Source organism: Vanellus vanellus (assembly GCF_965231255.1).
Source record: "Vanellus vanellus genome assembly, chromosome: 4".
NCBI lineage: Eukaryota > Metazoa > Chordata > Aves > Charadriiformes > Charadriidae > Vanellus > Vanellus vanellus.
The window spans coordinates 72,812,875-72,935,282 of record NC_138909.1 but is presented as its reverse complement, the minus strand read 5'-3'; the positions used below and the strand labels follow the sequence as shown (position 1 = coordinate 72,935,282).

At 39.5% G+C, this 122,408-nt stretch overlaps 4 protein-coding genes across 7 annotated transcripts in view; 1 reads left to right on the top strand and 3 right to left on the bottom strand.

Annotated features, from left to right (window-relative positions):
* Positions 1–4,872: 4,872 nt before the first annotated feature.
* Positions 4,873–47,853, bottom strand: DCUN1D4 (defective in cullin neddylation 1 domain containing 4). 4 transcript variants are annotated; one of them, XM_082482764.1, is made up of 12 exons: positions 47,776–47,853; positions 38,101–38,171; positions 37,134–37,173; positions 31,058–31,087; positions 29,655–29,769; positions 19,777–19,868; positions 17,312–17,382; positions 15,580–15,671; positions 14,671–14,779; positions 9,923–10,027; positions 9,362–9,464; positions 4,873–9,251 (listed from the first exon to the last, which is right to left on the bottom strand). In XM_082482764.1, exons 1-12 carry the CDS (start codon positions 47,798–47,800, stop codon positions 9,196–9,198), a joined length of 909 nt encoding a protein of 302 aa, XP_082338890.1. In that variant the 5' UTR covers positions 47,801–47,853; the 3' UTR covers positions 4,873–9,195. The 4 variants fall into 4 exon arrangements, with proteins under 4 accessions (XP_082338890.1, XP_082338891.1, XP_082338892.1 ...); XM_082482765.1 differs by lacking the exon at positions 31,058–31,087; XM_082482766.1 differs by lacking the exons at positions 37,134–37,173; positions 38,101–38,171; positions 47,776–47,853 and adding exons at positions 31,303–31,448; positions 33,162–33,179.
* Positions 47,854–55,155: 7,302 nt separating this feature from the next.
* CWH43 (cell wall biogenesis 43 C-terminal homolog) lies at positions 55,156–83,427 on the bottom strand (the record flags this gene model as incomplete). Its single annotated transcript, XM_082482003.1, has 16 exons — positions 55,156–55,243; positions 56,768–56,923; positions 57,987–58,048; positions 58,689–58,833; positions 61,075–61,224; positions 62,418–62,553; positions 65,309–65,414; positions 66,735–66,814; positions 69,497–69,622; positions 73,330–73,584; positions 75,436–75,524; positions 76,531–76,732; positions 78,067–78,221; positions 78,348–78,468; positions 82,242–82,433; positions 83,385–83,427. 16 exons carry the CDS (start codon positions 83,425–83,427, stop codon positions 55,156–55,158), a joined length of 2,106 nt encoding a protein of 701 aa, XP_082338129.1.
* An 8,804-nt stretch (positions 83,428–92,231) lies between these two features.
* OCIAD2 (OCIA domain containing 2) lies at positions 92,232–100,296 on the top strand (the record flags this gene model as incomplete). The annotated part of the gene is made up of 6 exons (XM_082483102.1): positions 92,232–92,291; positions 94,814–94,907; positions 95,762–95,815; positions 97,872–97,919; positions 98,931–99,036; positions 100,215–100,296. The coding sequence occupies 6 exons, from the start codon at positions 92,232–92,234 to the stop codon at positions 100,294–100,296; spliced, it is 444 nt and encodes a 147-aa protein (XP_082339228.1).
* A 16,006-nt stretch (positions 100,297–116,302) lies between these two features.
* The window catches only part of OCIAD1 (OCIA domain containing 1), a 17,603-nt gene continuing 11,497 nt past the window's right edge, over positions 116,303–122,408 (bottom strand). The window contains exons 6-8 of the mRNA XM_082482497.1: positions 121,415–121,623; positions 119,900–120,049; positions 116,303–116,731 (exon numbers count right to left, since the gene is read on the bottom strand). Coding sequence (XP_082338623.1) covers positions 116,694–116,731; positions 119,900–120,049; positions 121,415–121,623 — 397 coding nt within the window. The 3' untranslated portion in view covers positions 116,303–116,693. The remainder of the gene's footprint in view (positions 116,732–119,899; positions 120,050–121,414; positions 121,624–122,408) is intronic.

Genomic DNA, 122,408 nt, shown 5'->3' with positions numbered 1-122,408 from the left:
GAACTAAATGACAAAACACTCACATCTGCACAAAATCACAGCATTCTGACATGTTAAAAATATAGTTACTCTAAAATAAAGTAAGTTTCCCAATACAATTCATTCCTTGATTCTATACACGTCTGCAAATGTTACACCCTCTTCTACTGCCGTTTTTCTCTCCTAAGCCCCACGTAGCCTCAACACTCACGTAATGCCTTGGCTTCGACTGAATTTAAGGCTGCTGTTCTCAGAGAACAGCCTGTGACATAAAAACCAACTGCATTTTTAGAGGTTGTCTAAAAGTAAGGAACTGGGTAATTTGAGCACAATTCCTCGCAGGAACAGCGACACGGCCACTAGGAGCCCAAAACAGAACAGCATTTCCTCACCACCAGCGCTTTTCTTAGCGCCCATAACCAGCTTTCAGTAAAGCTCATTATACACAGGAGTTACCTGTGGCCAAAGTAACTTTAAAAATGGAATACATTAAAAGGTGCAGACTTGTTCCTTACGGGATGTATGAGGCTTCAAACACTGTGCTGACGGACCTCCAAGGTCTGTCACCTTTTGGCTGTACCAGCTGCTAACAAGCTAAGAAATCTAACTACATAAGCAAGCCGATTTCCTGAATCATGGGGGAAAAAAAAATAAATATTTGAGTGCCTCTATTGATGGCACATCAATGTTTTGTCATTTGCTTCTGCTACAGCTCAGCAGGCTTTCAAAACATATATTGGAAAGTTGTTTTCTCATCTTTTTTCTGCCTGTGGGAATGCTGCAGTGGCGCTGCAGACAGTACACTACTTGTGAGAAGCTGCGAGTTCTCTAAGCCTCCCTTTATGCCATAAAGTTACAGAAAAAGGTTATCTGCTGTTCTCATCAGAGAAAATAAATTTGCTCCTTCGTCAAGGGGTTTTTAACATGCGACATAGTATTTCATTCTACTGTCAGAATATTGTCGATGTTCTGTCTCAAACTTGCCTTCAGATTTCTGCCTAATCTTGCACCTCTCCTTTGCTACTGATCGCTCCAGACACTCTGATTAATCCCTTGTTCATTCAAACCCAAACACTCAGCTGCCTCTCCTTTGTATCAGTTCCTCACTTCATTAGCAATTGCTCCCAAAGTTAATACAAAACCTTTTATATTTCCTGTGGCTTCCAAGCAGTACTCTTCACGCTGTGCTCCTCTCCATCCATCCTATTTCTCCATGACCCTCTGTAAGCAATAGGTACACAGCCCCCCACTCACCGACTCCCTCCAAGATTTTATCCACTCACTTTTCTTTACGTTTCAACTGACACCAATCCACTAGATCTTGTTTGCACTGAAAACCTCACTAGGGTAGATGGTTGCGTCACTGAGAATTTTCTAGAATACCTATACTAGTACAAAACCAGTTACAGTTACAGGGACTAAAGTGTACACTATATAGACAACACCTTTTTTCACCCCCTGCATGGAAGTCACAGTTGCAGAGAGGTGTAACTGCAACAGCTTGTCATGGTTTAGGCCAAATCCACCACTGGGGACCCGAGGGACCCCAGACGGGACCGACAGATGCTCCCCCCTACCCCTCTTCAAAGAGAGAGGCAGAGGAGGAAAAAGAGACTTACGAGTTTAGAAGGAACTAAACTACTTTAATGAAATATTAATAATAAAATAAAAAGAAATAATGAGAAATATATACAAAACCGTATCAAGCTCCCGAGATGACAGCACGACACCGGCTGGCACTGGGGCAGTCCCAGGCTGGACTCAGTGAGGGACAGGAACTGGATTCCGGATCTGGAGTCAGGATGGGGATCACAGGCAGACAAACAGAGTCCTCCTCAGACATCGGCCATTGAAGGAAGAGCGCTGACCCTTTGATCCCTCAGCTTTTATACTGAGCATGAGGCAGATGGGATGGAATACCCTGTTGGTCAGTTTTGGGTCACCTGTCCTGTCCACTCCTCCCCGCAGGTGGAACCCCACTATGCTTTTCCTCTTCTGACCCTCCAACGTGGCAAATAACAAAGTTGGTTGGCCGTGGGGCTTATGGCAATAAGTATGAGCAGGAGCCTCTCTGCATGCCATGCCTGGGCATCGGCTATAAACAATTGGTCTTATCACGCTGAGAGAGTGAACACTGTCTGCACAATATGCAGTTAATTTCAGTAGTTAGAAGAGGCCCAGCTAAGAAGCGAAGTTACTGAGCAAAATTGGTTCTGTTTTACCTCAAACCAGGACACTGCTCTAGGCATGTTGAAACTTCATTAGCATCATCAGTAACTTCAGGTAGCAAAACTTATGTTCAGGTAAGACTTACGTTGTTATCACAGTCGATATGAGTAAACAGACCAAGTCACAGAACAGGCTCGATAAAAAAGGTGGCTGAGCTCATGCTGTACAAATTCGTAAACGAAGCATGAAGAGGCAGCCAAGAGGATGTCGGTAACAGACCGGGCACACCTTCTCACAGGGCAACGGTGTGCTGAGCTCTGGGGTTGACAGGACATAGTATCCCCCATGCAGGGAATCAGTACAGGAAAAATACTGAAGTCTTAAGAGTAGATTGAGAACTTCGGATACAGTAATTGGAATGACACAAAGCTCTCATTTTCAAACACATATTTTATGACACTCGGATGATTATCAAGTTATTTGCTGTAGCTACAAAGCATTTCGAATTTTCCAAAGTATGCTGATAACTGGGCTGGAAAATAACCCCTGTATATATTAAAAAAAAAAAAAAAAAAAAAAAAAAAAATCACATTTAACCTACATAAAATTAACATCAGAAACTATCTGATAGCAATATTAACGTTTTCATGGTAGAGAAGACTGGCTCCCCCTCTCTGATAAATACGAGCAGCAGGCTACATTCTGAGAACTGGTGAAGGCAATCCCAGCCTTCATCACCAACACGAACTTCATGAAGAACTGCTTCTCTAGAATGGGCTCTACGTTACAATATTCTAACTGTAATGTAAATACACTCAACTTTAAACAATATTTTAAGTCAAGAGCCTTAGGACTGGTAGCTTACATAGTGCAAAATATTTTAAAATTTCTTGTGGAATCTCTTACACGTGTTCTTTATTTTCTTTGCCAGCTTTTAAGTCTGTTGCCTATTCAAAAACAGATTTGTAACTCTGCAAGCAATACAAAGTAGTAAGATTAACTAATTGCTCCTTTAAAAACCTAATTTTGTGAATGTATTATGGACATTTAGGCTATAATTTTCATACAAAAGCAGTGGCTTTTCTACTGCTCTGCTTAGATACTATCACTTTTGCTTTAAACAGATCAACGAGACAGTTCATTACAAGTCAAATAACTGAAAAACTCTTCTAAAAAGTAAGAAAAACACAAGTGTTTAAGATCGTGAACAGATAAAAATATCCCCATGTTTGAATACTGCTAGACTGGTCTTCTCTTCCAGCATTACATCTGAGTAACTTAGAGAATTTTCTTTAGCATATGCTTTTCGAAATCATAGAATGACAGAAAGGTTGCAGTTGGAAGGCACCTCTGGAGGTCATCTGGTCCAAACCCACTGCTCAAGCAGGGGCACCTACAGCCAGTTGCCCAGGACAATGTCCAGACAGCTTTTGAGTATCTCCAAGAATGGAGACTCTACCACCTTCTGGGCAACCTGTGCCAGTGCTTAGTCCCTCCCACAGTCAAAAAGTGTTTCCTGATGTTCAGACGGAGCCTCCCATGCTTCAGTTTGTGCCCACTGATTCTGGTCCTGTCACTGGGCACTGCTGAAAAGAGTCTGGTTCTATCTTCTTTACACCCTCCCTTCATGTATTTATATACATTAGTAAGACCTCCCCAGCACCTCCTCCAGGCTGAACAGTCCCAGCTCTCAGCCTCATAGGAGAGGTGCTCCTGTCCCTTCATCATCTTTGTGGCCCTTTGCTGGACTCTCTCCAGTACGTCAGGGTGTCTCTGGTACTGGGGAGCCCAGAAGAGGGGACAGTACTCCAGGTGTGACCTCACCAGCGCAGAGCAGAGCGGAAGGATTGTCGTCTTTAACTGGCTGGCAATACTTTGTCTAATGCAGTCCAGGATACCGTTTGCCTTTTTTGTGGCAAGTGCATGTTGCTGGGTCATCTTCAACTTGGTGTCCATCAGGAAACCCAGTCCCTTTTCTGCCAAGCTGCTTTCCGGCTGGGTGGCCCCCAGCATATACTGGTGCACAGGGTTGTTCCTTCCCAGATGCAGGACTTTGGACTTCTTGCTGAAGTTCATGAGGGTCCTGTCAGCCCATTTCTCCAGCCTGTTGATGTCCCTCTGGATGGCAGCATGACCCTGTGGTGTATTAGCCACTCCTCCCAATTTGGTGTCATCAGCAGACTTGCTGAGGGTACACTCTGCCCCATCAATCGGGTCGTTAATGAAGATGTTGAACAGGATTGGACCAGCATCGACCCCTGGGGTACAGTGCTAGTTACCGGCTTCCAAGTAGACTTCATGCCACCGACGGCCACCCTCTGGGCCCTGTCATTCGGCCAGGTTTCAGTCTACCTCTCACTGCTCACCCAGCCCATACATACATGCTTTTCTCCGAGGACCTCACAGGCCAAAAGCCTGTGTTGACATGAGCAAGTAATAATCATGCTTCTTGTAAGATTTTGTCTTAAGAGACATTCCTGCTCAAATTGCATCTTTTTGTTGAAAACTTTTGTATTACAATACTGTTTTACATCCACACACTCCACTTGAAACATACCTTCTTCCAACAAAATTTTAAATACTGATTTGCCTCAATATTAGAAATAAGGATGACAAGATTATACATATAAGTTTTCTGCCACTAAATGGTAAAGATTGCCAGCTGATGTGATACATGTTCAGGTATAAGAATTTCTGAAGTACGAACCACAGAAAAATCTGAAGTCAGTTGCTGAAACCAACACAAATACTGTTTATTTGTGGGATGCCATTTTACATCAACACCAGCAAAAGGCCTAAAAATCAACCGGATGAACTCGTGTTAGGTGGCATAACAGTATTTTCATCAGGTCATGAGTAACAGGAGTTTAGCACACCTTATTTATGTAATATCCGAAGAACTAAGACATAAAGCATTCACAGTTACAGGTTAACTGCTGTTCCTGCAACAGCAGTGTCAGTAGGTACTATTTTGTGACAACACATGTACACGCACACACACACGGGGAAAAAAAAATAAAAAATAAAACCAGACAAAAAAAATATCAAGCCGAGTTTTGGTCTCAATTACAGACAATAAACTATTTAGTTGGTGGATGGATTCTATACACTTTTACAGCAATATGAAATGACAAAATATAAGGCCTAGAAAGAGGTATTTTAGCAGTTATAATTAGAACCAGGGCACAAGCTAACCTTTAAAGCTGTCTATATGAATTCCAAGAGTATTAAACAATTTGTTAGACTTGTGACCAAGGGTCAACAGAAATCTGGGAAAACCTTAAAACAACTGAAGTCCATTTCTTGCCCTCCAAAAAAATAACTTGGGAACATTAACCAAGTAGCAATGAGCCGTAACTGATTTTGACTGTGTGAGCATATTTGTGATGAAATAAAAAGCATGTATTTGCGGTAAAACGGGAGAGGCCTCCGGTCCTTCATAAATGTTAGAAAAGGTTACACAGAGGTAACCCAAATACTTGTTGCAGCTTAAAGACAACCTTAAACAGGTTTCAACTGAAAACTCAAGTACAAAGGATTGCAATAAATTCCATCCTCTTCAGCTTGCTTTCCTTGAAAAAGATAAAAAGTGAAAAAACAACAGTAACACAAAATTATATGAATATTTTAAATACTGAATATTATTTTGCTGTAAAATCAAATTTAATTTGCGGAATGTTTCGGTTACTAATATTCATAGAATCATTTATTTTGGAAAAGACCTTTAAGAGCATCAAGTCCAAAGAGCTCCAAATGTTTGTCATCTATCAACTTAAAACGTCCACTGCTATAGTCTTTGGATGCGGTTTTCCTTTCACTAACTGGCTTTTCACTTTACATCTCCCAAATACCAGCCATGGACTGCACATAGATCATGAAATTTCTGCTATAAGGACAGTAATAGTACACCAGAAAGATTAGCGTAAGACCAATGACACTTCTGCCAGAATGACCTCTCAGTGTCTTCTCCAAGAAGTCAGCATATTCTGTATATTACTTTTCAAATGAAAAAAACAAAACAAAATCCTACATCAACTATATGATGGCATAACAAACAAAAAAACCAAACACCAAACTTGTACTAAATACAAGGTAAACTGAGTAGCTTAGTTAAGTTTACAACAATTATTTAAAAACAAAGAGGGAATTTCTCCAAAATACAAAAGCTGGCAGTGTTAGGATCCTCTGCTTATCAACATATATAGCAAAATTGAGAAGGATGGACAGCACAGGGAAGCTTATCAAACCATACGGGTCCATTTATTCTCTCTGAATGTCAGTAAAGCCATCCACTAGCTGTAATTGAATTTGCGGTTTATTTTATGAAGATGCACATTTATGAATCCGATGAAAACTACAGACTCATCCTGCCTGCAAGTGGAAAAAAAAAATTGCATCGTCTATGTGATTCATTTCCAAACACATTCTTCCTTTCCAACACTCCCGATTACTCTTACCCAAAGAAAAAATGAAGTTTGTTTACTTATACACAGTGACTACTTTCTGTGGTTTCTTTTCCTCTGTGTTCTTTGCTTTTAATGAAATTTTGTATTCTTCTGAACGTTAGCAAAACGTTAGCAAAAGAGCACCTGGTTGAGTTGAACAGATTTCTGTTGACCCCGTTATATGAAAATTATACCTAAAACAGCAATAGATTAAAAGTGTCTTTGGCTCTTGCTTCCATTATTGGAAGCCAAATTATTTGTGACATACAAAACCTTTTATGCAAACCTTGTATTTGTTGCAGGACTCATGCCAGTTTGTGCTAAACAGTTTTCTAGAGTTAGTAACCAGCTTCATGTTAAAGAACAATTACAGTATTTCACTTAAAATCTTAGCAACCACGATTTAGCCTAATGTTAAAAGTTATATTGCTTCTAAGTTCATTCTTTTAAGAACTAAACCAGCAGCTCCACTGGTATTTCCTTACGGTTATACTAAGGTAATATACACATTTACATCAGAAGTCTCAATAAAACGTGTGTGTTTTAGTAAGAGGCTTATTGTAAACATTAAATACCACACTCCACTGAATTAATTTCTTGTGCAAACTGGCATCAAACATTGAATTAAAGTTATGCGCAGTAGTACATGAGAAAGCAATGACTATGTATGTTTTACCACCATTAACTCTAAAGAGCACTATTTAGTATCATGGAAATCCAAAGATGACTATTTCATGGGGAAAGGTAGCACTTCCTTCTTAGCATCATGAAATTCTAGGGTTTGTATATGCATACATATTGTATATTTATGTATATACAAACATACACAAACACACACACAGTTTTTGTCTTTGGCAGCTGAGTTTGACAAACAAAACCCAACAACAACAACAAACTGATTTGAACACAACTGACCACCTGTAGCACCACAATTACAACCTCCCGGTCCAGGGCAACAAACTAATGTGCTTTTGCTAAAATGGGCTTAATCCTGAAAGCAGTCAAGTTAATGACAGTTGTTCCTGACTTGAGTGATGGCAGAACAGGACCTTCAATACAGCTGAAAATTTCACATTCAACCTAAAATGCTTTCCCCCCACTTCTCCTGGATTGCATTCTAGCGAAATACCAAAACTGCCAATATCTTGTAAAATATTTCTACACAAAAGTAATGTTATTCTTCGCTCCAAATCATCCACTGGCCCTTTTTTGTTAAATGCTCCGTGAATCAATATGGAACATTTTAATAAATCCTTAGAGCTCAAAGTTTAATAGCACCGGATACGTCAAGGAGCTATTCATAAAAATCAACACTAACGTTACTTAATAAAGAAGGGTAAGGCAAAGACAACGTGACAAAATTACAGAACTTAAACATCATTCCATTCACTCATTTTCCCCAAAATCATCACTAAAACTGTCCTATAAAGAAATGAGTCCCCTACTAAAAAGCAGTGGTCCCTACTAAAAAGTACTGTCATTTAACGCTGGTGTTTAACATGCCCATTGCCTGCAACGGACATTCCGCTAGGAAATTCCAATCCCCAGCATGAAAGAAAAAGCAATGTTTTGACCATACAATATCATATATTTAATTACTTAGAAACACAAAGTTAGAGACCCTGGGAAAGACTAGTGTTACCAAAAAAATACCCCAACCAAATCTATATTATCTATGTGCTAGGGGTAAGCAGACATTATTCCCCAAACCACTAATTTTAGCTAGAACTTTCAATTTCACTAGATCGCAACATAGACCAAACACTCTTGGGTACACAGAAAATTAAAAGGAGTATGCCAAAGGCAATTTACAAAAAAAAAAAAAAACATTTTCAAAAGGTACTTTAATTCGTTCATTTGTACCTGTAATGACTACCGCAGTTTTAACATTAAAAAGTCAGTACTTTTTTCTTCAAATGGAAATAATCTGTGGCATGTACAACTATTACAGTGGTTTAATATTTATAAGTGTATATATATTTTTTTTAAGACACCAATGTTTCATTCCTATTAAGCAATAGGTCAGGTTTGGCGAATTCCGGTGAAGAAAGTCACAGCATCTCTTCTCCCCTCACAAACTGGCATCTCAAATAGTAACATTAAAATTGACAATAGTTCTTCAGGTAACTGTGTCCAAGCAGTCTGTTCATTTCATTTTCTGAAATGCTACATTTGAGACCAAAAGAGAAACAAAATAACTGAAGTTTCAACAAACATGGAAGTGGTGACTAGAAATATGCCACAAAATTATTTTTACAATACATTTCTGCAGAAATAATCCCTAGGTGAAGCTTTTTTTTTTTTTTTTTTTTTTTACACATATACAAAATTTAGACAGCAATATACACATAATCACAGTGAAGACGCTGGCAAGTTCACCAATTTGTAGTGTAAATACAAAATGCAAAGCAGCCTTCAAAGAGAACAATGCTACACAGCAAGCATAGCTAGCTTGTTAAATAGCAAACATCAAAAGTTCCCCGCAAAAGGGATGCAGTGCAAGAAAAGCAGCATGCACTTTGATACACATAGCAGTTTATGGCTAATGGTTGACATAACTGTGGTAACAGTGACTCTTGAGTGGCTGTGCATAGTTAAACTCCTATGTCATCTGCTTTCCTTTATACCATTCCACAAACTCATCCAACAACACTGGCCCTGTAGAGAGATCAAATAACTGTATTTTACTACATTCCGTAAAAGGACACTGAATGATTAAGCTCAGAGAAATAATTTTTTTTAGAATGCCAACATATGGTAGTACTTACAGGCTCCATCTTCATCATAGTTACTGAGGTCAAGGTTAATTGTTCTGCTGAATTCAAGAACGTTACACCATTGGTCCTTATTGATAACTTTGTATTTTGATTGCTGCTTAAGGCAAGAAACAGAAGTTACTCAAATATATTTTCAACTCCCTCAAATTCAGCTTTTCTTACAGAAAATTTAAAACTTGTGATGAATTATTATTTTAATCTGTATGCCATCTAAACCTAAACGGGATTAAGGAAACCACTAAGTAGTCAAACTAGTGATGAAAAATACATGTTTCTGACTAAGACATCTTTTAGTGTACAAACACACAGCAATAAACCGAAAATCAAAGACATTCTATACTTTATCCTTCATCAAATAAGCCTTAACAGCATAGGGGTTTGGGGAAAAGGAATAAAGGAAAGATAACTATTTATAAGTGCTGCTTTGGGGGTTAGTATATTCTAAATCAGAACAAAAAATTCTTAGCTGTTCATTCTACCTCTAGTTAAAAATATAAGAGAAGACAAATTAAAAAAAAAAAAAAAAAAGCAGTTCTGTTTCAAACTTCATACCTCTAGAAACTGGTGAAATACTGGAAAAAGGGACCATGTTTTTCCTAAAAGAAGGCCCAACATACACTTGGCAGTATTGATATCTAGGCTGCGCTGGTCCTTTTCCTGCATAAAAAGCAAAAGGTCAAAAAGGAAAACAGAGCATGGTTTCAGGATTTTTCACTTCCCCCGCTGCCTGTGCTACAGCTTACCCATACATAAAATAAATTAAATAATAAATAGCAGTATCTAACAGTGTTTTTTAATAAAACACAAATTCCTAGTAAAACCTCCTTCCTCGTAGCTAATGGCTTGCTATACAGAAATGCCGCTTTATGTACGCTTTCCCCAAAACCTGTCACGGCTATGGCAGATGATGCATACACTCCTGTTTGTGACTTCAGACCTTTCTAGAAAGCAATGCCCATTAGACCCATACCCAATATTTGCACATATGCCTCTGCATAGCCATATGGCTCTTAAAATAGTGTCACTGCAGTATTTCCTGCAGTATTATTACAACTACATGAACTGTAGTCAGTAGATCGTTAAGGAGCTATCAAGGAACGCTGACTATGCAAGAGTGAGCCAAGGAGGTTCTTTGTTCTGTTATTCTACTGATTACATGAAATTCAGATGAAATTAATTATCAAATGAGCAGGGAACAAAATACACTAGCACATAGAGACCTCTCTCAGAACTGTTCCTGTTCAATGTAACAGTAGTATATTAATGCTTAAGGGGTGATTTTTTTTTTTTTTTGTTTCGGCTAAGAAAAAGAAACATCATCTGTACCCAGCAGATTCATTACATCTAAGCAGTGGGAAAATTAATATATTTGATAACACAATTTCCGCACATCTCAGAAGTACGTGTGTACATGTAAGACTCCATTTTGTTATTTTAAGTACTTTATCCATTTAAATTTGCTGTCTTGAAATTAAAAAAAAAAAAAAAAAACGGTGAGAGAGGGGGTGTAAACCCCCACCCTTTTACGCCTTGGTTATAGCATTAAACTACAAATTCAGAAGTTAATGAAATGACAAAAAATAGAGTTCTGTATTTGCTACTGTAGACCCTGATCTCTCTATATGTACTTATGACTGCAGACAGCAAAGTCTAAATTAAGAAAAACTACGGATATAGGGATATACGGAATACAGGGAGTGCCTAAGAGAACAGTGCAAGACAGCAACCAATTAAGCCCTATGCCTCACCTGTACAAGTGCAGTTGTATGTATTACAGAATACATATTTTTATTAAAAAAACAAGCTCAAAACATAACTGAATTCTCTTCTGTCATGTAGGAAGGATGTGGTAGAGCAAGATCCCAGTTCTCAGACAACAACTGAATGCCTTAGCCACAAGGTTATCCTCTCTTCTTGAAACCCATTTCATATAAAATATACCTCAATTCTAAAATTGTGTAGACAAAATTTAATGCAGATTTGGTTTGGAAGGTAAGTGGGGAGGCCAGCAACTCTGAAAACATCAGAAGCTGTTTTACATTCTGGTCACTAAATCCAAGAGGGACTTCACTCAATCTGATCTAGAGGAAAAAAGTAAATTCCAGCATGAACAAAGCTTTTCAATTAGTAATAAAGCTGAAAAAAACCCCAAACCTGGAAAGGCATTTTTGTATTAATATGGTACAATTCTTTCATTTATTTCCATCATCAAGTAGTTCTGTAAACTAATCCTCTTTCCACAGCCCATTTACACCTCTGTCACAAACACCTTTAAGCAGAAATCATACTGCTGTGAGAACACATTTTATATTCCATACTGTTTATACTCCGAATTCTTACCACACACTCAAGTGTTAATTGAATCAGGCTCTGTTGGCTTTACTTTGGCCATGCTGTTTTTACATTCCTTACATTGTTAAGTTTCTACATTCTCCCTCTCCAACTACTGTTGAGAACAAATTGTTCAGATAAGCCCTTTATACCCACCTCCAACTGCCTAATGGCACATCTGCCATGACAGATGCTCCAATTTCATTCTTAACATACATTCCAAATACTTACATTCTCTTTCTTGGATACAGTGGAAAGAATATATTGACAAACTCTGACAAACTTCATTAGTTGTTTTACATGGATGACAGAGAGTCTTTCTGAGATTTGTTTTTTTTTTTTCCCCCCCAAAATTTCATATCTATTTAAGCCATGAAATACATGCATCTGTACGTTCTCAAACTTGGCAATGACAAACAGGGAGCGAGGAATGTATTTGTGCTTAATACCAACATATGGTGTTTTAAATTATTTCCTCAAAACCATGCCGACTTAAATTGCGCCTGCTGCATAAAACCGCAATGATACTTATTTTTATTGACAAGCTAACTCTAAATACCAAATCTCAACAGATGCTTTCAAAAATTCTCTCTTAAAACTTCAGAAGTTTAGACAAGTGTTTTTTTCCATGCATCACTTCCCTGAAATAATTACCCTTAAGATGGAAATTACAATCTTCTGTATCAAACTCCAAAACTGCTCCATCAGCTTTTTTCTATCAATGACTTCAAATATTCTGATGAATCTGTATGTAATTTTTATCTGCCACATCTAGATAAATATATCAGCCTTTGCCAGCATTCATTTCTATTCACAGTATTAAAAGTTCAATAATTCTGTTAATCTAATATTGTTTTGACAGTTCCCCTTTTGATGTGCCTTTGACTTGCAGTTCTACAATCTGTTTATTTTTTTTGTCACAAATCATGTCACAGCATCCGTGCCTCAATGTTTAAGTTCTTTTTTGTCCTGGTTTGAGGTAAAACAGAACCAATTTTGTTCACTAACTTTGCTTCTTAGCTGGGCCTCTTCTAACAACTGAAATTAACTGCATATTGTGCAGTCAGCGTTCACTCTCTCAGAGCGGTAAGACCAATGTTTATAGCCGATGCCCAGGCATGGCATGCAGAGAGGCTCCTGCTCATACTTATTGCCATAAGCCCCACGGCCAACCAACTTTGTTATTTGCCACGTTGGAGGGTCAGAAGCGGAAAAGCATAGTGGGGTCCCACCTGCAGGGAGGAGCGGACAGGACAGGTGACCCAAAACTGACCAACAGGGTATTCCATCCCATCTGCCTCATGCTCAGTATAAAAGCTGAGGGACCAAAGGGTCAGCGCTCTTCCTTCAATGGCCGACATCTGAGGAGGACTCTGTTCGTCTGCCTGTGATCCCCATCCTGAATCCAGATCCGGAATCCAGTTCCCGTCCGTCACTGAGTCCAGCCAGGGACTGCCCCAGTGCCAGCCGGTGTCGTGCTGTCATCTCGGGAGCTCGATACAGTTTTGTATATATTTTTCATTATTTCTTTTTATTTTATTATTAATATTTCATTAAAGGAGTTTAGTTCCTTCTAAACTCATAAGTCTCTCTTTCCTCCTCTGCCTCTCTCTTTGGGGAGGGGTAGAGGGGAGCATCTGTCGGTCCCATCTGGGGTCCCCCAGGTCCCCAGTAGCCAATTTGGCCTAAATCAGGACAAGACCACTGTTTGTCACATCAATTTGGTACCTCTTGAAAAAACTCCACGCACTATCCTCTTTTTAAGTTTCTGCACTTACTTTTTGACAGGCTGGTGCAGATTTGCTACTAGTAAACCATTTTTTAATGTATTCCAAATATTTCATCAGTATCTTGAACTTCTGTGGCAACATTACTTATTTCCAGCCTTTGGATTTCATGTTGAGCAAAACTGGCAGAATAAATCTTCACACAGCAAAGGAGGAATTAAGATATTGACGTGGCTTTTTTTTTCCCCGTCATACTAATACCACACATTCTGTCATATTCAGCTGTAGATTTCCTTAGTTAGAAGTGAACTATCGTGAATTTCTCTGCACACTGACATGCAAAAGACACCGATGTAGCACAAATATGAGTTACTTATAACAGACTTCACTGTCAAAATTGCTATCTGTTCAATTCCTTCTTATTATTTTTCTCAAGTTACTTTTTTTCTGCAAATTTTCTTGGGTGCTTTTGGTTCTCCTGCACTGAAATCTGAGCTTCAGTTTTGCCTATGATCATTTTTATGTTAAATCTTCTGTACATTCCATCACGTTAGCGAGATGGACGTCCAAATTCCATGTCAAATTCAGAAAAGTCAAGTTCTTTTATTGCTCCCTCTATGAGCAATAGGAATAGGAATAGTCTTATGCATATTATGGGCTCCAATGCCAGGTACAATTTTACCAATACATATTTTATAGTAGGAGGACTGGTATCAGGATATTGTTTAATAAATACGGAGAACATCATTAATGACCTTCCCACAGTAATCTGAACCAGTAACTATATTATATCATATCCAGCTTTTATCATGTTATTTATTTTTACCATCTGCGAAATGCCTGAATTGCCTTCCTGTTTTAAATATGTTTATGCTCACAAAATCCAAACGGCAAGAAGAAAACCCAGGGTAATTATAAAGCCAGTGGAAGTAAGTGGCAAAGCTCCAATACGCAACAGAATAGAGCCTAAATGACTTCCTTGAAATCACAAAATAGCTTGAAGCAAAGAGGCAACAAAATGTGTCAAAACACTAAACCACTGAACATCAAGCATCCTATATACTTTTCTTTTCCAGTTCTGGCATTTTGTATATACTTTTTTAGAACACAAACAGTTCCACTTGTTAGAAGCAATCTTGAGTGGTATCTTAAGAGAAACACGCTTAGCAGTATACAATCTTTCAGTTATTACTCATGAAAGTTTAGTTTTAATTTCAGATGCTGGTTTTCCACAGTACTTACCCGTGCAAAGTCAAACGCGTATCTATAAATAAGTTTAAAATTGGTAGGCTCATTTAATAAAGATCTCAAGTAATCCAGAGAATTTCTCAATTTTTCTGTAGTATCACATCTACAAGAAAAGCACAAAGTGAATTTAGAGTCTGCATTCTTATACAGACGTATGATGTTTTAGAAAAGAATCTCTAATGTAGCCCCATCAATCTGTTCAAAATACATCACTGCGTACAAAGGCATGTTTATGAGTTTGTCTGCATAAAACATCTTCATTAAATCCACTATGTGAAATGGATTTAGACACAACAGCGAAGTCTTACACTAGTACTCTGATGAAAATTTGTTTGGCTTTGTAGAAAATGCATTCTCCAACAGATTAAACTAAGAGCTTGTCTACACATGGCAAACAACCAGCAAACCACAGCAGTGAAACAATACTTCTATAGTTTTGCTGAAACTATAGAACTTTCTACACAGTTTTAGTGATTCTGTTCCGGAAGATAAGTCAAAACACAGTTCTTTCTCCAACCTTCTATGAAACATGATTGTTCAAGTACATTTATGTTAATTATGCCACGAATATAAGCTTTTAACTGGAGAAAGCAACTCTTAGAAAGAATATGACAATGCAGAGTCACAGAAAGGGTTTGTATTATTTAGCATTTTAAACTACAGCATACCGATATCTAATAGATAGATGTGCTTGGGGACAGAAACAGTGTCAAACCTCATGACATTTCTTGAGATTGTATTTAAACATGTAGCTGTCAGGTTTCATGTTGTCTCTAAGTGGCCATAAATAGGACCAAAAATGTATGGCTTCTAATTCACAACAGAGCTCTCTGCCTTAGGTAATATGAGTCAAAAAAACTGGGTTTACTACAACAAACTTAAGAAGCTTTTCAAAGCACTTACTGTAGCGATGTCATTCCTTTTAACCATTCTTGTAATGTAAAGTAGCCCATGTTTTGTGCATCCAACTTCCATGCTAGTACAAGCATAACTACCTGTTTTAAAGAGAAAAAAAAAAAAGACTGAAAAGAATTAACAAAAAGATCCACACAGTTTTCAAATAACTATTGTTTAGTAGGCTACAAATGCTTTACTTGTATAAATGGGATGGTCAGATCTTTCCTACACTATTTCAAAAGTTAAAAAACCTGCAAGTGACAAGCCTGTACATAATCCAAATAAAGAGAAGATAACAGTGCGAAGATACAGAGTGAACATCCACCCCAGTTGCCAGTAGCCACCTTACTTCACCTGAGCGTGCACAGGCATCTAGTGAGCAGTGCAGTGGGGAAGATAAGTTGGTGCAAAAGCTACAGAAATGGTTTCCCAAAACAACTACAAAATTTAAGTACCAATTTGACAACAAGTTACACTTGGTATTTCTTAAACTCTCACCTAGTTGAGCATCGGTTGCAATCCATAAGCTCTCTGAAAAGTATTCTAAAGCTAATAATGATCCCACCTGAATCTAGCTACACCAGGGTACCACTAGCCTACTTAATTCTGTAGGTCTGAATATGACGTATAATTCAAACGGATGTTAAGTAAAGCTAGGTGAACTAACATAAACACACATCAAAACAGAGGCTGATACATAAATACTTCAGTTTTGCCCCAAAAGAAACAGTCATCTCGCACAGAAGCATCATCTCAACAGAAACATCTCACACAGAAGACTGAAGCAATGAAGAATTTAGTAATCTTATGGCATCATTTTATCTATCTTAGTCAGGAAATTAAGAAACCACTTTTGATATATACATGGAAAAACTTGCAGGACAACTGACCCTGCAGACTAGAAGAAAAATAATAATCAAGTCATTTAAATTTGCAAATCAGCCTTTAGCTAGCTAATGTTAGTGCAGCTCAATATGGTTTTTAATGCGAAATCAGAATACCTACTTATATACCCAAATGTCTGCATAAATCTCAAGGGTTTATTATACTAATAAACTCCAAAATTAGCAAAATACATTGTATATTTCCAGTAAATCTTTCAAAACCACAATTCTCATTTTGCTTAGTCAGAGATGATGCTTTATGAATCCCGCAAATACATTTGAAGAGCAAAAACTGGGAACTAGGAAAAAGCCTGTAAAAGGCACAACTATTCCTTTTAAAATTTTATTTACTTATATATATACATACATATATAAAATATATATGTAATTATACATATTCCTTATTTGTGTTTTGAAATGGCATCATAATAGGAGTACTACTATTGCTCACAATACTTGAAATCCCTTTCTCTCCTAGAAAACCCAAAGAAAACATTACTTTGTAGTTACTACATCAAATCTCTGATGTTATCTCATTGTTTCAGAAAAGATGACCATCAGCTTTTTTTTTTTTTTAAATCTCTTTCTTTTTCTTGGCAGGTGGGAAAGTGAAAGAGAAGGGGGGGAAGCAAAAAAAAAAAAAAAATTGAGTTTTTACAGACTGACAGTCTGGGGTTTAAAATAAAGGCAAGTTGTTTCCCAATGTGTAAACAAACCTCCCTGAATTATATTTCTTGAATTTTTTTAAAACCTCCCAAAAATTTTTTCATTCTTGATGGAAAAAGAAGAGATATAAGACTGGCTCATGTATGTCATAACAGATTAGGCATCTTTTGAATGGACTCTGAACTCACATTTTCTGGTTCAACTCCAATGTCTTCACAAAATTTCTCCATACCTTCTGGCCCTACAATGTCATCAGTGCCTGCAAACGAAACGCATTTTAGTTATCTCTGAAAACTAAAACAGTCTGACCTTTACAGCCCGAGATAAATGCAATGACGCAGTACAAGTTTAATTTCCATACAGGGTTTTTTTCCAGTTTGTTCTGACATGCAAATAAATATTTCCAGACTTACTATCAGACTTGGATACACTTAAATCTTTATCTCACCTTTGGAAACAGAGACAGAAAAACTGTAAACCAACTTTTTGTTCCTGACAATATACTTTATTCTACCCATTTACTGAGATAATATTGGAAGAGTAAATTAATAAGATCTTTAAGAATGCACTTAAGACTAGCAAGGCATCCACATAATATTACCATGGTTAAACGAGTGGATGATGGTTAGTGAAACCCATTTCTTGGCTTGAACCTCTACTGTTATCATAAGGTCATACCACATAAAAATGTGATGCATAGCTATCCAGGATACAAGACATTATCATTCCCAGAATCTCATTCCTTATTGTCTCATATACTATCTTTATATACTGTTATTTACAAAAAAGACCCTAAAATAAAAATCTGGTGCTCCTGTTTATTCGTATTACGCTACCATGGTCACACATTTTCTGAATTTTAGTAACTGCAGGGGGAAGAAAGACATGAATTACAGCTATTTCTTTGCTGACTTAAAAGAAAAAAAAAAAGATTCAAACTACAGATGCTATTAAAATGCACTACTATTAAAACACGCTGTTAAATCAAGATATTTGTAACTTCTACAATACTTCATTGAAAAAATTATATAGGTCACAAGAATTGTACGGTGAAATTCTGTATTTTACGTACATCTTAAGTATTTGGAGTATTTTGTTAGAATTATTTTACTCATGTTTGAAAGGGCTCACTTGGGGGAAAAAAAGAAACAAAACATTAGAGGCTGAAATACCTATTTTCATTCAATATAAACATCACACGTGCGAGAAAAAGAGGTTTTATAAAGGGAATCAATCTACATTTTATTATTAGGAGACCTACTATTCTAGAAATAACAAAGTTTAATTATATCTTTTCCTATCTTCTCATGACATCCTCTCACAGTTCTCTGAGTATACACAGCAACCTTTAAAAAGACTCATTCTGTAATGTAAAGACACACTGGGGGAAAAAACACAAATGCAGTGTCAACTGTCTGCATATATAAAGGAGAAGACTCATGAAAGAAGAACACAAAAGAGATTATTCTTTGAAAATTCATTTCTTAGAATGTTACTCAATACTGTAAACAGAATCATACTCTCCGCTTTTCTCTGTTTTATCTTGGTGTATGCATCCAATGGAAACCCAAAAGTTCTTTCATACACAGCCTTCCTTTCATCCTTTCTTTCCATGAAAGTCTTGAGAAAAATGAGTTATCCCTGTTGCTAGAGTAAAAAAATAAATCAAGCTGGTCAGAAAGGCAGAGAATCTAACAGGTTAGTTTTGGCTTGAATTTGTCTGAATCTCCTCTCACAGACTGCCACAGACAAGCGAGATCTCAAAACACTTCATTTAATTTACATAATTTCACTAGAAGAAAAAAATATTTTATTACATCAAATTAAGTCACTCTTCATTACGCGTAAGAAGTAGACAAAACAGAACAAGCTGTGAGCAATTTATCCAAGACAACTGCAAGATGACCTTATTTTCTTTGTCAATCACCTATTTCATCTCCTTTTGGTCTTTGAAGTTATGAGATCGCTTTTCCCCATACTTCAAGTTATCCAGAAAACCACACGTAAAAAAATGAATGTAACCACCAACTTCACTATTAAAGGATCATCTTTTGTGACCGCAGGTCATAATTAACACTTCTAGAAGTAACACCTGAAGAAAGTTCTCATACACAAGGGCAAGAATAAATAATTCAGTCCACCTTCCCTATACCCTGTGATGGAAAACTATATAAAGACAAGACCAGTACAGGACACTGGAATTCATTCGCTTCTTTGCTTGAAACCATAAGCACCAGGTTCAGCAGGAACAAAACTAATGTTACTACCTCCCTCATGTTTTGGGGAGTTTTTTGTTTTGTTTAAGCATAATTCTGTACTATTCAGCATTAAGACGGCAGATGACAGAACTTCTAAAGCCAGAGAGGTAACAACATTTTGGACAGAATTACAGCTTTAACTACGGATTTGAATAATATCATATACATGTTCCAAAATGTTACACATCTCCTGTATTTTTACAGAGTAGAGGCAAAGTCAAAATTGCACCTTGAATTTTTCAACTTTACACTACACAGACTGTAAGAAAAGCTTCTTTAAGACTTTTACAAAAGAGCCTCTATAATACAGCCTTGGAAAAGCCCAGTTAATGCAATTTTACAATCCAATGTAGATTAAATTGTTATTAGGGAGGAAATTCGCATGTCACCCTTACCTGCATATTCATAGAACCATTCTAAGCATCTCTTACTTGAAAAGACTTCTTCCTCTGCTTTTATTCTAGTCGAATCATATTTTCTATACATACTTTAAAAAAGAAAGAGAAACAAGTAATTAATTCATCACTTTTTTAAAAGTAATCTTAGTCAACAGCCACTGTAAGCAGCAACATTTTTCCTTCCATGAACCAGTTTACCCAACATTCTGTCCTCACACCCAGTCATTTGGACCACTGCTTAACAGAGTAAGAATCACTGAACCTAAATGCTGCGTTTGCCCAGTCTGTCACACTTCAACTGATTCATAATAGTTATCCACATGCGTGAACTCTTCTTGCAAATACAGACTAATTCACATTCAACCCCAAACTGCTTTGTGTAAGTTTAGGTAAGAGTTGTGCACAACATTAGTTACCACAATCAACTGATGGGCTGCAACTTGGCTGTGGGTCTAGCTCCAGGGTAATTCCATGTCACAGTCAACACAGGTCCTACCTGTAGGCACACATGTGCTTTGTGCATTTTGAATTATTAACTAAGGAGAACTGCACATACTCTTTTTGCCCCCTCAAAAAATCCTGTAAAAGGCATAAAGGTCAAAATAGACACACCCCGCACTTAAATTATTCCAAAGCCAGTAAGTTGGTAACACAAAAGAACAACAGGTTACAGGTCCTCACTGACAATAACTCAAGAACTTCATTCATCGTGGGGTAAATAGTTATCTGAAAAGCTAGATCCCAGTGCCCCTTCCCCCCAGAGATGACCGACGCGGTAATGCCCTCCTTCGGCAAGAAGCACAAGGAAATTTAACTACATTCAGGAAACAACGCTGAAGTGCCAGTCTCCTGAATTTAGTATCTGAAACACCTAAAGCACCGAAGGCATAGCCAAAGTTACTCCCCCCCGTTTAGCCTTTTCTGCGAGATAGTATCCTTAGTGGCTGTTAGAGGAAAGAGACTCCGCAGTCCAAGCAGCCGTTCACTGCTGCATATACATTCTCACACCCATTTCCACCACTCTGCAGTAGCTTGGGCTCATAAAGGCTGGAAAGAGCCGAGCCACAAATGGCTTAGACTAGAGGAGGCAGCCAAAAACGGCTCTGTAAGTGTTCCAAGCATGCAGCCCCCTTCCTCTTCCAGCGTCAAACCCTGCTGGGGGAGGACAACAAAGCGGCTAATTGCTTCAAGGAGAATTCTGAAACAACTTGATGAAATTAATTTGGAGTTGATTTCATCACCATTTTGCCCTTCTAGAAAGACATGCAAGAGATGTCTATAGTTATGAGCTCAGAGTATGCCGAGCCCATTATCCTCCACAGAGCTTGGCTATCAGCTATGCGGAACTGTAGCTAGAAGTTACCAGCATACGGATCATTCAGACAGTAATTTGAAGAACTATTTCATGTTTATTGTCATAGTTCCTTTAAAGCAACTAACCATTAGAGAAGTAACACTAGTCAGAGCAATATGATAAATTGCTACCTGGAAGACAGATACGAACGAGGCTCTTAAATTTCAAGATGGAAAGAAAAATTATCACTGTACTGAAAAACACTGACCTACAACAAACTGAAACACTGCAGAAAGATACCAGCCATGTATGTCTCAGAAACACATATATTCACATACTTAAAATTTGTAGGTTGGGTTTTTTTCATTTTCATTTTGAAAGCACTTTTTTCTATTTGAACTACCTACTTTGTATAAGCTTTACTGCAGTTGTAAAGGAACATGCTGACAGCACTGCCCAGTAATTAAACAACTAAGCCAGAAGGTATAAGTCAGACTTGGAACAACTTTATTTTTTTAAAAAAACAGGTCCGATAACTTAACATTCTCATACTTGCAGAATGAACTGTGATTATAAAAGACCTAGCCAATATTTTTTAGGCTGTTCTGAATGCAGAGGAATCAAAAAAATGTCTTGAGACAAAGAAAGGAGGCATTCTGCCACTTTGGCAAAAGTCTAATTATTCAGTATGCCCTTTTTTGTAGCAAACAAACGTGACAAACACCAACTGGAATACCAACTTGAAAACTGATTGTAACAGGAGCTAGTCAACATCTTTATTCTATTCTATTGTATTTATTCAAGAAGTCTGTAAGAGCACTGCTGGGACCTTGGGCATGCAAAGCTAATGTGGTTCCCAAAGGGGCGCATTCATCACAAGACTCAATGTTTTTTCTTACAAGGGATGATAACCAAGTACCTCGCCCTGCTTGTTCACGTAACTCATCAGCACATTTGCTGTCAATATGCGAACAGCAGATTCGGGAAGAAGCCCTCAAGAAATAAATTTATTGACAGACCTCTAGGTCATCCAGGTAGATCAGAAAAAGGATTCCTGTATCTACAAGTGGCAGAGCTAAATACTGTGGCCTGAACCAAGTCACCAATGACAGCAGTACGTGTAAGAGGGATGGTGAATGAGAACAGAAAAAAACAGCCCTTTTTATATATTCACTGCACCTACGCATAGCAAGTTTTCATAGGACTGATATGGGACTGAAAGTCATTTGTTGTGCTTACGGCTAAGTTCATTGTTTAGGAACTGCAGGAAACAACTACTCATTAGTAAGTCCATGTACCCAACATACAGCCAAGTAACTCCAAGCAAAACGCTCCAGCCTCAAACTTATCATTGTTCAAAAAGCTCAATATCTGACCACTGGAGTCTGATTTTTGAGAAACCAGAACTGATCACAGATCTTCCAACCTGCGTCAGTCAGAGAAACTACTTCACAAATTCAGAAAACAAAACCAGGAAAGATATAGTCTTGAGCTACCCCAGTTTCTGCTACAAGCTAATTAGCCAGACATTCATTGAAAGTGCAGGTGACGCTGTATCACATTTGTAATGAAAACAGACTGTGCACGGCCAGAAGTATAAAACCATCCAACAAAAACGGCTGAATGATTCTCAGATGCCTTTCTCTCAACCCAAAGGAACAGCAGATCAGATATTCTGCAAGACAAGGATCACTTGAAAAGCAGCATGACAGAAACAAGTAACACCAATGCAAACCTGGTATTAGCGATCTCTCGTGTATAAAGATGAAGCCTGTTCTCTCTCTGCCTACTCCAAACACCAAGTGAGTTTTTCCCCCCAGTCCAGCCACACCAGCTAGTTCTACTAGCAAGAGACTCCTAATCCCTGAGGTACTTGGTGAACGAGATGAGCAGGGAGATACAAGCAAGTAAGTAGACAAGTATCTGAGATTACAGCCCAGGACAACTCGGTTCAATTACCACAGCGAGCCCAACCTGGCAGCACAGGGCAAGGGCGATTCCAAAGACTGTCCTCCAAACTATCATTATACTGATTTGATTGTCTCAAGAACCGTAAGTACAGAGGAGAAAAACACAAACTGCCAGAGACGTCTGGCATGCATTCTGTATCTCAGAATATTTCTCATATCTTTGGAATTTCTCTGTATATACTGCAAGATGATGTGCCTTCTCTTTGTGCTAAGGACAGTGTCTCTTGCTACGCAAATACAAACAGCCAGAGTGCACAGGGCAGATACTTGAATTCTTTGGTAGCACCAAACACCCACTGAACAGATCCGAGTTTCAAACAGCAAGTCTTCAAGGGCTCACAGCTTCCTCAAGATGACCGGCAGCCCCAGCACCTTCAAAGAGATGCACAACCATTATGCTGATGACCGTGCTACAGTTTGGTAATTTGCTTATGGATAGATGGTCTGTAAGAGGAACCCACAGGAGTTTCAGTCACACACCAGAAGTGAAAGAACATGCTGCTCAGAGTTTGGAGGAAGAAAAAAAAAAAAAAAAAAAAAGGGGGGTGGGGGAGGGTGGGGGGTGTAAAAACCCCACAGATACCTTCCATAAAGGAAGGGCCGATGAGTATACTTGGTATTTTTGGTACCAGAACTTGTACCACCGTCAGAGAATGCTGACACTGAGCAGGATTGGTAAAGGGTGTTTTCTCCATCATCAGAGCTAGAAAGGTGCATGCAGAACTTCTTCCCAGTGTGTCTGCCATACTTATCCCTACTGGGCAACAGCAAACTCCAGTCCTTTGTGTTTAGAATTACCCTCCCATTTCTGAACCCCGAACACGCTGCCCATCAGGAACAGCAAGTTAAAAAAAGATTACCTATGGGCAAAGAGTATATATTTGTCTCTCAAATGACACACACATGCAGGTACAACGACTCAGAAAAATCTTCACTTGAAAAATAATAGGTTTTATTAGTTTAGCATGACACCGTCAATATCAGGACAGTGACAGCAGCCTTCAAAAAATGTTTCTTTGTATTATAACCAATATCATCTTAAGGAGCATTTAGCTTTTTCTTTTTTATTATATCTTTCTAACAGCCACTTTACCAACTAGAGAGAGGAAAGAATGTGGGACAGGGCAGGGAAAAAGCAACGTGAGATTAACCTGCCTATATTTTATAAAAGCGATATCCACTACTCAAGCACATTTAAATGAAGTTATTTTCTCAGAAATGCTTGCACCTCATCATGACCTAATAGCTGACTCATAACATCCATTTCTAAACTTATCTTTGAAACGTTCTCATGAGCTAGTGAATTGTAATATCCCTGCAACAGAGATGAGACAATGTAGTTTATAATTGGAAGCGCTATAGGTAGATGTAAACAAACTAATTAAAAAAACTGAGTATCTAGGCCTTTCATGTTTCTTTAAATACACGATCACCCGTGTATTTCTAGGTTATTTTCCTCTGTGCATAACTGGTTTGGTGGGAAAGCAAAAGCATGAAAATTCCATCCAGCTATTACAGGGTGACCAGGCGAGTCATCGTAAGAATACACGGCTGCTGTCAGCAAAAAGAATAAGGTCACGGTATCTCCCTTCAATCTACTGCAGTCTTCAAAGTTGGGTATCTACTCCTGCTCTGAGCATGCTTCAACTGTACTGGAACTTGTTAAATATCTACCTGCTGCTGCCGCAGCAACTCTGGGCTGTGCGGCTCCAGAATATTCAAACTGAGATTAGTGAAAGCATGGAGCTGAGTTCACACAAAACATTCTCTTGATTGTGGAAGCTGGTAATAGCTCATTAGAGGGAAAGAAAAAGGAAAAATGAAAAAAAGGAAAAAAAGCTACACTTTATTATGGTAATTCAGAAGTTAACCCCTCATGAAGATTTACAGCCTGCTCATCTGAGATGGCCAGTGTTTACTGAATGAAAAAAAATAAGAAATTTACCATGAGTAGCTTTGTTTCTACACAATCAGAACTCATTCAAAACCTTTATCTCATTTTGTTTGAGCTTTGACCTGAGTAACTATTTGCTTTCAGATTATTTATATTTTGAAAGATGCAAACTTTTGATTGAAGAGGACGCCCCCTACTACTTCTATCAATTCTAATTAACTTACTTAAAATTTTGGCTGAGAATTGTCATGAGTGCAGCACAATGAAAATATGTTTATAAAGCCTTACCTATTCATTCACAGTTATGATTTTAGTGGTAGCTTCATAAATACTATAGTGGAAACAAATGGGGGGGTGCAAGAGATGTTTTATAATTTGCAAGGCATGACAAAGACTATCTAAAGCAACCCTCAGGACAAATTTACTTGACTGGTGAGTTTTATGAATGAATATGTCTTATCTATCCCTATTTAAAGGCTTACAATCATCTCTTAACTTTTAATTTAAATGTTTTGAACTTTATCAGGCTTAAGGAAGAGTATGTGTAACAGCATCCATGCTGATAGTCACATGTCCAGTTTAAGTTTCTCCAGAACTATTAAGTGAAATTCACTGAAAACGCATAGAAGCAGGGAAAATTATACCTGTGCATACTTGAAAATCTCTACTTCAAGGAATAAGGTCTAGACATCTATGACAGTTGGTAACACAGTCTGCCTGCATGGGGCAGGACCAAACCAGTTAGTAAACAACAAAAGAACAAAAAAACAACCTCAATGCTAAAGGTTTTGAAAACTTCCAAGGTTAGTACACTCCCGTTTTACTTTCCCACGTTAATAATAGTGTGTTGACTATGTTTTCAAAACTTACATTTTTTCACTATAGAGTATGGAGCTTATTCTCAATAAAGAAAACCTATTTTTCATGTTAGTTGGCCTTTATGTGGTCCATACACACATCCAGGATAAATTAGACTCTGTATCTAATTGCTTGAAAACATAGCTTTCAGGGAAGCAGATAAATATTCCTAGTTTTCATTCTTCTAAGGTCCAAATATCCATTACTGTAAGATTTTTGCCCTCAGCATGATTCTGGAATAAGGAGTAGAATTATTTTTTAAATTAAACTATCAGAAAGAAGAGAAGACATTACGTTACACAGCTCATTCTTCCCCAAGGCAAGAGCCAATATTTGGATAGAAACTGTTTAACAGATACTCCCCGTTAGATAAATACACAGCGAGGACTACGTTCTTACCTAGCAAATATCTTTACAGGAAACTTGCTTTACCTTTCCTAAGACCTTAACACAATGATAGAAGAGCAACGTGCAAAAAATGTATTTTTAACTCCAATTTCAGAATACCCTATACTGTGAGAGTTATAAGCACAATCAAGTCAAGACTGCAACACTGAGAGGAAAATACAAACTAAGTCTGCAAGTCATTATGTTCTGAGGCGTGCTAAAGTGTGTACCTCCCATAGCTACTCTTTAAGACAGGATAAATCTTACTGTGATCCGGAAACGAATACACAGAGTTCTTTTCATTATATATCATCTGGTATAAAAATACCCTCCCACTGAAACACTGCATTCATGGTTCAAGGTGACATTATGAACGTTAATTAAAAGAATTCAAGTTATTATATAATAAGGGTGGGATGCTAAAGAAAATGTTTGGAATCTTTGTTTTCCATAATCAGTCTATGCATGAGATCAGCATTTCCAAATAACTTCACTAACAAGTAGATTTGTTCCTGTAAATGTTTTTGCTCAATAGCCAGTGTCATTATTCCACTAATCCTTCCAAGATGAGACTGTACCCTTAACAGCCTGGAACTGAGGGTGAATGCTATTACAAGCTTCCTGCTATCAGATGTGTTTAAGTTTATGAGTTTAAGAGCCTTTAGAAATCATCTTCTCTTTCAGCGCACAGCCCTGCTGAAATAAACTTTCTGGAAAGAATACATATCTCAAAATATTACTATCATAGTTGAAGAGATTATAGGAACACACCACAAATAGTAAAGACTGAAAATATCACCCAACAAAACTATCCATGTAAGGATCAAGAAAAAAAAAAATCCTTTGTATGGACAAACTAGGAGGAATCATCAACATTTGGTCTCAGCTGTGGTAACATCGTTAATGATGACAGTCCTTTGATAATCTTCAGACTGCTACCCAACATTTTCGCACTGCAAGCAAACAGGAGACTCGCAATTACTGAATTTGTTAATGTTGCCCCTCTAAGTCTGCCACTGTAACTAAGAAACATACAAAACTTACATCACTCCATAAGCATTTGAAGTGACAAGTCGTCTCTGTTAGGAAATGCAGTCTCTTCTGGAGAGTACACATTGTATTTTATTTTTTTTTAAGGTAGACATTCAAGAACAGACGCTGACTACCCTTTTTGCTTCACAGAGAATCCACACAGGCTAATGCCCCTTGAAGACTTATCCTGAGTTACTAGTACGCAGCTTCTAGAAGTCTGCCTCTAAAACTGAAGCAATGGTAAAGAACTGGGCCTAGAAGCCCCTTATTCCATAAACTGGCACTTCACTATCCATACTGCTCTTATTGCATACGGCATTCTCTGCATACAACGTAAGGGGAAATGGCTTTGCAAATAACTAGGTCTGCTACAGCACACTGCTGTAGAGGTTCATGATTTCAGATTGGTATCTGCTTGACAAACTGAGACATCTGACCTCCAAAGACCAAACATGACAGGCATGAGCTCCGCCTGACAAACAAGCATGGAAGTAGGAGACAGCTTGCTCTAACTTCTTCACAGAAGGTCACACGGGCATAAGCAAAGTTTGAAGAAATCCTTTCCTGAAAGAAAATAGAGCTTCAAGACTGAGCTGACTGTTCAGCAAATGATTTCATATTGCCAGTCACGCTGAAATAAAACCTGTTTTATTGAAGACCAAAACAAAAGAAACTTAGGCACTGGGAAGCAGAGAAAGCCCCAAAACCTTTAGAAGTTAAGAAGCAAGACAGATAAAAATCAGAACCACAACAGTGAAGGATATCCCCCTGTCATTCATCACTGGCAGATCTGGTTTCACCTCCACTTCTAAAAGCAAGCTGCGGTTTCCCTTTTAATAAAGTCTTACACGGCAGGAGAACGAATACTAGATCCATTAGTTATAAACCGAAAGGCAGATATAAAAAAAAGTCCTTAAAATAATGCTTTCAAAAAGCTCTCAACATTTTTTATATCTATACTAGTCATACAGTAAGAAATTAGTTTCTCATAATTTTCTTATTTGAATTACCCAAATCGGTATCTCTTACTCAGAGACAATCTTACTTTCTAGGGGTTTTGTGTTGTTTTGTTTTACCGTCAGCGTCTTGGCAAAGTGAGGTAGAGTTAAATTTCGTGAACCTCTCTAGTTAGATTCTAGAAACATTCTGTCCTCATTTTGCTTCCACATTGTATGCATATTTTTTGATAAGCTGTACCGTCCTCTATCAACTATTTATATATTTATATCAACTTTTATATTCTATTATTTCTGAAAAGCGACAGAAAAATATTAGGAACACGTACAGCTCTTTTGTTCTTACTAGTGTTACGTATGCAAAACAATGAAAGGGAGAGTTGAAATCTCTTTCTTCTTCTGCATCAACAGATCATTTAATAAATTCCAGTGCAGCTACAGTTGTGCAACCCTATTAAACACAATGGAGTTATAGAGGCATAACCAGAGGCTTAATTTGGCTACCAGCATTTTTCTTACTCACGCTAGAGAATAAAAAGGAAAGCACCAGCCTGATTTCAGGCTGACAGTTAGAGAAATGAATCTTTTTACCTTCCTGAAGATACGTGTTATAGAAGCATGTGTTTTCTGAGTCACCGGTAACATATGAATGTAATAGAGCTCAAATTCTACTGACTGACGCAGTGGCAACCAAACTTTCTGGCTGTATACGTCACTTTTCAAAGTCAGGACAGTGCAGGAGTGTACAGTCCTGTACTCCCACAAGTTCTGAATTTAGTGCTCATAAATAGCAACTGTCTCGCATACAAGGAGCACAATCGATGGTTTCTGAATGACCGAGGCTGACTGGACCTACACATACTGAAAATCCAAGACTTGCAGAGGTCTCACCTGTGCAACACCTATGCCAAAAGAACACACTGCCCAGGCACGCAGTTATAACCCACTTGCGCTTCTGTTGCCCAGAGGGAAGCTGAGCGGCACCGCCTCAGTCACCACTGGCCATGGCCTTGCCTGGACAATCTTCGACCTTCCCTTACGGGATCAGCATGAAATCGTAACATGACAGGGAGAGACCAGCAGGACTCCAAGTAAGAACTCAGTGGGCTACAACTACATACACTTTTCTAACAGGCTGTAGATTGAGAACACCCAATCCAGATCGTATGTGTATATACAGGAAGACATTACAGTATTTCTTAGAAGTTGTTTCTGAACAAACAAATGTGTCTATTTTGACAGCTGGCAAACTAAAGCAAGGAGAAGTTCCCTACAAGCTTCTTGTACAACTAGAAAAAAGGTGCAATGCAAACTGAACCTAGATGTGCTTATCAATATCCCACAGTTAAATCACAGGCTATGGTTCCATATCAAGAAACCAAGCAAATTTGAATACCATTTCCATTAGTATTTAAAAACACCATCATATAAGCTATTCGACTTTAGATACTCCATCAGTCTTAGCTCACAGTAAGATGACATACCCATCATGTCTACTTTTCTTAGCAGATAAATCATCTCCTGCTGCAGGTCTCCTCTTTTTCCTTGGAGGCATCACTTTACTAAAGCAGTCTGATGAACTGCAAGACCGGAGACTTCCTACAGAGGGAATTAAAAACACCAGTACAAGAAATGAAACTGTTGCAGACCAGTTAAACTGTCCCCTAACAGTCATATTACAAAGGGAAGGGAAGGGAGAAAGTTAGTGGATTTAAAAATTACAAAAGAAATGGTCTCCTTTCAACAGCAAATGTCACTTTTACACGGTGCTGTATGACCAGATTTCAGTTAAGGCCAAAAGTACTATACCAAAATGGACAGCAGTGCTAGTGCTACTTCAGTCTAACAAAAGGCAAGAACTGAGACTATCCTGAAGAAGTATTTAAGTCCTCAAAAAGGCATCCTTATTTTTAGTCATTTATTCAAATCAGAACTTCTAAGAGTTGTTCATTACTTTTTGAAATACAGCTGTGACTCAAAACCTAGAGCATCCACCTCCAGAAAACAGAACCTTTTTATTTTCAAGCCCCAAGTTTTTTTGTGATACAGAGAGCAAGGGGTAGGAAAGCTTTTGTTTGTTTGTTCTTTGGGTTTTTTGTTTGTTTTCTTTCTTTTGGGGGGGGGGGGGGGGGGAGAGACATTTCAGCAACCACCAGGGGATAAAATAAGTGGCTGGCTGTATCATTTGGACGGGATAGTTCTCAAAGAATGAAGGTCCCCAAGCAGGAAACAGCCAATTCAAGACACTGACGCCAATCAAGTGGCAGTCTTTCCCTCCCCTTCTCTCAGCTTCATATTCCTATGTCTCTGGTGACTCTTCAGTGTGCCAATCCAGCACACCAAACCTGTAGATAATTAACCCAAGCAAAAAAGAATAACAACTTTCTGTACATTAGCACAAGAAAGAGCACAGGACCAGCCCCTTTGACCACAGCAAGTCCTTAAATTGCCTTTGCCGTCTCATGAAAACAGGAGGCTAACACTCCAGGCAAAATTTTGTCCTACTTTCATATACCAAAGACCACACGGACACCCGAGAAAGGTGTGTGTAAAAGCAGCTCAAAGAGCTATCAAAGCTCTACGTGTTATGCAGAGAATTTTAAAAGGAAAGGAAGAGAGAGGTGAGGTATAAAAATCCAGACACAAAGCGATGCCAAAGAAACTTGCAAGAAAATACTAAGAACTCCAGCATGCCTAAGCTACCTTTTCTTAGCTTCAACAGCATCCAAGTTTAGCTATGCTTTATTAAGATGCCCACAAAATACTTTATTTTAAATCACAGCACAGAAGCAAGCAATAACACTTTGACTACTTTTTGACACCAAGGGAGCAGACTGAAATCAGAGGCCCAATTCCCAACAAATACTAACAGCAATCTTTTGCTTACCTATTCTTCGTATCTTTGAAAGTCTCTCTCCTGTTATAGGAGAAACATATGTAAGGAACCTTACAGCCTCACAGGCTTCGCTATATGTACTTTATTTTAAACATGCACTGAAGCTATTATACATATGAAAGTATGGATTTTTCTAGTATTAAGCAAGATGTTCAAACCAGTTTTTACCTCAAGATGAACTAATTTGGTTTCAATTAATAAAGCTTTTGCACTTAGTATGGCTTCTTTGGTCTTACCTTTATATGAATTTCTATTAAGAAGAAAATTAATCTCTCTAGTTCAAGAAATACTCTTTCCAATTCAAAACTTCTGCCCATTTTTTAGCCTGAAGTTCCCCCACTCCAGCATCCTCTCCTGGAAAGTATGGCGACTCCTACACTATCTTTTAGAAAGAAAGTTTTAAGAGTATTGTAAATTCAAATTTTAATTTAACAAGTTATCAATAAAAACTTCTGACCATTATACTCCATAAACTACTACAACATCAAAAAATCATAATGGCTGTGTCAGAAGAAAATACTTCTAGAAGCACTGTCCAGAAAAAGATAGAAAAGGAAATTAACAATAGTAATATTTATCTTCCTCTCACCAATATCAGACATATTTGGAACAGGTAAACCAAAGACCATCAAAAACTCACAGTACGCCCAATGCATTTTGCTACTCGGATTAAAGAAACTACAGAACCTGACCTGCTGAATGTCATTTGTTCCATCTGATTATGCCTGCAAATTAATAATAATGCATATCTGTATTCCCATAAGCTATTGAAAGTGTGATACTTTAAGGCTTTTTAGATCAAGTTTCTAAAGACCCTGCCAGTAAGTATTTTTTGAAAACCTACACAGGCTAAAAACACTTAAGATGACAGCAGAACTTAACAGATGGCTAGAGACAGCCAACAGACTCAAACACACACTAAACTTAACACATGAAAACGTGTGCTAATGAACCCCTTATTTTGGAAAATATGTAGGTACTTGAGTACAACCTGTAGCTATCTCATTCCTTAGAGAGCAATTTGATTTTTTTTTTTTTAGTAGGCATTTAAAACAAAGTATCTATTTATGATGGCCACAGGCATTGGATGCTGGTAAAATGCAAGAGAGAACATCAACTTCCCCCCCCCCCCCCCCCCCCCCCAGGGTTTGTCCTGTTTACTGGTTATTTGATTGGGAAAAGAATTATGCAAGGCCTCAGTGAAAAGAGAAGCGTAGCAAAAGATGAAAATAAAATAAATAAAAGTAAAAATAAAAGTTATAGAACAAGAAAATAATTTTGTCAGATCTGCAACCCATACAAACCAAAGAATTTAACCCAAGAATTCCCGCTTGAAGTCTTTTCCTCATTAAATGACAGGACATTTTTAGGAAGATCGCTGAACTTGTTTAGAAGGCTTAAACTGACAATAGAATTCACCATAACCCAATTTCTCCAATAACTCATGTGAAAAACTTGTACCCTTTCTTGGTTTGAATGTATCTAGTTGCAGCTCTCCAACCGACAGAAGAGGGAAGAAAAGAGATAGCTCAGCAATTGGTAAGTGGCTATTAAATGCACACGTACACCCTCCTCACGCACAAACACACACACACACAGACACCAGGTGGACAAACATATGGTACATGCTTTCAGAGATTTAACGTCTTAATAACTGAGCTTTGGACCAAGTCTTCACTATGTTCTAACTGTTGAATGATCTCTAAACTAGTAAAAAACACAGTATGTTTCTTTAAAAGTATTTCCTTCTGTTACTAGAATTAGTGTATTGAATTTGAAGGGCAGTTATAATTTCCCTGTAACAAGCTCTGAAAGTTAAACCAGCAGAATGTTTTTATCTTTTATTCCCATCTACAGCTAAAAACTATCAGAGTTTGGGGGGTTTTGTTTATATTCTTGCAATTTCTTATTTTACAGCATAGTTCACTAAGTAGCATCAATATTAACCTTTCCTACACAGAGATTTCTAACTCTAAATGTAATTTCTAGGTCTAGCCTTTCACAACTAATTTCACTTCTCAAAGGTCTGACCATCTGCAAACGAACATGCAGCTGCCTTTGATTTCATGCAAAGTTTGACAGGAACTTTACTTACCGACTGCAGCTTCTCTGATGTGATTATCTTCAAAGTTCCTTACTCCTGGGTCTCAACTCAAGATTGGCAGAACCCTCCTAGTTCTCACTGTTTTTTTGACACTTGAAGCTAGCATTTGCAAGGTAGAACCTCCAAATGGCTGCCAAATAGGCCACCATCAGCCAAAAGACTGCCGAGTATAAATGTTGTTTGCCGAACGGTCTATTCAGTACTTCCAAATTTGCAGGAGAGAATTTGCAGGAGACAAAGCTACCGAAGGGAAATATGAACTCAAGAGCTAAAATTCACCCTAAGAACTGTAAAACAATATGCAAGATAATCACTACAAGGGAGGGACGCTCCTAGAACAGCAACAAAACCAGAACAAACAAAAAAGGAAAAACAGAGGTCAATAAATAAGAATTCTACAAGCTGCGTCCCTACAGAAGTGATTTACAGACATGTAATTTTCACCTTCTCTCTAGATAATGCCTGTGAATAATCCTGCTCTTCTGATGCTTAAGTAGAGGGATGTTTCAAAGGAAAAAATAATTAGAAACCGTGAATGCTGAAGCAACTGGAAAGATACAGCTGCTCACTTAATGATGCAACAAGACCACCACAAGCACAGTTAACAACCACCATTTTTCAGATACAAGATGAGAAAACGAAGATACTCATCAAAACATCAAACAACTTGCAATCTTCTTGTAAAAGGAAAAATCGTCTTCTCTATCTTGAATTCCACACTACGGAATTGCTTTGGTCTCAAGTGTGTTTTCTTCTTTAAAACAACAAAAAAAAACAGTAGAAGCAAAAGTCATTTCCCCCTCCCAAAAAAAGCTTCAAGAACAGCAACGAATCTTTGTTTTTGCTGAAGACATTACCTCGTTCTTTTAAAGAAGCCAGGTGACAACAGGAAGCGTACTTTTACTTTTAAAGTCATTTTAGCCTGCAGAGGCAATTAAGTCACAATTTAATAACCAAATCATGACTATAAGCTATTAAAAAGTTGCTAGATCTGTAGTTATGACATAAAAACAACTGTTATTTTAAATTCTAGAGACAGTTTTCCAAGTTAATGCATATCCAAGCTAGAAGAAATTGTTTACAGAATCTGAATGCCTGCTTTTCGTACCCCTACAAACAGCTGAAAAGGCAAAGGCCCATGACATATTTACAGCCTACCTTATTTTTCAGATATATATGCACACTGAATGCTAACACACTTTATGAGACTGTAATTATTATAGGTGACTGGAATTTTGAAGCAAGGTCCATCTTAGCTCCCAAATCACTGAAGGAATTTTAGAACTGCCACTGCTCTTAGATGTTTAAGATCTGGTTCCAGAAAAGAAATCTGGCTAATACTTAGAAAAGATATAATTTCCTTAATCATTTAGATGTCCAGTACATTTATTGTTAGGTCAGAAACAACTGCTTTGAAATGAATGTAACATGCATTAAAAGCTCATTATAAATATTAACCTAAATCTGATATACTCAGGTTTTCTAAATAGAAAATCTCAAAAATTAATAGAAAATTAATTAATAGAAAATCTCAAAAAATTAGAAATCTCAGTCAAATTTAGATATGCATTTATTAAGTCATCACAAAAGCAGGGCCCACAATGTAATAACATTAACCAGGAGAGTTATGTCAGAAAACGAATAGTAATCTTTAAGGATAAGGCTTGCTCCAGAAGATTCACAGTGTTAAAAATAAATAAATAAAAAATTTTAAAATCTCAAAACTAAAAAATGAAGCTTAGATAGGTTTGGCGACACTCAAAGAACCTTTTGCAACAGAGTTATTAATGTGACTTTCAAATAAGTTCTGGATATAGAATCTCAATGCACAGCATCTATGCAGTTCTATAAATTGCACAACAAAATTAATAGGTCTGACACTTCTCACTATGCAGTCAGTAATACTGGAAAATAGAAGTTCCAAAGATTTAGGCGTATCAAAATAAAAAAATTTGCAAAAGTAATTCCTTTTAGATTTACATAAGGCTGTCCAGTAAGATGTTTCAGAAGTGTGAAGTCCCATACAAAATGGACACGGGAAACTTCACTGTACTATATTCACAATGGCCAAAATAGCTCCTTGCATGTGTACTTGTCCTCATATGAGGAAAACCAAGCACACACCTCAACTGAATTTGCCTGGAAGTTATGCAAACATTGGGGCTTCATCTTTTCCTACAGGGAGACATAAAACAGGGCAGAAGCATAAGAAATACTGGAATAAAACCTGAAGATGAAGAGCCGGCCAGTATCTGCTTTTGGTTCTCATTTCATACTTGTTTCTGGTTTGAAAGGTTCTTTTACAACTATTGTTACACTCTTTACTGGGATTTTGTGCCCAAACTCGTTCAATGGGCATGTTTAAGCTTTCGAAACAACTTAATTCAAACACCACAATGCAGGCAATAGGATAACCATGAGTGTCAGTATAAAGCTGCTCACCAAAATCAGTAACATGCTCAAACACCTTCCAATAGAGATATTAAGAGGCTAATTTCTTATACTGACCTTATGACAGAAGTGCTAGGCAAGAGATAATATACATACCTTAAGCACACCTACTCTTACGGATGGGTCAGTGACAGAAGGGGGCTACCTCAATGCTTCACAACAGCTTTTTATGATCAAAAGTAGACAAAGACTACAGAATGTATTTTCTTACATGAAATCAGTATGTACATGTGTTTAGTTTGAGCACCTGGATCACAAAGGGGAAAATTCCAAGTCTCCAACAGGAGATGGGAGAGCACATCAGTACTAACATACGGACAATTAAGCCTGTCTTGAACTACCTGCCTTAGCATCTTTCGCAGATGTTTTTCATTTGCACAATTAGCTAATTTCAAGTATCAAACCACTAACCACACTGAAGGAAAGTATGCTATAGAAGCCTTTTGTGGCTAGGGTAAGATAGTTCAACTATGAAACAAAGTCACCCATCACAGTACGAAGGAGGGTACATAAGCCCTAAGTGAGCTCTGTTGGATCCCAAACAATGCAGTCCTACACATCTCTTCTCATTGCCCTAGGCTAAGAGTGTACTAGATTTACCAACGTGTCCCAGAAATCTGCAGGAGGAGCTGACAGCTCTCTCCGCTTTCTTAAGAGCTCAAGGTAACATCACCAAACACAGCCAGCACCTCAGGATAGAGAAAAACTTTGAGGCAGATGGTAGGACAGATATGGTCAGTTTTGAAGAACAGTTCTGCTGAGCGATCAGGGCTTGAAGCCAGTAAGTTATTTTCCTTCCTCCTTAGGTATCGTGCCTGAACCACAGAAAGGAAGGAAGAAAAAGAAATCAAGGAAGACGCCAGCTCATCAGTACCAAGCGCAAAAGGAGGTAACAAACGTTGCAAGACATCAAGTCACAAAGCACAAATGCTGATGACTCAATAATGGTAGCAAGCTAGTACCAGGCACCTGAGATGAAGGCATCGAAAAATGATGATGTTTTATTGAACAGAAGACAGATTTGACTGAAAATCTTCTCAAGAAACAGGAACAACCTGCATCAAAACCAGCCAAGGAAAAAGCTGGGTTGTTTGGAGCACAGCATTTAAACTCGGCCACAGGCATTGCAACAGCCACAAGAGGTCTCGCTTCTGCTCAGTTCTCACCAACCCTCTTTCAAGAGTTAAAACACTGTAAGAACATGGATGTTCTGCTACTCTAATGGGTTGAGTCCAAGGAGTGAGAGAAATTTATCATGAAGTCTTCTAAAGTACTTACACTAAGAAACAACGAAATGGCAGATACTGCTGAAACCTGTGCGAGTCCTTCACAACTGGATAAATTAAAAGCACAAACAACTATTTTGAAGAAAACTTTAAAAAAACCTGGCACCTCTTTTCTAAAACTCCTTTAGCTTTCTAAAATATAATTTTCCATCATGTCAGAGAGACTTCTTTGATGAAGTGTGTTTAAATTGTTTCAATCTATTTCTACTACATCCCTATTAAATACCTGTCTGGCGATCGTCTTGACCAACGTCCTCTGTCAGATTCTGCAAGAGAGTAGGAATGATACAGTTAAACAAGATGGTGATCTTCATTGTTCAGTAATGCTTTTAACCTCAATTTGATATTAATATTCATCTTAATTACTTAAGCAGCATCTAGCTAAGACTGCAGAGCCTTTGTGTTTTCAGTTCATATTTATCTAAAAAGTTACCCTTGCAAATTTATCTAAAAAGTTCAAGGATAATCTTTAAATAATTAAAAAAATATTTTAGAATTTTTTTCTATCAAAAACATATCAAACTATGTTCCAAAAGTGGAACTAACTATCCATTGGATGGGGAATTTTGCATTGTCATATTGAGCAATTCTATTAATAAATGCAGCACTAGAAAGATTGAATTTACCATTTACCACAGAAATGGCTTTGCTTAACGATAAACACACACACGTTATGAAGAAAACTGATTAAAAAAAAAAAAATCAACTGAAACCTTGGAAATGAGTTACCCCTTTTTTTAAGCAGGGTCTTTTCCACTAAATTTGCAGTGTACAAACGAAGCAATATCGGCATTTCCAGCTATGGTTGCAATAAAACAAATGCAAATGCACAGTAAACAAGCTAAGGACAGTCTTCAAAAAACTCTTGTTTCACTCTTGCTCATTCAATTAGTTTTCCACCAGAACTGTAAGAAATTGGATAACGACGATGATTACCAATATTTGCTATCTAGGAAAGCTGCTTCTTTGGAGACAATGTTGTAGTGAACAGTGCTCAAACTCCACTCTGACCCGCGGAGTATAATCTTTCACCTTTTACTAATACTGCTTATCTCTTAACAGATTCAAAACCTCTCAGGCAAAAAGGCAGCCATAGGGTTTTTTAATAGTGTAATCACTTAATGATTTCAATCACAAAACATTCTGGACTAAAGCCCTAGCAATTCCGCTGAGAGAAAATGGCAAGTCATTACCAGCCTATTGAGGGTGTGGTAAATCTTGTGAATATTTGCCAGTGTTGATAGGTGAGAATTCAGTTGAAAATCTAGACCGGGAGGGGGGAAAAAAAAGAGAAAAAAAAAAATTAAACTCTCTGCTTTCCAGCTGTAGCAACCAAGATCTTCATACACTCTGGTTATTTAATAAAATCATTACACGACTATAAAATAAAAGCCATCTCAACACTTTTTCAACATCAAGATTTTCAACACGGAGTGGAATCAGTAAGTGAAATCTGCAAAAGATATCCTACGTGTGCATTTTTCTTAAGACATGAATGACCCTCAGCAAAACAGAACTATAGCTAAATACAAAATTATATTAAACAAAATAAAAAATAAATATTTACAACTTTTATCCTTTGAATTGGAAGCCATTATAATTTCCATGCTACCCAGTCCTTCTGTTCCCTCTAATCCGAAACCAATTTAAGTGCCATGTTACATTCTAAAATCATTCCTAAAAATGCTAGTTTTTAAAAAAGATTATTTTAATAATACACACGTACTTGCCTTTATACTAATTTCCTTGCAAAACTAAGTGACTGGAATACACTTACACAGCTGAAACGTGACTTTTGCATAATGAACCAAACATCACAATACAGCAGCTGTTAAGACCACAGCCAATAAAACTGAAAATAAAATATTCTGACATTTCATGAAAGAAGCCATAGCATAGATGTTAACTTTGCTTCCATGCTCCAAAAATAAAACACTTCAGTTTGCTTCAGTCGCAAAAAAATGACAAACTAATTTTTCTCTATTCTTTTAAATCCCTTATTTTTGCTAGAAATGTGCCGAGGACAAAACTGGAAAATAAGTAATTTACAAAAAATATCAACTGTGACCCAGTCAGAGAGCACGCAAACCAACACGAACCTCAGAAGCTGCACACAGACCAGCCGACAGGGATCAAAGAGCGAATTACTACACAGTATTTCCATCTAAACTAAAAGTAAATTAGCTACCCCACTAGAACTCGTGCACAAAACCACTCTAATTAGAGACATGTACTATACGATAGGCAAAGTATTTTAAGCAAAATTCTTCCGTGCGTAAAAAAGCTGTATGCGCCTACTGTCACTGCCCAGTTAATGCATTAAAGCACTTCTACTGTAAGGCGTTTAATTTGGCTTTGCCCAGTAGCTGATGCTGTACAAGATGGAAGTTAAGGTCAAAACCGTAATTCCCACATTTCTATCCCTCGCACTTCTAATGAATGCGGTCAAAATACATTTAAGACGACCCAACATCTAACGATAAACAAAAGTCATCATTAAAGATCAGATCCCCAAGTCAGTGAACCACACTGCTATGAAGTTAAAACATGGATCTGAAGGAACTGCCTGCTGTAAGTGTACTTGTTACACACCTTGTTACGGAATTCTCTTGTCACAGTGAATAAAAAAAGAATTCAAAAGATACCTTTAGGAATCATACATTTCATGTATTATCTTAGCCAGAGAGTACCATTTCTCTAATTGCTACCTCTTTCTTAATGTATTATCCGCAGTCCACCACCACAACAATTCAATTCCTCTAAGTCAGAAGTGCCAAAGATGGAGTTTCCAATTTTAAATATACTCATCTATATGAAGTCAAAGACAATCCAGACCTTCCTACCAAGATATGATAGCAAGATCTTGCATCTTGAACCGGGTGCTAGATGTTTTCCTGCATTAAGTGCTCAATAAAGTTCCATTTTTGCTAGTCAAACAATACTAAGCAGAGCCATTCTGCAAAAAAACAACCCAAATTTTCTTAGCCAACCTTCAATTCAACATAAAGGAACTTTAAAAAAAAAGGTGGGGGAGGAAGGGGGGAACAGAAAAGCCATTCTGAGAAGGGCAAGATTAAAAGGTAAGATTTATTTTGTTAACTGCCAGACCAGACTAAGCTTTCTGGAATATGAATCTTAACATTTCCCTTGTTGCTAAAATCTACAAAGAACACGCGTCTTTAGAGAAAACAGTTACACCTGGAGGTAACAAGCTGAGAACACTGGGCAAATATTTGATTCTAAAGTAATATTAAACAATACTTTTAGATGGTACTCTTAAAAACTATAGAAAAAATATTTTAAAATCAGGATTATATATATTAGGTATCGCCTTTGAAATAAAACATTCCTAGGCACTTCAAAACACATCATTCATACGAGTATGTTTCACACATCCACTGGAAATTCTCTTACAATTTTAAGCTGTTACTTCAAAAATAGGTTACATCATTATGATGGACTCAGAGGGGTTACACAAATAAATTTCACAGCTCTTACACAACAAGCATCACACCTTAGTTCCACAAAGACTGGTTTATCCATATGAAGACTGAGGACCAGAGTCCAAAGTTTTCTCTCTTCCACAGGGAAAGCTTGCAAAGTAGGGATATCACCCAAAACTGAAAACAGGCTGCTTTTACAACTGTGATAAAAGCACATGTGAGCAGAAGCCAATGAATTCTAGAAGTGAAATTACAGCTCAGGCCACCTTCTGAACTGGCCACAGTGTTTGCTATCTCTATATTGCAAGGAAAATCTTGGGGGGAAAAAAAAAAAATATCTTAAAAAGGCACAATTGAAAAAAAAGTTTCTGAAGAAACAGAATCCAAAAAATAATACCTCCCATGCTCAAATAATACCATTTGAGGATTAGCAAAGGGACAATGGCACAGCCAACACGACAAGCAAGTGATTCAACAGCTGGCTGCAACTGTGCGCTTCGGGAACACGCTCTGCCCCCCCTCCACCTCCCCAACTTCCACTCATGCCTACGCAGCTCCGAGTCGTGCCTGCCAGCTGCCGGACCCCTGTGGTCAGCTCACTACCCCGGGAATCCTAACTGCCAAAAATATAAACAAACCAACCAATCCTGCCAGCTCAGCGGTGTGAATCAGATCACCAAGGAGATGTAACACCAGGTAAGTAGGGTTAGAGCAAGGAACAGGAAAGGTCCTCCCAAGTGGGAGCAACATGGTCTCTCGTGGCAGCCGCAATGTGTTCAACCAACTCAACTGTCCATCCAAGCCCCACGATGAGAAGAGCGATACATCACATGAAGCTAAGCGCTCAACAGCTGGTTGAATGAGCTTTACATGAAGAAAGCCATCACGTGTAAAGTTATTTTTCACTTGAATACAAGAATTTCAAAGCACATGAATTGCTCTGGAAATATTTTGGCTTTTTTCCCCTGCAGAAAAAAAATAGTATTTTATAGCAAAGTACCACACAGTTTATTGACCTGGAAACAGAAGAAGGAAACCTGCTTGCTTCGTGAATACTGAAAAGAGGTGTGCTGGAATGTTTGCTAAGACTTCAAGAGGTGTATGTTAAACAAGCGTACTTATTTTGTTGATTAAAATTATTTTCAGGCAGACGTTACCTTATTTTTAGCAAGGATTGAAGCAATGGAAATTCCAAATGTTATTAAATACTTTGCAATAATTCAGAATGTAGTAACTAAAGAAAAAAAAAATCTGAGTAAAATTGCAAATCCAGAATCTGGAAAGGAAAGAAATGCCAGAGCCAACCTAATATCACAGAATTTAAACCCTGTCTGCAGTTTAAATGTTAAGTGTTAAAGTCTGGGCTAGTCAATTAGTCACAATCATATAAAATTTAAAAGTAAAAAGCAAACAGTTTAAAAATCACTTTTAAAATATTATAGATTAAGGTGTACTCTATGGACCTGACAGTTATGGAGAGGCAAAAGAAACAACAGCTAGCTGGGCTTGCTTCCATAACAAACTAGACAAAAATCACTCTACGCCCCCTCATTAAGACAAACATATGAAATATAATGAACAAACAAAACCCTCTATGTATCTTAAATATAAGTAAATGATCTGATACAGGTGAACTGAACTTGGATACTCTACTTTCCCATCTGTAATGAAAAAACTTTAAAGGTCAAGTCCAATTTTTTATTGGAGGGAACAATGTGTTGCCAAACTATTCAAATGAAAACACAAATGAATACCAAAAAAAAAAAATATTATTTCTGCCTATGCACCTACTCACACATAGACATGTACCTGCCTGAACGAAAACTTCAACTTAGTTCTTGCCGTTAAAATTATCACTTTAAAGCTTGAACAAAGCACAGCTACCAGGTGCACTACAATCTACTAAAAACCTAGTAAAAAATTAACAATAGTACTAAACCAGATCAGCAGCTGACTCTAAGTTTCCTTTAAAAGCTTCTAGATTATTTTTCTGAGCAAACAGAAAATCTATACAAAATCTCACAGTAACAGTAGGTCTAAAAATATTTATCCTAGACAGACATGCCATATAAATGCTATAGATACAACTCTGTATTAAAAATTAAGTAGTTGTAGCAGTATATCTGACTCAGTACAAATATTATGGGTAATTTCCTGTAGACTTCTCAGAAAATAATGAGGTAGAAAACACATATTGGGGAGACTCATCCCTGAAAAATAAAATGGATTATTTATGCTTTTACTTTTATTTAATTTGTTTCCTTGGTTTCAAATAATAGAACTGGAGAAAACTTGTAGTAGTACTGGAAACAATAGTTCAAAATACTGTCCTTCTTAATTAGTTTTAAATAAACTTTACTTATCCAAAAAAAGAATCATTTAATCTTCTATGAACTACACCACTTACAGGATTATCCTAACAGTAAGACAATTTATATTGATTAATGGACTTAGAAGTTCAGAACTGAAACCTACATTTGGCTTCCAATACATATGTTCAGGAAGCAGAATTTCTACATCCATTACTAAATGCCAAAAACAAAAGAAAAACGTGCATCGGTTTTATTTTCATTTACACAAAACCATCACGACACACCTGAAAACTGAGATTCCCAAACGGCAGTCAAGAGCAGCTCGGAGCTGACTCTGCACTCCTGTCAAAGACAGGATTATGAATTCATTTCCGCGGCGTCCGTAGCTGAACGCACGCAGGCAGTGACACCCTTCAGCGGGGGCAGCCTGCAGGAGACTCCCCCGGTCTGGGATGCGAGAGGAAAGACGTGGGCAGGCTTGGAAAGTAGGGTCTCCCTTGATTTGGTGGGGTTGAACATTGGGCATGGTTCAGAAAGTAAGGAAAACAAAAGTGAGTTCCAGCCTGGATGGTAAGGACACGCAATTGAATGGAAGGAGAAGTGGGATGATCCATCCTAGCTTGAGCAGCAGCAGGACCTAGCCATTAGAGCTAAAGACATGGTGCTGCAGGACATCTCTCCTGCACGCGTGCATACTGAGCCGCACCGAGCTCAGAGCTACGGCTCACCCCAGCAGTATCCAAACCCACAGTCACAAATTTGTGTACGTTTTCCAAACACAACAGCCTAAAATGTTTTGATGCAAAACACAGAGTGATTTAAACTATTAAAAAAAAAAACAAAACCCAAACTAAAAAAACCCCAAACAATAAAATGTGGTTGAAATGACAACAGACTAAAAAACACTTATTTTTAGGTAAACATTCACATTCAACTCTAACATTTGGTATTACCACATGTAATCAGTCACTCGCTTCATCTGCAACAAAATATTTTAAAATTACTGCATGCTACATAGATAAGTAAAAGCATTGCTCTTTTTTTCCCCCATAGGAATAAATCCTTATTCTACCTAGGTACTTAAAAAGTACCTTGATCTGAAGGCTTGTTTACAAGAAGAGCTACTGCAGTTTAAAGCTCATGGAGAATTTTAGAGCAATTTAAGCAGTGCAAAAGTTGTGTAACTGTTACTTTAGTATGAATGCATTTGCATTTACCTTAAATTAACTCCGAACAAATAAGAGCTATGCTAACATATGCTACAGTAACATACAGGATGAAAACCATGCACACTGGTTCATGGGGGTTTTTAGGGTTTGTTTTGGTTTGGGGGTGGTGGTGGTTCTGGTTGTGTGTGTTTTGTTTTGCTTTTGTAGAAAAGAATCATAGAATGGTTTAGGTTGGAAAGGACCTTGAAGATCATCGAGTTCCAACCCCCCTGCCCAAATAAGCCTATTCCTGGTGCAAAACATCCGTTTCTGTTGCTGCAAATGCCACTTGTGTACCTACTAAATGTGTTTGGTAAGCATTCCTAATGGAGATTTTTGCCAGAATATAATAAAGCTGGAGTGACCAGCCTCAGTTGGAAAAGAATGAGTAAAAGCAGTGGATAATTAGAGCTAGTTTAAATCTACTTCTAAAGCACGTATTTAGCAAATCAAACAGCATTTCAGTGATTCCATGTTACTCAGACTGTGAACAGATATTCTTTCAGTCTACGATTCAAGAACACAGGAAATTGAGCTACAAAGCATTTCATACAGAACCAATTTTACACCCATTTGACGCAGTGTTCATCCAGCCTAACTCCTACTCTACCATCAAATTAATTCCCAAAAGAGTGAGTTAGTTTTGCATCATCTGCTATGGCCTGAGAGCCGTTTGTCAGCACTACTCTTAACTTCATGCCAGATTAGGTATCATCTGCCATTCTACAAAGGGCACAAAGCTAATAAAAACTTTGTATCCCGTGTCCTAGCTAATTCAGCAGAAACGCAACCCCGTCAAGTACGCACTACTGGGGCAGCGAGCACCACGCAGATCTACTGTACGTCACGATGGATCTGCAACAGCCTCGGAACTGCTACGCCAGGCAGAAGCATTCCTGCCCCAGCTGCTGGCTTCCTCCTCTCTGCCAAAAGTTACAGAGCCCACAGCCCTGCCAGCAGCGCAGCTCATGGGCGCATTCCCTAATCCACTTCAGGCAAAAAAACCAACCCTGTCAGTTTAGACAATTTAAGTAAGTGGCAAGAGCTAACCCAGATACATTGGACTGAGTGGATTAGAGAGTGCTCCGGCAAAGCATTTCACCAGGAGAGCAAGGCAAGCAGTAATCTGCAGCTAATGGGCAGTAATGAACAGCTGCAGTAGACAGAGTCCCACAGTCTGTGCAGCCACACATCTGCATCAAGTGACACACAAGCATGTGTCACACCAGCTGGTTCCCGAAGGCAACCTAAAGCCTTGTAGCTCTAACTATATATACGTTATATATATATATATATACACACACACACAACTGGAGATATATATATATATATACACAGAGCTATATATATAAAAAACACTAAGCAGACTGGTAGTTATTTTTATCTCTTTATGAGCCCAAAGTAGAAATTCTGTTTAAGCTCAGACCTATGATTTTAAATAAAACAACTTAATTGGACAGTGTAAGAAAAATGCTGGCACATTTCAAATAAGGGTTGTGCTCAAAGCCTTTGTTAGCAGTCTTACTTATCTTGGAAGAAATAACCACACTATTAAATGCTCTAATATTTAAATTGGATACAAGAGTTGCACATTGTCATGGGATGTACTGTACTTCCTCGTGCAATGCTTTTTGGCACACACAGGACTAACAAATTAACAAGTTTTCCTCTTCTGCTTGAAGACACAAACAAAACTAGGAAATAATGCTTTGAAAAAGACTAAAGTCTTTGTTTTCAGTATCTCCAAAGTTAGGGAGGAAAAAAGTAAGGAAAATACAGGATCAATAATTCACTTAAAAACTACTCAGCACAAAAACTACCCAGAAAAAAATAAATTTAAATCAAGTGCTGCAATTACACAAATGAAATCTCACCCTGATACAAAAGAATGCAGCAAAGCAGTGAAAGGAAGACTGTTTACTTGCCTAACAACTTATTGCAAGGCCTTGCACAGAGAAGACAATCCCAATTGTAGTTTATTGGAGTTGCAAGAAACTTTTAAGCAAACATTTGCAACAGCAAAAAGGAAAGTTGATGTTTCTCATGTAATGTGAAAGGTTGTATATTCAGGCTCAGAAAGTACAACTGAGACTGAGCAAAATGTATTAATGGAGTTTAAGAACAGGTGGGAATCTAAGACGGATCAAAAAGAAGGCTCAAAAGAAACAATCAGTGAAGAAACAACACTAAGCCAACTTCTGTATGTGTAAAGATATGCTATGAACACTTTCTGTTTCAAGCATTTAAATCAATGAGGAATAAAAACAACTACTATGAAGCTACAAATAATAAAGTTAGTTAATTTAGGAAAAACATTCCTATTTAAAATAACACATATACAAGGCCATGAACTGCCAAAAAAAAAAAAAAAAAGTATTGAGGTGGAAGATTCAATCATTCCAAGGGACATTTTTAAAGAGAAGCCAGTAACAGCTGACGTTTGAGAGACAGTACTCCTCTTGTTTTCTGCAGAGAAATTAAAAAAAAAAAAAAAATCACTATATATTCTTAACATCCTACATGAGGGAGCACTGGAATATTTGTAACTGTAGCTTACACGTGTATAATGAAGACCTGCACCTTTTTTTTTTTTTTTTTTTTTGGACAGGGCACATGACAAAAGACACAGAACAGAAGGCGTTTTCTAGAATAATTATCCTTCCATTTCCAACATGAGGCAGTTATTTGCGCTTTAACGGTGGCCTTAACCACCGACGTACAATGACCCCTAAACACGCAGGTAAAATAAACTAAAACCACTAAAGAAATTATATAACCTCAGGAGTCGGAGCCTTTAACCAGGCTGCCCCTGTCCAACCTCTCATTTTGGAAAAACACAGGAGGATTCAAGGAAACCCAGGCCTCGCGCCGCGTTTCATGCCGTAATTGCTTTCAGGACTTTGTCCAAAAAGCCGGACCATCACTCATTACCGCACGATCAAAGCTTCCATTTTCCATTATTCTTCCCGTAAGCAAGTTCTGCCCTCCCGGAGCGTCTCAGAGCTGCGACTCCCCCTGCGCGGCCACAACGCGTTCCTGGGAGGGTTCACAGGAATTGCCCCCCCCTTCCGAATCCCGCCCTACTCCCCCCTCCCCAGACCGTGCCGGCCTTGCCCCAACCCGCAGCGGCTCCCCCGGGGGCTCCCCGCCGGCGACGGGGCAGCGGTACCGCCACTCGCGCCCCCCCCCCAACACCAGAAGCTGCCGCCGCAGTGCCTGCTGGGAGCTGTAGTCCCCCCCGCCCCCGCCCACAGCCCTGCGCCCGCAAGAGAAACTCCACCTCCCACAATGCAACGCGGCCCTCCCCCCCCGGTTCCCCTTCACAGCCCGTTTCTCCCGCACCGGCCCGGTGGAATCCGCTAAATTAGCCGCCACCCACCCAGCCCCTCCACACACGCACATCCACACCCCCGGTCCCACGCAGCGAGGCCGCCGGGCAGCTCCGCAGCCCGCCCTCCCCCCTCGGGCAGCCCCGGCTCCCCCCGCACCCAGCCACGAGGGCCGGCCGCGGCCTCACCCGCTCGCCAAGCCGGGTCGGGGAAACTGCGTCACACCCTCCAATCACCACCGGCCCCCGCCGGGCCTGCGCCCCCGCCACCGCACCGACCACCCCGGCTCCCTCCCCGGGGGAGCCCGCCGCGGGGACCACCGCGCCCCCCCCTTCCCCCCCGGTACACGCACCGCCTCTCTCCCCGCCGCTTCCCCACCCGCGGGCTTGATGCCCGTCACCGGGAGCCCCGGCGGCGCGTTCGGGCGACCCTCCTCGCTGAGAAGCAGGAGGAGCCGCCCCCAACCCGGCGGCAGAGAGGCCAGGCCGGTGGCGGCGGGGGTCGCCGGTGGGTAGGTGGGTGGGTGGGCGGGCAGCAGCGCGCGGCCCGGCCCGGCCCGGCCCCGCCGCTACTCACTGACAGCGGCGGCATCCGAGTGCATTTTCGTGCAGCGCACACACCGCCCGGCCCGGCCCGGCTGCCGCTGCCCCGCTCCCAATCGCGGAGCCCAAGCACGGACACCTCCCGCCCCGCCCACCGGCCGCACCCATTGGCTCGGGCTGCCCCGAGAGGCCGCACGTCCCGCTCTCCTACTGCGCGAGGCTCCTGCCATTCTCCGTCGGCCTGCCCCGCACCGCCTTCCCACCCCGCTCCTGAGCGCCTATTGGCCTCAAGGCTGAGCCGGCCTCGCCCCCCTTCGCTCTGACTGGGTTTTGGCACTGCCAGTTTTTCCTGGCCTTGAAAGCGCGTGCAAGGAACACCACTTTGTGTCACCTGTGGCTCTGATTGGCTACGAAGGCCAAGGGTCGCGCCCACGCCCTGATACGATTGGGTAAGCGGGGCAGAGGGCGGGGCCTCCGAGGCTGACCCGCCCCGCAGAGGGACGCCGGCGGGAGAGGAGCGCCCCGCTGCCCCGGGGCGAGCGGCGGCGGGTAGGCCCTGATGTTCCGTCGCCTCAGGCCCCTCGGCGCGGCACTGACCGCGCCGCGGTCTCCCCGTCTCAGCCCTGAGGGGACGGTAGGCAGCCTCCTTCCTCAGCGCCGCCTCCTTAGTCCCCCTGCTGTCGGGACAAGCCTGGGCCTCGGTAGGGCCGACGGCTCGCAGGCCTCGTACCTGCCCTGCAGGGACACGCGGGTGCCCGCACGTAACGCGTGCCCGGGGGCAGCCGGTGCTGGAGCAGGTAGCTGGTGCAGGAAGATTTCTGGACAGCGGGGAGACACGGGGGCCATCAGCTGCTCCTGGCAGGCGGATGGATGAGGCGACCTCACTGTCCCTGGTGCTGTGCCTGCACCGGGAGAGGGCCCTTGCGGTACAGAGGGAAGGAGCTCCCCGTCCCTGAGGCACCTCGCGGGTTAGGGCTGCTTAGCGTGGGAGCTCAGTGCCTTGCGTCCTTCCAGGGATAACAGCCTGCCCTTGCCCCGCTTGGTATTGAGATGCAGATGGGAAGGGACTGCTACAGCACCACCTGTGCACAATGGAGGATTATTAAGACAGAAATTGCCATGAAAAAAAAAAAAAAAAACCCAAACCAAAACCACCTTTCTCAAAGAGGTTAAGTTAAAGGAAAGTCAAGGACTCGGAACTGAAGAAGTGCCAGATTTAAGGTAACTGTCTCTTTGGAGCAATGACCCTTGCCTCCTCATTCAGTGAAGCAGCCAGAATGTACAAGTACAGCCAATTCATTTCTCAGAGCAACACCTTATGTTTTCAACTGCCTCTTTTACAGAGAAGATGGGAATTGACAAGAAAATAATTTTTCTCTTCAAAAGTCACGTAATAAGACCATGTCAGAGCAATGAAAGATCCCATTATTCAAAGTTCTTACTTGTTTGCTAACTCCTTGAAATTACTTCTGTAGGAATATATCAGAGAAAGGCAGGCAGTTCTATTTGCACCATTGTTTCTTTACCTTAGCAATTATATATGTTACACTATCACCTTAAAAAAAAAAAAGTAATTATAAAGTAAAGCAGTACAAGCTAGGTTTCACTTCTCGGGTAGTTCTGACATCCCACATGCCAGACATTCACATCTGTGCCTGTCATCCCAAGCTCTTATACCCAATAGGGGCACCATTGAGTTGCAATTCATCTGATCTGTTCTAATTCTGGATTGAGAGGAACAATTCCTTTAGGGGTGCCTGTTTGTTCACATTGACCATAAAAAGCACATGGACCACTACTTCAGAATAAAAACGTATACACAAAAATAAATCTTCTCCCACGACTTACAGAGCTGTAAAGGGATACAGATCTAAAGAATGGTGGTACAGAAACTCCCTATCTGAAGTCAGAAAGGTTTGTATTTTTTTCCCAATTTATATTAGTTTAAAATAAAAGATACTACTTGGCTTTACAAATCTTTCCTCAGACTATAGCTTCTGTAATAGAGAAGCTATAGCTTCTCTATCCATAAGTGTAAAGCAAATAACACTATAGGTTTGACAAACAAAAGTTCAAAATGTTTTTGAATAGCTGAATGCCCAAGTATAATCTCTGACCCTTAAAAAATAGATCTGCAAAGAATTCCATAGGGAAACACAAAAGAGACTTTGTTTTCTGCTTCTGCCTGCTAAACAAGGGAAGGTATACTTTAGCCAGAAAAGGCCTGCCCCAAGAGAACAAGGCCCATTACAACACACACCTTTCATTCTAACCTCAAGAAGGTATAATAAACATCCCCTTTGTTACCACTAGTTGTAAATTACTATCCAAGCCTCCAGGCTGGCAGAGGTTATGAAATCATGCCTGTATTTTCTTTCTGAAGCGTGAGTTTACAAAACACAGAAATATTTCATTTCACATACAGCACATCCATTGGGGTCATGGTTGATGAAGCCTTGTCTCAAGGACAGAGACAGTTTAAGCAGTTCCAGCGCTAGCTTCTTAATCCTAGTCCTCCTGGCATCCTTTCTTTTGTGCCAATGCAACCACTCGGACAGCTAGATAGCAAGGTAGATCAAAGGGCAAGACTTCCCCCAACACCCCCAAAAAGCCTAAATCAAAACCAAACAAACCCTCAAGACTCTTTTGGGTTGTGTTCATTTATTTGTTTGTTTTCCCAGCCAGATGAATATCCCGATCTGGCTCACTATACACTTGTGCAAATGCTCCCATCAACACACAGGACAGGAATAATAAATCAAGAACTGGAGAGGGGCAGGAAGTGCATCAGCCAATTTACACACTGCTGGAGCAAACTTAAAACTGTAGATATATATTTATTTTTCTTAAGGAGAAAGATTGTCATTGTTTGCCTTGCTATTTTTAATTGATAGCTTAAATGGCAAACATAAAAAAACACCACAGACTGTGAGCGATACTGGCTAACATGAACCATTTACTTAGTTTTATCTTCTTCACTATCAGAAACATAGCACCTTTGAGAAAGAGGCTCCCCTCTGTTTCCAAAGGGTATCAGACTCCAAATTGCTAAAACCACTGCATCTCTCAAATACCTTTGTTCATCTTGGTTTGCTTAGAAACAAGCCTGAAAGTTAATTTTAGGCTCCAGAATCACAAAGCATTACATGTTTTACAAGTCAGAGGTGGAAGAGAATTTTACGTAAAATAAAAACATTAGCAAAGCAGAATTTGCTGAACATTAACAAAGCAGATAAAGCAGCAACAAAGCACAGTACAGGACATTGTAAGAAAAGAAACAAACTGTCTACCAGAAGCACTGCAATCACAGTTCTAAATCATTTGCAGATATGAAAAAGTAACTGATAACCAGGTCAATACAAACAGCTTTATGTAATGCTTCTGAAAAGATTTTTCACCCTCAGAGTTACAATGAAACACCTCAACTGTGCGTTATTCTTGCATGGTACCAACAGAACCATACTGATAGGGATAAAAGAGGACCTCAGGTGGCAGAATGTAGCAGCTGCAGATTATCTGCTTTCAAACCACAGTACTCGTTAAGTAATTCAGCTCACTCATTTTAATTGCTTTGTCGCATGGACTCATACTATGCTCCTTGTTTACCTAAAAAGGTTTGTTTTGTTACACTTGCAGCACAGATGTATGCTTTTGACCCTGAAGGTCCTTTTCTAACACACTGCAAACAAACGCAATTTTACATGCATGAGAAAAAAGCATGTTTCAGAGCTGTTGGTAGCTCATATTTAAATCCCTAAACTGGATTTATAGGGTTTTTTTAAGCTTCAGTTTGAAATGTTTTTAAAAATCTGTTTAATTCATAACTAGGAAGGTCTAAGCAGTCAAGCTTCAGAGAGCAGCTCAGAATTTCTGCCTGAACCCTGGAGGTGCATCAAAACAACCAGCACCTTTGTCTGGGGCCACAAAGCTCCCTCACTGTCAGTAGAGGGCCCGAACTTTTTCTGTGTTCTGTTTCAGGAAGACATGTGGGAGCTGGTCACTTCAGCTGCACCCAATTTGTTTCAGTAATGTCAACTCCAGTTCAAAACCAAAGGGTGTGTCCAACTTTTGTTTAATAAGCTTGTAGCTGCGACACCCTTTTTGAAAATGGGGAAAAAAAAAATGTTAGGTCCTTCGTAGCCCAAGAGGTTTAAACTGCAGCTCCCAGGTTTCAAAGTGCTCTGTGACAACACCGGAGCCACTGCTTCTGAAGCTGAACTTATAATACACATAGAAATACCTGAGTCAAGGCTCCAAAGCAGGAATATCTGTAAAATGAGACTTGAGTCTCCACCCTGCCGAAGAATTCAGTACAATTACTCTCAGAAGCTGCGCTCTCACATTCTACCGAGAGTCCTTCTTTCTTATTCTGAGATACACACTGGTAGGCTCCTGATGTACTGCTGTCTCTTCCTGTGTATTCCTAGAAACTTTAACTGACCTGCACAGAATGTCAGAGAGGATGGAATTAGGAGTACAACAGAATACATATTATTTAGAAGTCAGATATATATAATCTAGACCTTTTACTGCCAGAAAAAGTTCAAACCTTTAGAAAATGCCTATTTTATATATTTTATCTTTCCATGCTGTCTCTGAATGCATAAAGATATCCACAAACTTTTTCTTTCATAACATACTATCTTATGAAAGGTGAGATGAAGACTGTATGATTAGAAAACAAGAAGATTAGTCACATGCCCCTGCAGCAGGACCTGTTCTAGCACATTTCTTTCATAGTTTGAAACATAGTGATTGCAACTGAGAGATGTACTGCACATTTTTCTAAACCAGGGAGATACAGGGCAGATTCAAGAACAAATAAAGTGTAGTTTAGCTTCCCAATTCTAACCACAGTTGCAGAAGGAATATATAAACAGATCATGGTCATAGTTTTTCTTGGTAATTCTGATAAAATAATGCAAATGTCACCAAATAGTTGCTACATTTGCATACAGTCTTTTCTGATATTAGACATTATGAGGTATGGCTCCAGCAACATTAAATTATACACGCTACTCAGAAGAGGCTATTCAAACTCTAGATTTGGTCAACGTCTATGTGAATGTTTCTAATGGGGCAAACATTTCTAAATTCTGTGAAAATCCATCCAAGTGCAGTCATAGACTTTGAAGATTACACACAGAGATGACATATAGTCTGCTCTGTTATGCAAGTTACGCTTTGGTGCCCGACTTCTTGAAAAATACCTTGACTCTATTTTTTAATTATTAAAAAAAAAAAAGGGGGGGGGGGGAGAGTTTCAAGCTTTTTATGTTTATGACTATAATTTCCTGCATCTCACATGAACAAACTACTCACATTACAAGGTATTTGCAGACTCAGCCTGTGGAGAATGTTAAGTAATGTGGCAAGTTAATGTTATGTTTTGCATAGGCTATGGAAAGGCAAACCTGTGGCTGGATGTGCGTCAGAGCTAGCATGAGAGCATGCTGCAGAGCAAGGACACTCAGAGCCGCTGTGCAATGTTGGTGCCAGTGCCAGCTGCTGTTGCAGGCTGGGAGAAGGGAGAGACAGGGGCTACTGGTGTTTGCTGAAGAAAACTGCAAGAAAGTCACTCCCATTACTCCAAAACATAATTTATCCTGTCCCGCTGGGCACACAGAGAACAAGTTCAGAGGATTTAAAATCCTACCTAAAGGATATCTAAACTGGAATGTTTCATTAGACTTCCTAGGGCTTGTAAAGACAAACAGAGCACCTCTAGGTGAGAAGTAAACATGTCAACAGTGTCTGGTAAATTGTAACAAAGTCAGGCTTTCTAATACCATCTGAGATGAAGTTGTGGTGGCTGTGTATTCCTCAAGTGCCTTTCAAATATTCTCCATCCACAAAGTTCAGTGAAGTGTTTCATTCTCAGAAACACAGTCCTAAAAACAAGGGAGGATCAGGATAAAGTGACAAGCTTGGTGATGGCAGCTATTACCTGACTCCATAGACCAAGAAACCCTGGGTAAAGACACATCCCGTATTTGCTTACATAGAGAAACAATAAAATTGAGCATGCCCAAGTTGTTCTTAAAAGCACATGGTGGAGAATCAGAGGGAGGAAAAAACCACCACCTCCTTCCTGCAACGTGTCCTATTCCTTTCAGTTACAGTATGTTTAGGTATTACTGGAAAGACACACACTACTAAATACTAACATCACAAATGTGGTTTCCAAGTTGAGAGGGTCATTTAAATAAACTAACATTTTTCTCACAAGCATGAAACTTCCTTTAGCCAACACTGAAAATGTCCTCATTGTTTAAGGAAAGCTCTGTGCATATTCTGAAGGATCAGGAGTTAAATATAAAAGATACTGCAAGAGACTCAGAGAAAATACCATGGTTTACATTGCGTTACACGTGTGTTACATAGTAGGTCATTCACTGCCTAGGCCAAAAAGAGCCCCATTTTTATTCAGTCCCACTAAAAAGAGTAGTGCTAGCAAAAGAACAAGGCATTTTTTCTGTTTTATTACAGTTCATTTAAAATAAAAATTACAAACAACTTTTCTCCCTTCTCAGAAACCTCATCATGTTGAGCATGATTGTTTTTAATTCTTCTGCAGTGTGTTCACGTAAGTGTCACATAACAATAACTATTCAGAGGTCACTTTACCCTTCCCTTTGTAAAAACAATGCAGTGTCTAATGTCCCGTTAAAAAAAGAAAGCCTGTAAAAGTCACCACCTTTTCTCCAATATTATGAACATCAATCATCTGCAAATTGTTATAATAAAGCTAATTTAAGAATACAATGTGGAATAGCAGAAGATGTAAATACTGTTTCAGCAAGTAAAAAATGCACACACTTCAAACACATAGTTACGGCATATCTCCCAATTAAAAAACACACTAGCCCCATTCCCATTTTGAAAAACCTAAGGCTAAACTTTTCACTGCAATAGCAGCAGGACTACAAAGTGCAGTGTATGTCAACAGGTTACCTACACTACCACATTATTTCGCTTTGCCTCAGTCATCAAAAAAGTGTGGAAGTCAGCTGAAAGTCCTTGGTCATGATTGTTCCAATGAGTTCCCAGGAGAGGAAAGGGGTCCTGCCTGGACTCTAAAGAAAAGGTGGACAAATACATCCAACTCCGAAACAGCACAACATAGGATACCTTCAAAAAAAGTTGAAGAAGTTACTGCCAAAGCAATTTCCCACCTTTGCTTTGCTGCATACAAAGCAGGTATCTGGCCCAGGTAGATACCAGCTTATCAAAACGCATGCGTCTTCCCTGTCTCACAGGGATGACAACTCATTAAAGAAAAAAGAGTCACCAACTATTACACAGACATTTACAGTGTTACGCAGCTTGGGAGCTGCCCATCCTTAAACAATGTAGTTCAGTTTCAAGCAACAAGCCCTTCTCGTTGGTAACAATGACATGTCACTTTCTCATTCTAATTCATCCGTTTAAAATATTTAGGAGTGCTCATATGAAAGTGATGAATATGCTCATAATTATGTCCATCTTTATAAGATCCAAACCTAAGAAAAATATTCAACAAAGCAAAACCATTACAACATGATTTAACCCATGCAATTAAATCATACACTTACTACAGTATAATTAGCACTTCTTCTGAATGTTCTAGTTTATTTCAGATATCGGCCACAACCCTACTTAGATATGAATCGTAATCTATGTAAGCTATCTAACAAGAGGTCTTTGCGTATAATGTAGACATTTAATTACACGCATTGGATTAATGCCATAGGCACTCTGTAAATGGAACTCCAGCTGACAAAGGTGAGCAGTGCATTTATCTAGTAAAATCCCATGCTCCTTAAGTTTTTTCTACCGACTTCAGTGAAGATAGAATTTAACCTCCCATAGTACCAAATACTCAAACCTATTGTTAATAGTGCACATCTTTCTTTTGAAAATTATGGTGAAAATTGTAATTTTTCATGCTATATTTAAATCTGAAAGTTTTGACTACTGACTATTACAGTCAATAGATTTGCAGAAGAAAAGTGTAGTACTTATTCAAAATATCAGTGCTAAATAGCATTTAAAAGCAGTGTCATTGTACTTCAAAAGAACTGTAGGTAACTGGGAAAAGTTAAACTTCTTCCTAAAGGGTATATTTTTTTTCTGCTTATAGGCAGACATAAAAGAAATCAGGACAAGAAAAATATTCTGTGCTGAAATCAGCTGAGAAAAATCTGAATGTGAATGCTAACTTTAGGCAAGTTTCATCATGCGGAAAAGACTGGGCAAACTCCTGCTTAGACAGGAAGCCAGTGACTGAGTGGTAAATAAAAAGTGAGCAAGCTCAACTGCTAGGTGTATGTAAGAAATTAATATATTCTGTATTAAGCAAGTCAGAAGTAGTAAATACAGCATTGCTGAAAATTGTCTCTCTGTGGCAACACCTATCTCAAACTTCATCACTCTTCCACTGATACTCAATGTAGAATACATAGCTTTCTCTGTATTTCTCTTCCTTATGCAACGTCTGCAGTAAAATGACAGCATCCTAGAAATAAATAACTTTTTATGTAAAAACCTAGCCCTTTTTTCTTCTTGACATATGTAACATACTGCCTCAGGCATTCTCCTTCATTTTTGCTCCAGTTATATAGTATGTTTTAAAATGCTTAGGCAAAGGGTATTTAATGCATATATTGTATTTTGTGTTCTAAATAACAGTATATTAAGACCCCAATCCTCAGAAGTGCTGAGAAACATGGGAGATCTCTCATGATCTATGAGTCACCACACCACTTGGCAAACATCCCTATCAAACAATCTCAGAAATTAATCACCTGGGTGAAATAAGCATTACCTTCAATTTATGCTACAACACAGCAGACTGATTTTCCCAAGGCAGATGCCAAGTCAGTAGAAAAAATGGAATTACAAATCAGAAGTTCTTGACTCCTAATCTTCTGCTTAGTTTGGTACTGACCAATGCCTCCCACTTTAAGAACAATTTTGTTCCTAGACTTCTCATTTACAAGATGTCACATACGTCACCCCCTTAATTTCTTATGAGACACACTGACCTGGGATTGAAATGGATGTCCTCAGGAACTTGGCTGGGATCAATGACAATTCTGTCATTGTCAACATAGCTATCTAAGTGATTTGGGATCCTAAATTTGGCCATCTGGACTTCTGAATCACTTAAACCAGCATGAGATATACGGGCATAGCCCAACCTATCAAAACACAAGAAGAGTTAGTTTGAAGAAATAACTCAAGGCAATTTCACCACGTTCTTAATTCATGTCTCTTTTTATCCCAAGAGTTATTATCTAACCTATCAATATAACTTTCTATTTCTGTGAATTTCACCTTCAAAAAACTTAGTGCTCTATAAACACGAGCATCATAACACAATGTCACAAGCAGAAAAATGGAGAAAGCGTAAGTGTTTGACAATAAAAATACGTTCTACATCTAGAAACTTAGTTTTTAAAGTACAGTTTTAAAATATGCATACTGGTATAAGATCACCAACTTTTTTCACTGAAGAGATTTTGAAATTCAGGAAAGGAACTCAAGCATCAATGGAAGGAATGAGAAAAATTAGACTGCAAATGGGGGTTTTGTTGCTTTTTTTTTTTTTTTTTTTACTCAATACTGTTACTTAAGAGAGCTATCTAGTTTACTGGTTTTACTCCTGTGAACACTGCAGAATTTGCAGTTTTTTCACTGTAAGTTGAATTCCATTCTGGTACATACATCACCAAGAGAATGATTTACAAGCAACTTGGTATTAGAAGATATGGAGGGCATAGGTCCCAGCAGAGGAAAGTGCTTCAATATGGGCTTATACAGTTAAAGTTTCCACTAAATCCAGCATAAAGCTTTGCTGGATTAGATCAGCATTTTGCTTCAACAAACCCTACAATCATAGTTCAAAATTTGTATCTTCTGTGTCACATACAAATTAGGGCTTAGCCTTCACATTTTAGTATGAAGCTGCAAAGCCAGAGCTTTGGAAAAAAGTAGTTTTATGTTACGAAAGCAGATTAGATCTGCAGGCTTTTGATACAGAAGGATGAAACCTGTAATACCGTCTTTGTAAATTATATTCAGAAATACACCAATGCATCCTGAGATTGATGTTTCACATCACTTCATGATATATCTAACCGTCCATACACAATCGTTTAGGGATGGATATAAGACTCTTCCACAATTACTTACAGAAGGGTGTAAATCTGATTGTCATAAAGATATTTAAAACCAATCAATAAATGATCCACTTTAACACACCTTATTACTCCGCGATACATAATATAGCTACACCATCTGTCATGATCTGTACTGTCAATATCCTATGAGTGAAAGGAAAAAATAAAAAGTCAAACAAATAAGGCAAGCTTTCCTTATGCGTAGGCTTTCAATCAGTAACAGAATCAATGTGTAAACCTGCTGCAGAAAAATGTTTTGCCTAATACACTGTAGTAAAGTAGAAAGGAAAAACAACACTGTTAGACAGGCAAATCAGACAACTTTATGACATCTCTTGACAGAAAACCAAACTGCAGAACTCAGTTTTAAAACAAAACAATTGCAGAACTGGAGGTTGGAAGGGATGTCTGGAGGTCATTCGCTCCCAACCCCATGCTCAAAGTAACTAAGCAGGCTGCAGCCAACTTTTTAGTACCTCCAAGGATGGAGATACTTCTCTGGGCTCCTGGTCTACTGCTGGACAACCCTATCCGTGATTTATTTTCTTTCTTCTACTTTCTAAGTGACATTTCCCTTGTGGCAACCACTGACCATTACTTCTTATCCTTTCACTGTGTAACTCCACCTCCTCTGTAACACGTCAGGCAGCTGAAGACTTTATTTGAAAACGTGTATGTATTTTCTTATATGTCTATTTCTAAGTTACCAATTTGAAATACTAATCTGAATGTTTCAAATACATATTATCTCTAACTGCTAAAAGAAGCAGTGGTTTTATATTACCTGCACATTTCCATTTTTTATTAATTCAATATAATCTCTGGATCCAGGAGCTGAAGTGATGTATCCTAGAAATACAACTTGCTTAGAGCTAGTCTTCAATAGGTTTGAAACAGCTATAGCCTGGAGTTTTCTGTCCAAGTCCTCTCTGAAAGAAACAGAAAAGACATTAACGTGTACACGTTTTAGCTCAGAATCTTTGTGCTGTAACATAGCAAACCAGAAACGAATCTGACATCTTTTTTATTGCTCAGTATTCGAGAGTATGAAAGTTTACACAAAGCTTACTGATTCAAAATGATCACTACGTTCGATAAAAGCCACATGGTTGTGGTAATTAGGATTCTCTTTCTAACCATTATAGGAACAACTTTTTCTATTACTGTTTTGTTTTTAATACTGATCTCATCACTAAGAAATGTCAATGTAAGTGCTTTGGTTATCTGAGGCTTTGCCTCAGCCTGCACTTGAAAGTTAATTGTGCTAGCACAGAGTGGTACACAACAAAGAGCTCCCAGGCTAACAAAACTTTTATGATGGACAGATCATGGTAAATATAGTCTTCAAGTCTGGGTCACATAATTTATGAAATATAACTTACAAGCTACGTCATCCTGTTAACACTACTTAATGACATCTGGCAGGTATTCTGCATCTCTTTAACAAGATTTACACAACAGTTCCAACATGATCAAAAGTGATAGCATAAGTGGAACCTGGTAAAATACTGTATTGGATCCCATTCCCCGTGCTTGGATTTGTCATAACATAATGTAAAGGCAGTTCTCTTTCTATAATTCTTCATGTTAATAACTTTAAACAGTTGTGCAAAGTATGTTCTCTTCTATATTTTGGTAGACTGGGATAAATACAATTGAGACAGGGAGCCGATTTTGGAATCTGTAATCCCAAAAGACAGCAAGAATTTAAATGCTGCTATGCTTTCTAAATAGCAATACTTCTGATTGAAGCAAATGCATTAGGGAGAAACAGCACGCAGACAGGAGACAAAAAAATCCCGCCCATTTAAATAGAAGTGAGCTCAGCTAGCTGCTCTTCCAAAATTACACCTCTCCAGAAGATGGGTTCTTTTAAATGACACGGGCATTGTTATATTCCCACATTTTAAAAACAGTCTTTAAAAAAAAAATCCCTAGTTATCCAGTATTGTATAGTTTATGTCATCCTAAGCAGCAGATGAAAAAAAGATGAAAACCAAGCAGTTGTGCATGCCATTTAATTACAAATTCATTCATCTAAAAACACAATCTAATTTGCACTTGTTTCCCATGTGTCTCCTCCTATTTTTTTCCTTCATCTTTATCTCATCTCTCTGTGAGGGGGGAATACAGTGCCAATTTCTTCTACTTTGACAAACAGCTTCTCAGAGGAGCAAGTCTAATCATCTGTGTGAGGCAGAGAATGAAATTCCTTTCTAGAGTTCAAATTGTGAGTGGTTTCTGACAACTGTATGTGTTCAGTAAAAGGGAAATCTATAAACAATTTGCATGCTTGGAGCACAGCTTCTACAAAGCTCAGTATGGAATAACAAGAATTCCTACTGCTTTCTGAGCAGCTTCTCTTTGTATTATATTCTGCACCCAATCCCTAAATTTGCCTGTCTGTGAATTATAACAAATATTAAAAAAAGTCCAAATCTTACTGCATAACCACAAACATACGAGATATTGCAGCAAATAAAACAGAAAAAACAGCTATGTGGAGCATGACAAAACTATCCCTTTTTAACATTCATTACACACAAGTAATCAAGACATTGTTTTAAAGTAAAGAACTGAAATATATACCTTTAACCTCAAATACCTTAACATATTTGAGTTATTGGTATAATTCTTCCTTTCAGAATCCAGAGATCAGATTTCGTATTTCCAGTTTCATATAGTCAGAAGGACACTGAATGGATATTTTTGTTGCTGTTTCAACACTGTCCTTTCTTGGAGGCTTCAGAATTGTTACTTTTTATTTTAATAAACATCAGTTGTCTATTGATACTATCTATCTGTAACTATCTGCACTCTTTGTGGAATATAACAGATCTATTCCACACGCAGAAAGTCAGAAGGATGCTATCCTACACTGAGACGTATTTGTAGCCCTACTACTTGTTGTGGTTTGGCAGAACTATGTATCTCTAGTAACTCAGGTATTAGGCTCAGCTGAATTTTGCGTGACACATATGTCCCTTTTAAAAAATGCTTCAAAATTTTAAACCAGTAGCTATGTCATATGTCAGTAGCTATGTCTCCAATGTGCCTTGTTAGTATTACAGCAGCGGGTTTTAAAAGGTACAAAAGAAATCCCAGAAGTTCACAAATCACTATTATGTTACACGACTTTGCATGACATACATAACAAATAAAATACACACTCTTCATTTCCAAAGTGGGCAACAACAAAATCAACCAGTTTCCCCGTGAAGTTGACAGTCATGGAGATGGCAGGTGCAATCTCTCCCTCTGGAGATGGAAGGAGGTGATGGGTAGATTTTACAATTGGATACCTTGACAGTGCCATAATCCTACAGGCGAAGAGGGAAACAGTTACATTTAGTAGTTCACAAGCATCACAAGTGTGAACTAAGCAGATAAAAGCGAGCAGAAGGCTAATGGTCACTGAAGTCAAACCATCAGGCCAGAATACAAATGAGTATTTTTCTGAATTCAGGCGATTTTCCTCTTACTTAAGTACAGGTCTACAAATGCATTATCAAATTCATTCCTACACTAAGAAATACCATTCCACATATATGAATTCTTACACTGAGCCTTTCAAAATCTGCATCCTCAGACAAGACAGGATTCTATACCACCAGTAATTAAAATGTATTTTATTAGAAGTAGAAGCAGGCAGAAATATGTCTTTAAAGTGAGAGATTTCTCATTCTGTCAGCTTCTGCTTGGAATCAACCTTAAAACCATTTTGCATCAGTTTTTTTCAAAATATTTCATGAAGAAAATGTCAGAGAATGACTTTTCTGCCCCATTCTGCATCACTTAAAAACACAGGCTCTGGAAGAGGAATGTTACTAAATTCCCCTCACATATCACAAAAATTAAATAGCCATCGCAACATCACTAGAAAGTTCCATCTGCCACAGAGATCTGCATATCCCCCTGAAAAAAAAAAAAAATCCACATCATAAGCCGCTATTTTCCAGAGGGCAAAGATATTGAAAGATATGCAACTGGTAGTTGGTCAAGCATTAAAGTAAAATCAGACACAAAAAATCTGGTCAAACAGACGTGCGCCCTTCTATGCCTATTTCCCACTATACAGCTCAAGCTGGCTTTAATGAAGTCAAAATTTCTAACTCCTCCAAGTGCACTTATATTTTCCAACTCCTATCACATTTTTAAGGCTGAAATCTAAAGTTCTCATAGCCCAAAACAAAATAATGAGAAAAGTAAATCAGATATAGTACTTAGAGTGACAAACTTCCAAATCTGTAGGCACAATGCCATTCTCTGCGTCACCAAAGCCAAAGCAGCCTACAGGGACAGGCACCAAAACCTGATTTATTTTTAACAACAAAAAATCTTCATCTGCATTTCATTGTAATGCTAGGCAATCAAAGCATGTTCCTAAAGACAAGCTCCAACAAGTGATTATGGTGATTGTTATTACAATTAGTCTTTGCCCACGTTCTAATGGAGTTAGTATTGGACAGTGTATTTACACTTTACTGTCACTGTGCATGTAAAGATGACTCACCCCCAAGTGTGATCTCTCGTGCTTGGACCAAAATCTGTGTAAAATCCTAGTCTTTCTCCCAGCCACATTGTTGGATCATTGTTCCCAATGAATGGTTTAGAGGCATCACTCTCTATAATAGTGATAAAATCTGCACCTGAAGCAGGGAAGAAAAAAGAAAATCTTTCCAAGTTTATAACTGTGACCTATAAATGTGATTTATAAATGAGCACATAATGTCGTCGTTTCCCTTTTGATTACACAGTGATGGACACAAGGTCTTCAGGAGTCAATCAGGGCAAATCTTATGCTGGTGACAGGGTCATGCCCAAACCTTGGGTCACTGTAGGCTACACAGCCTCTGATGGAGAGATATTTAGTGTCTGCATGCCATAGCTCCTCCCTGGTGCATAATCAGACACACATGAAATTGTACAGCACATCTGGCCTGCACATACCTAGTGCAGACCAGTTCAAAAGCATTAGACATAATGCGCATACACAGATTAACAGCACAGTAGCGAGTCTACTGCTTTCAACTTGATGAACAAGCGCTACGCTGCACATCTGCACTTACCTTCATCTCCCAAATCCTATTCTGCTCCAAAAGGTCCTATGCAAGAGGAAGCAGGCTGCCGCTGCCAAAACAATTAATCAGCCCATAGCAACCTAGCATCTGTCCCCAGGTAGGGCAACAGAAGGGTTCCCAGCTCTAGTGAATTGTTGACCATCCACAGCCACCTCTCTTTGCTAGGGCACTGTGGTCCCTCCCTGTTTACATGCCTAGGTATGGTTTTCTCAGGGGAACATGACAGGTTCCCCTATATTTTAGCTGCAGGATAAAGGAAGAGCTATGTGGTCCCTCAGGGAGCTGGCAGCTAAGAAAGGCCTGCCCATGCCTGAAGGAAGGTGGGAGTCTGCAGGCTGGCCACAGGCTGGCTGAACCATCCAGACTCAGCCTGAGCAGCAGGTCAGTACAGCTGCAGCAGCAAGTGCTCCCTTCTTGCTGTGATTATGCTCCTCTTGGAGTGCTCTCCGACTCTAGAAGGCAAATCGAGTCACCACTTCATTTGCAGCCCTGCTATAAGGAATTAAGACTACTCCATCCAGCACCACACTTGCCACGTAAGATTTTTTGCTTTTGAAATGTCTTATTTAGCACTATGAAAGCCATGTTAGAGGGAAAATGGTAGCTCAAAGTACTTTTAAGTGGATTCCCAGATTTTTGCTTCTACTTCGTTAGCATACATGCTGGCCACAGAAATAATAACTGAAACCACTGAGACGGGTTGATGTTGGTTACCTTCAGGACAGAGAGGAGTTCCAGTTCCAAAAGCCATTACCTGTTGCATCTTCACTATTCCAACAGAGAGAAAATGAGCCCAAGGTATGCATACCATCACACCTTTAAAGATAATCCCCAAGCTGAAGAAGTTAGCCACTCTTTTTTTCGGTGGCTCTTAAAATCAGCTACTGTCCTTGAGCAAAAAAATCATTTAAGGATCTCCAACTTAACTCTGAATGCATTAATGCATTTCTTGGAAATGTTAATGTGGTATTTTACATAACGATATACATGTAACTTAAAACTCCACAATACTGTTTCCAGCAATCAGGAATTAAGATTTATGAATTTATATTTTGGAATTTGCTGCCTTTTGACTTATTAATTGCTTCTTTTAGAAGTGATACCACAAAGAAATACTCAGTGGACATAATCAGGTATTCACTTTTTCTAATATCCATGAATTTAAACTACAGGTACCAGAAATAAATGCATTCATTACAGTTCATAAATAATTATGCAGAGATTAAGTAAGTACCCAAACATAAGACATGAGCTGTGGAATCACATATGTAAAAGAATGCCCCAAATATCAATTCATCAAATGTTGCAGTTGTTTTCTCGTATCACAAGACAGCCTACAGAGCTCAGCCCTCTGAACCTTTGGACACAGGACAACAGTGAATGATGCAGGAATCAGCCTGTTCCCTCTTCACTAGCTCCTGGGCACCTCTGCCACAAATCAAGGCTTGCACAGCTGCACCTGTGCCAGTGCCTTCCCAATGCTTGGGTCTGTGAAGCCTGAGCTGCTCGGGAAAGCCATGTGGTGCATTCACACCATAGGAGGAGAGGACAACAACAAATGCTGCAACTACATCATGGATGCTTCCTAGTCTCCTGAGATGCTTTAAATCTTAAAGTGGCAGCTCCCAGTCTTCCCTATCTCATGGGTATTGCAGAAAGCAAGTAACACCTACAACCACCACTGGTGAATTCCTTTCAACGCACCCTGCAGCAGCATTAATCTTCGGTCCAAATTCTTCATTTCCTACAGCTAATTTTCCAACCAAAATCCTGTCCACGAGCAACAGGTTAGACACCCATCTTTACAGTAAAATCATGACAACACACCCAAGCTACAATCACTATTTTTCTTTTATAAATTGCTCTGGCTCAGTCATGGAAACAATCTTGTCTGTTTCTTCTATGTAATACTTTGTTTAGGGCATTTTAATTTCAGATATTTTAGGAATTATATCACACTTCACATCTAAAACCACGGAGAATCTATAAAACGTTAAATTTTATCTAAAAGGATATTTATCATTATTTTTTTCATGCAAATAATTTCTCTATAGACAAGTAACTCATCAGCAGTATGAGAAAAAAATCCAAATAATAAGCAAAGTGTTTCCTCTGACCAGAAACCTCTTTAAAATGCATTTAAAAAATTATCACCTCTGCAAATGTATTTTTAACTGAAATTATTGTATTGGAACAGCTCACAAATTCAGGAGAAAGCCGCTAGACACAGGTTCTTGTGTTAATGCAAGAATGGACTCAGTTACCCATCTGTCTCTTCAGATGAACCCTCTCAAATATAAATGAAGTGGAAAAAAAACGTTACCTGTCTGATTAAGCAAATTAGCTGATCCTTCCAAATTAGACCATCCTTCATTGTCATATGCAAATCTAAAAGGCCAGATCATAGCACAGAAGTCCCTTTTTGGAACCTCAAAAAAATAAATAGAAAAAAGTCAAGTACAATTTGACTTTTATGTATTATACCTTTGCAGTCAACAACATCAGATACATGGTGCCACATGCAAGAAGGTTTTAACCAATATATTTTCCTAATAAATCTGTCAGGACTTTAGGCATTTTTGAGAAAAATCTGCTGTTAATAAGAGGAGAAAAGTCATCATGGTTAAAATGAATTTATACAAGTAACAGTAAATAAATGAACATGAAAGATTACAAATTTTTTCATCTTTCTAAGAGGAACTACCCACTTTTCTCCACATTATAAGGTACTACAAACCTGGACGAGTTCTAAAAAGAAAGCCAACCGTATACGTCTGTGTGCATGTGTGAATAAGCACATGTGTGCAGGCACATACACACACAGACACACACACAATTTCTACTTAGCTGTCATCAGCTTTTATGCATCTTTTTCTGCATTTTTCATCAGTGATTTCTCCAATAAAAAAATTACCAACAGGAATACATGTCAAGGTCAAGCTTCAAAGGACTATTTCCAAACTGCCACCAAATGAAAAAAAGTGTAATTCATAAGTGCAACCATTTGCGTCAAAAATTCAATTTTATATTAGTAATCAATTAAATCATAGAATGGAAACATGTTAATTTATATCTGATCAAAACAGCTCTATAATTTTGAATTAAAATTACTAAATATGCAAGCAACACACTCAGACAACTTGTAAGCAATCTAAATGCTAAACTTTGAGAGCATTAAACATTTTTATTGTTACTATCATTGTGATACCTAATTTTCTGCCAGATAGAAAACTGGACTCCTCTGATTTTTATCCAATTTCCATAACTAGTCAAAGTCTAATCTAAGTCAACTACTTTTCAGAGAGTTTCAGTTCAGAGCTATGCATATAAACATAGAAGCATAGAATTCCTTCAGCTGGAAGGAACCTCAGGAGGTTATCTGTTCAAGCTTCCCTGATATAAGATCAGGTTGCTAACAGCATTGTCCAGTCAAGTTTTGAATACAATTCAAATAAACTCATTTATAAAGGTAACATTTAAATGAAATGCATGAGGCAAGCATCTCTTAGTTTTTCAGAATAATTCTTTCCTTCGTAGCAGCATTATACATCTCCAAAGACCCAGACATTTCCATGCTCAACATGAATTTACAAGTTAAACTTTTTGCATCTTCATTTCTGCATTAGTTTTGCTGAATACTTGGATACTGGTGCAGAGACTTCTTCAGCACCAACCAGCACATCTAAGATACCCCACACACATATTTTACTGTATATTTAAAAGTTACTATTTTCGCAAACACTACTCACCCCGTGGCCCAACTTCTTCTGATAAGTTTTATAACGTAGACCCAATCCTAGCAAACCAACACCAACGAACAGCCACAACACTTGAAACATAAAAACACAGAAAAGTTGTTTTTAAAGCAAAAGAAAATAATGTTGTTATTGCTGGAGTTAAACAGAACTGGTTTACTGTCATTCTAAGGTGTGCTATTCATAGAATGGGAAATGTATACATTTAAATTTCCACATATGTCAGTGATAACACCATTCCAAATTAGCGTACGTAACAGTATCTGTATGTGCGCAGATACACTTACATTCTCCAAAACTCAACAGCCTGAGCAGATACAATACATCAAAACTCCTTGGAATATTTATGTAAAAATGATACCTACCGAAGAATACATTACAGGAGATGAGCAAGAGCACTATGTAAACCTTCCAGTTTTTCTTCTCTGTGTTCCAGGTATGCATTTGTAGTATAGAATTTTTATTTTGTATTAATACAATATGTGGAAGAAAATTTAGTTTACTTTGCAAGCCTTTAGATGTCAGAAAGATGTGATCCCTGCCAGACCTCCAGAGCAGTCCTATGTTTGACACATTCTTGGAAAGGCACTGCAGCGTCACAGAATGCAAATTCAGAGCTTTTCCATTGCTCCTGTAGCCTTCCAAATAACCACAGTGGACACTTAAGAGCTCTCATGGTTGGGCACATTGTAATTTGATGACTAAACCCCTCTGCAGTTATTTCATTTATACAGTAGTGTGGGGACTGAGGCAAAAAAAGGGTTAAGTGTGGTAGAACTAATAGGGAGGAATAAGCAGCTGCACCACTGTTCTGGCAGACGATGAAGTTGTGTGAAGCTATTCCTTAGATAAGGAGGTGCTGGTCACAGGGAAGAGAGATTCCCTTTTCGGTGGGAACATGATATTTCAGAGTACGCGATGGTGTAAACAAGTAAAGTAGAAAATTACTGGCCTTGGTAGAAAAGTATATAAAGAGAACACTTGCTTAATAAAGCCGATTTGGCTTTTGATTTCAATCCTGCATATTAGAGTCCGTGCATTTCAAACGCCACAAATGGCACCCCGTGTGATGCTAAGGAAGAAGACGCCTGGAAATAGTCGTGGGGACAGAGCCCAGTGAAGCTGAAGACAGCGGGCAGAGCTGTTGACAGATATGGATCATATTTAAGAAGACACCTGTAGTAGGTGAGCCACTGGGGACATGGGAGGGAAGTCTGGCCAGCCCAACAGCGACACAGTAGCGTATGCTATCCGCAATGATTTCAGTAACTCCAGTTTATTCTTTCATCAAATCTTTAAACAGATACATAGTTACTTTTATGCAAGTTTTCTGGAACAATTTTGTGTAAAATTTAAATAAATTTTACCATGGATGATGTCAGAAGAAAGGACACGCTGCTTACATTAGTAAATGTCAAACAAGCAACTTCACATTTTGCAAGATGCAAAGGTTCTTAAAGGGGAAGCTGAGAAACAATACAACTCTGGGCATGACGTGGCAGTTCCTGTTGTACTGTCACCAAATTAGCTGAGCAAGGGCTGTGCTTTCTGACGGAGTATTTTGAAGTATTTACTCACTTCTGTGAAATGTTTTTGAGTAGTAATACTCAAACCACTTGCACTGGTGCTCATGTTGCCTCTAACAGACAAACTCTCAGGGCCACATTCTTCTGACCCCTGAGCATACAGCGTAAAGACCTTCATAAAAACTTCAGAATCAGCTCTGAAAAGTGGTGAAGCACTATTGTCTCCGCTTTCCAGATGAGGCAAAATAAGGTATGCAAATTGTAAGTGATTTGATCCAAAGTCACAGAGGAAAAAAAGATGCAGGGATCTAAACCTTCAGCATCCTGATCTCTGTAGGGTTGACATGCCCTAACACCTAGCAATTTTTTCCTTTACCAAACTTCACAATAGTGACAGACCTTTTCCTTCGAAAAAGGTAAACTAACAATGAAAACAAATCTGAAGCTCAAGTGATTGTACAGAAATACTTGGAAAATCATTTGTATGGATTCCAGAGGTTTAAAAGCCAAAAAGCAGTAAAACCTCAAACATTTACTTTCTCTTCAAAACCTAAGGAAAAAAGAAGACCTCACACATATCATCTGGAAAGCCGGGATCCCTCGTCATAGTTCACAGGCAGATGACGACAAAGGTTTCCTGAGGATAGGTCGGGTGTAAACATGTAGTAGGGCATCAGGACTGTGAAGTGATGTCAGCCACAACAGGCTTTACAGGAGGTGTGTCACATTATACAGTAGCTCCTGGGCCAGCCGAGTCCCACCCCACTGCCAGCCAGCTCACACAGCCCTATAAAGGGTGTCACACTGAACTGCTTCAAAATCAACATACCGAAGGGGCTGAGAAATCATTCGTGGGTTTTTTTGTATACACATGTAATAAATCCCAAGATCCAGATAGGCCTCTTCCTCAACTGCCAAAATGAAATCACAAATTATGCCAAATCCATTTTTACATTTTCTTTTTTCCCCAGTTCATTTTTTGGTCTTCATTTAACACAGTCCATGAGGAATAGTCTCTCTCTCTCAACCGTAATTAGAGTGAATCAGATGCTCAATTAGTACATGTCATCATTAAAACTAGAACTACAGCAATACCAACTACAAGTCTGGCCCTACAACTACCACCAAAAAGCATTTCTGAAACACCCGAGCAACACACTCCACTGTGTTACTCTTGTTCTTCAGACAGTACTCCTAGTCATAGAAGAAAGGAAGTAAAATTATACTTACGTAATTTAATATAGTTTTTACTCTTTTTGAATAGTGGCTTTTGGTTGCTTTTCACTTCAAAGATAGAGCTAAGGTCCTTCTTGGGTCCTGTTAGAAAGTCTACCCCAATACACAACATGATAAACCCTGTAAAAGTATAAGTAATTAGTTTTTTCATAGAGCGTTAACATATTAAACACTGCTCAAAAATGCACCATTTATAAACTCCCAGCTGTTGTGTTACATTCAACCTTATGGCTCCAACAAGAAAGACAATTCAAAGCACAAATACAGTTAAATGCCATACCCAATGTAGTAATGCAGGCAATATGAGATTTATTGATAGAGAAGATCCTACTTCTTATTGTCACAGTATTCACCTCGCCTATGCCTGCAGCACTTCAAAAATTTTTAATTTACATTGTTGTACTTGTTAACATAAGCATTGCTTCCAACAAAATGAGCTAGTGACATTAAACATGCCACTAATGATACATATTTCAAAAAATACTTCAAAACAGTAGAATTGCAGTAAGAATTCAAAGCTGAAAGATTATTTAAAATGCCCCTGAACACCTGTTTCACACAAAAAATAATGAAGTTCAAAATTACATTGTTTGTGGTCATTTTTGGTTTTGGGGTTTGGTGGGTTTTTTTCAAATAAGCTGCTGCTAAGATTTAATACACCTGAAACAGCCTTATTAAGCCTGCTTTGTTCTAATAACTGAAGAGCAGACCAAACAGTAAAAGTATCTAGCCAACGACCCCTTCATATTATGAACTCTACTCTGGACTATGGCGAGCTCCAAAATATAGTCCACCTTTGGGTCTTTCAGGCTGACCACAAGGGAAGCTACTGACACTAATGCAGCTTACAGCTGTTCTTGTTCTTCCCTTGCAACCCAGCAGCCTAAGGACCATGATATTGCCAGATAACTGTGGTCCCAAGCATCAGGCTGCACTGGGTGCTAACCAAGTAATCCTCAGAACCCGTCTCATTATTCACTATGGAAACGCAGAGATATTTTAACTCTGCTGGTACTACTTGGTCGCACTACTGCACATTTTATCAGGTTTCTTCTGTTAGTGAAATCTTTGTTTAAAGCCATGTTTTTCCTTCCTCCATTCATGTACTAATTGAGAGAACAATGAAAACAAAATATTTTAATCCTTTTATCTGCAGCAAAGTAGTGACTCCTCACCTTTGTGTGTCCTAACACCAACTTCCCCAGAACCTTGAGCACACTTAGCCAGCACTCTCAAGCAAACATTGATTTCCAGTACAGTTTCAGTGTATTATGTCAAAATTCTAGCACACAGTAGATGAATTATGATAAAACGTTTCCAGTCCCCTATTAACTGCTACAACTCTCAGCTCAGCCCAGTGCTTTCAAAGTTTACCAGAATTAACCTGGACAAGAACAATTAAGTTACACCTCCCTATTGCAGAACCTTAAAACAAGAGCTTGATGAAAAAATACACTGTTGATTGTAGATGTCTATTATCTTTGCAAATGAACTGCTCTGTCACCAAGATACAAGTAACACATTTTTATATAGGAACTACAAAAGCAGTTGCTCAACGGTTTGTTCTAAAACAGTATAAGCAGACTGCAGCAGGTTGGGAGGCCAGTTTAACATGGCAGCATCTTGTATTCTGTTGCTCCAGGGCCAACAGAAGCAGCTGTGCTTTTTAAGAACAGACAAGTAAGCAGACCTATAGCTACATTTTAAAAGCCAGTAAGTGACTTCAGTGCACTAACTGTTGCAATGCACTGTGATGGTATCTTTTCTTTTCAACAGGTAGTTCAGACTAATAGCTCTTTTCCCACCCCTTATGAGCTAAAGTATCCAACTACCTGCAAAGAAAACGTGGGAGCATAATGACTTACGTAAGAGCTCTGCTGGAGAAGGTATATGTCCTTAATATCCTTGTGGCATAGTTAATTAACTACAGAAGTCAAGTTTTATTTCAGAGTTACAGCTGAAGATAAATCAACCATTACTCAGTATTTTCTTACTGCCCTTAGTTACATTAGTTGTAGTCAAGGTTTGCAAATCAGGAAGCTGGGTCTAGTGCAATGAAGAAGGGAGCACACACAAAACCTTTCTCAAAGGGAGACTGATTGAAAGCCATTAAAATTGGTGGAATACCAGGGATCTGACCCCTCAGCATTACATCACAGTGAAGCAGCACAGAAGTTTTGAACATAATGATCTTACTTTCATTGTCACTTTTCCTGGTGCAGTTCCCTACCCAAACTGCGGCAAGAGAAAGGCAGGATATTGGACAGGAGGAGAAAGCAAGAAATAGCACTTGCACCTGAAAGAAACCAGAAGAAAACAAGCAGTTTGCCAGAAAGCCAAGCTGTAAGGGAAGAAGTGCAGCAACAAATACACGATCTCATGGTATAATTTGCAAATCTTTCATAAGCAATGGGATGGCATCAAAAAGACAAAAACTGGATTCTCAGATGGAATATAAACTCATGTAGTGCCATCAGCTGAGAGAGGTTCAGTTCACAGTTTTCTTTTTACCAAAGAGAAAGTTAGGGCCATCTCTGTGTTACTATCCAGTCATCATGCCAGGTGAATTAGTCACAACTGTGTATTTCAAATGAAGTGACAGAGAGGGATTTTATGTAACAGCTTTTCTTTAGTCAAAGCATTACTTGAGAAAGCATTTGACATTCTTCTACCGCATGCTTTCTTTGTATAACTTCAAAAAATAAAATTAAATTAACTGGGATAACTGTTTCTACAGCACCCCAGAGTGCTTTCAGAACAAAGAAAACTGCAATAAATGTAACAAAACTCTCCTCAAAATATAACAAACTGCATGTGATTGCTGTAATATATGGAGACTGTGAAACTGAAGTAACAGAAGGTGGTTTCAAAGACATTTATGAAATCTAAAACCATTGGAGCAGTAAGTCAGGCACAGCATTCATTAATCCTTTTCAAACAAAATACAGGATAATGCGTCACATTTTAAAATGTGCTACACACTTAACCCAAGACAATGTTTGGCATTGTTTAAAAATAATTAGTGAAATACGCTATTGAAACACATTAGTACCTATTAAGAAAATAATTCTGGAGACAAAACCAGAAAAGGTTGGTTTCGTTTCCACCTCCCCACCTTCATCAAGGGATCATTTTGCTAGAACCTTTATATTTGCTCACCTCAATTCTTCACTGGCAAATACCTGACAATTTATTTTCTTCCTCTCCTGTTTGCATGTTTCTGACACTGCAGGCTTATCGACATTCCTCCAAACATGCTGGTGTGTCCACAAAGCATAAGGTACAGCCACGTGGAAATGAAGCTCAGGTCTCAAATGCAGACTAGCTAGATCAGCAGGATGCTGCACTTTGCTCCTCAGATCAGGACTAAATAAAGCACTACATTATGTTACAGACCCAGTAATGCAGCCTTCATGAACCTCTGAAGTTTCCAGAAACTACACTGTTACCTGAGGTACCATACTGCTATCTTGGGTAGCTAATATACAGGTGCATTCACACCCTGGATTGCAGCTATATTTTTCGGGTGACTGATTAACAGATCTCTTCCTTAACTGTTTACTGAATTATCAGAATTTTTTTCACTTTGCCATTTTCCCTCAACTGAATTCCATTTTCTGCCTACATTTTTTTCTCTACTGTTAGAAATACTTTAAAAGTAGATTATTTTTTGCATGTTTCAATAATTTTCTCATAGAAACTCTTACCATAGTAAGTCAAACAGGAGCTGAACATTTGGAAAGACTATTTATACACTAGATACATTTTAAACATCTGGTTGAGGCAAAGGCAAGCATATTTGTATTTGTTCACAGTCATAAACATACCTAGAAGAAGATGGGAGCTTTCTCGAGCGTAAATTCCTCCAGGTACAAATTTATAAGCTGTGCACCATACACAGAAGAATAACTCAAGAACATAGGCAAACATGGCTGTACTCATGGCTTTCCCAGGATGCAGACAGCTGACAAAGTGTCCAGCCAGTTGAGGCCACACACACATAGTAAAGACTGCAAGAATGTTGCCTGCAACAGCAGCGTTCCAGGTGTGTAAATAAAGGAGACCAGCTGAAGATGCTAAACCTGTGAAGGGGTAGAAAAGAACAGAGTAAGTCACAGTCAGATATATTACCTGCCACCTTCTTTTTTGCATTCTGTCTAGGAAAAAAAGAGTTTGGGAAATATAGCTGTGCTTTGCAGCCATGAGAACTGCATCACGAGGAAGACAGTTATTCCCAATAGCCAAAGACAGAGATATCTCATTCTCTTAAAGATTGCCTATTCAGCTGAAAACAGTGCAGCAAAAAGACAGCAGAGAAACATCATCAAGAGCCAAAACTGAACAGTTTTTCTTACACAGAGCTCTCCCAGAACAGGAGGGAGGTTAACAGTTCTGCCTGTTATGAACCTCCTTTAACAGAATACACAAAGAATCAAATAGGTTAATGTGAAGAGAAAAACATAACTTTCCCCGATCTTCTCTCCCTTTAGATAACCATATGACGGGAAAAAAAACAACTATTAGGGTTACTAACCGCAAGATCCTTGATTTACCACACTGTCTTTGACTGTGGTGGGATTCGACCCCAAACAGAACATTAACAACCACAGAAACTCTCTGTAACAGGAAGACTTAAATTTAAAACTTTATTGTAGGTAAGGAAATGTTGACTAACTTTCACATGATAGCAGATGCATAGAAAAAAAATTAATATTTTACTCTTACACAATCAAGGTTCTGAGCATTTTAGAATACAATGCTTGAATCAGCTAAAGAACCATTCTGTACTTGTTTTAAATTAGTAATGACTGTACATCAAAAATCAAACACTCATACTCACATTACAATCTGCACACACATTTCTTAAAACTAACACCTGCACCAAAAGGTAAATTATTTGGGCAACTGACGGTTTAAGCATTGCCAATTCCTCTGCCTTTACTGTGACTTTCCTGATATTTGGTACTTTAATTTGGTTCCTGACAAGGAAAAACTCAGTTTGCATTAAATTTCTTGTCTTCAAGATTGTGGAAAATGTCTTGAAAGTCTTGGCTCTTAAGTGCACCAAAAGAGAGGGGGAATAAGAAAAAAATCAAAACATAACTCAATTTCCTTTGGTCTCTGTACTTTGATATGTCCCAATTTATTATTAAACATTTGTACGAAGTACTGCTTTTTATTCTTGATGTAAGCATCTACAAACAGTTAGCCAGGGCCAAAAAGAAGCAGATTTATGTTTTTTTTAAACAGCATTTATACCACTAAATTTCATTCAGAATGGGCCTACAAATTAAACCAAGCTGCCTCTATCCATCCATGCCAAGAGGGTATGGAAAACACACCTCACCATAATTCAAGAGCAGAATTATTTCCATCTCCTCCTACTTGCTCCATAGCATAGCTATACCATCCTCCTGAAAATGGATCTCCAGATCTAGCACTTGAATCCCTTTTCCCACCACCCAGACTGATTCACAATAATATTGCTCCAGCAGAACTGCCTTGATGTTCATACTATTTTACGGCCTGGAGATCTTGGCAACTTAGGAGACAGGAGGCAAGTTTGGCTCCAGGTGAACTGCTCATTAAATTACAAGTTATTGTGCCTCCTGAGGAATCGAGAGGCTTGTATCATCTCAACCCCATAAACTTAGATGTAGCCTTACTCAATGCAGACTGTGAGAACCGAGACACTACTCATGGGAACAGAACCTCAACAGGGGCTTCTGAAGAGAACAATACTGCTCCGCAGTGGCCTGCAACCCTTAGTTAATGGTCATACATGTGCATACTACAGTCAACGACAGAGAAAAAGACACTTTGTTAGCAATTTACTTCTCTGAGATGTGGTGTAGGGTCAGAGGGCTTGAGTAAAGGGTAATAGAAAGGTAAGGTAAGAGAAACAAAAAATTCTGCTCAGGATGTGTACCTACCTACAAGAAACCAAAAAAAACTGGTGACAGAAGAGCAGCTCCAAAATGAAAGCATCAGTCCATGAGCCAGGCTCAACAGAACCATACCTCTAATACAACAATAAGGAAAAAGAAACCATAAATTAATATAATTTTATAAACAACCTGCTGTTGAAAAAGAAACTTCTAGACAAACAGACAAGGATGCTCGGTAATATTTTGATTCTTTTATTTTAAACAGATCTCAATTTGAGCAAAAAATATCTTTGTCTTACACCCTGTTACATTTTCTCCCCTTTAGTGGATGTAAAAAACATCCAGTTGAAAATAATGGTATTTTATCATAACATATAAGCAAGCTATGTTCAGCAGTGGAAGCACTCCACTGAAATACTGGGTAAAAAGGCAAAAAGAACTCAGAGAAAATGAGAGGGAGGAATCCACCCCAAACAGAAGTATTTCCTTCACATCAAACAGGGGATTGTACAGCATCTAACACTGCTATCAGTCTGGGGTAGCTCTTGGGTATAGTAATTCCATATTATTAACAACCTCACCTGCCACTACATGTAGTTGACTCAGAGTAACTAATCTGGTCTCTTTCTATATTTTGGAACCTGGGTGAGCAACACACAGTATAAAACCTAAATTCTTATTAACCCAAACTTCTACAGAAGTATATCCTCTAATATTGCACATGGTTCACTTTTTTTAATCTGCATGCATCTCTGATGTACGCTATTTCCTACCATCTCCTCTACAAAGTCAACTGCTAGATTCATTTACTGCATATTATAGATGCACTTCATTCGTAGGTCCTTGAACCTCAGTCCTAATTTTAAAATTGTTTTGCAATTAGGCAAATCAAGCTTTTTTACTGCTGAAATAAAAATCATTCTGTATTAGAAAATGTTAAGATTTATTGGTATAGACACAATGCTCAGAGGTATCTGAAAGCAAGAATGAATCCACAAGTCTTCTGTGTGAAGTTCCTTGTACCCACTTTGTTCTATGTAAGTTCTTATACCATCAGCGGGTTGACTTTTAACTTGTCACCCACTACAGCACTGGCTTTTCATTATTGTTTTGTTGAAATAATAATAATAAACCACTTACCCGTATGGATTAGGATCTGGACCTGTATGTGGATGTCCACTTACTGCCCATCTAGAAACTAGTGAGACCTCCCCAAATATCCACAGGGTGAGGAACATGAGGCTGCCAAAAGCAATCCCTGACAAAAGCCAACGAGGGTGGGAAACAGTCTCTCTAACTGCATTATCAGTTTTGTTTGCTTCTTGTTTCCTCTTGTCTCTACCTAGAATAAGAATAGAAATATAGCTGAGCAAACTGTCAAATAGAAAGGCTTGCTGAGAAAAAAAAAAAAAAAAAACAACAAACAGGATCACAAAATTACCAGAATTAATTACTGGCTCAGACACAAAAGCTAACTTATCTGATCATTTGTGGAAATAGGTAAGATAAAAATTCTCTAATAACATTCCCAGGTCCGTGAGGAAAAGCTAATCACCTTAAGTGTACAAATATGGCAACCAGCCAACACGATTATTCTTCATACTACTGGAATTTAAATCATTAAATTGGCTTTGAAAATCAGCAGAAAAGTTGTTAGAATTTGTTCAGAGGATTCTGTTCTCTGAAACTCTAAACTCTGATAAGAACAAAACCTGACACTTCCAAAGAAGCCAAAAATAAACTCCCTTCCTTCTCTTCTCCTTTTTCCATGCATTTTAGATTCTCTCTGCTCTAAGGAGAAAGCAGTGCCTTTAATTGCATAGATATATTGCTTTATCACCTAGGAAGAAGACAGATTCCCTTCCTAATCTCCTGCAGTAAATTCCCTTTCTAAACTACGATGAAAGCTGAGGCTTCATTTATGTCATGTAATGCAAGTCTACGAACAATACACACGATGCCGATTTATACCCACTTACACATAGATAACGTCTTATCTTTCAATTAACTAATTCAGGTTATACCAAGAAGGAAGGAACTTCTTAGGACTTAACATGAGCTGCCTTAACTAACCAGCCCAACCTCGCTGTCTTTCCTAACAATACTACCTTCACAATTTTAACGTGTGATTAGCCCATGACAGTCCCTACTGCTGGGTACTCTGTCCAGACACTCCAAGAACTCAGGCAAATTTTGACCAGGACAACTCTTCCAACTCTTTCTGTTTATTTTGCCACATCAGCTGTTCCCTAGCTTTGTCCTGTCTCCCCTTCTCTGTCAAAGGATACACACTGGCAGAGAAACTCAGAGCAGACTGAAATAACAAAATAACAGAAATACCACAGATGTCTCATGCTGGAATGAGGATAACCCATTCTGGTTTTATTGGTCTAGGTTATGCCTTTGTTTGCATTACTGTCACATTATTGTTACTGCAATTAGTTGGCAGTTCCAACACCAACTTACTACAGCTTATACGAATTGCAATATTGATTCTGCCATGTTACAGGCAGATCGAAGCACCCCATGGTTTCTAAAGTCTGCTACACTCATGCATCTGGTCTAAAACCAGACAGTACTGAGGAAAAAAACCCAAAGAATCAAACCCCAGTGACACACAGATAGGTATAATTCAGGATGTTTTCATAACTGCCATCTTTGCTGTAATATGCTTACCTGAATAAATTCGCTCCACTGCTGCTATAAAACCAAGCATCAGTATGACAGTATTGGCAGTTTGTGAGCTCCAGACTGGGTTTAGTGATGTATACCAGATGCGAAGAACAAGGAGCATTATCTTGCCTAGCATGAAGCCCCATATCCTGATGAACCTATAAGAATCAGTTTTGGAATGATGATGCATTCGAGAAAAAAAGTATTCTTAACTTCTCAGAAAAAAACACAAGCTTTTACTATAAAGAAATGTCATTTACAATGCTGTCAGTATAAAAAGATACCTTTGTAAACTGTTTCCTGACCACCATGTTACTGTTTGAACCAGCAATGAGGAGGAAACACCCGCAGCCAAGATGAATAGTCTAATTGAAGCATTTGGTGCCTGGTATGATCCTAAGCTTCCTACAAACAAACACACACAGAGATTGTTTTAATGGGCAATAGAGATCAAGTAATAAAGATTTCCTGTGCATTAGTTCAATCTTGCCTGTAATTTGAATGACTACATTTTTAAATAAACCAAAGAAATGTAGGTATGGATAGAAACTGGGTATATATGACATTATAGCAGCTACCATTTTCAGTAAAAAAAAAATGAAGTTATTATCCAAGATGGCAGTGATTGCCTTATTTTAAATACTTATGGTCATTGGTTCCATAAATAGGATATATGAATAAAATATCGAAGCATACAGATACTCCTGAGCAGTGCACTTACATAACTCAAAAGCCATAACACTTCATGTATGGTGACTGTGCCTTTCTAAAAGGATATGATTTTTGCCACAGTGCACTCACATAACTCAAAAGGCATAAAAGTGCACTGTGGCAAAAGCCATATCCTTTTTAGAAAGGATCAGTCACCATACATTGCACAAGGACTAGTAGGCAATTGCCTTACCGGGTGTGAACAAGGCTTTCTCTGGCCCAGTATCTGATCTCAGAGTGGACCTTAACAGCCTGTGTTGTCTTGTTACTGGAAACTGTCGCTCCCTGTCACTGAAAGAGACGATGCACGTGCATCTCCACCATTTCCCAGGGCACAGTGACCTCGCCTTTATCAGCAGTTTTAAACTCTGCTAGCAAGTTTCCAATTCAGGTGACTATGGGTCACACACATTCTCATCACTTCAGTCAGTGTTGCAAATTCTGGCCCAGGATGAGTGACAAACAGCAAGAGAAGCAACACTGTTTTGCTACCAGCTATTTGCTAAGCGAGTGAGTCAAACTTGAAGAGACTTTAAGCAAGGAAGGCCAGAAATGGAGCTGCTGATTCTGGCAACGTGTGCCAGGAATCCTCCAACTGTCTATTTGCTCATTCTGCTCAGATTAAAACATGCAAAGCTTAGAGCAAAGATGGTAAAATGAAATCAATGTGAAGATATACTTGTATGCACTTTAGCAGAGGTTCCATGTACAATGCACACAGATTTCTGTCATTAAATTGTGCTGAAATTCGCAACTCTGCCTCTTCAAACCTTTCATCACTTGTGCTAGCCAGATTAAAGCTAGCGTGGGTTTGCCTACTTACAGCAGACACACCTTTTGTTGCTGAGCAAGTACACCCAAAAAGCAAATATATCTATATAAACATGCAACTTTACTGTGTGCTGTATGAAGATGTAGATTCAAATGGACACTACCACATGGGTAGGTCATTGTTGTAGAGGTTTTATTAAATAGAACACAAAATCAAGTCAATTAAAATTAAAACAAAAGTTTTGGAGAAAATAAAGCTTCCTGAAAAGGCAAAAAGAAAGATAATGATGAATAAGGGAAAAGCTTTTTCCATCAAAAACAAAAAAACCCAACCCCCTAAATATTCTGGTTTTAGCTAAGCATGAAGAATTTCCAGATTTTTTGATTGTGAAATTGAAGACTGAATATATCCAGTGGAATAGGGTGGAGCATGCATGGGGTAGATTGTTCTTCCCGATTTTGTTCAACAAGCCCCAGAGTAAGGCCATGGGCTTTCTGATAAGGGAAAAAGATCAAAGAGAGAAAGAAGGAAGAAGTGTCAGGTATGAAGAAGGAAAGAAAGCAGGAATAATTAAGGAATAGGAGAAACAGCAGCACAATATGACAGGACAGATTTAAAAGACAATGGAGTGATGAGAACCACATAAAAAGACACATATGGAAAGTCATAAAGCCCAGTGCTGCCTGTGCAAGGGCATCTGGATAACTTTAAGTGGTTTGAGAACCTGCAGTAGGGAGGCAAGAAAACAGTGAGAGTTACCACTGGCTGCTAAACTCTGCTGGAGACAAAGAGGGTGAAGAACATGCTCTTACATCTTCCCCAAATGCTGATGCTCACTGTGGAGCACCAGGTAGGGGGAATCAGAGTCAGTACAGTAGAGCTGGGAGAAAATACAGTATAGACTCGCGAAGGGGTGGACAGTTTTAGGACTGTTTGGGAGATGGAAACAGTAGGGGGATACAGTCACTGTGAGAACAGTTCCTGTTCAGGCAGGGAAGAAGGGGAGGTCATACCTGTGTACAGCAATGCTCAGCTTAACCCAAAAGTAAGAATGTGTTCAGCTTCAGTTTCCCCATGCTCTGGAGTCCTTCTATGACCACCTCCATTAACACATCCTTTCCCCAGATTACTACTGAAGGTGCTAGCTTTTTGTTTGTAGTTAGTATCTTCAGGAGCTTGCAATTCAGGTGAAGCAAAGAGGCATAAACCAACAAACTTTGCATGCTCTTATACGCCTGTCACTGCTCTTTACTTAGCAGAACAAAATTTACACACATTTAAGTGATTTCCACCTCTTCTGGCAAAGTGAATTAGTAAACACAGCAAGATGATCTGAAGGACTAATCTCAAATAAATTTCGTGTTACTGTGGTATCTGAAGCAACGCAGGGTCCAATTTGAAATGCTTACACTCATTACTAGTTTCTAAATTAGCAGGTCTTGTAGAAAGCAATGCACTGAGCACTGCTGCAGAAAGCTGAAGTGGAAGATTCTACTCACTGAAAAGCTTATTAAAAAAAACAAACAAAAAAGTATTAGGATGGATATGACAGAGTAGAAAAGAAAAGGACATAGTAACTCTATGCTTCACCTAAACTGATGAAACCAATGAGCTGTCTCCAGTTCTCGTATATTTTTAGAGATAAAGAACAAGAATTCTTTTTAAAACTCAAGTCATGCAGAGAAAGTAAATAAGATGATCCTGCACTGTCTTCTACCAATAAAAAAAGAAAATTATATGGAAAGCGATTCTCTGATTATCATCTTATGTTGATAATGAGGAGCCAGGAACTGCTGCTTCTGAAACAGAAACCAGAAATTGCTGCTTCTGAAAGACACAAGTTAGCAGCAGCATTTTCCCTGTATGCAGGATGGAGACCTTGGTCTCCTGCAAGTTCATCCAGGTGTCGCAAACTCATTAGCAATAACTTGCTTCTGAATGTGGCTGTAGCTGCCAAACCTTCTCCCAACAAACTTTCAGAAAATCAACAAGAGCTAAGACTTGCACCAGTTAGCTGATGACCTAAGAGGAAATTCCAGCAAGACTTGGTTTAGGGAGGAACATGTGGGATGGGTAGTGAGGCGGTTTTATCTTGAATAAAAGATCAAACTTTCTTCCTGTGCAACTGACAATATGAGAGCCATCTCACCTATCAGCCTATAACCACGTCAACGTGCTACAGGCATACAGACATATTTAACAAAGGAAAAAACCCCACATATTCTTTAACAACAACAAAAATTGGTTCAGAAATTAAGTCTACCAGAAAGAATCTTTCATTCACAGCAGATTACTTTTATAATAGTCCCAAGTTGTTCTGCAACACCCATTGTCACAGACACATAACTGCTATGCAAGAGACACCTGCTCTGCTGATCTCTGTGCAATATCAAAAACGTTCTTCCTATTGGGCGTGACCTGTACTAATTTAAAAGCTTCTAGAAATAAAAGTGAAATGAGATTTGTCTTTAATTATGCAGTACTGGGCTAAAACCCAACACAATAGACACAAACAATACTCTTCTGACCATATCTAAAAGCTCGGAAAAAAAAGAAAAGCACAGGTTTGGGAGAGCAAGAACTTGTTTTTCCTGTCTCTTTCCAGAATCATCTGAATTTTGTGGCAATTTGGAGTGTTTATTCTTATGCCTTTACACCAAAATAGAATCTATAACTCACTACGGTGCATACTTACCAACCATAGTCAATCTCAGAAGAGCTAGGATGTACTTATTGTTAGCCAACCTCCAAAAAGGGCCAATTATCAAGAGTATTGGAGAAAAGAAGGCAAAAGCAAAAACTTCTAGACCAGTGAGTGCCAGTGTCTGAAGGGGGAAGTAATATATCATCGGTGGCAGTGCATGGTAAAGAGACCAAGAAATGTAGCCTGAAAAAAAAAAAAAAGGAAAAACAACCCATCATACATTTTCAACAGCATGGTTTCCTGGAGATTACTTAAAAATATACCATTTTGTACTTCCAAATATAGAATATCAAATGTATTTAAAAGTGGCTCAAGTAACAAAAGCCACTTTCAGTGAGGAAATACTCGGTATTTCAAGTTAATAAACACATTTGCCCAGGAAATAGAACGATGAGAAGAAAACAGCTCTCCCCCCACTCAGACAGCAGTTCCTACTTTGATCTTCAGCAAAAGAGTGCTCAATCTAGGAAAGGGTTAGTGTTCAGAGGGAACAATGCTGGCTAAATAAGTAGTCCACCCACAGTCTCAGGACTCCTCAAAGGCAGATCGGTGGCTCAACGAATTATTCTAGTAAATCGGTGGGCCGCTCTCCCCTGAAGACACCTTATCCAGGCACACTAGCACTGTGCTACGATTTTCTATACGTTTCGCAGGAGGTGGGCCAAGCCCCCGAGCCCGCCGACCGTGGGTAAGGGGGATTGGTGACCACCCTCAAGGCTGTCACCCGCTCAGGGCAGAGCAGCCCGGTTCAGTGCCCGCTCACCAACCCCTGCACAAACAGCGAGCTGAGGGCACGCAATAAATCCAAGAGACAAAAAGGCATTCCAGCATTAATAGAATAAAAAAAAAGAAAAAAGAACCCACAGAAGAACACTCAGCGGTGACCATTATTTACTCATTTCCAGCGGAGGAGCTTATTTTGAAGCACCTTCCACGGCCAACATCTCCCCACAGACTCCAAGCCCCACGGCGCTACGGGCTCCCGGCAGAGACCCCAGGCGCTGCCCTGCCGGGGCTGAAGGAGGCTGCCCGGTGCAGTTAACCGCCGCCCGGCCCGGCCCCCCGCGGCCACCTCACAGCCCCCTCACAGCCCCACCACCCCCAGCCCCGTCGGTCGGCACCGCCGCCACCTACCCAGAAGGCTCTCCGAGAGAACGGCATTCCACAGGGAGAACATCGCCCCGCGACGCTGCCCGGCTCGGCTCGGCTCGGCGGGGGCTTCGCCCCTCGAGTCGCCCGGAGCCGAGCTGCGAGTGCCCGGCAGGGCGCGGCGCCGCCGCCCGTCCCGCCTCACCGAGCCCGCCCGGCACGCGGCAGCCGGCGAGTGGGCGCCACAGCGCCGCCTGACGGAGCGCGGGGTGAAGGGGGGAGCTCCGCGCCGAGAGCCCCGGCCCTGAGGGGAGCGGGAGGGTGGGGTGGGGGTCATGGGGGGGAGACCGCGTCTCCGGGAGAGGGGCGGCGCGGCCCCGGGGGTTGGGCCAGCGGCGAGTAGAGACGGGGGAGAAACCTGCCAGATAGGGGTGACGACTTTGGGGGTTAGGGCTGGGCGCCAGGACTGTCTCGAGGCCGCCACTCTTCAGCCCACCGGTCTCGGCCCGCGCGCCGTCGCCGACAGAAATGGCGGCGGCTCCTTTATGCCTCCAGCTCCTGAGCGCCAAGTTTCCCTTCCATTCCAGCGCCCTGGCTGGTGAAGGAGAGGGGTGACCCCCTGGCCAAGACCGCATGGTGGCTGCGGAGCAGGCTGAGCCCCAGCGAAGCCCCGCAGACCCGGTGGCTCATGGTGGCAAAGCCCACATGGAGATGGCGTTGCAGCTCGAGAGGATGGCATGGTGTGAGGTGACTGTGAAGAGACGTTCAGTTAAACCAGGCGTTTCTTCATGGAGGTCAGCCTGGGTGGCCGAAGTTTATTCTTCACAGCCCTGTGACAAGGAAGGGTGAGTAGATCTCACCTCTTCACTGCTGTGTTACCAAAGGTGTGTTTGTCCACTGGATAGTCAAACGAGCAAGTAACAAAACAGAAGCAAATAATTGTCCTCACACAGGCTGACGGGGAAGAGAGGAGCTAACTCACTTGCTAGTCGCATAAATACATGGTCAATTAACTGTTATTACCTCTTTTTTTTTGTTTTTTTTTGGGGTGGGGGGTCAGATTGGTGCTGTGCTCATCTTAATGAAATGTACTTTGCTTTATAGCAGACTAAGGACTTGTGATAAGCAATCCTGTCCGCAAAAAGCACCCAAAGAAGCAGTTAGTTTGCTGAGATTCCTGGATTGAGGCTTAAGCCAATCTGCCCGTTAATTTTAGAAGAAACCCTGAGCTGTATGAACCCAGTTGCCAAGTTCTGACAAAGGATTACATAAGCAAAATCTCAATTTTAGAATTTCATTTTTGGCACGTTAAGTAAATTTGTAACTATTAAATAAGAAGTATAAAGCCCTTTTGCTGTTGGAATATGTCATCTTAAGTTTTATTAATCTTCATACAGTAGCCTATGAAACTGCCAGCTATATTTGCTCATTTGTGTTAAAACTGCTATTCCATTCTAAACGAACCTTATGACATGCATTTTCTCTCCCTTGTACCTGTGAAACTCCAAATCCCTAACAGTAAACTATAAACCCCTTACACCTGTTGAATATGACCTATTACTAGCAATAAATTCCTGTCAAAACATTTGGGGGGGCAGAGTACTAAGGAAAAGTTTGTTTCGGTAGTCTCACAATCAAGTAATTAATTTACTCTGCAGTGTAATGCGGTTTGGCTAGCTACAGAAACTGTTCAATTTTCGTTGGTATTTGAAAACATACATATGTTCAAAATGTCCACAAAAGAACTGAAGTGTTTTGATGAGAAAGTCAACCTCTTTAGGGGAGGAAGAATGAGACTCATAGGTTTAATAACCTTCTTTCTTTTTTCTTTTCTCCCAAGTTCCATGTAGCTAAAGGCACCTTTTATTTTCTTCATTGTCAGCCCAAACCACAACATACATTTAAGAAAAGTCACCTCAGAATAGTCACCAAGTTCACTTATCGCTGGTTTAGAATTATGCAAGCGATGACACCATTTCATCTTGCTGTAGCATGACGCAAATGGAACTCATAAGATGAGATCCTTCGCCAGACTAAACCCAGAACACAGCTGCTTTTGTAGCTGCGTAGCAAGAGCGTGAGGCTCACAGGATGTAATCAGCCAATAAATATTTGAAACAATTTTGCAACACTTTTTGTAATTACGGTATCTTGCTTCATGGTTCAGAGGCGGAGTTCCAGTAAAACTAGACACGACTGGAATCATGATGCTGACGTGCTCAAGTGGCTTCCATTAAACACATAATACAATGAAAATAATGCAATTCCTGACAAACTTACCCACTGTATTCTGGGTACTTTCTCTGAGATTCTTAGTAAGTATTAAATTTGTCTTTGGACATACCAAAGTTACATTCCAGTTCTCTCCAGAGAGTTGACAAACAGATAAGCATCTGAGCATAAGAGGAGGGCGTTTTCAGGTGTAATGTGTTTTGAAATGAAAACAAACATGCCTTAAATACCAAAGCCAATGCTTACAAGGTGCTTCCTTACACATATATGTGTAGGAATGCCTTTCACTGTATTTTTTTATTCATGGAGTGCCGCATGTGTAGCTGATAAAAAATAAAGCAATAGCATTTGATTTGTACAGGAATACAATGATGGCAAACTGGCAAAACCAAGATAGCATACTACAATAGGAGTTTCCACTCACAGAAAAAGGAGCATCTTCATTTTAGAATAGTATTTAATATACCCTTAACCTGAGGTAGACATAAAAAATCATCTGAATTTAACAGAAAATTTCCAGCCCCACAATTATATTGGTATTGACAGGGGTAAACCACTTTAAAGCTAGTGATTGTAAAAAACAATGCTTTATTTGGGCTCAAACTATAATACAAACATGTTTTGAAACACAAAATAAACACAGGAAATTTAAAAGAACTCTCAGACACCTGGGAGAAGTTGTCCTTGCATATTGCCCAGTAGAGATGTGCCTGAATGGGCATGACTAAGAAGCGGAAGAAAGTGCCAGAGAAATAGAGGAAAAAAAGCATAAAAGTAGGATTAGAAAAGCGACTCTGGAAAAAAGCTGGGGTGGTTGAGTTGACAGTTAGGCACCTGCCACAGTCGCAGTGGAAACAAAGACTTGCAGGTCATTAGATGCCTATTATGTTTGCACAACAGGGTAAAGCTTCTTAATCATTACCTTTCCACCAGTTATGCAAAACTGTGTGCATATTAATATTCAACATCAATTTGGTTGTCATTTTCTCAAGGTTACAGTGTGTTGGCTACAAAATACTGTTCATTTGTTAGACCAGGGCTGAAGTGTAGGCTCATGTCTGGTAATTCAGCCCTAAAACACACGACTAATAAGTATTGAGACTTGCTAAAGACCTTTTCCAGTAAAACGTTCTGTGGGACATGACAGGAACATTGTCCCAGAGTAATTCCAGTAATATACTCCATATAATAGGTCTTGATTCATTTCAATATGTATTAGAAATGGCAGGTACAATCACGTCTGATTACAGGATCTAAGCACCTATAACCCCGTTGAAATCGGCTAGTGTTCCAAGCCTTTACTGGGAAAGAAACTACGCATATAGCTGGGCAGCCTAAGAGAAGAGAGAATTCTGTGGGTATTTTACAGCTGCCTTCATGCTGAGAAGTGAAAATCCTAACGCTTGGATATCTGATAATTGTCAGCCATTCGTTTTTAATAAACAATAGGCCAGACTGAGTGTAAAATTGAAATAAATACATGAAAGAATCAGCCAGGACACAGAAAACCATTACATGGTTTCTTGTATGTAGTGAGGACAGTTTAATATTTTACTCAGAAGTATGTTGACTGTTTCCTGCTGTGAGTTTTGATGACTTCTCATTCACCCTTAACTCCTACTCCCATTAGCATGAGAACAATGCCCTACAGTGTAATTCTTATGTGGTTTTCCATGCTCTGATACATTTTTGTAACCGCACTACGCTTCTGTTTCTCCAGGTCTTTGTTTTTCAGGGAATTTTTAATTAAGAGTCTTTGTGATTTTCTAATGAACAAACCAACCATATTTATCACACTTGGTAATAGTTCCTCCTCCTGCCATGTGCTGTATGCATCCATGGGGTGTTTCTGTTAGATACACACGCTGGAAAGGTTTTGCCTTTGGTGGCTGTGTTGAACCTCGGGACCCTGTGGTGTTTTCTAAAAGGCTCTTCAGACAAGCAGCCAGAGCCTGTAAACCTCCCCTGAGTTTGTGAAGTCTCAGCTCCTTGACTTCTTTCTACTCTGGCAGCAGTAAATTCCTCAGCCGAGAATTCAGTTCCTTATTGGTTGTTTTATTTTTGATATCTCTTGGTTTTTTCTTTGAACTGTAAGGTTGGTTTTGTTCTGGGAGGGGTAAGGATCTCTCTTTTGGTTTGTGTGTATCATTCTGAAGCACTAACACTTATACTGTTTCTGTCTATCAACTCCGCTCCATTTTCATACCTCTGAAGTACTTTCAGGTAAACCTTAAGAACAAAGAGTGTTTGAGGATCATATTCAATTGTGATAACCAACTGTAAAGTTAAAATGAAAAAGAAGTCTAACCTGATTTTTAATAGGCACTTTTGCACAGGAAGGTGCAAGAGTCTAAGCAACCACTATCCCTGGGCGTGCATATGCCCCATGAGGAAATTGTCATTCCAGTGCTCTTTCATTTTATGACCAGTTTAAGCTGAACCAGCTAAGCAATAATTGATTGTTAGGAGCTCGCCTCACGTGGAATTTTCTTGTATATTGTAGTTTTCAGAATAGTGTGTAGCCAGTATTTGTTAAAGCTTTTTTTATGTATAATTTCAAGAATAACTTTTAGATCACGGGAGGTGTAGGTACACTTTCAAGAGCTGTTTTAGGGCAATCGCTCTTGCCAAACCTGTATGTGAAGAGTACGTTTTGCAGCAGTAAAGCCCAGTGGTCTGGTTTGGCTGGCAACAGTGAGAGAATGCTCTGGGCAAAGGGGCTTCAAGCAGCCAAGACTTCTGGAAGCTGAAAGCCTTTTTTGGACTTAAGAAAATTAACTGTGACTTGTGTCATGTTTTGTATGAAATTGAGATGCTGAGGTCATGCAAGAGAAGGAGGTATAATGGTGATCTCACAAGCTGTTCATTTCGCGATAAGCACTGAAGGGTCATGTTACCATATAGGATACTCTACTGAAAACTCTCACTGTAACAAAAAACCCCAAACAAAACAACAGCAAGACAAACAAAAAAAAAGAAACCCCACAAAACTAAGCCAAACACTACAGTTTTTATTAAAGAGAAAATGCAAAATAGAACTCAGGTTTACATGCTTTGTTTTATGAAGCTTATCATTAAAGGCATCGTGTTATTTCAGAGAAAGTGGAACAACTTTTTTTCAGTATTCCTAGAGGAACCACACCCCACCCCTCGAACTGACATTTTCAGCATAACTTTTCCTTGCAAGATTAATTTTGATCGATGAAAGTGTTTTTCTTACTTGTTTAATTTACTTCTTGTTAATACTGACATTAAAACGTCCCGGTGCTCTGCCTGTCCCTGCGGCCGGCGGCCAGGAGGTGGCGGCGGAGGCCAGCGGGCAGCTCAGCTCCCGAGGGCCGCTCGGTGCCCGCCCGGCCACTGCTGCTGCGCAGCCCGGCCCCTGCTCTTCAGGGGCTGCCGGGACTGGGCCGGGCCGGGCCGCCCCCTTCCCCTTCCTCCGCTGGCCCGGCGCCCCCCGGGGGGGATGAGCGCTGCCCGGGGAGGCGGCCTGCTGCCAGCCACCTTCCGCCCCCCGGCCCGGAGGGGCTGAGCTCCGCGGAGCCGGATTTCTCCGGCGTCACGGCGGGAGGAAAGCCGGGGCTGGCGTGGCTCTCGGCGGCCGGAGCGGGGCAGGGGGCAGGCGGCGGCTCTTAAGGGGACTGCCCCCCCCCCCCCCCGCCCGACGCCCGACGCCTTGCCCTCTCCCCTTCCCCACGGGCCTTCGCCCGCCGCCGCGGCCGTGGCACGGCGGCGGGCTGGGCTGGGTGTAACAGGCCCGGTGGCCGGGTCGGTAGGGACGGCCGCTGTTGGCTGGAGCGGACGCCTGCCTGGGGCCTGATTGCAACCACTCTTCCTTCCCTTGAAACCCGGACCTCCTGGCGTTTTTGCACGTCTCCAGCCACATCCTTAGCCCTTAGAACGAGCGGCAAGCACAAAGTAATGGCCTATTCTCGCTGGTCATGCTGTGCCCTGGATGAGTGACTGTCAGCAGACGTCTGAGCAGGTGCTGCGGCGGCGCGGCTGGACAAGCACGAGGCGTTCACCCACTTCTTCGTGTCCACCCAGTTGTTGGTAGGGAGCTTTTCATGGAAGACCCAGTGCAGCTGCTCTGTTGACTCTCCTTTGAAATAAGAGCCTGGATTTAAAATAAAGTGCCAGTTCAGAAGATACATGTGAAACATCATAGTGAGTCTTCTCTTCCTCACAATAGACAGTCATTAAAGGGCCTCTCTGAAGTCCTAACGAGTTGTCTCAGTGATCACTCTATTTCAGTGGCACCTGCCCTGGGCAGATTCACAGTATCGCCACTGTAGATCGTGGTCAATTGTATATACTGGTTAACACATGCAATTTTGGCTCCCATCTTCTTCCCCAAAAATCTTAGAAATTATGCGGTCACCATTCCTATTCGGAAGGAGGCTTCTTACTGAAAACAGAGTATATGAAGTTGGCAATTCCCACATCTGAAAAACATAGCTCTTTTCTTGCATACAGCTTCTTTATCAACCAGTTAGAAGAATCAAACCCATGAGATCTTTCAGGAGATTTGTATTAGCCTTTGCTTCTGTAAATGAGTAAATGATCCAGAACAGTTCTTGTCGAATAGGAATAAGTTTTTTGAATATTTGATCCTTGCAAGCTACATTGATTTAATCATGTGTTATATAGGTATTTCAATTAAACAGGAGAATAACATCATTGAGAAATTCTCAATGCAGCTAAGAGAATATGCAGTTAATGTTACACTAACAATTACATAGGTTGAGAAAATAGCAATAAGTGTTACAGTAAAAATATGCAAGAAAGTTACATTTCCTCAATAGGTCAATGCAAATAAAGTTATTTTGGGGGATGACAGTTGTCTTTCCAAGACACAATGCCCCAAAATACTGGCACACTTTTACACTCCTCAGATAGGAGGCACCATGTGTACTCGGTACTAATATTAATAATTAAATAATATTTTGATTACCTCGTCTCTGTCCCTTTGCTTTGTTCTTGCCAGTATAGCTTTCAGCTTTCATCCTAAGTGGGAGAGGTACCAGGAAGCTGCTTGAAGGGCTATGTATTTTTGGGATTCTTTGTTATGTTGAAGTGGAAGTGTAGCTGAATAATTTACAATTCTGGAGAAACGTATACTGAAGACAATACAGGAGGTTAAGGGCAAGCTGCAAATTTTTATAACCTAATTTTTACTCCTTAATTATTTTTTCATTTTATTTATTTTCTCCAGTGATTCAGCTTTTTTGTCCTCATGAAAAAGATGAGCATTTAAAATCTGTTGCTGCAGTTAGAAGCTATATCAGTCAGTAGTACTTTCCAGTAATGTTTTTTATGCAAACGTCTGCACAGGTAGGCTTTGTGAGCAGATAAAACTAAGAAAGCAGATAAGAATAATAAAATTTTGTGTCTCAGTTTTATGCATTTTTCTCATTTTTTATCTCCTTTTTTGCATTAAGTGACGAAATACTGATGGAAATTTTTAGTCAGGCTGAGGCAGGCAGTGAAGAGCTGTGGGCTATCCCAACTTTACATGGTTTTCAAAATTCATTTCTTTTCAAAGACACAGTGGTCATTGTCATTTTTGAGAGTGGCTGAGAATAAAGTGCAGATTTGTGTGAATGCAATGCTTAATTGAGTCTTTTTAGCAAGGAGAGAGGAGGTCATGTTGCTTCTGTTCCATCACTTAAAAAAGCATTGCTATCTGAATATCCAGTATGTGTGAAGCAGACGTTGCTTAACTTCATAGTTGTGTAACTGACCCCAAAATAAGTGCAGGAAGTGGTTTATACAGTAATATTATGAATACCAAAAACCATTCAAGTCATTAAATTGTTGCATATGTTTCCTGTTTAACTCTGTCCTTTGCAGTCACTTAAGCCTTGCTCAGTGCCACCATTCTTAGAAGGCACCTTTTGAAAAGGTGCCCTGTATGTTGATAAAGTGCCAGACCATGTAGCAAAGTGCTAGGTAAAAATCACAGTTTAGATATTTGAATTACTCCAGAAATAAATGGAAGTCCTTTTTGCTTTTCCCTAGCAGCACAATTCTCAGGCATGGAAGACTGCAACTCTAAAACTCTTTGGAATCTATTTATTTTGCATAGGGTTTGGGGTTTTTTTTAAAGCATGTTTGTAACTAACTGGAGTGTGTTTCTTTGGAAATACAGATGTGGTTTTGATAGGCTTGCATTGTGGGTCCTGTGGAATCAAAATTAAGATCACGGCAATAAGCATAGAATAGTACAGTGATTCTGGACAGCACGCTGAAGAAGCTAAATTTTTGACCTGCAATACAATAAAAATTAGAAAGGTTTTGGATGATATGCTCATATTTGTTCTCATTTCTTTATGATTCAGAGTGCTGTCATGATCCAGCATCTAATTGTACTGACTGACTTCCTTGTCTGAATTAGGCTACACACAACTCTGTATTGTTAATAAGTGATACACTGCGCTGTAAGCTGTAGGTAATCAGGTGACTGGATGCTATCTGCTGTACAAAAATATACTCCTTTCTGCTTGGTCATTACTATTTCTAGGTGAACACTGAACTTACAGTATCAATATGATACTTTGGCTTTTTACCTTTGTACCTAGCAGAAAGAGAGGTAGCCACGCATAAAACGCGCAATTTCTGCTGACCAAGATCGGCAGCAAGAGTACAGGGAAAGAGACAATGTCTTCTGAAACAACTCAACAGAAAAGTCAGACATCTCCACTGAAGCAAACTGGACAGGTAAGCTGGGTTTCCTCCCTTTTATTTTGATGCTACTGCTAGCGAATGCCTGGGAGTTTGCCTTGGTCGCTCTTATTGCAGAGAGAAACAGATGTCTGTTAGCTTAAGCATATAAATGAAGAGGAAAAAGGGCTGTTATTCTTCTTGATTCACGACACTTAGAGGGCTAGGAGCTTTTGAGTCTTAAGATAGTGGGCTCTGGTTTATGCTATGCTAGTTAAACTAGTTACAAACTGGCAGAGCCCTAGTGTCTGAGTACTAGTCCAGTATAACCTGTCTCCGTCAAGTTGTGCACGTGGCATGTGTATGTATTCAGAAGGGGAGAAGGGAACAGTACTGCACAAGAACCTGCCCTCCAGCTGTACGGAAGATGAGCGTTTCCCTCTGCTAGAGAAGTTGACTACCCACAGGGGTTCCAATTTTACCAGTTTATGCTATAAGCCTGTAATTAACCGCAAGAAATTTAAATGTGGTGTGACCTTGTTGCTAACCAGTCACTGCCAGCGAGCAGCAAAAGTGGGCTGATCTGCAAGACAAGGTGACCCAGGAGTGACAGCAAGGCGGGCAGGGGTTGTAACCTTGGGGACAAGGAGCACAGTCCCACAGTATCCCAAAAAGAGCAGCAGAGCAGATCCAGTGATGTTAACCGGGGTCGGCCAACAGTTGGTCCAGTGACTGCCTGGAAAGTCTGTAGGAATGAGGCAAGTCTGATGGTAACCCAGGAAGTCAACTTAGCAAGGCAAGGAAGGGATCATCATGGTAAAAGGCCAGGTACAGGCATACGTACAACACAGTTAGGCGAGGGCCTGAGCTTAAATGCAGTTCCTGAGCCAAGGGGCAGAGGCCCTGGGCAAAGCTTCTTACAGCTATTTCTCCCAGTTTCACTGTTTTCGCAGCAGTCTAATTCAGTGTTGCACAACTGGGCCATATTAGAGCTGACTTTGAGCCCAAGCAACTAAACCCCTGGCATTGTGTGCATGGGGACAGAAAGGTTGCAAAGCCTGTTGGTGCACTTAGGGCCCTGACACTCATTTCCTTATCTTTCACTCAGCCTGTTTGGATTTTATTGTATTTGCTGTGACCTTGCTGTGAAACCAGTTTGGAGTGGTTCTCTAGGGTCTGAAGTGGGGTTAGTTCTCTACTGTTTACCCAAGCAGCACCACCATTAACTTTAGTGGGAGCAGTGCTTGAAGAAGGATGGAGATATTAATTAGCTAAAATGTAAAATGTGTGGCTGCGGCCAATAAATGCATTTCATTATTATGGTTACAAAGTCATGGATCAGTCAGGCATAGAATCCTGTAATAGGCTAATGTGCTCTTTTCCCAAGGCGCTGCTTGTTCTACAAAGTCTGGTTTTGCTGTCAAGAATACGTATGTTTGTAGAGGTTGTGGTTTTACAGAAAAATGTTAAAATTTCAACTAATTTTAACTTAATGAAGACTCCTTCTTTCCACCAGTTTTTATTGCTGAGCATGACGTCATACGGTATGGGATGTCCTTTGCGTTGGTCAGTTGGAGTCAGCAGCCCTAGCTGTGTCCCCTCCCAACTTCTCATGTACCCCCAGCCTACTCACTGGCAAGGCAGCCAGAGAAATAGAAAAGGCCTTGATGCTGTGCAAGCACTACTCAGCAATAAAACATCCCTGTGTTATCAATACTGGTTTGGTGACAAATCCAAAATGCAGCACCATAACAGCTACTGTGAAGAAAACAAACTCTCTCCCAGCCAAAACCAGTACACCCATATATTTTAGATGTCCAATAATGATACTACAAGTGCTAACACTGATAACCAAGTCATCTCTTAAAGAAAGAAAAATTATGTACTTATATCCACATGTCAATACCCTGGATAGTAGAGTGCAAGAGAGAATACTGTCAGTTTTTTCTCACAATCAAAATGGAAAAAACCAAGAGCTACCATTAGCCTAAAAGAAGCCTGTCAGCAAGCTAATTATTATGAAGGTGAAGCCAGTATGGTTGAGTGCAGTTAATGCCATGAATATATTTAAACTGCTCAGAGAGAAAGTTAGGCTAGCTAGGGGTATCTAACAGAGTTTATGTTGACCCTCTTCTGAATACTTACAAAATCTAGTCTAACTGAACTTAAATTGACCTCTGCGTGGGGCAGAACTTAATTTTTAGAAACTAGCACTCTGCCTTTATTTCCTGTCATTTCTGTCCCAGAAAGCTGATGTAGCTTGTAAGAATGAAATAGCTAACAGAAATAAAGCAATATACATCTGGGGTAAGCAGCAGCTGAGCTATTTTAGGAAAATATAGACCAACAGGATGAGTGGTTTTAACTTTAAAACCTATGTAGTTCTTTCTGTTTCTGCATTGGGGTATCAAGTATTTCGTCACACTGCTAACAACAGAACAAGGAGTTTTGCTTGTTTGGTTGGTTTTTGCACTGTATTTTATTTGGTTTTTAAATGATTTGTCTTCTTTAATTGATATTTTTTCTTTTTCTTCCTGTGAGATTAAATTCAATAAACTAACCCAGCTTTATCCTTTCAGCCAATGTTCTCTTGTCCCATCTCACAAATTCACGATGCTGAAGAAATTGCAAGGATCCGTAAAGAATGCAAAAAGGAAAGTTTCTGGTACAGAGGTGAGTGATCCAAACTTGTTCTTATCACACTGGGAATGATATCTTGATGTAGTTACACAAAACAGACTGCAAAATGCCATGCAGTTTATTGTAATACACTGGGGTTTGTTGGAATATTATTGTGGGTTAACTCTGTCACCTTATTTTAAATTGAGCAATATGTTACTGTAGGGTTAAGTGAATTATTTGCATAATCATTGTAGGTAAAGGTGGTTGAATTAAGCTCTTGTTTAGTATGAACTTACTTTAACAATCATACAGTTGGTTCTATTCTTGAAGTCCATTATTAAAACAACCTTAGGAGTGTTTTACTTTATTCCATACTTATTCTTGCCTTTGAATGAAAGGCAGGCTTGGCTATGTGTTTTGGGTTTGTGAAACTTTCTAGGTGTTAGGACATCTAAGAGATTAGTTACTTGGTGTTTTATTGCCTTTTAAGTCCACCATGTCAGTTTGCATCTAAATGACACATTTTCTGAAAGGAGAAGATTGAAAAGCGTTTCAGCATTTAATTGGAGCTGCTGTCATTACTAGTGTTGCAGTACTGAGAGGAGATATTCAGATTATGGAAGCTATTATTTAATAAATATATATAATGTATTAGCTCCAGATGCTACAGCATGCCTGATGTCTGGCACTGCGTGAACACATCCTTGCTTTGAAGAGGTAGTAATCTGAATGAGCAGATGTAACAGGTGATTAAAACAGTACGCAAAGTTAATGTTTAGAAGATGTGTAATGTGTTTAACATTCTAAACATACAAAACATTTAACATATGAAAGAGTAATGTCTTTAACAAATAGGTAACAAATTTTAGCTGATACTAAATATACTCCCTTTTTTGTTTTTACAGCTCTTCCTTTGTCTCTTGGTAGCATGCTTGTCACCCAGGGGCTAGTCTCAAAAGGTAAATATAAAAAATACGTGATGGTCCTAAGTTATGAAGTTGAGACTCTGGAATTACTACTGAAATGCAAGTTTCCCTAACGCCTGCTGTTTTTCAAGATCAATATTCCTCTCACTCATCACCATCATTGTTAGTGATTTGATCATTATGTATGCATTGCCACAGTCATTCTTCTGAAAGAACATGAACTGAAAAGAGAATTCACTAATTCAAAGACTGGTGGCTAGATTCTGTCACCATGATCACATGTATTTGAGTAGAGTCTTCACTGGGGCTGCTTGCAGGGCAGAGTATCATACAACCTGAGCAGCGGCATCAGAATCAGGTGCTGTAGCTCTAACTGTTGGTTTATTTGAAAAATGCTGGCAATGTTTTTACAGTGACCACATATCAATATGAATACAGCTTTGGTGCAAAGGGACAAGGAATACTGCCAAAGTGAGGAGACAGAGAGCTTTTTATAGAGACGGCTTGCAATCTGCAGGCTAACATAAAAGAGAATTGTGTGCTGTTTATGTGGTGGATGAGCCCGGTTCTACACATTGCACCATGCAATGTGTAGTTTCCTTTTCTGAGAGTCTTGACTAATAATAAGGTTGAGGTTAGCGTTTTGGGTAAAGAGTGAAGGGCATCCACCCTGAAGACTGCTAAGATGGGTGTATCCCACAGGAGCAAATAAGACACTCCTTCAGCCTGCCTCAGCAGCCATTTATGGCAAAGACACATAAGAGAAAAATCACATCACATTCTTTTTTCGTACTAAGATGATCAGGAGGACTACAGTAGAATACCTAAAAGCTGTGCTATACCATGTGAGGCCGATGTAGGTTCCCTGTTGCATCCTTGACCTATGTGCTTGTAGGTAGGTGGGGAGGGAAGGAGCAAGGGAAAGTGTGTGAGGGAAGGCAAAGGTTTACACATTTGAAAAGGGGTGAGCAGTGATAGGAAGGGTGCTGGGGTTGTCTCAGTAGATAACATGCCACCCTCTGCCACCAGGTACTCTTCTCGGTTTCTCTGCATTGTACTTGGACATTTCTTATCAGCTGTGAAATAAAAATGACCATATTAAATAATCATTACCGTGTGTCAACAATTGGAAGAGGGAGGCTGTTTAGAAACAAACAGCAATTTTGTTCCTCCTGCCCCTGAAAGACCCAATTTAAAATTGCATAGATGCCAGTGGGCGAAGGCCTTTGCACTTAGCATAGACTGAATGCCCCTCTGTCTAAGCACTCCTCTCTGATGACTGCACACAGTATGCTGCTCTAGAAGAAGGTGGAGCTTTTCAGCCTCATTAATACTGTCTGAACGCATGGAACAGTGCAAACAGTGTCCGCTTCCCTTCCCTTTGCCATGGCAATCTTGCTGTGTGGTGCGGCTGTGTGGTGCTCCTCTGCCAGACATGCACACTTGCAGAGGCATAATGGTTCCACCTCCTGGTGTTAACTGGAGGGAGGTGGATTTTGGTAGGAAAAGCTAATCTTTTGGTTTTCATGTTCAGCACACTGTATTCTCCTCATAAAGGCCAAAATGTATTATCTCTCCTCTCTGAAGGTGGAGGCTACATATCTGTGGTACAGTTTAACACAAGTTTAACCAATAGCCACAGGGAACTACCAAAGAACAATTCGGGCTTGCTTCTCGCAGCCCAAGTAGCTGAACTCTGAGTCTGAGATTTTAGTTTGTTATTATATTTGCAAGGTTGGTTTGTGCTGAAACATAAGCCACCATCTCCTCCTCCTGCAGTGCTGCAGGTATCACCAGTGGCAGCCATGCTGCTTTCATGTTGATTTACATCTGCATGAACTGAATCCTGCAAAGTCCAGAGTTTTTTTCCTCATATGACTGTACTACTGCACCAAAATGGATGCATTAAGAACTAGTGGAATGGAAAAGGCCCTGATGTTCCTAAATCTGAGTTAGCGGACTTTACAAGATTTTTATAGTCGTCACCTTCAGAAATGCAAAAGCTTGTAGGAAAAACACTGTCTTTAGTTTTGAGTGATGGTGAGTTCCTCAAATGAATAAGTTTTCTGACTCTTTCCTTTTATTGTAGGCATTTTCTCAGCAAGCCCAAGATTTGGTGCATTACCTAAGATGGCAAGTAAGTTGTACCCAATTCTAAAAGGAAAAGAAAGGTTATTTACAGGCAATCTGCAGACCTTAGATGCATCTCTCTAAAACTCTTTTCAAATTCTATCTTTTTTGGAATTTATAAGATGTTACTGCAGTGCTTTAGGAAATCAGAATTCTGCTGTGTTTAAAAATAAATGTTTGAAATAAGGTTCATTTAATGTAAACATTTTCAGTAGCAGCTTATATTTACTTAATATATCCTCTCAAACTGGTAAAAACTCCAATCTTACCTATAAATAATGTCAGCCTCATTGATCAGCCATGCTTAGCAGTTCACACCGCTTATGGTATCAAGGGGCCATCATGGTATATAAAAAATTGTATTTTCCTTTTCATATGTTCATTTGATTTATCTTAACTGTCTAGTTTATGACCACGTTGATAAAGGCAACAAATAAAAGCACAGAAACTCTACAATACAGTACAGTAGGGTGGCTCTTAAAGGGCAAGAAATTGATTCCCCTCTTCAGCAGAAGTTCAACAGAAAATTGAGGATGTTGAAGCAATATATTTATTGTGACTCTGTAATGAGTGAAAGTCCTAGTGCGAGAGTATGGCAGGCTGATGTTCCAGCTTCTTAGAAGCCCTGAGAAGATGTGTTAAAATTTGCAGTTATCAGAAGTACTATGGTGTGCATGCAAGGGAAAGACAGATTAGTGCTGACATTGTGATTTAATTTCATTGTGGGCTTTCTCTATAATCTATTCCTTGGAATCGGAAATCTTGTAATTCCAGGTTAATATGATATCCTTTTCCTGTCTGCATTGTTTTGGACCAGTTGCTATGTCTCACGATAGGCAGCTGGTTTTCAGTAGTTATTGAAATCATCCCTGTAATCCCTTTATGACTTCCCATGTGTTTGTGACATGTTTTGAGAAGACATGCTACATACAATTCGTCATATGATTAAAATGGAGCCAATTGCATACTCTTGATTTAAGCTCTTGTATTAACAATGTTTTGTTATCTGTCTTTATAGTTGCTGGTGTCTTAGGTTTTGCCATAGGAAAGATGTCATACATAGGGGAATGCCAAAATAAGTTCCAGAAAATTGGTATTGTACCACCTGGTCCACAAAAAAAAAGGTTTGTGCTTATTTAAATCATTAATCCTAGATCAAAATAGTCTTTACAATAGTAAAAATGATATGTAGCAAAACTATAAATTTTGTGATCAGGACGTGAGGTACTACTCTTACATTCTTAGGCTATATATGTCAATATTAGAAACTACTAACTATTCTTCAGAAAATGCAAATTAAACTCAGTGTAATACCTGTTATTAGGAAATCCATTATTTAAATGAAATTATCATACTTTTAAGTGTGATGGAACAAGTTACTAGTTATCTTTTCATCTAGTATTGTGCCTCTATGTGTCTTGATCTTCTATTATATCACTCAGCTCTTTGAGTCTTCCTTTGTACCGTACATCTGGCCATATACACTGCAGATTTTTTTTTACACTATCCTCATATTTTAACAACAATTTCAGTCTCAACCCACATTCCAACCTCCTCCTCTGCGGTTTTGCCCAACCTCATACTGTCATGCCAAACCATGAAGAGCACAAATTGCAAGGGTATTTTTTCCACCTTGCAACTCTAACCGTGTGATAGATCTCAGCGGTTGCCTCCTGTCACCTGTCACCTCCATGTTTTAGTTGTTGTTTTCTAAACTTCATATACTCTTTCCCGTCAATCACACTCTGGCTTCCTTCCAAGCTCCTCCTTCAACTGCCAGTACTACTTTCCATTCCCAGTGTGGCTTCTCATACGCACCTTTCACACACAAAATGCATCTCCAACAATCCTACCCACAAAATCATTCTCCTCCGTCTTCCCACATCTCTCCCTCAGACCAGTGTGAGCTTTTATGCCTATGAAAATTCCTGACTGGTAATGGGAAGATTCCTCATTGTTCATATGTCTTTCCACTTCCATTCTTCCCCCACATAACAAAGCTATTACTTCCCTCGTGTGGTGTTACGCAAAGTGGCTAATTGTCACTCTTCTGTACTATATGCTTTGCTCCTAACTGTGTTTGCTCATTATTGATAGGTACAATGGCAAGGACTGTCTTTTCCTTGGTTGAGACATTTAGATATTCATCTTTTGCAGTTTATGTCCTATAAAGCAGTTACAACAATCGGAGAACTTAGGCAAGAGAGTACTTCTTCAAGAGCATTTGCCAGCATTCTATATGGTTGTATTAGAAGAAATCCAGCAAAATTCTTGAATACTTTGTCTGCCTTCAATATTGTAGGTGTTGTTATCATACTTGCAAAGAATGTGAAGCAAAATCGGGATCAAATGAAAAAGAAGGTTCAGTTCCTTCAGCACCTTAGACCCAGGTAGGCAACCCTGACATTTAAAATAAATTTTCATTTTATTTTCCATGTTGAGTGGTATTCTGGTTTGAAACCTTTGAACAATATAGTGAAAATCACGGATTTTAATCATGGATTAAAATCTGAGCATAATTCAAGGAAATATTCTTTGTCTATGGTTTGTAATTTCTTTTGTCATTTTTACCTTACATACCTTTCATGCTAATTTTAAATCCCACATTTCTGAGGATTTTCTGCTTTAGCTGTAGCAGAGTATTGTTTACTCACCTAATTGGAATTCATTTTGATTGACTACTATTATGAAAACAAATATAACTCCCTTCAATTTCCAACTTTTTAACTTAAGAATCAAATAATTATGGATAATGTTGATATTTAAAAATACATTGAAATATTGAGAATCTAAAAGCATACGCAAGTTGGGGGTTGGTTTGTTTATTTATTTGGTGATTTTTATTTTTTTTTTTCATCCGGCACTATGGCTTGGCCAGAGCCTTAGTGAGAGCAGTATAAGAGTGGTTCTAGAGCAACTACATGCTGGGGCAGGGGAGATGGCCCATGTGATCTTTTCACCCCGGAAAGTGGAAAGTTCCCTTTGCAAAAAAAGGGAGTTTACACGGTGGAAGGACGCGCTTTCACTCTTTGTCTATGAAAAACAGGCCAGCAGCTGGGCTTTTCAAAAGCATTTTCACACATTCTGCTTGTGGTAAGCTGTGGCCTACATTTCTCACGGGCAGGAGAATGTGTGAAAGTGTTTGCAAATAGCTTGGCTGCTTGCAAGAGAGGAGAGCAGAGGGCCTGATTGAAATCCTGCCATGGGAGTTTGTTATGGCTCTAACTGTCCCTTGGAACAAAAGCCTGATGCAGAAATTGTTCAATTGAGTCTCTTTGGCATACATTATGTAGGAATTTAGACAAGGATATTGATTATGGTCCCTTTCTTGCTCTAAAGTGCAAGGCTGCAGACAATCTATAAGGAGGAGTGTCCCAGCAGAACCTGTTTACTTACCCAGAAGAGAGATTTTGATGGATTTTTACTATGCAACAATACATTATGGCAGTAAGGATTGTCCTGAAAGAAGCCATTAGAATAAATTCCTGGGTTTTAATGAACTTTGCACTGCTTGAACATTTTATATCAAGAGCTGCAAGTGTTGAGCCACTAGCAGAAAATGCCCTTTGGCTTAGGCTTACCTAATAGGGTTGCTGCCAAAATGGGCAGTGATTCTCTTGTGCCAGCTGTGGAGATCATGAAGCACTGTGGCCCTCCAGATCAGCTCGCTGCTGTAGCTGGGTGTCAGACCCAGAAGGAAAGGGGCAGCGGGGGCTGGGGGGAATAGAAAATCAAATCTTTCTGAGGGGTAACTTACTAGTGCTGGAACGAAGTAGCGATCCAGACTTAGGTAACTGTGAATGAATGACATCCTAAATCCACTAGCAGTTGAGAGCTTAATTAAGCCCTTGCATTACTGTGCTGATTAACTGATTTTGAAGATTTTCTCTTAAATAAATGTTTACTTATGTAGGCCAGTATCCTCACCTATTTCAAATAAGGACCCCAAAGTGTATTTCATTGAGCATGGTCACTTACAATTACCTCTGTAGTGGAATCAAATATCGATGGTGGGATTTACCTCCACTGTTTGTCAGAGCTGGAGCTTGCTGAACCTTAAATCCAAACACATTTTCTTTTTCAGCTTTTTCTCTTTTTTCAGCCTTCCTCTGTGAGCTGACAATATTTTTTCTGGTATCTAAGTACAAATTAGCTTTTAAATAAATTCCAAATTGTCTCAAATACAAAGGAGTCTTGCAGCTGTATGAAGGGAAGAATGCAGGATGCCACAGGTCCCTCTGTTTGTTCTCCTTCTGCAATGGGTCCTGGAATTTCTGCTGTGGAACCTGTTCCCTGTTCCACCTCGAATGTTCATCGAAGACCTTGATTGCTGCACTTTTTACCAGCCACTTAGGTCTTCTTGTTTGTTTTTTAAAAGGGCTAGAAAGCTTAGTCAGAAACATAGTCTGCAAACAAATGTAAGACAAGTGTATTTCTTTCAAATTTTAATTGCTGGAAAGAAAAAGCCATTATATTTCATGAAAATTCTCAATTTAGCATGCTATGCTCTAAAAATGTACAGAGACCCTACTGAGCACATCTCACTACTATGCATGCTAAGCATACATCACAGGCTCTGGCATTGCCTAGGAGGACCACCCAGATAAAATTATATTTGATGAGTCCAAAGATAATGTCTTTTATCCTCAGGGACTTTGGAGAGTTCTCAGAGAAATCACCAAGAAGCTGCACATTTCACATCAAAAACATGGTGCCACTCAGCTAAATAACGGGTCCTTTCATTCCGTTTATAGATGCAGGGAAGATGATAAAAATCTTACGGATCAGCTGCTTCTTTCAAGGCTTTATTCTGTAGAGGAGAAATAATGTCTTTGGTTTGGTGTAAATCGGCTTATTTGAAGTACTTGCTTAATGTTACGTAGTTCTGTTCATAGCAAATACAGGTTTCTTGTAATGCACTTTTTTTTCCTCTTATCTCTCTTCTCAGCATGTTTTGGTTTATTTTCCTCCCTTCAGTGCATTTTAGCTCTTAATGCTGAAAAATTAAATTTGTCAATTGTACTTAGATGCTGGCAATACTTTGTGTAGCAAGCAAAATGGCATACACTGTAATGTTTGTCTTCTATGTCAAAAGGAAAGGGTGCAAGGATTTTAAATGATTTGGCAGTTAAGCAGCTATTCAGTCTCCGAGCTGACCCCTTGTTTGTGAACTGTTTTAAGAGTACTAAGCTAGAAGTTAATTAGGGTATTGTCACACTGCACTCACTGTGCTGAATCAACTCTTAATAGGCCAGTTTTACATAAAAGTCCATTTTGCCAGGGATATCAAAAGCACATGCCACATTCATAATGAACAAGAAGATACAATATTTTGGAACAGTTTATGGTCCGCATGCAATCCAAGGCTAGGAGCTGTTGAGCAAAAACTAGATGGCACGTGCTCTCTACAAACAGCATGACACAAACTTCCATGAATTATCTCAGGAAATCAAAAGCAGGCACTTCCCCTAAACACAGTGATGGTGTTCACATGGAAAGCAAATGTACAGCCACTGAAAAGTTTGGGCTTTGCTGTCAGTTGATGAAGCTTGCCTTCTGTGGGATTTTTTTTGTTTGGTTTTATACTATGCCTATGGTTAGTACCCCTTTTCTGAACCAACTTCTTTGGGCATCTTTACCTGCTCACAAAGAGATTCTGCAAGCAGGATATCTAGAATGTAAAGTTTACATTTAACAAGCTATTAGGCTAAATACTCACCACCCTGATAAAGCACTTGGAGAGTCTTTCCTAGCCAGGCAGCCACCAGGCAGGAGGACAATGGTTAGCCTAAATAGCCTCCCTGGTTTTTACTCCTTTAAATTTTTATACCTTTGCCAAATTGTTGTTTGCCCTCTTGAATTCATGAACTGTTAAGAATCCCTGTCTCAACAGGGGCTTTAATTGTACACTTTTTACCTTTCTACAGACTTTTTCCACAGCTCCTTCTCAGCAGTCCCAGTCAAGGGTATACAGCTGTGCTGTGTCAGAGCTGATGCTTGGTGTACAAGCAAGCCTTGGGGAGCCTTCAACTGGGGCTACAAGGAGAGAGGGTTACACAACCACAGAGAAGTCAACCTCCTTTGTGAAAATAATGTAATTATCACAGGTGTACTGTGATAGCCAGCCAAACTTGTATGATGACATGTCTTAGCTACTTTCCCTTCATCTGACATCTGCTGTCAAGATAACAGCAACAAACTGCACCAAGGTTAGTTGTGCCTGGGTTATCTGAGGCAAGCCCTTACGGCCACATGATGCCGAGGAGATTGATGCATGTGACAGAGGACCTTTCAGGGCGGATTCTCAAAGGTTGTTCTTGTGGTCAGCGTTACCTCCAGGGGTTACAACTGAGCTGCTTAACTTTGCTTTAGATTTAATTTTGTCCAGGATTCCTATGACTTTGCTGTAATAAATGTACTGTTATATAAAAATTGTCTCCTTTTTTTTTTCTAAATTTATTTCCATATTTTGCAAGAGGCAATATGCTGATTAGCTAATTGTGTGGATCTAAGTTCATGAGTTACTATGATACTGTTATGAAAAAAAAAAGGCTGTTGGTGAATCTAAGCTGTATTAGCACTAAATTTGTGCATATCAAAGGAAAAATGAGCACAGCTTATGGGCAAACTGTTCTTTAGAAGGCCTTTAAAAGCATTTTTCTGTAGTTCAGAGGATTTATGGCCAAATAATTATTTAAGCCTGTCAGGTGTCAGACTCCACATAATACTCCTTGATTTGAGAAATAACGGGGTATGTTTTGGCAAGGTTGTTATTTAATTTTGTTAAAATACAATTTCTCCTGCTTTGTGTGACCAACAATCTAGTTAAGTGTGCAGCTGGGCTACAGGCCTATATAATGAGATAGTAATGATGTTGCAATATTTCTTAAATGTAATGTAAAAATTTTTAAATAATGTACAGATTAAGTCAACTGACTCCCAAAAGCACCAGCTACAAAAGGATAGGGAAGACTCACAACACATTCTGCACAATGTTGCTTAGTTTGATAAAACCGGAGCCAACTGTTTTTCATCATGCTGTGACTTACAGGTGTGTTGGAATTTTTCTGGTGGCTGGATGTGTTTTCTAGGGGTGGGATCAGACAGATGCTGGATTTTTTAGCATTGAATGGTTTACAGGACCTAGTTAAACTTCTAAGCTTCTTAAGATTTGACAAATCTGAAAAAGTGCCTTGTAGTTCACAAGTTCTATAAGGAGAAGTTCTATAAGAAAGCAGGCATTGGGGTGTTAGTAGTTACGCTGCATGATGCAGAAAGGAACATTTAAATGCATACTGATTATTTTACGTTATTACTTTATGCAAAAGGCAGACAGGAAGAGCTGGACAAAACCCATATGCTCTCATGGCCAGACCTTCATGATTTTTCTGCTTGGGAAGATAAGCTCCTGAAGATTAACAGAGTGCTCTAAGAACTGTAAGTTAGTACAGCTGTTTTGTAGTAATTATGCACAATTTAATGAACTAACCTATGTTGAGTGTTACTATCATGCATTCCGTACAAGTAAGTTAAAGAATTTGTTTTTAATTGAAGCAGAAGTTGAATACATTAAATTTACCGGTGACCTATTAAAAAACAAATTAGGGAAAGATTTGAGGTTATCAGTTACTTCTGTAATCCTTATTTCAGTCTGGAATAAGAAGGAAAGAGATGTCCAAGAGGAAAAACAGTTGACCTTACAAAGAATCAAGCATTGTTTATATAGTGCTAAAACTTTTCTTAGTATTTTCTTGTACTGATAATAGGATATACATTCATTTTGGCAGGAAGATGTTACAAAAAGGCTACAAAAAAGTACATAGCTTCCTATTTATCATTTGAATCTGGAAAATAGAGTTTACTCCCTTCACCCAGAGACTAGGGAGTTTAACTGTGTGCTTAAGAATATCACAGCTTAGTTGGAGTTCATGTCCTTGCTAAAATCAAGAAACAAAATAAATCCTTCAGCAGTAATGCATGTGAAGTGAGTAGCTTTATGTAAGCCTCAATCCAGTTTATGAAATTATGAACAGAAGAAGGGTCAGAGTAGAAGAGGAAAGCTATAAATGACATTAACCTCACACAGCTGCAATAAATTGCTTGTCTTTAGGGACTTTCATATTAGCTATTTGAAATAATTTTACAAATACTGTATTCAATCCAAATTAAAAAAAAATAATTGTGTTTTAAAAGAGAAAGAGATTGTAGGTTGAAAACAAAGGACATTCCTGTTTAAACCCTGACTTGGTAGTTGGACTTTAGGCAAGCCGGCTGGTCTGTAATTGTCTTCTAAAACTGGGAATGCAGGGGAGATGAAAGCTCACTATCCAAGTTTTTATAAATCCCTACCAAAAAAATAAGATCTGGGGCCTATTTTATTACATTTTGAGAGCAGAATGAGAGAATGGGGCATGCTGTGCATTCATAGTTAAGGGGAGGGGTGGGCTCTGAGGTGGGCTGGTAAGAATAGAGCAAGCTCTGGGACAGGAGTTATGACAGGACCATGCTGGACCAGGCCAAAGGAGAAGTATGAAGGGGCAGCTAGCACAGGCACCGTTCTGGTACCTCTGATAGCAACGCTAATTTGGGAGCAGCAGTTTTTTCCTCATGACTGTTTCTGCCAGTGGAAGAGCTGCTGGTAATGTGTCTCACTCACCCAACTCTTTTTTGGCATCACGCGCAGGAGCTCCATTTGAGAGAGCCAAAAAAAGGGATCCAACTTCTGACATCAACATTGCAGTACTTCCACATCTTGGAAATACCAAGCCACTTTTACTTACAGACTTAGCTTTTATAAAGTGTACTGTTTTCCCAAGCGTGCGTTTCACTTGACGAATCAGCCCTAAAATAGGTGGATTTATAAAGTCCTAAAGTGCCGTAAGTATACCTATGACGTATTATGAAGAATCATTACAGCTTTCACAGCAGAATGTTATGCCTTACAAATACATTAACGTTTTTTTTGAAAGAGCGGACGTGGGAACAAAGGGACCTACTCCATACTGTGCACCTGCTTTGGTACGGGATGTTTTTTTTTCCTTGTTTGTTTTTTTTTTTTTTAATAAGTCTCTCAAGAAAATGAGGTTCTCAAGAAATAAATGAGACAGTTCTTGAAGCCAGTTTAAAACCTACAAGGCTTGAGAGGGCTTCTGGGGACAAGCCAGGGGGCATCTGGTCAACATTTTAGCAGATAATCTGATAAAGGAAAACATGACTAAGATTCTTGATGACAGAATGATAGAAGAGCTAGGAAAAAATCTCAGTACTGAGAGACTGAGTAATAAGCTTCATTGTCACAGGGAAAAATACTAACTGCATCACACAGTTGATTTTAAATTACTCTGACATTCTCAGTAGAGAGATCTGGGCGTTGTTTTGCATAGTTTTTCATAGTTGCAAGATATCAGATCAGTGGTCTATGACAGCCAGAAGGCGAGTAGAACATTAGCAATTCCTAGGAAAAAATTGGGGAAAAAACAGATTATACTACAGAGCGATTCTATAATGTCCCCTCATCTTGAATATTGCGGTGCCTCCAATCCATCTTGAAAAGCATGCAAGAGAGCTGGGAGACGGATGAAGTGAGGGGAGGATAAGAGGTGCAAAATGGTTTCTTTACAAGAGATTAAGGAACTCACTTTCCAGGTTGAAAACAAGTCAAGGTGAGGAATATGATGTAACAGTGTGAAAGATGAATAGGGAACGAGTAAGTGCTGGTTTTCGTAAAATGACGACATCGCTCACTGAAATCAGATTTAAAACAAACAGAAAAGAGGCACTTCTATATGCAACACGATTCCATCATGGATCTTCTTGCCATAGGAGATGCTGGAAATAAATAAAATGGTTCCAAAAGGGACCATCCACACAGAGACTTGGTGGCCGTGAAACATCTGGATTTGCATGACCCAAATGCAACCTTTGTGTCAGGAAGCTCCTCAGCTCTGATCAGAGGAGGACAGGAAGGCGTACCAGTGAAGGATCTCTTTCTAGAAGGATCGTCATCCAGCGTGGGAGAGAGGGTGACCATTACGGTGATTCTCACATTCTTACAGCTGTTGAAAAACCAAGTTAAGAGCCTTGCTACATGAAATAAAACTCAGGTAGCTCATACCTAGGAGTGGAGACTAAAACATCTTCATGTGCACACAGCACAAGGTTTAAGATTCCTGAGAAAACACACCTTTAGATCATTTTAATTACAAGACAGTGCTTTTGTCTGCTGATGGAGGGTAAAAATATACTAGGGGGGGAACAGAGGTTTTACCCGTTGTCTTTGACATACAGATTGTTCGAGAGCAATGGCACTTCCAAAGCAGATGCTGGAACCTTGCAGTAGAAAACTCCACTTACCTGAACTTTTAAGTCTTACTTCTTGCATATGCATGTTTTGAGTGTTCAGCAGCAATGCTGTGTTGGATAGGCACATTGGCAAGCTCCAGGATTTCTGAGCAAGAAACAGCTTTAAAGCTTCCTCCCAGAGGCATGTTTTAAACCCGCTCTTCACTCACCCCAGCTGTAGGCTGAGGGCTGCGATGACTGAACTGGACGTTCCTGCTGTATCATTGCATGTATAGTACTCCAAAATACAAGTCTGAAACCTTTCTCAGCAGCAAATGCTTGCCATTTAATCTCTGCTGTTCTCCTGATTAGCTCCACGGATCCAGTAGATCGCAATAATCTTGGGAGCTGCCCCTGGCTGCTGTCAGACACAGAGCCTGCCCTTGTCGAGGTAGGAGTTTCACACCATGCTGCTGAGCAGTTGGCAGCTCTGATGGGACTGCCAGTTGGACAGCTGCTCTGCCAGCCTGACCTTCTCCCCGTCTGCACTCTCCTCTGCTTCTCCCTGCACAGCGAGAACTCACACAGGCTGAAGGGGCTCCTTCTACCGCAGCGTGGTGCATGACTTGTGTCTACAATGCAGCCTTCAAAGTCGGTTGACAGCTCCACGTTATCTCACGTGTACAGGGTAAGGGAGGAAAAATGAATGCAGTCCTTCATAAAATCTAATGGGACCCAAAAAAACACACTTGGCTCTTCAACGCAGGCACATAGCCACATACACTGACTGGAGGGAACTGTACCGGCAGAAATGTTTTCTACTTAGATTGCTTATTTGGAAGATGATTTAGACATTGTTAATAAATAATCATTGGTGTTTAGGCATCAGCTACTGCAACCAAATTCACCCTTTCCTGTATCAGTTTCACTGTTTTAAAATGCTAGTTATCCTAAGATAGTTAAGATTAACAATTCTATTTAAACTACAGAATTGAGCAGAACAGCTGGGGATCAGGTTAGGAAAAAATTAAATCTGGCCAGGGATGTCAAGGGCAACAAGAAAAGCTTCTGCAGGTATGTTGCTGATAAAAGGAAGACTAGGGAAAATGTGGGCCCTCTTTGGAAGGAAATGGGAGACCTTGTCACCCAGGACATGGACAAAGCTGAGGTGCTCAATGACTTTTTTGCCTCGGTCTTCACCGGCAAGGGCTTTAGCCACACCACCCAAGTCACAGAAGGCAAAGGCAGGGACTGGGAGAATGAGCAACTGCCCACTGTAGCAGAAGACCAGGTTCAAGACCAGCTGAGAAACTGGAAAGTACACAAGTCCATGGGACCTGATGAGATGCATCCGCAGGTCCTGAGGGAACTGGCAGATGAAGTTGCCAAGCCACTATCCATCATATTTGAGAAGTCATGGCAGTCAAGTGAAGTTCCTGCTGTCTGGAAAAGGAGTAACATAACCCCCATTTTCTAAAATGGAAAAAAGGATGACTTGGGGAACTACAGGTTAGTCAGTCCCACCTCTGTGCCCAGCAAGATCATGGAGCAGATCCTCCTGGACACTCTGCTAAGGTGCATGGAAAACAAGGAAGCGATCAGTGACAACCAACATGGCTTCACCAAGGGCAAATCATGTCTGACAAATCTGGTGGTCTTCTATGACGGGGTTACAGCGTTGGCGGATAAGGAAAAAGCAACTGACATCATCTACCTGGATTTGTGCAAAGCATTTGATGCTGTCCTGCACGACATCCTTGTCTCTAAATTGGAAAGACATGGATTTGACAGATAGACCACTTGGTGGATAAGGAATTGGCTGGATGGACGCACTCAAAAAATTGTGGTCAATGGCTCCATGTCCAAGTAGAAACCAGTGATGAGTGACATTCCTCAGGGGTCGGTACTGGGACCGGTGCTGTTTAACATCTTTATCAGCGGCATGGACAGTAGGGTTGAGTGCACCCTCAGTAAGTTTACCAGCGACACCAAGCTGTGTGGAGTGGTCAACGTGCTGGAGGGAAGGGATCCATGGGGATCCAGAGGGACCTGGACAGGCTTGAGAGGTGGGCCCAAGCCAACCTCATGAAGTTCAACACAGCCAAGTGCAAAATTCTGTACCTGGGTCGGGGCAATCCCAAGCACAAATACAGGACGCACAGAGAATGGATTGAGAGCAGCCCTGAGGAGGACTTGGGGGAGCTGGTGGATGAGAAGCTCAACGTGAGCTGGCAGTGTGTGCTTGCAGCCCAGAAAGCCAACCATATCCTGGGCTGCATCAAAAGCAGCATGGCCAACAGGGCGAGGGAGAGGATTCTGCCCCTCTACTCCACTCTCATGAGACCCCACCTGGAGTACTGCATCCAGCTCTGGGGCCCCCAACATAAGAAGGACATGGACCTGTTGGAATGAGTCCAGAGGAGGGCCATGAAGATGATCAGAGGACTGGAGCACCTCTGCTATGTGTACAGGCTGAGAGAGTTGGGGTTATTCAGCCTGGAGAAAAGAAGGCTCTGGGAAGAAGTAAGAGTGGCCTTCCAGTACCTAACGGGGCCTACAGGAAAGATGGGGAGGATCTCTTGATCAGGGAGTGTAGTGATAGGATGAGGGGTCATGGTTTCAACTGAAAGAGGGGAGATTTAGATTAGATATCAGGAAGAAATTTTTCACTGTGAGGGTGGTGAGGCACTGGCACAGATTGCCCAGAGAAGCTGTGGCTGCCCCATCCCTGGAGGTGTTCAAGGCCAGGCTGGATGGGGCTTTGAGCAACCTGGTCTAGTGGGAGGTGTCCCTGCCCATGGCAGGGGGGTTGGAACTAGATGATCTTTAAGGTCCCTTCCAACTCTAACCATTCTGTGATTCTATGAAAATTATTTATTTTGGCATTAGGTGTATATAGAACCTAATTTTAGCTTAATAAAAAAAAATCTAATGCACTAGAAATGTGCTTCCTCTGTGGATTAGAGAGAATGTAGAAAAGAAAAGAATGTATAGAAATGTAGAAAAGAAAAGAATGTATAGCACTGAACGTAAGGAACAAGTAGAAAATTTTTGGGTTTAGAAGCAGTTCATGCCAAGGTTGCATATCCTGAAAATAGAGTCCTACATCATCACTGACCAACTGGAAAAACACCACAACAGTTACACACTATGGATTTTTAATTCTGAATAATTTGCTTTGAGTTTTGGCAAAGGAAACCTATCAAACTCTTAATTTCTCTTTCATCTTAAGATTTTTTTTCTCATTTCAAGGACAAGTGAAAGTTGTATTTGAATGAATATCCTTTGTATCAGATGATTGTGCAATGTCTGTATCATAAATCCTGTTCTGTTTGCTGCAGTATCACATTATGGCAGTGGCTCATGCAAGACTGGCTGTTTAGGTTTGCGAAGCTATGTTTCTGCTAACCAGAGGGCATTATGGCTGTATGTTGAAACTATATATTACTGTTCTGTTGTGTATCTTAAAATCTCAGGAATTTTTGTATTGCTCAATCAAAAAAAAAAAAAGAGTAAACAAGCGGTAAGTATTAAAACACTAATATATAAGAAGTATACTAACTGGTATTCATTAACATTAACAAGAACAAACAAACATGCTTTAAATAATAACTGTTAATGTCTGATTCTTTAAGAATTATACTGTTTTCATTTATCTGAAATAAATACATACAAATTATGTCCCCAAAGGATTGTCATCTGCTCTCCAGCAGCTCTCTCAATAGCTGTTAGATCTAAGAATCCGTTTATTTTTCATCACATCTTATAATCTGAACAGGTATGCATTTCTGGTCTTGCTACGTTGCTTGACTTTGGTTAAAAAAAATACTAGTTGTTTTGTTTTCCTCATCATTTGGAAAGAATAATCCACTTGACGGTCTTACGAACTGGAAATTTGTGCCCTGGCCAAGGTTGTTCATGTATAAGACTCCCTGGTATTCCTTGGTTCAGGTTCTAACACAGCTACTCAAAGATTCCTCACAACTTCTGTCTGGTGCAGGTGGTTTATGTCCAGCTCTTACATTAGCAAAGAAAATACTTAAAGTATAAACTTGAGGCATATCTGTCTCCAAACCTGCATTGGCTTGGCTGAACCAGTGCAAACCCACAGGAAGAGACCCCAGACAAGAGCCCGAAATAGTAACGAGATGCAAATTGTCCCGTTTATTGCCTTGGGATTAAAATCCCAACACTATTTGTTCATTTCTACAGACAACTTAATAGGTGACCAAATTGCAAAAAGTAACGGGATATTTATTGTGCTATTGTCCTGCTTAAGAGATTCGAGAGATGACTTATTCTGGTTGCAAGTCAGAAAGATCGGGTTGGAGGCAAAGCCCTATTAGGAAGGGTTTGGGGTCTGCATGGCAGCTGAGGAGCTGAGCTGGGTGCGCACCCTGCTAGAGCGCACGGGCCGGACGAGGTCCTCACTAAGGGTCACCAAATGACGAGTCCAGCATGGGGAAAACAAACACGTCTTTTAGCTTCCAGCAAATGGCACGCAAGTCAGGATTTCTTCTTGACTCTCAAGGAGGCAAGGAGTTTGTGGGTTCAGTTTGCAACAGCACATATGATTTCCCCAGGCTCCCCCAAATCTGCTTAACTTTCATTAAGCTAATCAAATTACTTTTCATTTACGCTTTTCTCTTTCATGTAGCTATGTTGCAAACAACTTTAGCAGGAACAAACCCCTGTAAAGGTCAGATTGTGTACTTGGGACTCCAAACGTGCCTGCTAATTTGGGAAAAGACAAAACCGTTCAAGAGCAGGATTTCTGGTAGAGCTTTACCAGCTGTTAAAGAGCTGAGGCGCATTTTCACACACCCCCCTCTGCGTTCACACATGATAGTAACATCTGACTTGAGGATAACGCTATGAGCTCCTTTACACTGGCCATGCAACTGCTTATTTCAAAGAGTTTTAAGAAATTGTGAAAGTAGTTACTTTAAAGGTTGTTTTAGAAATGTTCACTGTGAAGCATTCAGACTCATTTCCTGGTGTTTGATTTAAGGTTTTAAGTTAATTTTTTTTTATGTCACTAAAAATTTATTTTGAATAAAAGAAAATTTACTTATCTTTACAATAAATATTGAATTAATTCACATTTATTAACAAACATATAGGTATGATGGTGCATAGGACAACTTCAAGTCTCTTTTAATGCCCTGTCTTTGTGGTTAGGTCAGATTGTAAACATACACGATTGGAAATACAAATGGTAATGGAAAGTGAAATTCTGTGATTTTTGAAGAGTAGCAAGGGACGTATATTCCAGGAAAACAGCTGGCCCGGTTATTGAATTAAAAAAAATACATTGTGTAGTAGCTGGAAATACACATAAACATAAAATAAGAAGGTCTGTCATGCATTTCTTTCTTTCTTCACACATTCCCCATTCTTAGTAGTGCCTCATATCTAGACACATTGTTTGCAGCGACAATAGCCCTGCCGTCAGCTCTAGGACACTTGGTTTCAGTTAAAAATCATTTACAAGTCATTTAAGTGCAGTATGAGCAAGCTGCGCACGGGTAACGGGACAGCTGCCACGAAATCACAGGACTGGAAAAAAACCCACTCTGAAAGAAAGTGGTACTAATGGAGACGTGGAAGAAAAGGGAAGGACCAAGACTGAATTCCCACAGCTATTTAGTGAATCAGGGCTTCAACACACACGTTGCCACAGCAAACGGAACATCACCCAACTTTGATAAAACACCAGTTTCCAATACCATATTGAATTAACAGCTATGACTGTAAACTCTCCTGTATTTAATGATTATTAAGGACATGATGTAAACCCAAAGAATTTTAAATTGTTTGATGGTAAACCCAGCTTGTTCCTAAGCATGAAGAAAATATGTCCCCTCTGAGAGACGCTAACTAGATGCAATAGAGTGAAAACTTTATATTCAATTGAGAAATCTTATGTATACGCAATGTTACCTTAAGTACAGACAGTAAACCTTTAAAATAACATTGATGATATATACGCCTTTTATTTTCTCCACTAAGAAAGAGGAAAAAAAATATCTAATACAGTTTAGATAAAACACTGTGTTTGCCCACCTAAAACATTAATTTCAGGCAAGACGCTTTGAAAGAAATCTAATTTTCAGGTCACAGGCTTCTGATAATCATATGAACTGCAATAATCATATTAACTGCTAATTATCAGTTACCAGCACACAAAATCAGCGTTCTCCAAACACTAGAGTTTGTGAGAGCTGGGTCTGAAATAGGCATTAAGTGCTTTTCAGCACTTAAATGGCATAGGGTTAAACACTCTGCCCTCTGTGTCTGTTCTGGACTAGCTGGCCCCCAGCCAGTGCTCTGTCAGGAGGACGAACACACAAGTCACTAGAAGTCCGCAAGAAGACAAGATACATACAGCAGTGCATACACAACAGCACTGATTCAGGTGTGCAGTGCAGCAAATTCCCCCAGATCAAGAACGGACAGAAACAGGAATATGAGGCCTTCAACCCGCCCCAGGGTTCCAGCCTTTTATTAAACACTTGATAGCACATTTGTCAGTTTACTGGCACAACAGTAACTTGCACAGTGAATGTCGAGAAATAGAGGGACTCTCACTTTTCGGTGGTGTGTCCACACTGCAGAGGTATTTACATTAACTCATATAGCCAACTCCTGAGAGGGTCATTCCCTTACACAAATAAACAACTTGCAGCATAAACATGCATTAAAATTCCTGAGGGGGGGGGAGGGGGGAGGTTACTATATCCTTACATTCTTTTACTTGAGAAAATCCAGTATTATCCCAAATCCCCCAAAATAAAAAAAAACTATTATTTTTATTGGCAAGCTTATTGTTCAATAGTTTGTGTCTTCTAGGTGTTGCTACTTCCTCGATGCCATGAGCCTGCTCCTGCATTTTCTCACTTGGAGACTTTTTATTCATCCAAAAATTTAGTTCATTCAAAAGAATTTCTTCTTTTTACAGATGGAAAACTACCACCATATCACCTAAATCTTCCACCTCCTGTTACTTGCCTAACTCACAACTAGGAAACCTTGTGAGTATTTTCATTATAAATCTAATCAGCTTTGGAATAGCACACTAAAAACCACAGCAATGTAACTCTGGCAGACTCTGTGTATTTTCAGAGTTCTCTCATCGCAGCCACGGGGAGCATCCTCTAGAAGTTAAATTTTTGATATGACTTCAAGATTATCTTATTAGCACATTCCTTTTTTTAGAAGATCAGCTTTTCTGAAAGCAATTTTCCTAGTTTGATTATCAGTAGTAATAAGTAATTGGCTCTTTCCCCTTTTTTTTCCTTCTCGTTTCAGCTGATAGTTCTGTATCGCCCCAAAATAATCTTCTCAGCCATGCTGCTCTGCTGCTAGCCCACAAAATCATTAAGGTCTTTGAGAATTTTCATCTTGGTAGGTGAGTTAGTTTTCATCTCCGACAAGGACATCAGGAAGGCTTTTATGCTATCAACTTCATTGTGGGTTTTGCTGACCCTACAGGCAAAAGCCCCAAACCAACACAATGCTGTGAGATGAAACAGTGCAGCTGAGAATATGAGAGTCCCTAATGGAAGGCAACGTTTTGATTGAGACAGAGCGGGCAATGCAAACATTAGGAAATACTCTTCACTAGTTTTGCCAACGTAGCTCATTTCTTACAGGCAACAATAATGCGATATTCCACCAATCCGGATCTTTTCTCCATAAACATGGAGTTTTTGTCATGACATGCACAAACTGAGAAATAAGGCTAAATACAGAAAACCTAATATTAACAGTCAAGGTACCATTCAAACTTTCACCAAGGTTTGTCAGGTTTAACCTTCTACACTTAAATATAGCTATTTTAAATACCTGCAGTTTCATTCAATCATTTTCTTCTGAAATGACTGTCTTAAGAGACACAGTGTGGGCAAGTCAGAATATCAGTCTAAAGATTAGCTGGCAGCATGAACACCGTTTTGATAACCAGTGACTGAGGTGTTTGGCAAGGTTCCTCAGCCCTTTTTCCCCCTGAATAGTTCACAACAGTACTCCAGACATTACTAACCAAGCGTGACAACTATTTGAGGTTTCCAGCTTATCCCTTTCAGACAAAACAAAGTGAGAGGCGAGTTCCACAGGTAACTTTTAATGCAAGTCTTGAAAATTTGAGAAGATTCAGATATTTTTCCCTTCCCAATACATGTGATTGCATTTATTTACATATATTTTTACCTTTTGCTATACATTTTTATTCGTTATTGCCAGTTACCCTTTTCATTCTTAAACAATAGCACAAATGATTTCTAGTCATGATACCTCACAATAGCCTCACTTGCCATTTATGCAAAATTAGGAAAAAAAATATTAAGCCTTTAATCTTCTGGCAAGTCAGGATTTTCTCCTCGTTTATTAATAGCTGTGCCTGGCAGAATACACCAAAGGTGCCGATACTCGTGACTAATCTAGATGAAGTTCAAGTTAGCTGACAGGAGATCATTTTCTTCAGTTCTTCATTCAGCTCTTACTCATCCCAGGTATCTCCATATTTATTTACTTTAACTAAAGAAAAGAAGAAAAAGTAGTCACGTATGACTTAATGTAACCGCTCAAGTTTATCTTATATGGTGCTGAAAAGTATGACAAAATGCATTAGCATTTAAAGTGGTGAGTGGGGAGAGTGTCAGTCAGAGCACAACAGCCATCTAATTAAAGCTACTTTTGAATAAGTGGGGAGAAGAGTTTGTTAATCATTATTCTTTAATGAATTAATATTCAGTCAAGAGGCCTACTGTGCTAATTCCTGCTCGACAGAATTTGTAATTACTTTGAAACAAATGTAACGTGGATGAAACAAAGACAATTGGAGGAAACAGGCAAGGAATGTTAGGATAAATAATGCGGCTACATAATCTAGTTACGTGCACATTTGGATGGATTCAGGATAGTTAAAAACACACTCAAAGACAAACAAACAAAAATCGGTAATCCTTAGTAGGAAACTACTCAGCCATTATTATTTGGCAGCTTCCTTTAGTATAGGAGTGAGTCAGAGAATTTTAAAAAAAACAAAACGGTTACTGCTCTTAACGGATTTATTCAGAAGTATGTCGTGCGTAACTCAACAACGACCAGAAAGTGAAAAGATGCTCTATTGAAAGTGAGCTGCAGAGTAGTTTGTAACTGACTGCCATCATTGATGGGGTAAAGGATGGATCTTTATGATCCAGTAGGAATGCTGACATTCGTCGGGCACCCCTTTATAAATGTACTTGCAGGTTAATTATTAAGCCCACTGTTTATTAATACCTATCTGCAGTACAACCAGTGGAACAGAGCAGAATGGGTGGTCCTTGTTTCAGAGAGATGTCAGCAAAGTTAGCATAATGCACTGACAAATCTCTTAAGCTGATTGATATTGCAGCGAGGCACAATGAGAAGCTCTCTCAAAGTACAATTTCATTTCCATTTCTATTAACCATGGCAGCTGAGCAGGCTGTGCTCATTCCCTGGAAAACAGTCCAGTCCAGGTCACTATGCAGATACACATATTTGTATGGCTACAACAAAAGGAGAAGGCACCAGCAGGTGGAAATTAGGGACCGCTTAAAACTGGTTTAAATGTGGTTTGTTTTCCCTCACATCCTTGCAACAGAGGGCAGAAACCACTGTCTCCTATTTGCTAGTCTGGTTCCTAGGAGACACAGATAAGACGATGAACAAAGGGGTAACAACTCAGGACATATGAACATGAACTGGCATACAACAAGAGAAGGCTCCAGGAAGACCTTATAGCAGCTTTCCGGTACCTAAAGGGGGCCTATAGCAGAGCTGGGGAGTAATGGGACGAGGGGTAATGGTTTTAAACCGGAAGAAAGTAGATTTAGATTACCTATTAGGAAGAAATTCTTCACTGTGAGGGTGGTGAGGCACTGGCACAGGTTGCCCAGAGAAGCTGTGGCTGCCCCATCCCTGGAGGTGTTTAAGGCCAGGCTGGATGGGGCTTTGAGCAACCTGGGCTAGTGGGCATTGAAACTAGATGATCTTTAAGGTCCCTTCCAACTCTAACCATTCTATGATTCTAAGTAACATGTTCAGTGCTGTACATGAAATCAGATCTTAGCCTGCAACATCAGTAAATCCCTGAACTGTAGATTTAAATGTGCTTCCACTTGTGAAACATTTCTGAACTTTTGTATTATCTCCTTGCTCTTTTTCCCTAAAAATACAGAGATACTCTTAAAAGTTTATTTAGCAATCTTATGCACTGCTCAGCATAGTTCTATTCTCAAAGCCTGAGTATAACCATCAAGTGGAACAAAGAAACGTAATAGACAATGCAATATTTGATAGACAGTTTATAGAGGTCTTTTATAGGCCTCAAATAACTCTAAATAAAATAATGAACACATATTCTCATTTCACAGCCACGAGACTTGCCATGGAATATGGCAAGGTTTGTAGAATGCCGCTTAAGATTTCTGTGTATTGTTTCAAGTGACATGTCTAGGCTTCATATTTGTGGAGAAATATCTTGAAAAAAGGGCATTGTGTAAATCAATGAAGTGTCAGCTAATGGAATTTAGGAGCAATCTGAAACTACAGCTTCAAGTTTTTTACTGTCTCATTTGGCATAGTCACGTGATAAGAGAAAAAGGCTTTCATCCTTGAAATAACAGATTTAAATCATTACCCAATAACTGTTTATAATTTTTATTTCAACACCATGTAGAACTGCCCAAAGACAGATGATCTGGAGAAAGTAATTCATAAGCATGAAAGAGACTGATGCTCTGAGGCAACACCGTTCCAAAGCTTACTGTTACTGCTTCCGAACCCTTCGCATGAATGTACTTTTCTATTCTTATTACCACCTGTTATGCCTGATGGGAGCCATTAACTATTCCTACAAATGTCACAACGTGACTGAAGAGACTGGACAGTGCATACAAACCCAAACGAGTCAAGCTGACTAGTCCAGCAGAGTGTTAAATGGTAAAACATTCCTCTTGCTAACATCGTTTCCACAGATGTCACGCTAAATAAAAAAGATGGAGAGTAAGCAATTATGAATGACTTCTGTGTCTCCTTTTCAAAAAATTGATTGAGTCAAAAAGTTGACCGAATGGCATCTCATTCTTCAGGACACTGCATTCTTATTTTGCTGTGTAAAGTTTTGTTTTTCACTGTGAAAACAAATCTCAATATTGCTGCCAAATACTGTTTCCTTCCTTTGAGTTTTAATGTAGAAAATGAACGTCTACAAACAATGCCTCTATAGAAATCCTCTAATTCCACATGAAACAATTCATAAAAATACATACCCCCCCCCTTCAAAACCATCAACCATGTGCTCTATTTTGAGAGAACAATGCTATCTAAAACATACACCCCCTTCCAAAGCTAAACCTCTTCAGTATGGCTCTGACCTCAGAGAATTCTTTGTTGAAAGAGGTTGCTCAATATATTCAATAAACCAAAAGTTATGAGATTTTCAGTCTGGCACTAAACAATATGGCTGGAGAAGAGAAACTATAATTTGCTATTGGAACATCAGTATTTCTGAAAAAAAGAATTAATTTGAAATATGAAACTACAGACCACATCACATATGACATACCTGCACATACTGTAAAAATAAATTGCTTAAAGGGTAAGCAGAATTAAGCCATGTTAATATTATTGCCAATATTTGAATTTACTACGTATTTCTGTAAATCAACATATTACCTTCCTTAACTGGTTTGTCCTGTGAAAACTTGCTTGGAGTTTCTGCCTTTGGTGGTAGCATTACCTCATATGTCTCTCTGTGTTTATTCCTTAATTCCTCATATGTGATGCCTTTTTTTTTACGACTTTCTTCTGGAATTGGAGCAGGATCTGAAAACCAAAAGAAACCAAAATACTAGAAATGGCATCACACACCAAAACTTGACTACAACGTGTTCTAGAATGCCAGTTAATTACAGCTCAATCCCAAATGAAAAGGAGCATGACAGCTGCAATTCTACATGCAACTGCGAATGTATGTGGTCTTTAATTAATCCAGTCCTTTTATCCTTTTTATTTTGTCAAACTGCTTTGGAAGACTGGCAGTTAACTCCTTTTCTTCATTTTACCCAATGGAAATCCTAACAACAGTTGGTGGATAAAACAGTTCTGGTCACTTAATGTAGAATTTATTATAATCATACATTTGATATATTTATGATTTCTGAAGAGAAATCTAGGTAGGTGAAGCTCAAAGGTTTGCATTCAGGCTTTAAATTCTGCTTTCAAAGAATTAGTCCTAAATCCATCATATGTCACCTGATAAACATTTTATCCTTTTATCTACATTTATAATGCAGAATCTTGGTTCTATAATTAAGATTCTACCAACTATTGATACTTGTGATGAAGTGTAGTTACAATTTCCTTGACAAATTTATGTCTGATGCTTTTATACAACTAAAACGGAGTTGCACAAAAGAGCTATTTTGTGAAATAAAACCCATACCATAAAGGACTTGGAAAATTCAAACTAATTCCAAGCATGAAACTCTGCATTTGAGAGGAACTTCCTCCTTTGTATACCAGAGACCTGAATTCAGAATCGTGTGTTTCCCCTGCAATAGCTGAGGACAGAGTTCATACTGGAAGGCGGGGAACAGCTGCACAGAACAGTACTTGAAAACCATTTTAGCTCTCCGTGAGAAAATCAGCTGTTGCCAGACAGAACACAATATGCATTCAGTTCTCAGAAGATTTGATGTTTGTCACATTAGAAAAAATAGTTTAATGTCATTGAATTATAGTGGTATAAAGTTACAGCACCACTGCTGGAGAAAATGAAATAACCTCAGAAAGGCTGGCAGACAAATGGCAGGGACTATGGTTTCTTTAGCGCAGTGAAAGGATGGCATATTCATCTTCATTTCAATCAAAAAGAACTTCAAGTCAGGCTGAGTTTTTTGCAGCTTTAGTTTCACAACAGATTAAACCTTGTAAGTTAATTTACAATCCTTACTTGCAATTAGAGCTACAAAACACAAAAAAAAACCCTGAATTTAGTAATTATTTAGTAATAATACATACATTTATCTTCTGCGTAAAAACAATTCTGGGAACTTCAAGCTGTTTCATTCAAAACCACTATATTTTACCATGTACGTTTGCATGGGATGAAAATACATAGTTTAGTACTATAAGAGAAAGGCAAGAGTGATTGTACTACAAACTGCTAAATATTAAGACCAAACACACCTTGAACAGGGTAATCAGTAATTCCTGTTGGTGAAGATTCATTCAGGGAAGCACTGAATGGAACCGGTTCATAACTGGAGAGGGCTCTATCTGTGGAACTATAATCATCTGAATAGCTAGAAGAAAGTGGGAATCCAGCTCTTGGAGAAGAAGGTTCAGTATATGACTGAGAAGGCGCATCTGAAAATTCAGATTTCCGACTGGAACGGCTGGAAAATAATACAATTAAATATTAAATACAAAAATACTAAAGTTAAAAATGGAATTGTAAGAGTAGCATTACATTTAGGTCAAGAAAATACTGTTTTATTTTAAATGGTTCAGTTTCCAACATGAAGTATTGTCTTAAAAAGAAGTTTGGGGTGTTGTTTCTTTTTCTTTACATTGGAAAGATCTATATAGTCCCTTTCCCAACACTCTTCTCTTCCTCCCAGAAACTTATCTCATACCTGAAAATCTCCAGAACAGAGGACAAAAGAGACAAAGTGTTTTGCACTTTAGAAGACAAAAATGACAATCAGGCCTCCCCCCAGGGAGTCTTCAGAAAGGAAAAAAAAAAGCATCAGACGCAAATAGTACAGGGTGTGCCCATGTAACTAGTGCTAGCATGAACTATAGTTATTTTTAAAGGCCTTTTAGGAAAAAAAATTGCAATTTAAAACCCTTCATCATTAGAAGCTGCTGTAATTCACCAGTACTGAACAGCAGAAGAAAAGTAGAATGAAGAGCTATCTTGGGGAAATTAAATTATGAAGGTTTATTGAGTCGCTGAATTCAGCAGAAACGTTAACAAATTTTCTCTTCAGAGAAAAAAGTAAGATCACATAAAGAATATTCTGGAAACTGGTGCCTGCTATTCTAAAGCATTCACTCCATCCTCAGAATGGCCCTGCAAACCACTACACAATATGTCTCTTTATCAAGAACGACCCCACTTGGTGCCACCAGAATGTCTCTAGAGTATTTATTAATTTTTTTACTTTAAATTTCTGCT

Excerpts from the sequence above, each read along its gene's own strand:
- DCUN1D4 (XM_082482764.1), bottom strand. The coding sequence starts at position 47,800 with ATGCACTCGGATGCCGCCGCTGTCA. Across the intron at positions 14,780-15,579 it reads AAAGGAATGACATCGCTACA|ATGTGATACTACAGAAAAAT; the intron begins GTAAGTGCTTTG and ends CTTTTCTTGTAG. Across the intron at positions 10,028-14,670 it reads ACGCGTTTGACTTTGCACGG|GAAAAGGACCAGCGCAGCCT; the intron begins GTAAGTACTGTG and ends CTTTTTATGCAG.